This window comes from Solanum lycopersicum, chromosome 2 (assembly GCF_036512215.1).
Source record: "Solanum lycopersicum chromosome 2, SLM_r2.1".
NCBI lineage: Eukaryota > Viridiplantae > Streptophyta > Magnoliopsida > Solanales > Solanaceae > Solanum > Solanum lycopersicum.
The window spans coordinates 23,463,644-23,607,822 of NC_090801.1; the positions used below are offsets into that span (position 1 = coordinate 23,463,644).

General features: G+C 35.7%; 2 protein-coding genes and 1 pseudogene across 7 annotated transcripts; 1 reads left to right on the plus strand and 2 right to left on the minus strand.

Moving 5' to 3' along the window:
* Window positions 1-16,978: 16,978 nt before the first annotated feature.
* Window positions 16,979-19,172, minus strand: LOC101253949 (pentatricopeptide repeat-containing protein At1g50270). Its single transcript, XM_019212112.3, has one exon. The coding sequence runs from the start codon at window positions 19,021-19,023 to the stop codon at window positions 17,206-17,208; it is 1,818 nt and encodes a 605-aa protein (XP_019067657.1). The 5' UTR covers window positions 19,024-19,172; the 3' UTR covers window positions 16,979-17,205.
* A 22,561-nt stretch (window positions 19,173-41,733) lies between these two features.
* Window positions 41,734-55,733, minus strand: FKBP43 (peptidyl-prolyl cis-trans isomerase FKBP43). 6 transcript variants are annotated; one of them, XM_010317229.4, is made up of 9 exons: window positions 54,726-55,733; window positions 54,478-54,577; window positions 45,076-45,193; window positions 44,596-44,869; window positions 44,414-44,525; window positions 44,215-44,256; window positions 44,086-44,134; window positions 43,847-43,985; window positions 41,734-42,110 (listed from the first exon to the last, which is right to left on the minus strand). In XM_010317229.4, the coding sequence occupies exons 1-8, from the start codon at window positions 55,527-55,529 to the stop codon at window positions 43,904-43,906; spliced, it is 1,581 nt and encodes a 526-aa protein (XP_010315531.2). In that variant the 5' UTR covers window positions 55,530-55,733; the 3' UTR covers window positions 41,734-42,110; window positions 43,847-43,903. The 6 variants fall into 6 exon arrangements, with proteins under 6 accessions (XP_010315531.2, XP_004231466.2, XP_069149316.1 ...); XM_004231418.5 differs by having other exon boundaries at window positions 44,438-44,525; window positions 54,726-55,707; XM_069293215.1 differs by having other exon boundaries at window positions 44,438-44,525; window positions 54,478-54,574; window positions 54,723-55,701.
* A 40,872-nt stretch (window positions 55,734-96,605) lies between these two features.
* On the plus strand, window positions 96,606-100,541 carry LOC138342275 (uncharacterized; annotated as a pseudogene).
* The last annotated feature ends 43,638 nt before the right edge of the window (window positions 100,542-144,179 follow it).

A 144,179-nucleotide genomic window follows, 5' to 3' on the forward strand; every position in this document is an offset into this window, starting at 1 on the left:
GTTAATAAAACGGCTAACAAAAACATTGTTCAAAATTTAAATGGGAATTGGATACAATGTTATCTCTAAATAAGTTAGAGATTGACTAATGTATAAAGTATAAAAACTTAGGCATGTTGCACATGAAAAATTGGTTTATGCTAACAAATATAGTTATGAAATCTATGCCTAAGTTTGTTATACATTATCAAATGAGTTCAATTAATAGAATCATTCGATCATTTTTTAATCAAATACACATTCATATCAGCCAGCACCACATACCAACAACATGATTTCTAACCTATTCAACATTGAAATCATAACAAGGATACTAGGGAAAGGAGTTCGACAAGAATGACGAGAAACAACCCTAGTTTTCAAGATCTTTGAATCATTCTTAAGAAAGTTTTCTTGGAGAAAGAAGTCCAGAAGAGAAACCCAATAAAATGGCTAACAATACATTGTATAAAAGTGATGTATGTAAATGGCTATAATATTATGTTAAATAATTAAAAGATTGGCTAATGATTCATACATATTAAATTTAAATATGATCATACATAGAATTGGCACATGCCAACAAAAATGATATGTAGTTTAATATTCAAAGGTTGAGGTCAATACTAATCATATGTCAATCTTGTGTAGTTAGAGTATCAAATGATAATATAAGCACTTCTAAACTAATTCAATGAACCCATAATCAAGGGCATGCCACTCATTGGGACAACTCTCAACATGCTCTAAAAGAATGACATATGAACTCATGAAACTCATTGAATGAAGTGCACATCGTTCATAAACGATGATATGGATCTACTACACTAAAGTAAGTAAGTAACGTGAGTTATAACATAATTAAAGGGGTTTAAAGTAAGTAAGTGACCAGAATGGGGTGTTAAAGGAAGTGAGACAAGTGTCACTTACACTTAATCTACTATGTAAAAAGAATACTCACGTATAAAGGTGTTAGAAGGTGTGAGCCAGTCTCATTAAAGACAAAGGATGATATGTAAGGAAAATTCACATTTCATCAATGTAAAGTAAGGATGACCGTTATCAATAGAGTAAGTAAATCTCAACCTAGAAGCAAACCTCCATAATGTTTGAGTCCATACTAGAAGATAAAGAAGAAATGAACATTCACGTAAAGGGGTGAGTAATTATGAAAACAAAATGTCCTAATATTAATGAATGTGGTGACAACATGATAAGAGACTAATGTGAAAGATGAGAGCAATCTTAAATAAGCCCATGTAAATGTTACCAAAACGTACTCACCTATGAGAGTGTAAAGATAATGAAGAGACCAGTCTCTATGTACACTCTAATGAAAGTATTGAGACTGATCTATACTTAATACTAATGATGAGATGAGAAATCATCTATTGAGCTATGACATCCTCATACTAGAAGCCAACTTCCATGACGTATGAGTTAAACGAAATGAAACTTTATACTGAGCACCGATAGGCTAACGATGAGCGGTGATGCCTTCTTTTGGGAAGGGAGGAGTTTCAATATAATGAAATGAACGATATTGAAGGTGTTTGTGCAAGACAATCAGGAGGTGAAATCAGATTCAAGTAATGACATAAGGTCATTTTTGGTCATTGCACTTCATGATCCCGATGAGAGTCTCAAACTTCATCCTAGGTATAGCTGGTGTTTACATCACCCTACAAATGAATGAAATGAATAAGGTGAAGTACTAATGAACGAATGAAGCAGACTCTGTGTTTGCTAAAAAAGGCCCTCGGATTGAGGTCTCTTATGTTGGGCCCTCACTTGAGATGTCTTATGCTACGTCAACGATTCCAAATTCTCATCTATATAAAATGTAGAATATATAAACATGAAATAATGAAATCAATGGCATGATCAATAAAGAATTGCTTATGAAAGGTAATGAATATATAGTGTAAAGAATGACTCACTATAAGGTAGGGAAATCATTCCTTAGTCCTTTGATTACTTACATTGATTCATTGTGGGTATGAGACTATAATGAATCATTGCACTTGTAAGTAAAATATAGGACCAAAAGAATTATTGAACTACACAACAACAAGAAGAAAAAGACAGAAAATTAATCTAAGTGTACAAAGAGGAGCTCTTGTCCTAAGAGGATCAAAATCTCAAATCTTCGCCCGAGTTGTTCTAAAATTACGTGGATGATACTAATGTTTTGTAATCATATAGAAAATGAGTTGTGTACTTTTAATGCATTAAAATACATCATATTCATACCACAATTCACATCTAACGATTTAGGAAAGTCTAGTCACTAGGCTTTCAAGAAATAGCATGTTGTTTAGGAAGAGCTTTTTTTGATCATGCATAGTCTTATGTGTATGTGTGCATACACCCATAATTAGTACAAGTTGTTTACCAACCCCTACTATTTACTATTTTTATAGGTGCAGGTCAGAGGACAACTTGACGATACTTGCATTGGTTTGGACTTCAGCGTTTCTCCAAATCATTTGGTAGGTCCTCATGATTTCGAGGATGCTACAGATTTAGTCTAGCCTTAATTTTAGACATAGCTAGTGGATTTTGTCCTTAGCGTTTCTTTTGCACCTTCATTTCGAAGCTTTGTAATAAGGTCATATTTGGCAAACTATTTATGACTTATTCATCTTCAGTTTTAAATTGATTCTTTATGTTAGATGGTTGTTCTCTTATGTTGAGCTTAATATGATGTATCTAGTTAATAATTATATGAAGTCTATGTATACTTCATACATATAAAAAGTTTTAAATATTCCGTAAATTTAACTAAATGAATGTGATGAATGCAAGATGAGGCTTGTCTGTGACCTCTAAGAGGTCAATGACGCCAGTTGTGATCCGAATTCCAGAATCCGAGTCGTGACAATAGTAAATTATTTTTGACACTGCAAAATTTATTCAGAGATACAATCTCTGAGAATTTGAATGTACCTACTTATTAAACGTCATTCATGAACTTGAGGTCATGATTAATGATCTCGGTCACCCAAATAAAATGGATGTCAATAACCCGTTGGATTATCCGGGTGAAAGTGACACATGTTCAGAGATCCAAATCTTAGAACAAATTGTTGATACCATCGGAAAAAAATGTTGATGATGAAGTTGAAGATGGTGTTATAACTTTAGAACCAGTTACGCATAAGAAAACACTTATTGCATTTAGGACTCTTTACAATTTTATGGTGCAGTTTGAAAGGATAACACCGGTGCTCTTGGATATAATAAGAAAAGTTATAGATGAGTTTCAACTAGATTCTTATTTTAAGAAAAATTAAAACACAATAGAATCATATTTGACTAAATTTGTCTTTGATATATTTTGTACTTTTAAAGAATTATAAATTTATGATATTAATGGGGCCATACATTTATATAGGGATCTTCTGAAAATATATTATCTTATTATCTTATGAAATTGATAATTTTTTTCATTGGCCCAAATAGGAACCGGAGAAAAATATTATTTTAGAGAAATTATTAGTTTACCGAATATTAATTTATAGAGATTTTACTGTAATACTTTTGAGACAAATAGGTTCTTGTGTACAAATTCCTAAATAATTAAGCAACATCCCCTTCTAATTTGTAAAGGTAATAGATTTTTGCCTTTTTGTAAACCTTGTTGGATGTGTATTCCTAATTTATATTAGTTTGGGATAGCTAAATAAGAAAGTAATTGAATAGTATTTATATTGTTGATTGGTAACTTAATCACAAATAATTTCTACAAAGTAGTCCTATTATTTGAGAATTACTGGAAAATTCAAGGGACAGAATTGCTATTCAATACAAATACTTGTTCATTTTTGTTTTAAGAAACTATATTGTATTATATATACTATGTATTAGATCCATGTAGTATCTGATACATTAGTGTTATATATCAAGAATGATATTTAATAATGCCTACAAATATATAGTCAATTGAATAAGTTTGGATATATGTATATAAAAAATAACTAAACTTGTAATACTTATGTATCAAAACACATAACTTGAATATGATGCATACTAATTTGTGTATCAATAACTTAAATTATGAATCAAAATTAATATTTGAAGTCGATAAATCATAAATGATTATCATAATGTTGAAACGAAGAAATCATACATTAATGTAAGAAACAAAACCAATAGATAGATTAAAAATTTGAATCCATATGTATCGGAAAAAGATGAACAACATAGAAAAAAATCAGCAATCTAATCTGCTGAAAACAAAAAACAATGATGAAGAAATTCCCATGCATTTTTTTTGCTTTGTATCAACTTCCGTATTTTTTTTTACTTTCAACAACGGCATCACCCATGGATATTGACTCATTGCCCTTATTGGAGCCAACAATAACTCAATCTTTTTTCCCTTTTTGGGTCTTTTTTCATGGTTAAGTGTCCTCAAATGCTTAATTTATACTCTAAAATGATCTTATAGTGTTAATTTGCAGCAATGAAGGCTAAGGATCAAGGTATATACATAACCGAGAAAAACGAGCGAACAAGCTGAAGAAGTTGAAGGATGGAAATCTTGGTGATCGCTAAGACCACTTGGCGAATCGCCAAGTGGCTCTGTAGCTTGCCTAAAGTTCAGCGTCTCAACCAGGGGAAGAACCTACTTGGGAGGGAAATAGACATTCGGCGGACCACCAAACGACTCGGTGACATTGACCTCGATCTCCTAAAGTCACATAACCTTGAGGATTAATAGCCAAAACAAACCGGCGATGGACTGGAGCAAAGGGCAGATGACCAAAAGGGTTGGCGAGCCCGACTTACTTTGCCTAATGGACCTGATGACCAACATTTGAGAAACTAAAAATTGGAACTTCAAATGAAGAATTGGGAGTTTTGATTTCAAAAATTCTTATTGTAGACTTTGAAGCTTTTGAGACTTGGTTGAGGAATTGCAATTAGGTTTTTGATTAAATTGGATTTGAAGCATTGTAGAGACTTGGAAACTATTACCTAGCTCATGGCTAATACAGTTGGTAGTTGTTTCTCTCTTTTTATAATGTGTAGCTAAAACTATAATTCTTGGGGTGTGATCATGTGATTATTGACTTATTAGCTTATGTGTATAGATGTTTACTGATTTAAATGCTTAATTGAAGTGAGTTTAATCGACATTTGTGTAGTAATCTATGAATTATATTACAGATGCAATTCTAATTTAGAGTTTTACGCTTGCTTGAGAAAGAGCTTTAAAACCAAGCTTTTCAATTAATGATTGTAGTTATTGAGTTAATGTGGATTCAGCCCGAGAGAGTGAATCCTAAACTCGATTCTACCTATCTACCTTGAGAGAGTAGATAAATTAAGGTTTTGGACTGTTTATATTGTTAAGCTTGTCGATATTCGAGAAAACCTGCTTGAATCGTAATAGTTGTTGGAGAGAAATCTATTGCATCTATAGTTTGAGATTTAATAATCGTTAGTAAATTTCAATTACCCACATAGTGAAAGTAGCCTTTAATCGATCAAAACATGAGAATTCCTCTCTACCTTGTTAATTCCCCTTTTTCGCACTTATTTTAGTTGCTAAGAGACAAACCAATCCCCTCTCTGACATTCGTCGTCAACCCCTTTAATTTATCTAAATGTTTTCGATAATTTCAATTTCTATTACCAACAATTAGAACGCATTTGTAACTTCGTAACTGAATTCAAACTTGTACCGCTTCATGTGGATTCGACCCCAACTCTTTGTTGGGTTCTATACTAGATTACAATAACCTACACATAGTATTAGATGAGTTGTAGTTAAGTGTTTATTTAAAGTGACTCCTCTATCTGGGAGTGATGTTGCTTAAATTCTCTTATTGACGTTTGAATTGTGATTTTTTATGTTGTAGTTGAATCGACTTATTTTATTTTTAATTTATGTTGGTTGTGTTTGTGTTTGAATAGAAGAAGAAATGAGCTTGAACAGGAGTCATGGTATCCAAATTGGCCACCGCGATGATATTGAAATTTGAATGATGTTATTGACCCGATCCAATTGAGTGGAGTTGTGTCTATTTGTCTACCTTCTGTTGAGGAAACACTGTCTTCCATGTCACTAGCACAATGCCATAACTCTTGCAAATGAAAGGATTATATGGAGGCTAGCCCATGAGGATCTCCATGAGCATATTCAAAAAAAAAAATTGGACGTATGTGGTCTGTTCTCGTTTAAGAACATTCTGAAGAATCAGTCTGTTTCGAGTTGTTCCCATTTCCTTTGGCTACCAACTAGTTAATTGATCTCCTGAGGAATTCCATTAAAACTTGGGATGAACTTACTGTAGCTTTCTTTGTAAGGTTCTTTCCCTCGTCAAAGATGGTTACATTAAGAGATAGTATTCAAGGCTACAAATGCTTGGAAGGTGAACCAATCCCGAGACCTGACTGCAATTTCACAAGTTGATACTTTAATGTCCGAATTAGGGACTTCCAAACAATGTGTTGTTACAACACTTCTATAGGAGTCTTGACTCGATGAACAAAGGTGTCACTGATCAACTTGTTTTAGGGGGTAATGCAACAACCTTATGAGATCTTATATAATCTCCTCTATGGCATGACTAAGATTAACAGAGCATGGTACACTCGTGGGGATCAAGTGTCTCCTCTCACTTTTAGAATGACAAAAGAGCATATCATAAGGTCCAAGAGTGTAACGACCTGTATAGTCGTTTTGAGCCGCAGATTTTATTTCTGGAAAAACTGTCTTGGTCGACGGATCCCACGACGGACCGTCGAGGGGGTCTCGTTCCAAAACACTTAAAATTCTGAAATTTGGGTACTGAAATCGACTCTCTGAACTTCGTGACGACATGGCAGGACGGACCGTCGTGGGAACGACGGACCATCACAGACTCTTCAAGGAATTGAGTCTCTGAACTCTGTGACGGAAGCAGCAGGACGGACCGTCGCAGGCACGACGGACCGTCACAGGCTGCGTAATCCCAGGCTGAGTCGGATTTCTTTAAATGTTTTAAGGGACGTTTTGGATTATTTCTGCTATAATTATGAATTTAGTGGGTTAATGTTAATAATTTAACTACTTGAGGGTTAAAGGAGATAACCTTGAATTAATTAATGGGTTAATTCATCATCTTTTATACTTAATTATATGCTAATTAGGGTAAAAGAAAGAGGGTTTGAGTAAGAAAAATAGAAAGAACAAGGAGAGGGAAAGAGAACGATCGAGAGAAGAGGGAAACGAAGAGGAAACAAAGCTTTGGGAAATTTCTTGCTTGATCACGAATCTTCGGTGGAGGTAGGTTATGGTTTTTATGCTATTTGTAGTAGACTCTTAATAGCGAATGATATGTGTTGGGTAGTATTATAAAACCTTCTATATGCTTAATTGTGTGCTTACATGATGTGATTATATAATTGTGATGAATAAGCATGATGAGTCTATGGAATCTCTAATCCTAAATTTACCCTGTTAATGATGATGCCTAGGTATAAAAGAAGGCTTGATGAACTAAAGTAATGAGGTCACTGATGCCTTGGTATAAGAGAAGGCTTGATGAACTAAAGTAATGAGGTTGATGATGTCTTGGTATAAAAGAAGGCTTGATGAATTAATAGAATGAGATTGGTGGAGCGGGTTTCAAGAACCGACACGTAGAATTAGGGGATCGGGTGGCACGAACCGACACGTAGAATTAGGAGATCGGGTGTCACGAACCGACACGTAGATTTAGGGGATCAGGTGTCATGAACCGACACGTAGAAATTAGGGGATCGGGTGTCACGAACCAACACGTAGAATTAGGGGATCGGGTGTCACGAACCGACACGTAGAATTAGGGGATCACAGTGTCACGTATCGACACAAGAGGAATAAAGATAATGAATCTTGAAAGATGTTAATATACTCAATTTAATGAACCTATTTCCCATATGAGTATGGTATGGAGGCTTGCGTCCTCATGGGTGTACTTGGCGTACTTATTAATGATTATAGTACTTGTTGTTGCTACCCGTTGAGTATTGTAGTTGAATATATGATATTATCTGATATATACTTTTCTCTATTTCGAGTTGGCCGATGATATCTACTCAGTACTTGTGTTTGTACTGACCCCTACTTGTATGTTTCTTTCTTTGTTATTGTGGAGTGCAGCAAACGTACCGTCGTCTTCAATTCAACCGCAACTCTAGCCAGTCTTCATTATACCAGATTTCAGGGTGAGCTAACGCTTCTAGCTTGGACTGGATCTTCTTCTTCATGTCTTGATGCCTTGAACTTCCGGCATGGACTAGCTTTTTACTTATTTTAGCTTCTTAGATACTCTTAGATTAGTAATTTGAGGATAGATGTTCTTGTGATGATGACTTCCAGATTTTGGGGATAATAATAAGTGTTTGAGTTTGAGAAGTTGATTATTGATTTTGTTAACGAGTTTTAAGTCTTCCGCATTGTTTTCTATCTATTATGTTTGAAATGTTGAGGTTTAGATTGCTTGGTTCGCTCACATAGGAGGATAAATGTGGGTGCCACTCACGACACGTTTTGGGTCGTGACAAACTTGGTATCAGAGCATTAGGTTCGTTGGTCTCATCACACAAGAACGAGTCTAGTAGAGTCTTAAGGAACGGTAGGGGGACGCCTTTACTTTTCTTTGAAAGGCTATAAGACTTAAGGAAAATTCCATTCTTTCTTTCTTTCGTGCTATTACTTGAATCCAATTGGTATCTAGGTGATACAAATTGGTATCTGACCATCTTCACTCTATTTCGCAGATGGTTAGAACTAGAGCACACACCGCGCCAATACCAACACCGGCAAGACGAGAAGCGTCTGAGCCAGCCACTGGGGCTGTAGCTCGAAGAGGAGTAGTGACAAGAGGCCGTGGAAGAGGTCGTGGGAGGATGCCCTCTAGAGGAAGAGGACGAGCACCTAGCCCATCTGGTACTAGGGCGGTGACTTCTCCACCAACTGAGGAAGTGGTAAGAGAGGGTGAGGATGGGGAGAATGAACAAGTGCAGAATGAGGAATTGCCACCCCAACCTACCCTAGAGACGATCAATCAGGTTCTTGCTTATCTTAGCGGGTTATCTGATCAGGGCCAGACACCTCCAGTGTTTTCTGCACCAACACCTCCGGTTTCGGAGGTACAACATGCAGCTACAGTGGCTCCCCGCATGGATGCCTCATTGGAAATAGGCACGTTTCCTCGTCTGACTACAGGGCCTATAATGACAAATGATCAGCATGAACTTTTCAGTAAGTTCTTGAAATTGAAACATCCAGTCTTCAAGGGTACTGAATCTGAGGATGCCTACGATTTTCTGGTTGACTGTCATGAGATACTACACAAGATGGGTATAGTAGAACGGTTTGGTGTTGAGTTTGTGACTTATCAGTTTCAAGGAAATGCCAAAATGTGGTGGCGGTCACATGTTGAGTGTCAACCAACAGAGGCACCACCAATGACTTGGGCATCATTCTCTAGCTTGTTTATGGAGAAGTATATCCCCCGGACTTTGAGGGATAGGAAAAGAGATGAGTTCTTAAGCCTAGAGCAAGGTAGGATGTCAGTTACTGCATATGAGGCTAAGTTTCGTGCATTATCCAGGTATGCCACTCAACTTTGTTTCAGTCCACAAGAGCGGATTTGCCGTTTTGTGAAGGGGTTGAGGTCAGAATTGCGGATTTCAGCCTTACAGGTAGCGGCTACGGCAAAATCCTTTCAAGAAGTGGTAGACTTTGTGATAGAGGTGGAAGGACTGAAGCCAGATGACTTCACCATGGCATCGACATCAAAAAGGTTTCGAAAGGGAGGTGAGTTAATGGTTCTTACTCTAGAGGACAGGGTTCAGGAGGTTACTCAGTTCGACCAATTCAGTCTTCACTACAGACTGTAGTTGGGGGTCCACCTCAGACCGGTCAACACTTCTCTGAGAGACCTATGCTTGACTCCAGAGAGTGTTATGGATGTGGGGAGACTGGACATATTAGGAGGAATTGTCCAAAACAGAGTTATAAACCCCCAATAGCTAGAGGTAGAGGTGATCAAGGTAGAGGCCGTTATTCTGGAGGACGTGGTGGCCGAGGTAATGGTGGTCACCAAAACGGCCGGGGTGACGGACAAATGGGAACTACTGCAGCGCAACATGGTAGGGGCAATGGGCAAACAGGTGATAGGGCCCATTGTTACGCTTTTCCTAGGCGGTCGGAAGCGGAGACATCAGATGTTGTTATCACAGGTAATCTTTTGGTTTGTGATTGTATGGCTTCTGTATTATTTGATCCCGGCTCAACATTTTCATATGTATCTTCCTCATTTTCTACTGGTCTTAATTTACATTGTGAATTGCTTGACATACCTATTCGTGTGTCTACTTCGGTGGGTGAGTCTGTGATAGTTGAAAAAGTATATAGGTCTTGTTTGGTGACTTTTGTGGGGAGAAATACTTATGTAGACTTGGTTATCTTAGAAGTGGTTGATTTTGATGTAATTCTGGGTATGACTTGGCTTTCTCCGAATTTTGCGATCTTGGATTGTAATGCTAAAACTGTGACGTTAGCCAAGCCTGGGACAGATCTGTTATTGTGGGAGGGCGACTACACTTCCACTCCGGTTCGTATCGTCTCCTTTCTACGTGCTAAGAGAATGATTAGTAAGGGCTGTTTATCTTTCTTGGCACACCTCAGGGATGATACTACCCAAGTACCTTCAATCGAGTCGGTTGCGATAGTGCGCGAGTTTTTAGATGTGTTTCCTGCAGACCTTCTTGGTATGCCACCGGATAGAGATATTGACTTCTGCATCGATCTTGAACCGGGTACTCGCCCCATTTCTATACCCCTTATAGAATGGCTCCCGCTGAGTTAAGGGAGTTAAAAGTCCAACTTCAAGAGTTGTTGAGCAAACGCTTCATTAGACTAAGTGCATCCCCTTGGGGTGCTCCTGTTTTGTTTGTGAAGAAGAAGGATGGAAGCTTTCGGATGTGCATAGACTACAGACAACTGAATAAGGTAACGGTTAAGAACAAGTAACCTCTTCCTCGCATTGATGATTTGTTCGATCAGTTACAAGGTGCTTGTACCTTCTCAAAAATCGACTTGAGATCTGGTTATCATCAATTGAAAATACAGGCAGCAGATGTGCCCAAGACTTCTTTTCGGACCAGGTATGGGCATTATGAGTTCTTAGTAATGTCTTTTGGGCTTACGAATGCCCCTGCTGCTTTCATGAGCTTGATGAATGGGATTTTTAATCCATATCTGGATCTCTTTGTCATTGTATTCATTGATGATATACTGGTATACTCAAAGAGCAAGAAAGAACATGAGTAGCACTTGAGAATTGTGTTGGAAATGTTGAGAGAGAGAAAGCTTTATGCCAAATTCTCTAAGTGTGAGTTCTGGCTAGATTCATTGTCCTTCTTAGGGCACGTAGTTTCTAAGGATGGAGTGATGGTGGATCCATCTAAGATTGAAACAGTGAGGAATTGGGCAAGACCTACTAATGTGTCAGAAGTAAGGAGCTTTGTTGGTTTAGCTAGCTACTACCGTCGATTTGTCAAGGGGTTCTCTTCCATTGCTTCCCAATTGACAAGATTGACTAAACAGAATGTCCCATTTGTATGGCCGGACGAGTGTGAAGAAAGCTTTCAGAAGCTCAAGACTTTGTTGACTACCGCACCAATCCTTACCCTGCCAGTGGAAGGTAAGAATTTCACTATCTATTGTGATGCATCCTATTCGGGTTTGGGTGCAGTACTAATGCAAGAGAAGAATGTAATTGCTTATGCTTCGAGGCAATTAAAGGTGCACGAACGTAATTATCCGACCCATGATTTGGAGTTGGCTGCGGTAGTGTTTGCATTAAAGCAATGGAGACACTATCTATATGGGGTTAAGTGTGAAGTCTATACGGATCATCGTAGCTTACAGTATGTCTTTACTCAGAAAGATTTGAATCTAAGACAGAGAAGGTGGATGGAACTACTGAAAGACTACGACATCACTATCTTGTATCATCCGGGAAAAGCTAATGTTTTGGCAGACGCTTTAAGTAGAAAGGCAGGGAGCATGGGAAGTCTAGCCCACTTGCAAGTTTCAAGACACCCATTGGCTAGAGAGGTACAGATTCTGGCTAGTGACTTAATTAGGCTAGAAATAAGTGAGAAGGGAGGATTTTTGGCCTGTGTGGAGGCGAGATCTTTCTTTCTTGACAAGCTTAAGGGAAAGCAGTTTAATGATGAGAAGTTGATTCGGATTCGAGATAAGGTGTCGCGAGGAGTGGCTAAAGAAGCAAAAATCGACGAGGAAGGTGTTTTGAGGATTAAGGGAAGGGTATGTGTACCCCGCGTCGATGAGTTGATTCACACTATTCTCACTGAGGCTCATAGCTCAAGGTACTCTATACATCCTGGTGCAACCAAGATGTACCGTGACCTAAAGCAACACTTTTGGTGGAGTAGAATGAAGCGCGACATCGTTGACTTTGTTGCCAAATGTCCAAATTGTCAGCAAGTGAAGTATGAACACCAGAGGCCCGGAGGAACACTTTAGAGAATGCCCATTCGTGAATGGAAGTGGGAGAGAATTGCAATGGACTTCGTGGTTGGTCTTCCAAAGACATTGGGGAAGTTTGACTCTATTTGGGTAATTGTGGACAGATTAACTAAGTCTGCTCACTTCATCCCGGTCAAGGTGACCTACAATGCAGAGAAGTTAGCTAGACTCTACATCTCAGAAATTGTTCGATTGCATAGAGTTCCACTCTCCATCATATCAGATAGAGGTACGCAGTTTACTTCTAAGTTTTGGAGAACATTGCATGCTGAATTAGGTACTAGGTTGGACCTTAGTACTGCATTTCACCCTCAGACCGGTGGCCAGTCTGAGCGAATGATTCAAGTGTTGGAGGATATGCTTCGTGCATGTGTGATAGAATTTGGTGGTCATTGGGATAACTTCTTACCCTTAGCGGAGTTTTCATACAATAATAGCTATCACTCAAGTATTGATATGGCTCCATTCGAAGCATTGTATGGGAGGAGATGTAGGTCTCCCATTGGTTGGTTTGATGCATTTGAGGTTAGACCTTGGGGTACTGACCTTTTGAGGGATTCATTGGAGAAAGTGAAATCTATTCAAGAAAAGCTTTTAGCGGCGCAAAGTAGGCAAAAGGAATATGCAGATCGAAAGGTTAGAGACTTGGAGTTTATGGAGGGTGAGCAAGTCTGGCTGAAGGTTTCGCCCATGAAAGGGGTGATGCGGTTTGGTAAAAGAGGTAAGCTAAGCCCAAGGTATATTGGACCATTTGAAGTACTTAAGAGAGTAGGGGAGGTGTCTTATGAATTATCCTTGCCTCCAGGACTGTCAGGAGTGCATCCGGTGTTTCATGTGTCTATGTTGAAAAGATACCATGGGGATGGAAACTACATTATCCGTTGGGATTCAGTCCTGCTTGATGAGAATTTGTTTTATGAGGAGGAGCCTGTTTCTATTCTAGATAGAGAAGTCCGCAAGTTAAGGTCAAGAGAGATTGCATCCATCAAAGTTCAATGGAAGAATCGACCAGTCAAAGAAGCCACTTGGGAGAAGGAGGCAGATATGCAAGAAAGATACCCACACCTGTTTACAGATTCAGGTACTCCTTTTCGCCCTTGTTTTTCTTCTTATAATCGTTCGAGGACGAACGATGCGTAAATTGGTATCTATTGTAACGACATGTTTAGTCGTTTTGAGCCGCAGATTTTATTTCTGGAAAAACTGTCTTGGTCGACGGATCCCACGACGGACCGTCATGGGCACGACGGACCGTCGAGGGGGTCTCGTTCCAAAACACTTAGAATTCTGAAATTTAGGTACTGAAATCGACTCTCTGAATTTCGTGACGACATGGTAGGACGGACCGTCGTGGGAACGACGGACCGTCACAGACTCTTCAAGGAATTGAGTCTCTGAACTCTGTAACGGAAGCAGCAGGACGGACCGTCGCAGACACGACGGACCGTCACAGGCTGCGTAATCCCAGGCTGAGTCGGATTTCTTTAAATGTTTTAAGAGACGTTTTGGACTATTTCTGTTATAATTATAAATTTGGTGGGTTAATGTTAATAATTTAACTAGTTGAGGGTTAAAGGAGATAACCTTGAATTAATTAATGGGTTAATTCATCATCTTTTATACTTAATTATATGCTAATTAGGGTAAAAGAAAGAAGGTTTGAATAAGAAAAATAGAAAGAACAAGGAGAGGGAAAGAGAACGATCGAGAGAAGAGGGAAACGAAGAGGAAACAAAGCTTTGGGAAATTGCTTTCTTGATCACGAATCTTTGGTGGAGGTAGGTTATGGTTTTTATGCTATTCGTAGTAGACTCTTAATAGCGAATGATATGTTTTGGGTAGTATTATAAAACCTTCTATATGCTTAATTGTGTGCTTACATGATGTGATTATATAATGTGATGAATAAGCATGATGAGTCTATTGAATCTCTAATCCTAAATTTACCCTGTTAATGATGATGCCTTGGTATAAAAGAAGGCTTGATGAACTAAAATAATGAGGTCGATGATGCCTTGGTATAAGAGAAGGCTTGATGAACTAAAGTAATGAGGTTGATGATGCCTTGGTATAAAAGAAGGCTTGATGAATTAATAGAATGAGATTAGTGGAGCGGGTGTCACGAACTGACACGTAGAATTAGGGGATCGGGTGTCACGAACCGACACGTAGAATTAGGGGATCGGGTGTCACGAACCACACGTAGATTTAGGGGATCGGGTGTCACGAACCGACACATAGAAATTAGGGGATCGGGTGTCACGAACCGACACGTAGAATTAGGGGATCGGGTGTCACGAACCGACACGTAGAATTAGGGGATCGGAGTGTCACGTACCGACACAAGAGGAATAAAGATAATGAATCTTGAAAGATGTTAATATACTCAATTTAATGAACCTATTTCCCAAATGAGTATGGTATGGAGGCTTGTGTCCTCATGGGTGTACTTGGCGTACTTATTAATGATTATAGTACTTGTTGTTGCTACCCGTTGAGTATTGTAGTTGAATTTATGATATTGTCTGATATATACTGTTTTCTATTTCGAGTTGGCCGATGATATCTACTCAGTACTTGTGTTTGTACTGACCCCTACTTGTATGTTTCTTTCTTTGTTATTGTGGAGTGCAGCAAATGTACCGTCGTCTTCAATTCAACCGCAACTCTAGCCAGTCTTCATTATACCGGATTTCAGGATGAGCTAACGCTTCTAGCTTGGACTGGATCTTCTTCTTCATGTCTTGATGCCTTGAACTTCCGGCATGGACTATCTTTTTACTTATTTTAGCTTCTTAGATACTCTTAGATTAGTAATTTGAGGATAGATGTTCTTGTGATGATGACTTCCAGATTTTGGGGATAATAATAAGTGTTTGAGTTTGAGAAGTTGATTATTGATTTTGTTAACGAGTTTTAAGTCTTGCGCATTGTTTTCTATTTATTATGTTTGAAATGTTGAGGTTTAGATTGGTTGGTTCGCTCACATAGGAGGATAAATGTGGGTGCCACTCACGACACGTTTTGGGTCGTGACAAAGAGAAACCAAAATATGGTCAAAATGATGACCCAGTTGGATATCTTGTCAAAAAATGTGATTGGGTAGTGGGTTGAAGAGTGTAAATGTTGTTGGTATTGGGGGAGCAAACCCCGAAGAAGCATACTTTGAGGTGCTATATAATGAGGGAGTGAACTTCCTTGCAAGTCAAGGAGGAGGTTTTTTATTTCATCTAATAAGGTCAAGCTAAATAATTGTCTGGACAATATTATTTCTTTTATAGCCTTCTAACTAGTTAGGAAAGAACAATTTTGTTGACATCTTCTCACTTAAATTATTTGAGGGCAAATATTTGTCATCTTAATAAATTGATCATTCACAAAACGTCAATTTTCAATTGAAAAAAGATGGAAACTCGCATATATATATTAACAAATAATACATTCAATTGAGGTCACAAACGTCGTGTGATGATATATTTGCCTTTTCAATTAGTTATATGTTACACAATTCCCATTTCAACTATTGTATTGAATTTATTTAGCAATAAACAACTCTTTTTAAATAATAAAATTTGTAAGCTAATTTGTTTAAATGAATTTACTAGCACAAATATCAAACATAAAATTAAGAAAATAAATAAAATGATTTGAGAGATAATTTATGTAGAATAGTCTCATGGTATTGTATCATATGTATTACTAATATCAACGAAGATATTAATAATAGCATATAGGGTGTATCCAAAATTTCTATCATAGTACTAAATAATATCATACATAATTCATGGACTAATTCTTCCCTTAATCTCAACTTAAACCAATATTTACAAGGATAATGTGGCATTATTAATTAAGGGTGTATTGGAAGTTCATCATACATAAACTGCGGTTACTTTTGATGGATTGTGGACCTTAGGAATTAGTGCAACAGAAGTAGAATTTTATAGGATGATACATTCTACCAGTATTGAAAAATTGCAAGATTGCTTGAGTGACTTCTTCTCCTATCACAGACCAGGAGTCTTGAGGAAATAAGCATTAAATCCATCACATCCTAGTGGCTTGATACTAAAAGTGAAGAATCCGGGCACGTTAGACCATCACTATGTTTTGATAATTTGGTACGTTCAGTTTCAATTCTTATAATGCATGCAAAAGAATAGTGGTCCACAAACTGATATTGAAGGAAGAGACCGGTGGTGTATTGAACCCAGGAACTAGTTAGTAAAATATATGAGAAGAGGAAAAAGATAAGTAGAAAATTGCTTTATGGTTCAGCCTGTGCCTTTATATTCCAGCTGGTGAAAAGTCAGGTATAGATTTCAAGTGCAACACAGTCAGTAGTTTATGTAGTCTCCGTGACTTGTGTTAGATATCGATCTCCTATTATTTTCCATTATATATGTAGATACTGATCAAAGTCGTACGCCAAGAATTTTAAAATGCTAGAGCTGAGTCTCAAGCACAAAAACGAGAGTTGACTCCAGAAATAGTCATACCAGGTCCTCAACCAACTAACAAGGTTGGTTCTATTTTTCAATCTTGCTAGTTTCTTATGAAAGTTGGATAAAAAATATCCCATTTCTACAAATATTGCACTGTTGCATCTGGCTCCCAACAGTGGTCATTGCAACAATGTACAGTAGTGATTGTATGATATATATGGTTAGATAACCATTGTTTCATCAACAATGTTGCATTGTTCCATTACTCTCAAGAAGTAATGAATCAGCACACGGAGAAATGGTAATGTGTTGTAGATGACTGACTAGGTTATCTAAAATGGTGTAAATATGTTCAGACTTAGCATGTGAACCATCAAAGGCAATAAACTCATGCACTTCCCCGTTCAATTCGATCCAACTACACCCTCGAGTCTTTTCCACACCCATCTCTTTCATCATTTTCCTAACATGAGCTACCCCTTCCCAATTTTTACAAGTAGAATACAAATTCGCCAAGAGTGTATATCTGCCACTGTGATAAGGCTGTATATCGATTAGATATCTTCCTATCCATTCACCTAATTCATACGCCTTGTGAATCATGCAAGAACCAAAGAGAGCACCCCATATGCTAGGAGTAGGTTTCATTGGCATGTCTTGAATCAATTTACAAGCTTCTTCCAGATATCCTGCCCGACCCAGCAGATCGACCATACAGCCATAATGATCTAAATTAGGTTTTAAACCGTAAACTTGGTCCATTAATGAGAACAACTGGCGTCCTTCATCCACAAGTCCTCCATGAGAACACGCACTGAGAATACCAATGAAGGTTACTTCATTGGGCCTTATACCATGTCTCAACATTTCTAAGAAGAAGGTCATGGACTTTGCAGCATCACCATGTGTTGCCAGGCCATGTATCATAGCAGTCCATAGATAAACATCTTTATTTGGAAGATTGTCGAAAACCAACAGTGCCTCTTCAATGCACCCACACTTTGCATACATATCTATCAAAGCAGTGGCAAGTGCTGTATTAAATTTTACGTTGTGAGCTTTTATATAATTAGCAATCCATCTGCCCTGCTCCAATGCCCCAAGCTTAGTAGATGCACTGAGGACGCTTGTCAATGTTACTTGATTGGGCACAACCTTTCTGGACAGCATCTCTTCGAAAACAGAGAGTGCTTCCCTACATCTATTGCAGTGTAGAGAGCCAGCAATCATAGCAGTCCAAGAAATAAGATTCTTGTAAGGCATGTCTTCAAAAACTTTCATGGCATCATCCCAAAATCCACATTTAGAATACATATCAACAAGAGCACTACCAATGTAAACATCCCTAGAAACCCTCCCTGGCTCGATATAGAAAGCATGAAGACACTTGCCAAACCAAACACATCTTAACGTTCCAGCAGGAGAAAGAGCTGCTACAACAGCCACTTCATCCACCTTAACTTGTGCTTGTCTCATCTCCAGGAAAAGTTTCAAAGCTCTAACTGGCAGAGCATTCCGGGCATACCCATCAATCAAAGCAGTATAAGAAAGTACGTCCTTATGCGTAATATCATCAAACACTTGGCGTGCAAGGTCGACATACCCACTGCTGGCAAAACAAGAAACCAAAGAATTCTGCACAAATTGGTCAGAAATGTATCCGAACTTTAAAATTTGTGGGAAAATGAGATGTGGGTTTTCATTCTTGGCTCTAAGAAGCAATGGAAAAGTATGTTTATTAGGAAAAACCCCATGTTGGCGCATTTGAATGTATAAACTAATGGAGGAGTTTTGAGGGTGTGAAGTATTATTAGAAAATCCTTTGAACATGATGTTCCATGTATGTATAGCGGGTCTTGTGATGTGATTGAAGAGAGAAGAAGCATAAGAAGATGGGAATGAAGGAAGAAGTAAGCAAAGGCGGAGTAGTTTGCTGAAAAAAAAAGTGTGATGTGAGAGGCCACAAGTGAACAAGACACAGTTCATCTGTTTCAGATGGTACAACTTCCATCCTTTCAACAAAAACAACGACTTCAACTCTTCATTCAAACCTGCCATTTTCCTTCAAGGAATTTATTCCAGCTGTTCAGGGGAGATAAGTCTCTAGTCTCAACATCATGTGCCATTATGTTTTTTACTACATGTAAGCTTTTTATTTGAAAAAATACATCAAATACTCCAGAATTTGGGGGTAAAACTTATTTCAGTGATTTAATTTTACTGACATTTAAATACAATTCTAAAAATAAAATATCATCCTCACTTGTTATATCATAGTCATGTAATCATCACATCATTAATTTATAATTTTTTTATTTTCTTAAACTCATTACATTAATTAATTAATAAAAAATACACCTTAAATTCAAATTGCTACATCTTCTTTAACCCTTTCTCTCTATCCCCTCCCCTATCTTTTTCTTTCTTGATTTTCACCATTGTCAACTTTCACTAGCTTTTTTTTTCCTCATAATTTTTAACCTTCAATAATTGTTTTCTTCTTCAAAATTCATCAAATACTTACTTTTTCTTCTTGAAACCGTTTCTCTCCCACAAATTTTTGCATTGGACAATCATATTTTTCTAAAATTATTTTTTTCTTAACAACTTAAATGAAAAATGAAGATTGTATAAAAAAGTTGATGGACCAACATTTTTTTGCATCACAACTAATAGAATTCAAAATATATTATTTAAAATTGAGATAATGCCCAAGTACCTCCTCAATCTATGCCCGAAATCTCAGAGACACACTTATACTATATTAAGGTCCTATTACCCCCCTGAACTTATTTTATTAATAATATTTTACCCCTTTTCGACCTACGTGGCACTATCTTGTGGGCCCAAGATGGTTGACTTTTTTTTTCAAACTAGTGCCACGTAGGCTAAAAAGGGATAGAAAATTACTTATAAAATAAATTCAGGGGTAATAGGACGTTAGTATAGTATAAGTGTGTCTCTGAGATTTCGGGCATATGTTGAGGGGGTACTTGTGCAATTTCCCTTTAAAATTTAAGAAAGTTTGAATTCAATAATATGAATTGAGTGTTGAATTATTATAATTAATGAAAGACGGGTGAGATGAGAGATGAAGATGAAGATGAATGAAAAATTTTAATATGAAAGAAGAAAAGTATTAGGAGTGCTTCAATGGGAGAAAAAGACATATGGAGAAGACAACAAACTAAAGAGAGAACAAAAAAATTAAATATTTTTCGAAAATAATTAAATCTACAAATTTCATTTACTTCTAAACAAGAAAATTCACATTCTTTTAATTTTAACTTGTAAAAAAATAATAATTATTAGTTAGCTATTGACCAATAAAAAAATGTCATGTGTATGATTTTACCTTTCATTTTTTTTATTTCACGCTCTTTGAGGAGAGTGAGTACACTCACTTTGCCACGTTAACTCTTAGGGTGTTGTTTAATTAGTTCAGAATTGTTAAAGGGGATACTTAAACACTCGTATTGTTAAAGAACTAAAGTGAGTTTTGTTGCCAAATTCAGGGGGGATTTGATGAATTTTCCCTTTTTATTTTTACAAGAGCAAATAAATCAAATCCCCACAAAACTTATTTTAGTATTGCTCACCTAAGAGATGACGTGACAAAGTAAACTCACTCTCCTCAAAGTGCATGAAATAATAAAGGTATGTATATATATATATATATATATATATATATATATATATATATGTCATTTAACTTGACAACATATGACATTTATACCCTTCAACTTTGTATGTGTACAATAGAGACTTAAACTTGTATAAAGTTGAACAAGTTGACACATTAGTCTTATGTAGCACAATACACATATGACACCACGTATGACACAAATTGCCACGTAGGATGACCTATAGGACGTGTGTATCTATTTGTTCAATTTTATACAAACTTAAGTGTCTACTTGTGTATACTCAAAGTTAGAGGACACAAATATAAAATAAGACAAATAAGGGTGTGCAAAAAATGAATCGATGAATAAACCGAACAAAAAAAATGTTATTGAGTTATTAATTGGATATTAGTTTTTACTATTAGATTATTGGGTAAACTGATAACTCAATAAGATGGTAATAATTTATTATTTTACCCTTCCTAATTATTAAATATTAATAATTTAATATATAATTAGACACTATAACTATATTAAATTATTCGTACTCTACCAGTATCATACTAGGCCGCTTACTAGTTTTCACTGTTTACTCAAAACCTAAAGATTAAAGTAAGAGATTCACAATTGTAGCTATTTGATTTTAGTTTTAGTTTTAGTCTAGTTGAACTATTTTATTTTAGTTTTAGTTTGTAATTGTAAGTTATAGCATTTTGCAGCTTTGTAAAGGTCCATAATTTAATTAACATAAAAAATTACATATTATGTGTTGATGGTAACATGTAATTATAGCCTCAGTACTATATTTTCTCTTATTGATGCAAATGTTTCACTATATCAAAACAATTTGAGAAGTGATAAGCCATATAATATTTTACAGACATTTTCTTATTGGATAAATCAAAAATCGACTGATAATGATAAAAGATCGATATACTGAAAACTCATAAAGGATATCTTATTGGTTTGTTATAGGGTTAGCATATTTAAAAGAGAAAATGCACAAGTAACCCCCGCCCCACCCCCAAACCTACGCTCGAAATCTCAGAGACACATTTATACAATACTAAAGCCCGATTACCCCCCCTGAACTTATTTTATACATAATTTTCTATCCTTTTTTGGCCTACGTGGCCCTATCTTGTGCGGCCAGCACGTGTTCACATTTTTTAAAAAAAACTAGTGTCATGTAGGCCGAAAAAAATAGAAAATTATTTATAAAATAAGTTCAGGGGTGATGGGACCTTAGTATAGTATAAGTGTGTATCTTGAGTTCGGGCATAGGTTGGGGTGTACTTATGCATTTTCTCTATTTAAAAATTGAAAATTGATAAACCGAACCAATAATACATAAATCGGATCGAACCGACGGATGCACACCCCTAGGCAAAGTTAAAGAGCATATTTATGTAATATGTCAATAATAAATACACAAAAATTAATATTAACCCATCGGTAGCCCCTTAAACTTGACACCAATTTTCACTTAAACACCTCAATTTGGTAATGTTCATTTTATACACCTCATGTAGAGTTGTATTTTGTCATTTTGACACTTTTCTGATAATTAACAAAAAATTAAAGGAGAATGTAATACACTTGTTGATGACGTGACAAACAATCAGTTAGATAATTACATATGTTATTTTAAGTTAAAAATAATTACAAAATCTATTTAGTAAATAAATTTAAAATACTATTATTAGAAAATCTCTTATTTCATTACACTCAAAATCTCTTTTGTGCTTTTCAAAAAAAATTCTTTTCTTTTACTATTTTTCATTTTTATTCATCTTGTTTCTTTTTAGTATTATTTTTTGGAAAGAAAAGAGTTAGAGGAAGAAAGACGGAGAGAGTAAATATGAAATATGAGTGTTGGTATTCATTTTTTCGACAAAAAAAGGAGGGAGGTGATGGTAGATTTAGATAAGTAATACAATGAAGAAGAAGAAACTGATTTGAAAATGAATTTGAATTAAAAAATTGACCTCCATTGAAGGAATTTAAGCTTGAAAAAAAAGAGATAGGGGGTCGTGGCTTGAAAAATGGAGAAGAAATAGAGAAAATAAAATAAAAATGGCTAAATTAAGCCTTTCATGCGCTATTGTTGAGTGTATCACACTCACTTTGACATGTCAGCAAAAAGTGTCAAAATGACACAACAAAACCCTACATGAGGTGTCTAAAATGAACATCGTCTAATTGAGGTGTCTAAGTGAAAACTGATGTCAAGTTTAGGGGGTCACTGATGGGTTTAGCCTAAAAATTAAAGTGTAAATTATACACATGACATTTTTTTGGCCAATATATAACTATTAGTTTATATATTTTTTTGGAAAAAGGCACAATTACCCCCTCAACCTATGCTCGAAATACGAGAGAGACACTCATACTATACTATTGCCCTATTATCCCCCTGAACTTATTTTATAAGTAATTTTCTACCCCTTTTCGGCCTATGTGATACTAACTTGAAAAAAAAAGTTAATCAGCATCGGCCCACAAGATAGTGCCAAATAGGCTGAAAAGGGGTAGAAAAGTATTAATAAAATAAGTTCAGGGGGCAATAGAACCTTAGTATAGTATAAGTATGTCTCTGAAATTTTGGGCACAGGTTGAGGGGGTACTTGTGCATTATCCCTATTTTTTTTTATAAGTTGAAGTTTAAAAAAATGTGAAATTTCTTGTTAATAAGTGAATGAAAATTGTGGGAATAATTTCTTTTTAAAAAATATTTAATCTTTTTATTCTCTCTTTATTTTGTTGTCTTTCCCAAATGTCTTCTTTCTCATTGAAACACTCCTTATACCTTTCTTCTTTCATATTAAAATTTTTTCGTCATCTTCATCCTCCAGCCCTTCATTAATCACAAAACTCAACAGTTAATTCATATTTCTTACACAACCTTTAGTTATGATGCAAAAATGTGGGTGTATCAATTTTTTTTTTGCACAACCTTTGTTTTTCATTTGAGTTATTAAGAAAAAAATAACTTTAAAATTATCATTCTACAATGGACAAATTTGTGGGAGAGAGAGTGTCCAAAAAAGAAAAAAAGTAAGTATGCTATTTTTTTTAAAAAAAATGATGAATGTCGAAAAAGAAAATAACTATTGAAAGATTGGAAATTCGAGAAATAAAGAAGCTAGTAAGAGAGAAGAAAAGGGGGAAGGGGGGAGGGGCATAGAATAGAAGAGTGGAGAAGATGGGGCAGTTTGAATTTTAAAATGCATTTTTAATTAATTGATTAGTGTAATAAATTTCAGAAAATATATAAGAAAAGAGATGAATAAGCAAAAAAAACAATTGAAAATAATAATGTGGTGCTTACATAGTTGTGACGTGATACTTACATGACTATGATAACGAATATTTCTATTTATCATCAAATAAATAATTATCACTCTGCAACTCACCTTATTGTTTTTTTTTTTTTGGTTACTTTGTTGTTCATCATCAATATTCTAATAGTGCACCTCATATATATATATATATATATATATATATATATATATATATATATATATATATATATATATATATATATATATATATATATATATATATATACACACACACTCATCGAAGTTATACCCTTTTAATTTGAAGTAGATACCAAAGGCTTGCGAAAGTTTTATTACTCATAAAACTAATATATTCACGATAAACACACCATTTTCAACCATTTTATCGTAGTTGTGTCTTACGAAAATTGGGCGCTTGAAGGAGTAATATTATAGCTCCAAACTAGTATTAAAATGTCATCTAAAATTTTCTAATGGGAAAATGCACAAGTACCCGCCTAGACTATGACCGAAATTCCAGAGACCCAACTTAACTATTCTAAGGCCTTATTACCCCCAGAACTTTTTTTTTTGAAATTTTGTGCACCTTTTTGGCTTACGTGACATTCAATTGTGTGAAGTCATGGAGTGTGCCACGTAAGACAAAAGGTGAAATAAGTTCAGGGGGATAATAGGACCTTAGTTTAGTTAAGGTGTGTTTTCGAGATTTTGATCATAGCCTAGGGGGTACTTGTGCATTTTTCTTTTTTTATTTGATTTTGTATTTAATAAATTAAACACATCTTCTCATCGTCCCCGAATCACAGTTAATAGCCTTTTAAGGACCTTTTTCATTAAGTCAGAAATTAAAAATCACCATTCTTGCTCATATTTTGTATTTTGAAAATATAGTATTATTAGATTCTTTCATTTCTTTTTTGAACTTTATTAAGTAGTTTCTCTTTCCTAAAAGAAAGGTAAAAAATAGTGATGTTGATATAAAAAGAAGACAATTTTGATTTGATAGAACTTCTAATTTTCATATTTTGATTATTTGTTATGGTTTAACAGTGATTAAATTGGCGCAATGATGAATCGTTGTCACTGTGATTTATGAAGGTGGAGTTAAAAAAAAGAATAATTCAAAAGATACAAGGAAAGTAGATATTGAAAAGAGAAAAAATTTAACAAGAAAAGAAAAAGAAATCTGTTATAAACAATTTATATTATAGTGAATTTCTAATTATCTGGAGTCCTTTTAGGATATGGTTAGGAATCCTATTTAGGGACTGTCACGCCCCATTTTTCTCAAAACGGATTTTATCGCGGCCTAACGAATTAAGGCATGTTAGGGAACTTATCTAACCTAACTAAATTTAGCTAAGGTCAACGAACCAGAGAAACGGGTAAGAATTCAAATTACCTCAAGGGGAAGGTGTTAGACATCCCTCGAGGTCCACAAATGTAGGTCCCAACCGTATCTCATGCAATTTATGTGGAGGTTAAGGTCACTTCATTATTATTTATTAAATTAATATGTTTGCTAGGTGATAAGAATATTGAATAATTAAATCTATTTTTATTATTCTAATTATTAGCTGAACATGCAAAGCTATGTGATAATATAATATTAAACCATTAAGATAGCATCTTTATTTTAATTAAATATTTAGGCATGCGAGACTAAGTGATAAAATATCAAACAATTGAGAAATAAATTTATTTTTTTTATTTAATTATTTAGGCATACAAAACTAAGTGATAACAATAAATAAAACATTAAATAAAAATTTAAAGATAAGCAAGAGGATAGAAAAGAGACAAATAAATAAGCAAATAATTTTATATTTTATTTTGAGCTACCCCAAATAAATATAATTAAACAAACAAATAAAAGAGATAAAGTGAAGGGAGACTCTGAGAGAGACTTTTGGGTCAGCACTCGACTTTCTTTTATTTTCCGATAGGCTGCCATGTAGGGACATACAAAATCAAGGTTTCTCTTTCAAGCTTGAGTCGATGTCATTATCTCCGTAGAAACAACCACCCCTACCCCACCACTGCATGCATTTTGTACCTATAAGGTGCCTAATCGTCCCAACTTAATGTCCAAGAGGCATTGGACTCTTTATAGGGTGTGTTTAGACAAATTAAAATATAAGCTAGGACACCAAGTCAAACAAACAAAACAACAATACGGTCATTTTAGCATGACAATTTCTCACTTAGGCCTCTAAATTTAACTAGACATGCTTTTGCAAACAACATATAATTGTAAAAGGTCTTTATGCTAAAGTATGTGGCACAAGAACATATCATAATAACAAAAATTAATTATGAGAAGGCAAATAATGACATGGATGCAAATTTTAGTGTTGAATTGATTTTATAACGAGTAACAATTAGTGACAAAAGATTTTATTTCATTTCCAAGTATAACAAAGGAGTGATCCCACATGCATATATATTTTAAAACAATAGAAAATTCAATTATTAATGGAAAGATATAACTTAGGACAACAAATTTTATTTAGTTAGGCATAAAACTTATTTTAAGAACAACAATAGATTTCATATTAATGCAGAAAATTATTCTAAGTAAGTGACTAGTTTGTTTTAATGCAGAAAATTATTCTAAGTGACTAGTTTGTTTTAATGCAGAAAATTGTTTCTCAGAACATTGACAGATTTTCAGATTGGTTATTAATGTTTATAAATATATTCTTTGGGCAGGAAATAATTACTGCAGAAATTAGAAAGTAGAATATTTATGCAGAAATATTTCTTAGACTGTTATTTTTATTAGATGCAGAAATATTAACTATTATTTCTTTTGCGGATTCTCTATCCAAATTAGTATGAAAATTTTTTTATGAAGAAGCACAAAATAATATTGTATGCAAAAAAAAATTCTTTTGCATAGAGTTGAAAATATTGACAGATTATCTAGTTTCAAAATATGCTGAAAATTACTAGAGAGTGACTTTAATGAACAATCTTATTTAATTAAATCCTATAGGCATGACTTCTAATGACAAACCAAACTGATGAACATTTACGAGCATTTTATGCAAATATTCAGTTCAATCCAATAGGCATGGATTTTAGGTGTAGGAATGACATTTAAAACAAATTAATGACAAGAGGTTGATTTTATTCATTAGTATTACCACCTAAAGGATATGCGGAACGCCAATTAATTAATATTGATACCAAATTAGTTTCAAATATTAAATAGACAAGATTAAATAAGTGATCAAAGCAATGGAAACTTTTTATCATTATTATTTGATTTTAGATTTAACTTGATTAATCAAACAAGATTTTGCGACAAAGTGACAAGTAACACATAATACCCCTCCCCTTAGACGATCCTCAAATTTATTTCACATATGTAATTAAAGAGTTGTACAAAAATTACAAACAAAAATAACGAATGAATAAACATATATATGTATATATATAACATTAAAATGAACGAAGCTTCATCCACAATTTCTTCTAGGCCACTCTTCATCATGTATAACTCTAAGTTCAAAACCTGCTAGAATAGGTGAGGTAACACATATACAATGGAAAAATAATTGTAACATAGAGCACTTATAGTAACAAATTACTCTAATATGTACATGTATAAACAACACATATAAGAAATAAAAATGACAAAGCATAGACGAAGACATATTACCACACATAGGGAGAAAGGATAAGAGAACTATCTTGGATGCTTCCTTTTGTTTTCAACACATAACAATGATAAAGCAAGATAACCAATTCTGCAAAATGAATTTTAAAATAGTAAAGCAAGATAACCAATTATGCAGAAAGTTTTATCAGCAATGAAGTATCTAGTGAGATTTTCAAGCGACAACCGCAACACAACAATACTACCCCAAAGAATAATGCGAAGTCTAACTAAAGTTCTTAATTCTTTTCCGGGATAGAGAGTAATATTTAGTATTTTAAAGACAGGGAACAATGAGATAATGAGAGAGTGATGAGAGAACTTTTGATTGAGAGACCTCCCTCTGAAAAGTGAGAATAAGTTGAGTTTATATAGCAAAGGGGGGGGAGGGGGGGGGGGGGGGAAGAACACATAAGGAAAATAAATAAATTAAGGAGTCAATTATAATACTATTTCGTTATTTTCAAACAGAGCCAAAATTAAAAAATATTTTAATTATTTTTATCAAATATAAGCAAGTAAGAATAAATTAAGAGAGAGTAATATTATTTTTCCTTAAGTGAAGAGGATCCAAAATCAGAAAAATTAAAAAATATTTCATTATCAAAAATAAATAAGTAAGAATAAAATTAGGAAAAACATTAATAATATCTTTTTATATAAAAGAGTTAAATAAGATTTTAAATTATTTTTACCAAATATAGACAACTAAGCAATCAGTCGAATATTTATTATGGTAAGCAAATATAGTTTACCATAATACCCCATGTAAGATGAATAAGGGAAAAGTAATTTTAGAGAATTAATTGATTCAATCAATTAAATTTTAGACATAATCATTAAAGGTAGAGGGAATTATATTCAAATTTGTTCATATATTAAATAATTAACAAATCAACTAAATCACGTACTAGTACGAAAAATATATATATAATAAGGCTTATGAGAAAAGAGAAATCAGTTTAGAAATCCAATACTAATATAATAATAAGAATCAATTAGCATACTAGAATTATCAATAATTAATAAAATATCTATTGCTAAGAATTTGACTTTTTATAAGCAAAAATAAGGATGATCCCTAGGATCAAACTTGAGCCGAACAAAAAAAATAAAAATTCTACAACATTCAATTATTGGATTTGGCCGAAATATCAAAGACAAACATGCTAATGTTACTATGTAACCCGAATATTAAAGCAAAAATTCAATATTTACGGGTGTATCTAAGCAACGCAAATAACAATGAAATCAAATCTGAAATTTACTCCGGGAGTATTAAAGATGAAATTTTCTCATATAATAGTAATAAATAAGAAATTTACTAAAGCAAAAGACACATGACATAGTAAATTTTAAGTTTACTAATACTAATAATTTTATTAGTTGGCATGAATATCTTGATCATCTCAAAAATGTGCATACTTAGTAATAGACATACATTGAAGAACTAGAAGATTATCTAAGAATTCTTTATATCGCCTGTTTTCGTGATAAGTTGATTGGATAAACTAAAGTCGAGACTAAATCCCTAAATTCTGAATAGTATAGAAGGTGAATATGAACCCGTTCACTTAGTATGTGATATGATAAAGAGGTGCATCTATAATATAATCACATGTGCGAGTTGTAAACTTGCAGTTTGACATTCACAAAATTGTTTGTACAAGTTAATTGAGCTAAGAGCACAACTTTAAGAATATGAAATTATTGCTTGTGAAAATAAAGCTCTATGTGTTGATTTGAAATATGAATATACAAAAGTAATTGCATGCATCAAACCAATAAATTATGATCAGATTTTCTTTCAATTTATTTATGATCAGGGACCAAATATTTTTTATCTGATTATTTTGGTATGTAGTATATAATTAATGAATATACAATGATGCACAAAGATAGATTCTCCAAATGATTGAGATTTATGTTAGTTTGTCTAACATAAGGGGGAGATTAGAAGCAACACAAGAGTTGTAAATATTCCTATTGAATGTCCCTTAAGGATAGAGTCTACGACATGCATAACGCATGATATACTAATAAATTCTAATAAAATAATTATTGAAAAAAAATGGAGGATCAAAGAATCCAAATGATCATAGTAATGAGAAAATATGTTCTTGGAGAGTCTACGCCATAACACTTTATGAAACATCATGATAGGGGTAGCTACCTAAAATTAATGTAACGATGAGATCTCAATAAGTTATGTCGTATTGAGAATCGATACAAAATGATATATCTTTGACGATAACTTTGATACAATAGCGCACAATATTGTAAAAGACTAAGAGGATATGAATTTACGTCTATTAAATCATGCTGATGTAAAAATAATTATCAAGTGAAAAGTGGAATGATTCCTCTTGGTATGCATAAAGTTTATTTGACTTGCAATCTAGGCACTAGAATATATCATACATTTAATGGAAGACTTACTCAAGTGAAACCTTATATTGGCTCGATACTCAACGGAAGACTTACTCAACAATACAGGAACTCAAGTGCAAACTCAACTCATAAAGATGCTATTAATGAAAATATTTTAACTCAATATAATCTGAAATACTCAATAAAGATACCTGATCAACTTCAACGACCGAGAAGCACCCCCCAGAAGTTACCAACGAATGGGACCCCGAAAAGTCCCACACAAGCCTCTTGTATCAATTATCGCATAATATACACTTAAAAATAAGTAAGAATCTAAAACTTTATTCACACACGAAGAATACTTTCATTAATAAACAAGCGGAAGACTTCTTTAAAAACATCAACCTTTACAATGTCTCTTTAAACCATCTAATACTTGAATGTACAACATTGGGACTAAGCCATACAAGACTTAAAATAAGACTAAAGACATAAGGGAACATGTGAGTCTTGTCCTCGAATCGATGAGGACTCACCAATACTTCATCTTCAACTCTTAGAAACTTATCTATCCTCGTTGACATATCAATACTTCCAATTTCCTACACTTTAGTCAAAAAGAAAAAAGAAGGGGTTAGCACATTGAATGAACTAAATATGAAAGTCATGCCAAAACCATAAAAAAGGGATATTTAGAATATAAACATGCTTCATGACATTTTGATAAAAAACCCTCATAAAAGAGTTTGAGAGACATATAACAAGTCATCAATCACATATAATACATATTCAAGTAACATTCATTACATAAGAATATTCACATGGACCCTCTACTGAAGGTTATCCTAAGACCCTCCTAAGTAATTTATGAAGTGACCGCCCATACAACCCTTTCACACACACCTAGATTGTTCTTAAGACTACCTAAGGTAAGGTTATTCCAATACACCACATATCATATACCCTTCTCTGAAATGCGATGACCCAATATAATACCTTCTTTCACCATGAAGTGTCATTTTCCCCAATTTAGCACAAGGTTGCAATCTTCACACCTCTTTAGAACTTCGGACAAATGACTCAAACACCGCTCAAAGGAGTCACCAACCACTGAAAAATCATCCATAAATACCTCAATAGTGTCCTCCACCATATCGGAGAATATTGACATCATACATCTCTGAAATGTGGCTGGTGCATTACATAACCCAAACAACATTCTCTAGAACGCGAAGGTTCCATAAGGACAAGTAAAGGTGGTTTTCTCTTGATCTTCTGGTGCAATAGAAATCTGATTATAACCCAAATAGCCATCAAGAAAACAGTATCACCCCTTTCCTGCAAGCCTATCTAACATCTGATCCATGAAGGGCATAGAAAAATGGTCCTTCTCAGTCCATGCATTTAATTTTCGGTAATCCATACATACCCTCCATCCAGTTACCGGCCTAATCGGAAGAAGTTCTTTTTTCTCATTGGGGACCACAGTCATTCCCCCTTTCTTAGGTACACACTGAACATGGCATACACAACTACTATCGGCGATTGGATATATCACTCCAGCATCAAACCACTTAATGATTTCCTTCTTTACCACCTCTTGCATAGGTGGATTTAAATGTCTCTGGTGCTCAATACTTGGCTTATGATCGGGCATGAGTTGGATTTTGTGTGAACAAATCCCGGGAGGGATCCCAATCATATCTGTAATAGTCCACCCAATAGCTCTTTTGAACCTATTTAACACCTCCACCAAACTCTCAACTTGATGCACATTCAAATCTGATGTAATAATTACCAGCAAAGTGTCACATTTTCCCAAGAATACATACCTCATATGAGGTGGTAGAGCCTTAAGTTCTACTTTTGGAGCCTCCTCTATAGATGGTTTCGCAGGTGGAGACTCGCGATGCTTCATATCTAACTCCAACTTCTTTTGTTTAAATTGAACATCACCTCGATCAAGTGCCGCAACCAATGACTCATACTCTTCAATACTATCACTATCAAAATTCATGATCACTGCCGCTAGTGCTTCTACACCCAGACGCTCTTCTATTTGTACCTGAAAAGACTTTTTAACTATGTAAGATATGGCAGATACCAATTGGATCTCACCACTCTGTCTTATGGACTTACAAACATTGAAATTCAGTTCTTCATTGTTCGACCAAAATTTCATTTGACCTTTCTCCATATCAACCAAGGCTCTACCCGTAGCAAGGAATGGACTCTCAAGGATAATAGGCACCTCAAAATCAACCTCACAATCCAGAATCACAAAATCGGCCGAAAATATGAATGACTCCACCTTTACTAACACATCGTGGAGTATCCCAATAGGCCTCTTTACCGTTCGGTCGGGCATCAGTAGCCGCATTGCAGTGGGCTTTGGGTCACCCAAACCCAACTTTTTATAAATAGGCAGAGGCTTGAGATTTATGCTTGCCCCAAGTTCACATAATGCTTTTGCAAAGTCTAATAACCGTATTGTACATGGAATAGTGAAGGCACCCAGAGCTTCTTTCTTTTGCACTAGAGACCTCGTAGCAATAGCACTACAATGCTGCATTCTATCATCTTCCTCAAAACTAACCGATCTTTTCTTAGTAACCATATCTTTCATGAACTTGGCATAAACGGGCATTTATTCGAGAGATTCGATCAAAGGGACATTAATGGAAAGTTGTTTCAACATAGTAATAAAGCGCCGATATTACCATCCTCAGTCTTTTTCACTAACCTTTGTGGAAATGGAGGGGGTGGTCTAGGCATGAGGGTCACCTTTTGGTGTACCTCAACTTCTTTACCCGTTTTGTCTTCTAACTCACCATTAACCTTCACTACCTAATCATCGCCTCTTATTACATTTTCTACACCAGACGAAATTGGTGGATCAATTGTTTGCTTACTACCTCGAGTTGTGACTGCCATTCAATGTCCATTATTTTTAGGATTTTGGACAGTATTGCTAGGAAGAGTGCCGGTTGGCGTGGGTTCATAGTCGAAGACAATTGGGCCATTTGCAACTCAAGATGCTTGATCAAGATTGCATGTGCATCAACTTTTTGTCCAATACTTGCTAAGTCACTCCTCAAATCTTTAGTGTGCTTATCACTAACATCAAAACTCCTCATTTTATGCAACATATCCTCAAGTCGTACTACCTCCATCATCCTAGGAGAAACTTCAAGATTTTGAGGTGGAGCATAGGGCCCACTCCTATCATTTTTGTTACCATAGTTACCCCAGTTGAAGTTGTTGTCGCGGTTGTAATTCCCATCTCGGACATAATGACCCTCTCTGTTGCAATTGTCATAGTTCCGACCTTGGTTTTCTTGACCTTGGTGCCAATTTTCCTGATTGGAGCCTTGGGACTTTGGTTGGAAACCCCCCGTCTGATTATTTACCGAATAAGAGTCCTCCTCATAGTAATACTCATCAGTTGGCGGTGGTGGTTTAGACAAGTAGTTCACCACATTTACCTTTTCTACACCCCTAGTGACATGTTTCAACACCAACCCAAGCTCAGTTCTTATTTGAGTCATTTCCTTACGAATCTCTTCTGTGGCTGGGTTGTGTGCGGATTGCACTGTAAAAAGTATTTCTCTCAGTATCTGACTTCCTAGTGCACCAAGCTTTATTATTTCGGGAGATTTTCTCAAACTTCTCAGCAATCTCAGCATAAGGACACTCCCCATAAGAACCACCCGCTATCGTATCCAGTATTGCTTTATTATTATCATCCTGTACGCGATAAAAATATTCTTTCAGTGACTCATCATCAATGCGGTGATTGGGAACACTTCTCAAGAACGAGGTGAACATATCCCAGGAACTGCTGACCGATTCTCCTGGTAGTTCCACAAAGTTGTTCACCCTGTATTTGTGGTTAGCTTCTTAGACACCGGGTAGTAGCGTGCTAAAAACACATCCCTCAATTGATTCCAAGTGTAGATTGAGTTATAGGGGAGTTCGGTAAACCATATAGCGCCCTCTCCCATCAGTGAGAGAGGAAACACTCTCAATCCAATTACATCCATATTCAAATCAGGCTTCCCTACACAACTCTTACACACCCACCTCACCTTGGCGATGTTATCATGTGGATCCTCAGAAGGTAGCCTAGAAAATAAACCTCTAGCGGTGAGCATTTGCATCAGACTACTAATTACCACGAACGTATGGCCATGTGGTAGGGGAGGCAAGACAAGTGGCCGGTTAAAGTCAGTAATATTATCATATCCCTTATAGTACTCTTAAGGGCGTGGAAAGGGAGATTGTCTCCGTATTTCACCTTCCCCACGATTTTCAGGTAATAGTTGGTCATGAGCATCACTTGGTGGTGGAAGTTCTGGGTTGTGATCTTCATCGAGAATACCCAAATTTTGATTTATTCTGCACAGTGTACGCTCTAGTTTGGGGTCGGGTGAGAGTATGGGTTCTCCTCTACTCTGCGTACTTGGCATACACGGAAGTTAGATCTGCAAGAGACAAAAACAAACAAGGAAAAAGTAAAATCAGGAAAATATTGACTAAACTTTGGTAATAAGCTTAAAGTTAATCTAAGAGCCACTTTCCCGACAGCGGCGCCAAAATTTGATATGCTCAAATTTACTTCTCAAAAAGAAGTAATAAGCGATCGTATCAAGTAAAGAACCCAACTATGAGGTTGGGGTTGATCCTATGAGGAAAATGATTTAGACTTAACTCTAACCTATTATTACTTCTATTTAGTCAAGTCATTTTCAAGAAACAAATAACAAAAAGAGGGGGGTTTAAGCAATAACTGTAGTTAGCTATTTCTAAGTAAATAAGTAACAGGTTCAAAGATTTGATTTTTATCAAGTAATGAGAGTAATTAGGGCTTAAGTTTTCCCCACATGTTCATAACACGGTAATTCTAGCTATAACAATCTTTTCCTAGTATCTTGCATGCAAAGTGGTAAGTTATTTATTCCTAATTCCTTGGTCTGTCAACTAGGAAAGTGCACTCCGCACCTTAGTTAGGCTACATGTTTATGCTTTACTAAACCTTACATTTACCTAATATTAAGCATCATAATCGATGTTTGGCTTAGTTTCTACTTCGCACCAACCAACACTAGCCTATTAGATAGTGTGCACTAAATTTACGTTGATAATTCTTTTGTTATTATCTACCTCCTTGGTCCCGCAAGTAGCAATAAGGCGAGTTCTAATGCGTGCACTCGTTAAAAAGACTTCTAAACGAAAAAATTATCAATACATGCAAGACACTATTCGAGAATTGTTATTTTATCTAGGTTTTACCTTGTTATTTACCCCTGGTTCCCACAACCCTAGTTATGGAGTTTAATTACCCATGTTAATAATCACACAATTTTATTAATTAGATAAGAATTCATGCACTTACTTTGATGAGATTGAAGAAAATATAGAAGATTACTTGAATTAATCAAAAACTTGCAACAAACGATTCCAGAAAATAAAGTAATTTTCACAAAATCCCAATATTCAACACTTAGAACAATAAAACTAGAAAATATCCAAGAGTCTAAACCCAAAAATGAGATTTTTACAAGTATTTATAATAATAGAGTCCTAACAAAAGAGGGAAATCTATTTAAGGAAAATCTGCCCAAAAATGCGTCTAAGTCGACGACTAGAGTGACGGACCGTCGAGGCCCTCCGTCATTCGATACTTAACTCCTTTTTCTGCTGCTTTCTTCACTAACTTTCTGTTACCATCGACGGGCATGGATGACGATCTGTTGCATGCACGACGGTTCATCGATGTCTTCCAATCTTCCATACTTAGAATCTATTGGAGATGGGTACTGGGCCTACTTTCTGTTAACATTGATTGATGTGTAGAACGGTCCGTCGTGTCTATGATGGTCCGTCGAGAGCCTCCGTATCCCCACACTAGGTCAGAATTCCCCAACTTCCTTTAGCAGCCTTCATCTTTGTATGACAGTGGCCACCTACGGAGCGTCGAGATCACGACGGACCGTCGATGGATCCGTAGGTCGTCACTTCTGTAATTTTCAGCACAAATCTTCCACGTTCTCCTTTTGGACAGATTTTTTGCAAACAAAGATAAAACTACATTAAAACCAATACAAAAAGGCCTTAGACACACACTAAACTTAAGGAAAAAACATTGAATGTACCGTGAAACCACGGTACATCAATCTTTAATATGTACTTTGCATTTTTTTTTGCATTTTTGTCATTCCTTCAAATATTCATCATTCCCTTGTCTATTATCCTTCATAGTTGTAAACCATCAAGATATCATCAGAATATGACAAAATTAGCACTATGGACACTAATTATTGAGCTAAATAAACCTCAAATAAGTGCAAAACTACCATTCATCATGTATGTAATGTTGTTTGTTTAGAGTCTTTTAGGATTCTATTCACAATGCCACTTCTAAGGGGAAGTCTTGGGTTGCAATAAACTTTGTATTCATAGCATCAGGTTCAAGTGTTTTAAGGTGTGAAAATTCACATTTATTAGAATATTGTTCATGGAGTGAAGCGTGCTACATTCATGAATAGAAAGCTACATGATGTTTAAGAAACTTCACTTCTTTCATTACTCTTAAGTCGTGCAATGTGGTTGAACTTTATAAAATTTCATCCTAACTCTTGTTCATTGAGTTTCAGAATAATTCCTCTGAAAAGAGCTAGGCTGAGACAGAATGTGAATGTGAATGTGGAACCTAAAGCTCTACAAGCTTTAGTTGATTCTTTAGCCGAGCAAGTCTCACTTGATGAATATAATGCCTATTTTAAAGTATTGCCCTAACCGTGACGGATCAAGCTAATCGAGTGGTTGTATTTACAATGAATCCAAATTTGGGTACGACAATAACTAGAGTTTGAAACTTGGCAAGGATGAATCCTCTAGAGTTTCATGGGTCAAATATGGATGAGGATCCACAAGAGTTTATTGATGGAATTCAAAAGATTGTGGAAGTTTTTGGTGTGATGGAATTTGAATGTGTGAAACTTATCGCTTACATATCGCAAGGTTGTTGCTCAAATATGGTTCACTCCATTGAAGGAAAGGAGGCCATGTGATTTAGGTCCCCTGGATTGGGACAAGTTCAAAGGAGCTTTTCTAGATTGATTCTTTCCTCTTAAGATAAGAGAGGCCAAACTTTAAAGAGTTCATAAAGTTGAGGTAAGGTAATATGAGTGTTAAGGAATATGCTCTAAAGTTCACTCAACTTACCAAATATGTTTCGTCCACAGTAGCCAATTCTAGAAATCGGGTATGGAAGTTTATTTTTGGTGTATTGAAATGGTGGTGAAGGAATATTGAACCGCTATGTTCATTAGGGAGATGAAAATTTTGATGAACATCGTCGAGGTAACAAAACTTGGATGAAAAATGAAGGCTTAAAAGACAAACAAAGGTGGTAATCGATGATCTGTCGAATGTGAACAACTGACTCAAACGATAATACCAACTAAGGTTCAAACACATGAAGGATGAAGAAAATAAAGTTGAGCTAAAGAACATGTGGTGATCGAATGTTCATATTCGGCAAGTCCTACTAATGTCGCTGAGTTGGTCATGTTGTGAATTTGGACAAAATTTTAGGAAACTATAAATAGCCCAAAGTAGAGAGAATTTAAAAAAAAAAGAATGGGAAATAACTTTCAGATTGAATGATTTTAAGATCTTTTATGTATGAGACATTTCACCTTGTGAAGAAATCTTTAGTTTTTGAGTTTTCCAATTTTACTTTTGCAATTGACAATTAGAAGTTGAAATTAAAGTGGTATTGATTAAAATTGCTTAATTTCATCACATCCATGGTTGTTGTCATGATATGTATAATTTCTTTACTTTTTGTGATGGGTGGCTAATACCTCAAGTCTGGGGGTGCAATTATGCGGTTGGGTGTTGATTTAATAGAGTGGATATTGTGTTTTGCTCTAATTATTGTTGCTCGTCTATGAATTTGGACTAATTAGCATGAGGTTAATGTCATGACCCAAATCGAGCCGCGACTGGCACCCACCTTTATCCTCTTATGTGAGCGAATCAACCAATCTAAAGCCCAACGTTTCAAACATAATAAATAGAAAACAATGCGGAAGACTTAAAACTCATTAACAAAATCAATAATCAACTTCTAAATCTCAAAACTTATCATTATCCCCAGAATCTGGAAGTCATCACCACAAGAACATCTATGATCAAATTACTAAACTAAGAGTATTCTAAGAAGCTAAAATAAATAAAAAGCTAGTCCATGCCGGAACTTCAAGGCATCAAGACATGAAGAGGAAAACCCAGTCCAAGCTAGAAGCATTAGCTCACCCTGAAATCCGGTGTAATGAAGACTGGCTAGAGTTGCGGTTGAGTTGAAGACGACGGTACATTTGCTGTACTCCACAATAACAAAGAAAGAAACATACAAGTAGGGGTCAGTACAAAACACGGGTACTGAGTAGATATCATCGGCCAACTCAAAATAAAAAACAATATATATCAGATCATATCATAAATCAACTACAATACTCAATATGTAGCAACAACATGTACAAGAATCTTTGATAAATAACGTCAAGTACACTCATGAGGACTCAAGCCTCCATATCATACTCAAAATAACGTCAAGTACACTCATGAGGACTCAAGCCTCCATATCATACTCATTTGGGAAATAAGTTCTTTTCATTCGAATTTATTAACTTAATTCCAAGATTCATTATCTTTATTCCTCTGGTGTCGACACGTGACACTCCGATCCTCATCATACTATCCTGGTGTCGGAACGTGACACTCCGATCTCCTACTATTATGTGTCGAAACGTGACACTCCGATCCCCTAATTCTACGTGTCGGTTCGTGACACCCGATCCCCTAGTTCTACGTGTCGGTTCGTGACACCCGATCCCCTAATTTTACGTGTCGGTTCGTGACACCCGATCCCCTAGTTCTACGTGTCGGTTCGTGACACCCGATACCCTAGTTCTACGTGTCGGTTCGTGACACCCGCTCCACTAATCTTATTCTGTTAATCCATAAAGCCTTCTTTTATATCAAGGCATATCAATCTCATTACTTTAGTTCATCAAGCCTTCTTTTATACCAAGGCATCATCATTAACAAGGGGTTTTCAAGATTGGAGTTTTCAAGATTTGAGATTCAATATCTTCATCATGCTTATTTCATCACAATTATATAATCATATTCATGCAAGCATACAATTAAGCATATAGAAGACTTTACAATACAACCCAACACATATCATTCGCTATTAAGAGTTTACTACGAATAGTATAAAAACCATAACCTACCTCCACCGAAGAATTGTGATCAAGCAAGCTAATCCTCAAAATCTTTGCTTTCTTCTTCGTTTCTCCTCTCTCTCGATCGTTTCTCCCTCTCTTTCTGTTCTTTTCTTTTTCTTATTCAAACCCTCTTTCTTTTACCCTAATTAGCATATAATTAAGTATAAAAGATGGTGAATTAACCCATTAATTAATTCAAGGTTATCTCTTTTAACCCTCAAGTAGTTAAATTATTAACATTAACCCACTAAATTTATAATTATAGCAGGAATAGTCCAAAACGTCCCTTAAAATACTTAACAGAAATCCGACCCAGTCTGGGATTACGCAGCCTGTGACGGGCCGTCGTGCCTGCGACGTTCCGTCCTGCTGCTTCCGTCACAGAGTTCAGAGACTAACTTTTCACTAAGGGCCTGTGACGGTCCGTCGTGCCCACGACTGTCCGTCCTGCCACTTCGTCATGAAGTTCAGAGAGTCGATTTCAGTACCCAAATTTTAGAATTCTAAGTGTTTTGGAACGAGACCCCCTCGACGGTCCGTCGTGCCCATGACGGTCCGTCGTGGGTTCCGTCGTCTCAGCCTGTTTTTCCAGAAATAAAATCTGCTGCTCAAAACGACTAAACAGGTCGTTACAGTTAACCTATGAGTTAAGGTTGCAAGGTAATATGATGTTTAGGTATGCATATAGATGAGATTGAAAGGAGATCTATGAACTAATACTATGAGATTAAAAGAAGATTAGTGTCATTAAAGATGACCCATCATATCCATGAATGTTTAGCACTATTGACCAACACATTCGCCCCTATGTGACATCAATCTCCAATCCTTATACTTGGGTGTGTACATGACCGGATTGGTTCGGATTTTTCAAACATCAAATCAAATCATTTGTATAAAAATTTAAAATTTATAAACCAAACCAAACCAAACTAATAGACTTCGATTTCTTTTTTGGATTTTTCAACCTCGGATTGGTTCGAGTTTTTCAAATACCAAATCAAACCATTGTGTCCAATTTTTAAATTTATAAATCAAACCAAATAATAAACCTCAATTTTTTTTTCTTCAGATTTTTGATTTTTTGGTGAAGTTTGCATACAAACATATAATTAATATGTGCTTCAAATATTTTTTTAGTCTAACAAAAATACAATTATATAAGGTGTTTCTTAAAAAAGTAGAACAAAATATGAGATGAGTATTGATGACACAAAAATATTCAATCAAAAATAATAATGAAATCATCATAGAAAATAAATATTGTAAAGTTATAATGAAAATGATCATAATTTAAAGTATTAAATCTTGCTAAAATAAGTTTAATAAGTACTAGTTACATTACTAAATATTTAAGAAAAATTAAAATTAGATTATGGATTTTAATTATCTAAACCAATGTAAAACTAAAGAATAAATATTCCATATTATTGTCATTCTTAATGTTAAATTGATTTTCTTTTTGCATTAGTATTCATTTGATTTTGATTTACGTTTTATTATAATTATCAACATCTACGAACTATAATTTTTACTGGACCATTCCAAATTTTAAGTTTAAACTTGAAATAATATAACAAAAGATAAAGCTATCAAAATAGTATAAGAAATATTTTAAAATTATATCAAAGTAAATATTTTTTGTATAAAATAAATTTTAAAATAACATATGTAATGCCAGGTTGGTTTGATCTCGGGTTGGGTTTTTAAGTTAAAATCAAACCAAACCCAAATAAAGACGATTTTCTTTTTTCGAATACCAAACCAAATCTAAATAAACCATTAGTCGGGGGGGGGGGGGGGGGGGGTTAGGTTAATTCGGTTTGCGATTTGGTTTGATTTTATAAACCCCTACTTACACCCTTATATTACTTGTTAATTACTTGAATTTCCGAAGTTTAGTTGAATTGTTACATTTGATACTACAAACTCTTTTAGTAGATTTTGTGGAATCATCCACCCATTTATTCTACTACAATGATTAAGTCTGCATTCTTGATTTATAGTTGAATTCTTACCCTTATACTATCAAAAATTAGATTTTGGCCACGGAAATTAATTTGGAAGATAAAAAATACCTTTAAAGATTTCATGATTTGCTTGGTTGGTGCAGAAGGGCAAGTTTCACTCATGAAGTGCTTCATGAAAAAGGAAGAGAAATATATTCCTGTGATCAAGATAGAGAAGTTAATGGAGATCTACTCCGCCAATATTGCAATGTATATACAAACCTGTGGAACATGTTTCTCTGCATACTTGGTGTGTATTGAGTAATGCCAAGGACTACTAAGGGCTTATTATACATCAGGGAGGAGATAGGAAGAAGAGGTTATGGTGAAGATTGGTGGGAGTTAATCTCAGCTTACATCTGATGAACTCTGGAAAAATAAACACAAGATGATTTGAGGACAGGAGAAACAACACCCAGAAGATTAAAATGAATTGTCTTAACCTTTTGTATTTTTGGTGTAAGCAAAATATGGTGGGAGATATAGAACTTGTTTGTTGGTTTCATAGGAAATTTCTGTTCTCCAGTAGGGTAAATTTGTCATATGCTCTAATGAGCTTACAATTTACCTATGCTCATCATCTATTTGATGATGAGACTATTGTGAATACACAGTTTCCATTATCCAAAAAAGAACAACTAAAACCTAACTTAAAAACATCAAGCTACCAATACAGTTTCCTTTATATAAAAAAGAACAACTAAAACCTTAACTTAAAAACATCAAGCTACCAATAGTATGTCTAGCCGTCAACAACCAATCAACGATTTCTAGATAATCCCAAAAAACATGGCAGATGGTGACCAACTTCCAGACATCAATAGCAAAAACATATAGTTGATCAACATCATTCTTCAACTATCACCCTGTACATGAATAAAAGAATAATATTGTCAAATTTATATATTTAGATGAATTGACAAAAAAGGAATAACACAAGGACAAGAACCAGGGATCATGGAGGAAAATTATCGTATTGAATAACTTCATCAATGTAAAATAGTGAACATCATCAACAATTATTTACGGAAAAACAGAGTAATAAAAAGTTGCAGCAAGATACAATCTGCTCTGCAACAAATTCCAAGTTGGCATTCTATTGAAAAATAGTTTGACGATGAAAGCCCATACTGTTTTCAAGTTTGTTACGAAAACGATTACAAGAGTTCAGCAAAAATGGAAAGAAAAATTCATGAATGGGGGATAAGAAGGAAATATTTTCTTAGCCTAAACATATGATCTACACTGCACATCCCAGCTGGAACCAAAATTTTAAACTTATAACTTCTTTCAAGATCCATTTTAATCTAAATAATTTATACGTATTTTATGAATTTTTAATAAATACAAGGTTTTGACTAAAGCTTAACTTGTAACTTAGACCTGATCTTGAATAGTATTTTCCGTGTGAGTGTCAATACACTAGTAGACTTTTTGACACCTAGGCTGCTGGGAGTGTTAGTTAAATGGCAGACTTTCTGACACCTCGACTCATGGTAGTGACTATATATATAGCTTATTCTTATTTTGTAGTTTGTGAAAACCTTGACTTTCTTAAAGTAGAATTGATCCAACTAGATTAAAACATGCTCCATGAGAGGGGAGGATTTCTTGCATATATTCTATGGTTTTGTATCTTAGAAAACTTCTCAGTATGCTATTTAAGAGAAATGATAAGTGTTGCGTTGTTTAGAAAATGATAATAAGCTTTTTTTGATTGTGAAGTTAGTATATTAAGATATGGTTACCACTAGTTAGCCCTTCAAGTCTGTAGCCTTTAATTTGGTAGTTGCAATTTTACCTTGATTCAATTTGTTTTATTCTAGTTTTTGCACCTTACTTCCTTGAGCTTTGTAGCTTAGACTATGATATAATTGTTAAATGTGAAGGAAGGAATGGTCGAGTAAAAAAGGTGATCAATGATAGCTACAAAGTGATGAAAAGAAAAAAAATGAAAAAGAAGGAAGATTGAAACGTCCTTTGATATGATGAGAATTACTAATGAAATAATTGATGAAGAGAGGTGATAAGTTCATAGAAAAGAATAATAGATAATGAAGTGTAGAAAGTATAACGTGCTTAGGGAAGTGTAAATCACTGTCATAGTTGGCCTACTCATCCCTTTAGCCAAAAATACAACCTGTTGAAGTGCTATTTTATTCTATTCATCATGCTTAACTAGTGGAGATACACATAATGGACAAGTCAATGGTTCTTTGTGGATATATATGAACTCTTCTGTGAGCAAGAGAGTTGTGCTTTGATGTCAAGTCATTACATTCATTCTCTGATTTCGTGGTGTGGATTATTTCTTCTTCAGGGTACTTATTTCATTATAGATATGTGATATTATTTACTTTCTTTGACAAAGTTGGTAAGCAAGCTTTGTCAGCTTTGATGGCTCGAAGAGCAGTCACGGTACATCATCTCTCAGTACAGTTCTCTATGGTCAATAGGCAAAGTTAGCAATCAAAAACCTTAACGTTATCAAAAAAGCTAATGTGTGTGTGTGTGTATATATATATATATATATCATCAACAGAACAGAGAACATCTAAAATGCAGTTACAGCTAATTATAAGACAACTCTTCAGAAAATTACCTCACGAGGGGTTGCAAAATGCCTTTCATTGTTGAATGGAGTAACTATATATTATCTTCATTCACATATATCAACCAATTCAACTTCATACAGAAGCCACGAGTCTGGCATTATTGGAGGCTTAGCCTTCCTCCCAGGGCTGCACCGACAAAAGGCACAAGAGAAGAGAAACGTTCAAATGCTGGAATCACAACAAACAAGTTTTAAAAAAGAGCATTTCAACAATGATTTGTAAATACCCCAAAGATGGTGGAATGGTGAGTCTTCTCTTTTCACCAACATGCATGCCTATAAGGTTATATCTTAGACACCCATAATAGAACACTTCAGATATAAAGAAAATAGTTTCAGTCCACAAAAATGATTACCTTCAATGCCAATGTTCAATCCCTTTAACACTTTCTCGTAACCTGATCAAAGACACCAAAATAAGGATATAAAGGGATAATCAGTTAAGTAAATGGTGGAGCGGAGTAATTTATTATCAGGAAAGAGAGATAAGATTTTTCTAGGAAAACATGGGAAGAACTAAAAAATCCACATAAACTGTTTATCCAGGCAACTCACAGACAATGATGAGTAGAGAGAGACCTAGACAAAATTGATGAGGAGCTGCACCAATGGTTGAACCAACAATGCATCCTGCATCTCTTAATTTGGCAATGAAGTGAATTTTGATCTGGACAAAAAGGATTATTCAGCAGCATGACATTTGCACCATCTCTATCTAAATTTTCAAATAGAATCACCTGTTTTCCTAGAGAAGCTACTTTCCCATCCGCTTTTCCCTTCACCATCACCTCAACAGTCAGTCCATCCGATAACGTATGTATATCTGATGATTTGGCACTCTCATAGTTAATTTTAGCATAGGCAACTGCACTCTGATTTTCCATCTCCAACTGAGATTGTATACTTGAGTCACGATGCTTTTCTGGGTTTTCGATCTTCCTTTTCTTTTTTTTCTTTCTCTCCTGAGAATGACACATTTCTCTTACTGATTTGAGACTTGTGCCTGAAGGTCTGCATATTCATAGCGCAGTAAACAGAAGAGGATAGAATAGTAATGCAAAGATCGTAGTACACTAATGAAAAAAGCATAATAAGTCATGAAAAATTCCTAAGACTTGTCTTAAACTGACTTATCCTAGTACATCTTGCAAGTCATGTAATACTATCAAAAAGGAAAACTTGAAAGGGAAGCAACGGGATATAATAAAAAAACATACTTTCCATTGATTGGTTTCCGACATCCAATTGTAGCTGGTGGACAACTGCCCTCGTTCATAACCTTTGTTGCATCTTCCTTGAGTACGCAATCAGATACTATATTTACAAGAGAGCCTCCTGAGGATACAAAGATTAACCTTTCAATCTCTCATCATGTAAGTTAGGATTAAAAGGTCTAAGATGACAGTACGATGTGGATTACAAATATTGTCAATCTTCCAAAGTAACATTTTTTTTTACAATGTGGATACTCCATGTCATATAACTCAAATCATAGAATTAAAACAATCCACACCTAAGTATTTAGTGAACGACACATATGCATACAATTCTTTAAATGGTGAATAGGAAATATCAACATAAATAGCAGTCCGGTGCACAAAACATCACACGTTAGCAAGGTCCGAGGAAGGTCTACACCACGAGGGGAGTGAGGTGGACAGCCTAACAAAATGCAAGCATTACTGGTTGTTTCCAGGCTTAAACTCATGAACATATACGTAGAGGCGGGCGGATTCACTATTTTGAGATTTTGGGTGCCACACTTTTTTTTGATTTGATCTATTTAGAGCTTTGGTTCAGATTATGTCTTTTTATTTATATAGACAAGTCGATCGAACAAAAAAAATTGATAGTTGTGATAATTTTGGACAAAGCATAGAAATTCGATAATGTTACAAATATCAACAAAATTATACTATGCATTTATAACATTACAAGGACGGACATCTAGAACTAAACGTTACTATAAATGCATATTTAGATGCTCAAAGCAAAAACTTAATAAACTCTATGAACTTAAAAAACAGAAGAACGAATTAGTAATATACAAAAAAAAAGGAACTTCATATGGAATAAAGATTCAACAACAAATAAAGAAAAAAAAAATAAGAAGCAAAATAGAAAACGAAAAAAGGAGGACTAATCTCTCGTAAAGTTGTAAGCTTATTCAATGCAAAAGACAAAATAGTTCTATAGAAGTGTGCGTAACATGGCGCCCCCCTCCCATTTTACTAGATTCACCCCTGCCTACAGGACACACAGAGAAGACAATATAGACCTACTCACAGATATTTCAGGTGCAACGAAGCACACTACACTTTTCTAGTAGCTAAAGAACTTCTTTAATCTTATAGTTAACCTCACGGAGATAAAAACGGAGAATCTTTGAACATTCTCCTTATCGCAAATCTTGGTAGCTCAAATAAAATGTTATTATGAAGGTTTAAGTGGTAATAAAGAATTTTCATAGATAACTAGCTTGCTATTAAACATAGTTGTTTTAAGACAAGACTCGCGGAGTTGTTCATCGAATATAAATCTTCCCACATATTATACTGAAGAAAATAAGTTCATGTTAGCTTATATCACCTATATTGGATCAACTTACCCTGCTACATGTTTGTTATTTGTTTTGTGATGAGACTTCTATTACTAAAAGTACTTGAAATTATAACTTTTTTGGCTCTTCGACATGGAGACTACAATTTATTTACAAAGGCATAAGATCATCATTACGTTGGCCCATTTCCTTCCATTTGAAGACAAATAAGTCCAATTAAGTAGGTTGTTAATTTATATCTTGAACTTTTCTCTTGTATATTAAGAAAAACTATAATCTCTATTGGTTTACGAAACCCATTGTCCTGATAGATTTGGGGAGGAAAATACATTGTCCTTGTAGGATTGGAAGAACCTTTCTCTTATAGATTTGGACTATTTGAGATCATTATATAGGGGTTGTAGTTGGGGATTCATGAGAATCGTATGCCTCTTTCATAGTGGAAAATTGTCTTAGTTTTTGTTTGGAGGATTAGTTATTAAATCATTGTGTTATTTGTCTTCTATATTTGTTTTGTGTGTGATTATGTGCTAGTTAACCCACAATCCTTCCGCAACAATTGTTATCAAACAAGGGTAGGGTAGGTTTTCTAAACAAATCTTCTGCAAGTGCAACAATTGGAATCTAAACAAGGCTAGGGTTTCTATACATAATCAATAGTTAAGATGTCTTCATCTTCATCAACAAAATTTGAAAGAGACATACTATGGGGGATCTAGTTTCAGTCTGTGGAAGATTAGGATAAGATTGTCTCTGATGTTACAAGGATTATGGAAGGCAATTGAGGAGATTTTTATTCTAAAGAGTTAGAGAAGAAAGACATAAAGGAGAGGGCTTTGTGTGTGATCTTCGTGAGCGTTACCAATAGTGTTTAGGGGGAAATTGCTGAAGAAAAATCTGCAACAGCAACATGCCAGAAGTAGTTGGAAGATCCATATTCGAAGGAATCACAAACAAACCTAAGCTACCTGAAAAAAAAGTCCTACAATCTCCACATGAATGGAGGTACACCAATTATAAATCACCTTGATAAGTTTAATTCAATTTAAATGGACCTAAAAAAACGTAGATGTAAAAATTGGGAATGACTATCATGCCTTAATTGTGTTATGGTCTTTAGCATTGTATTATGATACTTATCTATATGGGGAAAACAATATTTCACAAGATAATTTCAATAATGCACTAAATATTAAAGAGTTGATGAAGAGCTTTCCGAAGAGAAGAATTGAGGGCAAGGGCCTTAAGAGTATGGGAAGAACATGACAAAAAGAATTCATACGATTAAGTTTAATCCTTGATTGAAATTTAGAGCAACAAAGCCAAATTGTTATGAGTATAGGGAAAATAGTGACTGATCTTGGGTGTATTCAGATACTGAAGTGTCATTTTTTAACCATGTTTAAGTTATGTTCTAAGAGTCAATTACATTATATTCAAGTTAGTTGAGTATAATTGTTGTGGGTAGCCTATGAGTGATTAGACATGTTTTAGGTCAAAATGCAGCAAGAATGGAACAAAAATAGCAAAGAAGCTAAAACCGAGCATTATGGACAAAATGGGGATTTGGCAGTGAAAACGAAAGGTTCGTGGAGTGATGTAGGCACTATGAGATAAGCCTTGTGCCAAGACTGTGACCATAAAATGAAGGATGAAAATCTAGGCAGCCCGCATGATAGTTGGTGTGTCACGAACCCCAGAGGGTGCATTGGAGGCCCAGGCATTAGGGTGACGTAGTGGTATGTTTGAAATATATTTGTTTCAAATTGTGGGTCTATAGAATTAGGAATAGGAAAAGTTATAGAAATAAGAATAATAAATAGTATCCTACTTGGAAAAGAATTATATTGTAGTGTCTATAAATAGGGTCTCTGTGTAATAAATAATAAAGTAGATACACATTCCAATAATATGTTTCTCCTATATTTCTCACATGGTAACAAAGCTTCTCTGATCTTGATAGAGAATCAAAGAGATTCAGCTACCAGCGAGCGGCTATGACCCATATATGTCGCCCGTCTGGCCAATGATTATGTTAACAAAACTAAGGCTAAGGATATGCATGAACCTCATATTTAAGGGAAGAGAACTCAGTCAAACAAGTCACCATGCATCAACTTTTGGCTTTCTAAGATTGTTTTGTGTCAACCCATATCCGTCAGTGTTGCCATGTCATCTTTCCGATGTCTACTTTCTCATATCTAATTTGTGTAACACCGTTCTATCCTTCCAGCAACTACTTTATCATATCTATTTTGTGTAGCACCATGTCATTCTTCTGATAACTACTTTCTCATAACGAATTTCTGTAGCATTATGCCATATTCCTGGTGACTACTTTCCCATATCTTATTTGTGTACCAACATGCATCTCTATGGACTACTTCTCATATTTAACTTGCATAGTACTGTGGATTTTTTCAAACTACTTTCTTATATCTGAGTTGCGTAACACTATTTGTCTGTTTCGTGACTCCTCAAACTTGATTTGCATAGTTCCCTACGTCTTTACGTCAACTCCTTAAATCTGATTTGCGTAGGGTCGTGTCATCATTCCAATTCTACACATACAATTTCTCCTTTTCAATAGGATTGTGCCGCCAATCTGAACCTACCCATATAATTCTCTTTCCTAGTGGTTGAGCCATCATTCTAACCCTACCAATATAATTCTTTTTAGTAGGTTTCTGTCATCAATCCAACCCTACCAATATTATTTTCTTTCCCGGTAGAAACGTGTCATTATTCTGACCCTACTCATATAACTTTATTTCCAATATTTGGACCACTTTCAGATCAAATCTAAAAGTGGTATAATCAGATATTTGGGTTGAATTACAGACATACTTTCTCTCCCGTGGCTAAAATAGTAGGTCTTCCTTTTTCTATCTATGGTGATTTCGAGGAAGAAGTTTATATGGAGCAAACGCCTAATTTTATTTCTTAGGAGGAATCTGATAGTCGTATGTTGATTGTGTAGTCACTCTATGGTCTAAAACAGTCTTCTTAAGCTTGATTTGGGACGTGCAACATTATAATTTTATCACTCTGTGTTTCATCGATATTATGTATCAAATTCAATATTTCATGAGAAGACCAGACACATTGAAATTAACTAGCATCATGCATCAAATCCAACATTTCGTGAGAAGACTAAGCCATTGAGATTGGCTATCAATTTTGTGAAGTCCAGTTGCAGATATCTCACCAAGCCCCTCATAGGTCCTCGTATTAATTCCATTTGTAACAAGCTAGGTACATGACTTGTATGCACTAGCTTGAGGGAGACTGTTAGAATAGGAATAGGTATATACAATCCTACATAGAATAGGAATAGGAATAGTAAATAGTATTCTACTTGGTAATGAATATATTGTAGTTTCTACAAATAGTATTCGCGTAATAATGTAGATACACAATTCAATATTATTTTCTCATGTATTTCTCACTGGGTCTATAAATAGATCTTCTCTAAGGTGTTGATTGTCATGATATCATTAGGAATTAACATCAATCATTTTTGGAGAGTTATTACAAGCATTGTCTTGTAGAATCTTGCAATTCTTTCATCATTCTTCCTAGAATTGTGAACGGAATTATTGTAAGATCACTTATGGTGTACTCTAAAATTGCAAGAATTGAGTTTTAATTCAAGGTTCATAATGTTTCTCTTTATCTTAGTGTTATTTAGTTAGACAATTCTCTTATTCTTTGCATAAGTTATGAATAACTTAACTCCATAACTAGGGTTCTGGGACCTAAAACAAGAACGAGGATAATGAATTTTTCATATTAAATCTTCTCATAAAAGTGTAGGTCATTGTGCTAATGAAATTATTGAAAATAATGAGTTTGGTGTGTTCCTCAAATGAAGAAAAATTTGTTTTCTCTTTCGACTTCGGATGATTGAGGGTATAAGTTTCACTCAAGTAATGGGACACTTAAAAGTGTGTAAAGGGCCCATGGTACTTATGAAGGGTAAGTTGCATCCTATATTGTATTGTCTTCAAGCTAGAGTAGATGATACAAAAGCAATTGTACCTTGTGAAAAGAGTGATCAGAATCAGTCTCAATTGTGACACTAGCGATTTGGTCATATAAGTGACAAAGGATTGTCTTTGTTGAGCAAGCAGAATTTGTTGGATGAATACGAAAATCAAGTTTTGAATTTTTCTGAGCATTGTGTGTTTTGGTAAGCAAACAATGGTGAGGTTGAACAAGAAGGCAGAGCACAAGACCAAAAACAAATTTAGATTATATACATTGAGATTGTGGGCTCCAAACAGAGTTCCCTCCAAGAGTATTGCCAAATATTATGACTTTGATTGACAAATACTAATATACAAATTTGTATTTTTTTTTCTCCCTTTATGTCTTATTTCTTTAAATTTCACACTTTATTTGCATTTCGCACTTAAAGCAACAATAAACATAAAGCTTTCTTTTTTTTGTTCTTTTTGCTTTTGACAATACTGGATGAAGACTGAAAGAAAAGTCAAGTGTCTTCGGACAGACAATGGGTTTAAATTTGCAATTCATCAATGATTGATGCAGCAGAGAGGACATAGTGAGACACCAATTTTGTGATGGGACAGAACTAAAAAATGTTGTTGCAGAACATATGAACATAACATTTAGTGACAAGGCACAAAGCATGATTTCACACTCATATGTTAGCAAGGACTTTTTGGCTGAAGCAATCAACAAAGCTTGTCATTCGATCAACAGATTTCTATCCATAGCTATTTTTATCAAAACCCTTTTTGAGATATGATCCAATTGGCCAGCTGATTATTCAAATTTGAGAATATTTGATCGTCCTACTTATGCTCATGTAAAGGATGGCAAACTTAAGCCAAGGGCAAAGACGTCCATATTTCTACGGTATGCAACTGGAGTGAAAGGTCACAAGTTGTAGTGCAGATTAGAAGGCGACTGTGTTAACTATTAGTAGGGATATGACACTCAATGCATCTGCCTCATTGGACTGTCAGAGAGAGAAGGCAATAACAAAAACAGATCAATGACCGCATAGAGCTAGAAATTGAATCTCCACTAGCACAGCCCAGTATTTCAGAAGTGAAGGAGGTGAAAAACCTTAATCAAGATAATGTTGATTCACCTATGCAACAACAATCATTACAACAGGCAAAGAGAAGAGAAGAGAGTGATCAACCGACCAAAAAGGTGTGCAAACGTAGTTTGATGGGAATCTTCTTGGATATGCAAATCTTGTAGAATTTGCTTTGTCAGTTGCAGAAGCAATTGATGTGCTTGAGCCTAACAGCATTAAAGAAGTTATTTTTAGTTCTGAAGTTGATTAGTGGGCTGGTGTTATCCTCTTCATCAAGCATGGAAACTTGGTTCATTGCCAAAGGAACACAAGATAATAGGCTGCAAAGGGGTTGTTGATGTGAAGAAACTGTCTGCACATGATATTTTGGAGGATATGATGACCAAGGCAGTCTCGGTAAACAAGTTTACACATTGCCTAGATTTGATTGGTTCAGGGCAAGGCAAAGAGATATTCATGTTGATGAAGAGATTTCAAGCCAATGGTAATATTTTTGTTAATTATGCCTGGAATTTTTTCCTTGAATGATTAGGAAACTCGTTTTCCTGATAGATTTGGGAAAGTAAAATCCATTGTTCTTGTAGAATTAGAAGAACCTTTCTTTTATAGGTTTGGACTATTTGAGGTCTCTATATAGGGGTTGTAGTTGGGGATTAATTAGCGCTGTAAATTTCTTCTCTTTCATAGTGGAAATCTCTGCTTCTATTTGGAGGATTAGGCTTAGTCAATTTTCGTTAAATTCTCGTGTTATTTTTCTTCTCTATTAGCTTGTGTGTGATTGTGTGCTCGTTGATCCACAATCTTTCGGCAGCAGAAATGCTAGCCAGACGGACACCAAATCCAATTGTTAGTACCATCACTTATGTGACCCCTACTGAAGAAGTTATGCCAAACTACATCACATAGTTTCATGTAGATGGACCTGATCACGCAAAATCAGAAAGGGTTAGATGTTTAAAGGTTAAGAGTCCCTACGGATTGTTACCCCTATTTAGGGGACAACTTGTTCATTTCTTTTTCCTTTGGCAAATAAGTACTCCCTCCATTTAAAAAAGGATGACCTACTTTGACTTGGAACGGAGTTTAAGAAAAGAAAGAAGACTTTTTAATCTTGTAAATCTAAATTAAAGTTATGTCAAATATACCAAAATGTCCTCTAATCTTGTAGTCTTAATCATGCCACGTGGAAAGTTAAAGTTAAAATATTGCCAAAAAAGGAAATGGGTCATTCTTTTTTAAACAGACTTAAAAAGGAAATGGGGTTATTCTTTTTTTAAACGGAGGTAATATGAAATTGCCAGAAAAATGAATTTGGTGATATGTTCTATGAAAGTTAGTTTAGTATGGTTCATTCAAACGAAGGAATAAATCCAGTTGGAATCGAGTAGAGGTGGCAAATGGGCGGGTTGGATCAACTGTGGGCGGGTCGAAAATTGATAAACATAAAATGGGTAATCATTCTACCCACCCATATTTGATATGGGTAAAAATGAATTGGGTAAAAATGGGTTGGGTAATAAATTTGGTCGGGTAAAAACTAGTTTAGCCATATTTTACTCATATTTTCATGAATAAATAGTACTTTAGTTAAGAATTCAATATAGAGAAAGATATTTTAGACTTTTTTTTAGATGAAAATGTTAAACATGCTCCATGAAGTTTTATTGTATCATAAAAATTAAAAAAAATCCTATAACTTTTTAATATAAAATAAATTTGTGTAATAACAAGATGAAAATGTTTTTAATTTCAAAGTAAATAAATATTTGCATTTTAGGACTAAAACATGCTTAATACACTTTAAGCAATGCCAATACTAATACATGATTTGTATATTTTACACCATTGTTGATTATCCAATATAAAATTAAATAAATAAATAAAATGTAATTATAATCAACAAAAGAAATGTACATTTAAATTATGGGTGGTTTGGGCGGGTCACCAAAATATGGGCTCATTTCGGCACTAGAATTGAGTTCCTTAGGGTTCATTCCACAATAAATTAACTAAAATGAAGTTAAAGCATAGATAAAAGGCATAATACATTAACTGACACTCACACTTCACCTTAGTTGGCAAGTAAGCACTCCCACTTTGAGTAGGCACATCTAAACAACTTAACTCATTTCCAATGTGTCAGTTGAACACTTCAACTTACAAAATTATCATCTAGACACCTTTAAATATTTATACGTCATGTCAAATTTGATTGTTCACGAGACACAATGGAGTAGAGTTGGGAGTATTTAGTTGATAATTGAGACCAAGTTGAGGAGTCTAGATGTGCATTCTCAAAGTTTAAATGTTTTATTTATCAGGTTAGGCTAAGACGCTAAGTTTGAGTGTGTTTATGTATTATGCATGTATAGGAAGTCTACAAAACTGTAGAAATAAGTTCTACAGTAACTATATTTTCTATCCTTTATGCCCCTGCTGAACACATATTCATTGATGCACCGTAAAGTTTGTGAATAGGGCAAAACCACTTGTAGGGCATGTGGATAACAAGGACCTAATCTTAATATATTTTGGACTAATCATGGATGGCAAAGTTAGGCTAACAATTTGGATTGATATCATTATTCTTCCTTCGGTTCCAGAAGTTTGTTGAAATAGTCCTGATTAATTTAGCTCATTGACAACACTTCCAACAAAATAATTGCTTATAACTCGACAAAGCTAACGGGAAGAGAGCAAGGCCCAAGAGACCACTTGAAAGGAAACGCCACATCTGAAAAGCTTGTTGATGCTCATGCACAAGCACAACCCTATTTGGCACCAGGGCTATTTTTAGAACTGGAATAACGGACACAGAGACACTACTTAATTTGAAAATAAAAGCCCCAAAAGATCATCAATGAATCTAATCCCTAAAAGTGCTTCAGACTCAGATCATTCCAAGCAATAACGAGTAAATATCAACATCAATAAAAGATTAATTTTCCCCTTACAGAGGAGTTCTTAGCTAGATAGAAAGCTTACCAAAACCATGGCTAGCATTATAGGCATCTGAAACCAATTGTGCATGTTGTATCTTTGTGTCGAAATAGCTCCTTGCTATCTTTTGTTCAGAAAGTCCCTCCTTGTATAAAAGTTATTGGTAAGAAAAAAAAAATAGACGCACTTAAAAGGTAGCAAGACAAATAAGTTGAGCATAGCAAAATGTTAAAAACAAACTAGTAAACCATCACATTAGTATATAAGAAAATGAAAAGGATTATCTATACTACCTCTTTTAAGGTTATGTGCGCGTGGAGTATTTGGTTGGCATAACTCTTCCTAATACTCAAACTTTGAGAAACTAACTTGAATTGTTGAAGAGCTACTTGCATTTGATTAGACTGATTCCTGCTCATAGTTGTTAACGCTAACCCTAGGTCTCCCACAAAAGTTGTATCAGAAATTGTAAATTGCTGGTTCATCAAACTGGAAGAAGGAAGTGTAAGTTGTTGTTGGTTCATCAAACTGGAAGAAGGAAGTGTAAGTTGTTGTTGGTTCATCAAACTGGAAGAAGGAAGTGTAAGATGTTGTTGGTTCATCAAACTGGAAGAAGGAATTGTAAGTTGTTGTTGGTTCATCAAACTGGAAGAAGGAATTTTAAGTTGTTGGTGATCGTCTTTGCCCCAAATTTTGTCACTTAAGTAGAACAACTCTTCCTCGTGTGGGATGCTCCAGGTCCTGGTGCTCTTGTTGAAATTGTTCTTGTATTTCTCCCTAAGACACTTGATTTTTTTTTGCAAATGAAGTGGTGTGGCTGATTTGTGAGCAAGAGATTGTTTAATGGAATCATAAAGTTGAACATAATCAAACCTAATTTTTCCTTTTTCAGTTTTCAACTTTATGAGTCCCTTTAGGATTGTGATTTCATCCTCTTTGCTCCAGGCACCAACTTTTTCTGACTTTTTCTTAATCATTTTTTCTGAACCACCACCACCACCACGAGGCATCAATTTTCCTCTCCTTTGCATTATCTCACTATCAACAATGCTGTTTGTAAGTATTATACTCCCTTGTTGGAGTACACCATTTTCCATCTTCAAACTAATGTGAGGATAGATACGTTTTTTTTTTTGTTTTTTTTTTTTTTGTAATTAATAAAATAAAATATTTTAATGGAGGGGTAGAAGACCTTCAGTCAGGCAACACTAAATTCAAACACTTCAATCATTATTTTCATCATTTCCAATGTATAAAGACGCAACAACTATTGTTTGATAAAATTAGTAATTGACTTGGCACACTTGTAACGATTTTAAGGAGTAATATCAATATTTACACTTGAATTACGAAATTATATTTGATTCATATTTAGGGGTTATATTATTGAGAAGGTTAACTAACTAAATGAAAAAGACCTTAAAATATTGAAATTGTATAAAATTAATCTACATATATTTACAAGCTTCAAAATATATTTTCCATCCATTTATTTGCTCCAAAATATATTTGTCATTTATTTTTGGGTTTTAAATTCATCATTTATTTAACGATTTTAAATTTAAACTGCTTAAATATTTTTTAAAATATTTGGCGCTCAACTATTTATTATAATTTAACTTGTTAATAAAATGTATAAATAATTTCACTAACCACTTATTACTAATTAAATATCAAAAAATTAATAAATCTGTCACATTACTAATACAAAAACAAGAAAGCTATGTCAATGAGTGTTTTTAAAAATTTGAAGTGAAAAATCTATAGAAGTAAATTTTCATACATTCAAGTGTCTAAATAAAAATTATCGATAAACTTAAAAGTCTGACTATGTTTATCTTAATTATTCTTTCATCTAAATTATGTGATGTTACTTCATAAAAAAAATTTAAAAAAATAATATATCAAAGGTTTTAAAATAAATCGTAAATATTTATAAAATTGTATTAAGAAAAGTGCATAAATTAATTCACCATATATTACTTCTTTACCTTTATCATAAATTTCAAATTCAAACTTGAAAGAGAATCCTATTGAAAGTGTCCTCCTAAATAAGCAGCCCAACTTAAATTTAATTGGGGCTTCGATTTGGACTCGAATAATTTTGAATGTCATTTTCAGGAATCTATAATTTTGTCGTGTTTTAGTAGTGTTTACGGCGATTTTAATATTATAATTAGTTTATTAATTGGGTGGCGTTTAGTTAGTAATGAGTGGGTAGTGGGTTGGATTAAAAATTATATTAATAAATTAAATTATAACAAATAGTTGAGCGTCAAGTATTTTAAAAAATATTTAAGTAATTTAATTTTAAAACCATTAAATAAGTGGTCAATTTTGAATCCAAAGGGTATTCTGGAGCCAATAGATAGATGAGAAGGACATTTTGGGACCAGCAGATGGATGAAGGTTAATTTTATATAATTTTTAAAACTTCGAAGATATTTTAGGTTCTTTTTTCTAATTAAAATGCAAGAAAATAGAGGACTAAAGGAATTAGTAAAATAAAAAGTGAAAAGAAGTTAATGACATCACCACTGATTTTGGTTCCTTAACATTGGATTTGCTATTCTGTCAACTTTGATTTTTCCTTTTTCGTGTATGTTCGGCCTCATCTATTCTCTTTCCCCTTCAGTAAATTCTTTCTTTCTTCTTTCAAATCACAAAATAGATTTTCCCTTTTATTTTTTCCTCCTTATTTGATATAAATTTCACAAATAAATTGATACTTTACTAAATAATTCTTCTTGTCTTTTGACACTCTAATCACTCTTCATTTAGATTTTTTCATCACGATGAATTTACATCTCAAGTAGTTGTAGAGAAATATTCACACCCTTGAAACTGTCCATTTCAGAAGGACTACTCTTCTTTAAGAAATCTGCACATATCACAAGGAAAAGAAACAAATTGAAAGAGTATTTGCTTACATATTCTCTATTCTTTCTATTTTATATACTAAAATAAACAATTTTGAAAGTGTGTAGTTGAAAATCAGATAATAGATTGAAGGCTCATTTGACCATTTTCTCACGAAAGGTTCTTTGACCTAATCATCTTCTACAATTTACTTCAGTAATTAAGTAATGCATTTAATATTTTTAGTTTCTTAAAATGCAAATGAGATACTAAGAAATAAAAATTGGAAAAAGAAATTTAAAAAAATAGAATGTTGCCTTAAAGATATGCCACATGAATTTTTCTGGATTCAGTTTTACATAGATATAGAGATGGTATGTTTTAATTAAATATCTTGTATATTTAATTATTTTTTAAGTAATATTTTTATAATATTAATTTTAGATATAAAATAGAGTTTTTCTATAAATTATTTTTTCTATATATGACTTATTTAAAAAATAAAATTTATGTTAATTCTACGATAAATTATAATTGGATATAACTATATTAACCTTCACAAAAATTAAAAATGCGAACATATAAATTTTAAGCAAATAATACAATGTACTTAAATATAACTGAAAATAGTAAAACATTCAACAAAGTATTAATTGATATACATCGAAATTAAAATATAAAATATATAGTTTCGCAATCTCATTTTACAATTGTCGCAGGACCTTCACGTTTTCGGAGAAAAGAAGTGCTACATGATATTATATTCATGTATTATAATGCTCAACATGATAATTGAGGGTAAGCGTGATCTAATGCACCAATTCAAGATGCGTCAGAAAGTCCAATTCCGACGGTAGAAATGTAATAGATGAAAATTATCAATTTCAACAATTTCTAGCTTGATCTAAAAAAATAAAGGACAAAAACAATTCATTTTGAACTACAATGATTAATATAACATTTTTGGAAGCACCGTAGTGATCTTGAAAGTTGAATATTTACGTAGAATTTAAAATAATTTTTTCAATTATGTAATGTTATTTAATTGTATTTCATTAATGATTTCACTTTTATTTGTATTATACATTATTATGTATGATGTATAATATTTGCTAGCAATTTATGTTATTAAAAAATTATGGTTCAAAATAATTTTATATTAACCGATTATGAAAGAAAATAATATGAATTATATATGGTGAATGTTTTCATTAAAATTTATTTTAAGAAATAAGAAAATATAAATGAAATAATAAATAATAATATAATAATGAAGAGAGAGAAAAATATTTATTTTTGGTGTAAAATTTGGTGCAGTGATTTGAAGTTGATTATCAAAAATAGTGTTGACATCAAATTTGATGTAAAATTTAATGATTGGGTTGGAAATTTAGCAGATTACTTTCTCTATGAATATCTCTATTTAATTCATAAAAAATCACAAGTTTTGAATATCTCAACATATACCTGAAATCTCAGAGACATATTTATACTATACTAAGATCCTATTATCTTCCTAAACTTATTTTGTAAATAATTTTCTACCCATTTTCGACCTTGGTGGCACTACATTGAAAAAAATGTCAACACACGTTGGGCCCACAAGATAGTACCACGTAGAACGAAAAAAGATAAAAAATTATTTTTAAATAAATTCAGGGGGGTAATAGGACCTTAATATATAAGTGTGTCTCTAGAATTTCGGGCATAGGTAGAGGGGGTACTTGTGCATTATTCCTTTTGAAATTTTCAAAGCTGAAGTTGGACTATTACGCAAAAATGAATTAGAGAAAAGACATAAAAAAGTTCAAACTTGTCCGCACAACTTAGTTTAGCAATATAACTTTACAATCTTTCTGTAAGCATGTGAATGGAGAAAAATCACAAAAAAAATAATTTAAACAATGACTTCAATGCCCCTTAAAATTGTCCACGTAATTCACTTTGACATTTTATCTTGTGTTTGTTCCAATTGAACACCTTCATTATTTAAAAAATATATCTATTGAACATTTTCTGACAATCAACTAAAAATATAGAGAGAGTTAATACCTCTAATGGTCACTCAACTATGTACTTTTCTCTCAGAAAGTCACTCGACTTTCAATTTTCACTCAAAAGTCACTCAACTATGCACATCTTTCTCAGAAAATCACTCAACTTTGAATTTTAACTCAAAAGTCACTCAACTATCCACTCTTTCCTCAAAAAGTCACTCAATATATTAAATTATTTTTTAATTAAAAATTATTGATATTAATTATTTATATAACAAACCAAAAATTTTAAAAAATAAATTAAATCATTTAGTGATCCACCCGCCTAACCCGACCCATTAAAAAATATGATGACCCATTTTATTTTGTCTTTAATCCTAATTCAAGGTTTAAAGAGAGGGATTAATTTAGGATTAAAGACAAAATAAAATGGGTCATCATATTTTTTAATGGGTCGGGTTAGGTGGGTGGATCACTAAATGATTTAATTTATTTTTTAAAATTTTTGATTTGTTATATAAATAATTAATATCAATAATTTTTAATTAAAAAATAATTTAATAGATTGAGTGACTTTTTGAGGAAAGAGTAGATAGTTGAGTGACTTTTGAGTAAAAATTCAAAGTTGAGTGGCTTTCTGAGAAAGAAGTGCATAGTTGAGTGACTTTTGAGTGAAAATTGAAAGTTGAGTGACTTTATGAGAGAAGAGTGCATATTTGAGTGACCATCTGAGGTATTAACTCAATAGAGAGAGTATATGACACACTACATATGTCACGACCCAAATCCGGGCCGCGACTGGCACCCACACTTACCCTCCTATGTGAGCGAACCAACCAATCTAAACCTTAACATTTCAATATAATATCAACAGAAAGTAATGCGGAAGACTTAAACTCATTAATAAAATCAATTCAATAACTATCAATATTCAACATCTATTATTCCCAAAACCTGGAAGTCATCATCACAAGAACATCTACTTTAAACTACTAATTCTAAGAGTTTCTAAGAAGCAAAAAAATACATAAGAAGCTAGTCCATGCCGGAAGTTCAAGGCATCAAGACATGAAGGAGAAGATCCAGTCCAAGCTAGAAGCGTTAGCTCACCCTGAAGATCCGGTGTGACGAAGACTGGCTTGAGTTACTGTTGAGTCGAAGATGACGGCACGTTTGCTGCACTCCACAAATAACAAGAAGAAAAACATAAAAGTAGGGGTCAGTACAAAACACGGGTACTGAGTAGATATCATCGGCCAACTCAAAATAGGGAACAATATATATCAAATATTATCGTAAATCAACTATAAAACTCAACATGTAGCAACAACAAGTACTATAATCATCAATAAGTACCATCAAGTTCATCCATGAGGGCTCAAGCCTCAACACCATACTCATTTGGGAATTAAGTTTATTAAGTTGAGTATATTATCATCTTTCAAGATTCATTATCTTTCTTCCTCTTGTGTCGGTACGTGACACTCCGATCCCCTACTGCTATGTGTCGGTACGTGACACTCCGATCCCCTAATTCTACGTGTCGGTTCGTGACACCCGATCCCCTATATGTGTCGGTACGTGACACTCCGATCCCCTATATGTGTCGGTACGTTACACTCCGATTCCCTATATGTGTCGGTACGTGACACTCCGATCCCCTAATTCTACGTGTCGGAACGTGACACTCCGATCCACTAATACTATGTGTCGGATCGTGACACTCCGATCCACTAATACTATGTGTCGGAACGTGACACTCCGATCCACTAATACTATGTGTCGGAACGTGACACTCCGATCCACTAATACTATGTGTCGGAACGTGACACTCCGATCCACTAATATCATTCTGTAAATCATCAAGCCTTCTCTATACCAAGGCATCATCAATCCCATTACTTTAATTCATCAAGCCTTCTTCTATACCAAGGCCTCATCAATCCCATTACTTTAATTCATCAAACCTTCTTCTATACCAAGGCCTCATCATTAATAATGTATATTAAAGTTTCTTTTCAAGATTTGGGATTCAATATTTTCATCATGCTTATCTTATCACAATCACATAATCATATTCATGCAAACATACCATTAAGCATATAGTAGGGTTTACAATACTACCAATACATATCATTCACTATTAAGAGTTTACTTATGAAAGCATGAAAACCATAACCTACCTCCACCGAAGATTAGTGATTAAGCAAGAAATTCCCAAGGCTTTCGTTCCTTCTTCTCGTTCGATCCTCTCTCAATTCGTTTCTCTTTCCCTCTCTTTGTTCTTTCTAATTTTCTTTATTCAACCCTCTTTCTTTTACCCTAATTAATATATAATTAAGAATAAAAGATGGCAATAATAACCCACTAATTAACTTAAGGTTACCTCTTTTAACCCCCAAGTAATTAGACTTATAATCCTTAACCCTCTAACTTTATAATTAAGGCAAGAATAGTCAAAAACGTCCCTTAAAACGTATCAAGAAATCCGACCCAGACTGGGATTGCGCAACCTGTGACGGGCCGTCGTGCCTGCGACGGTCCGTCCTGCAGGTTGTCGCAAGGGTCAGAGAGTCAATTTCCACTGAACAATCTATGACGGTCCGTCACGCCTGTGACGGTCCGTCCTGTCATTCCGTCACGAAGTTCTGAGAGTCGATTTTCAGTACCCAATTTCAGATTTTCTAAGTGTTTTGAAACAAGACCCTGCGACGGTCCGTCGTGCCCATGACGGTCCGTCGTTGGGTTCGTCGCCTCAGCCTGTTTTTCCAGAAATAAAATCTGCTGCTCAAACGACTAAACAGGTCGTTACAATAGATACCAATTTACCCATCGTTCCTCCCCGAACGATCACAAGAAGAAAAACAAGGGCGAGAAGGAGTACCTGAATCTTTAAACAGATGTGGGTATCTTTCTTGCATATCTGCCTCCTTCTCCCAAGTGGCTTCTTCAACCGGTCGATTCTTCCATTGCACCTTGATGGATGCAATCTCTCTTGACCTCAACTTGCGAACTTCTCTATCTAAAATAGCAACAGGCTCCTCCTTATAAGACAAGTTCTCATCAAGCAAAACTGAATCCCAACGGATAATGTAGTTTCCATCCCCATGGTATCTTTTCAACATCGACACATGGAATACCGGATATACTCCGGACAGCCCTGGAGGCAAGGCTAACTCATAAGCCACCTCTCCTACTCGCTTAAGTACTTCAAATGGTCCAATGTACCTTGGACTTAGTTTACCCCTTTTACCAAACCGCATCACCCCTTTCATTGGTGAAACTTTCAACAAGACTTGTTCACCCTCCATGAACTCTAAGTCTCTGACCTTTCGATCTGCATATTCTTTTTGTCTACTTTGCGCCGCTAGAAGCTTTTCTTGAATAGACTTCACTTTCTCTATCGAATCCCTCAAAAGGTCAGTACCCCAAGGCCTAACCTCAAATGCATCAAACCAACCAATGGGAGACCTACATCTCCTACCATACAATGCTTCAATGGAGCCATATCAATGCTTGAGTGATAGCTATTATTGTATGAAAACTCCGCTAAGGGTAAGAAGTTATCCCAATGGCCACCAAACTCTATCACACATGCACGAAGCATATCTTCCAACACTTGAATCGTTCTCTCAGACTGACCATCGGTCTGAGGATGGAACGCAGTACTAAGGTCCAACCTAGTACCCAATTCCGCATGCAATGTTTTCCAAAACTTAGAAGTAAATTGCGTACCTCTATCTGATATGATGGATAGTGGAACCCCATGCAATCGCACCACTTCCGAGATGTAAAGTTTGGCTAACTTCTCTGCATTGTAAGTCACCTTGACCGGAATGAAGTGAGCAGACTTAGTTAACCTATCAACAATTACCCAAATAGAATCAAACTTTCCCAATGTCTTGGGAAGACCAACCACAAAGTCCATTGCAATTCTTTCCCACTTCCATTCCGGAATGGGCATTCTCTGAAGGGTTCCTCCGGGCCTCTGGTGTTCATACTTTACTTGTTGACAGTTTGGACATCTGGCAATAAAATCAACAATATCACGCTTCATTCTACTCCACCAAAAGTGTTGCTTTAGGTCACAGTACATCTTGGTTGCACCCGGATGTATCGAATACTTTGAACTATGAGCCTCTGTCAGAATAGTGTTGATCAAATCATCAACTCGGGGTACACATACCCTTCCCTTGATTCTCAAAACACCTTCCTCATCGATTTGTGCTTCCTTAGCCTCTCCTCGCAATACCTTATCTTGGATTCTGCGCAGTTTCTCATCATCGAACTGTCTTCCCTTAATCTTGTCAAGAAAGGAAGATCTTGCCTCCACAGAAGCCAACAATCCTCCCTTCTCATTTACTTCTAATCTCATCAAGTCATTAGCTAGAGTCTGAACCTCTCTAGCCAATGGGCGTCTAGAAGCTTGCAAGTGAGCTAGATTTCCCATGCTTCCCGCCTTTCTACTAAAAGCATCCGCTACAACATTCGCCTTCCCCGGATGATACAAAATAGTGATGTCGTAGTCATTCAGTAGTTCCATCCATCTCCTCTGTCTCAAGTTCAAATCTTTCTGAGTAAAGACATACTGGAGGCTACGATGATCCGTGTAGACCTCACACTTAACCCCATATAAATAGTGTCTCCATTCTTTTAATGCAAACACTACCGCAGCCAATTCCAAATCATGAGTTGGATAGTTACGTTCATGCACTTTTAATTGCCTCGAAGCATAAGCAATCACATTCTTCTCTTGCATTAACACTGCACCCAAACCCGAATAAGATGCATCACAATAAACAATGAAGTTCTTACCCTCTACTGGCAAGGTAAGGATAGGTGCAGTAGTCAACAAAGTCTTGAGCTTCTGAAAGCTTTCCTCACACTCATCGACCATACAAATGGAACATTCTGCTTAGTCAAGTTCGTCAATTGGGAAGCAATAGAAGAGAATCCCTTGACAAATCGGCGGTAGTAGCTTGCTAACCCAACAAAGCTCCTTATTTCCGATACATTAGTAGGTCTTACCCAATTCTTCACTGTCTCAATCTTAGAAGGATCCACCATCACTCCATCCTTAGAAACCACGTGCCCCAAGAAGGACACTGCATCTAGCCAAAACTCACACTTAGAGAACTTGGCATAAAGCTTTTTCTCCCTCAACATTTCCAATACCATTCTCAAATGCTCTTCATGTTCCTTCTTGCTCTTTGAGTATACCAGTATATCATCAATAAATACGATCATGAAGAGGTCCAAATATGGCTTAAAAATCCCGTTCATCAAGCTCATGAACGCAGCAGGGGCATTCGTAAGACCAAAAGACATCACTACAAATTCGTAATGCCCATACCTCGTTCGAAAAGCAGTCTTTGGCACATCCGTTGCCCGTATTTTCAACTGATGATAACCGGATCTCAAGTCAATCTTAGAGAAGACACAAGCACCTTGTAACTGATCGAACAAGTCATCAATGCGGGGAAGAGGATACTTGTTCTTTATGGTTACCTTGTTTAGTTGTCTGTAGTCTATACACATTCGAAAACTCCCATCCTTCTTCTTTACAAACAAAACCGGAGCACCCCAAGGAGATGCACTTGGTCTAATAAAGCCTTTGTTCAATAACTCTTGAAGTTGTGCCTTTAACTCTCTTAACTCTGCGGGAGCCATTCTATAAGGGGGTATAGAAATGGGGCGTGTGCCCGGTTCGAGATCGATACAGAAGTCAATATCCTTATCCGGTGGCATACCAGGAAGATCTGCAGGGAACACATCCAGAAACTCACGAACTACTGAAACCGACTCAATCAAAGGTACTTGGGTAGTGTCATCCTTGAGATGTGCCAAGAAAGCTAGACACCCTTTACTAATCATTTTCTTAGCACGAAGAAAGGAGACGATGCGGACCGGATTGGAAGTGTAGTCACCCTCCCACACTAACGGGTCTGTCCCAGGCTTGGCTAACGTCACCGTTTTAGCATTACAATCCAAAATTGCAAAATGCGGAGAAAGCCAAGTCATACCCAGAATTACATCAAAATCATCCATTTCTAAGATAAACAAATCTACATAAGTGTTGCTCCCCACAAAGTTCACCAAACAAGACCTATACACCTTTTCAACTATCACAGACTCACCCACCGGAGTAGAAACACGAATAGGTATGTCAAGCAATTCACAATGTAAATTAAGACCATTAGCAAATGCGGAAGATACATAAGAAAATGTGGATCCGGGATCAAATAATACAGAAGCCATGCAATCACAAACCAAAAGATTACTTGTGATGACAGCATCAGATGCCTCCGCTTCAGACCGCCTAGGGAAAGCGTAACAATGGGCCCTATCGTTCGTCTGTCCGTTGCCCCTACCATGTTGTGATGTAGTGGCCCCAGTTTGCCCATTACCTCTGCCGTTTTGGTGACCACCATTACCTCGACCACCACGTCCTCCAGAATAACGGCCTCTACCATGACCACCTCTACCTCTAGCTATTGGGGGTCTATAACTTTGTCTGGGACAATTTTCCCTAATATGTCCAATCTCCCCACATCCATAAAATTCTCTGGAGTCAAGCATAGGCCCCTCGGAGAAGTGTTGACCGGTCTGAGGTGGTCCCCCAACTACAGTCTGTAGTGAAGACTGAATTGGTCGGACTGAGTAACTTCCCGAACCCTGTCCTCTAGTGTAAGAACCATTAAACTCACCTCCCTTTCGAAACCTTTTTGATGTCGATGTTGTGGTGAAGTCGTCTGGCTTCACTCCTTCCACTTCTATCACAAAGTCTACCACCTCTTGGAAGGATTTTGCCGTTGCCGCTATCTGTAAGGCCGAAATCCACAATTCTGACCTCAACCCCTTCACAAACCGGCCAATTCGCTCTTGTGGACTGAAACATAGTTGGGTGGCATACCGGGATAATGCAAGAAACTTAGCCTCATATGCATTGACCGACATCCTACCTTGCTCTAGGCTCAAGAACTCATCCCTTTTCCTATCCCTCAAAGTTCGGGGGATATACTTCTCCATAAACAAGCTAGAGAATGAGGCCCAAGTCATAGGTGGTGCCTCTGTTGGTTGACACTCAATATGTGACCGCCACCACATTTTGGCGTTCCCTTGAAACTGATAACTCACGAACTCAACACCAAAACGTTCTACTATACCCATCTTGTGTAGTAGCTCATGACAGTCAACCAGAAAATCATAAGCATCCTCCGATTCAGCACCCTTGAAGACCGGAGGTTTCAATTTCAAGAACTTACTAAAAAGTTCATGCTGATCATTTGTCATTATAGGCCCAGTAGTCAGACGTGGAAATGTGCCTATGTCCAATGAGGCCTCCATACGAGGAGACATAGTGGCTGCATGTTGTACTTTTGAAACCGGAGGTGTTGGCGCAGAAAACACTGGAGGTGCCTGACCTTGATCAGACAACCCACTGAGATAAGCCAGAACCTGATTGATCATCTCTGGGGTAGGTTGGGGTGGCAATCCCTCATTCTGCACTTGTTCAGTTTCCCCATCCTCCCCTTCTCTTATTACTTCCTCAGTCGGTGGATGAGTCACTGCCCTAGTATCAGATGGGCTAGGAGCTCGTCCTCTTCCCCTAGAGGACGTCCTCCCACGACCTCTACCACGGCCCCTTGCCGCTGTTCTTCCTCGAGCCACAGCCCCAGTGGCTGGCTCAGTTGTTTCTTGTCTGGCCGGTGTTGGTGTTGGCGTAGTCGTTGCTCTAGTTCAAACCATCTGCGAAAGAGAGTGAAGATGGTCAGATACCAATTCGTATCGCCTAGATACCAATTGGACTCAAGTAGTAGCACGAAAGAAAGAATGAAAGAGTGAAATTTTCCTAAAGTCTTATAGCCTCTCAAGGAAAAGTAAAGGCGTCCCCCTACCGTTCCTTAAGACTCTACTAGACCTGTTCTTGTGTGATGAGACCAACGAACCTAATGCTCTGATACCAAGTTTGTCACGACCCAAATCCGGGCCGCGACTGGAACCCACACTTACCCTCCTATGTGAGCGAACCAACCAATCTAAACCTTAACATTTCAATATAATATCAACAGAAAGTAATGCGGAAGACTTAAACTCATTAATAAAATCAATTCAATAACTATCAATATTCAACATCTATTATTCCCAAAACCTGGAAGTCATCATCACAAGAACATCTACTTTAAACTACTAATTCTAAGAGTTTCTAAGAAGCAAAAAAATACATAAGAAGCTAGTCCATGCCGGAAGTTCAAGGCATCAAGACATGAAGGAGAAGATCCAGTCCAAGCTAGAAGCGTTAGCTCACCCTGAAGATCCGGTGTGACGAAGACTGGCTTGAGTTACTGTTTAGTCGAAGATGACGGCACGTTTGCTGCACTACACAAATAACAAGAAGAAAAACATAAAAGTAGGGGTCAGTACAAAACACGGGTACTGAGTAGATATCATCAGCCAACTCAAAATAGGGAACAGTATATATCAAATATTATCGTAAATCAACTATAAAACTCAACATGTAGCAACAACAAGTACTATAATCATCAATAAGTACCATCAAGTTCATCCATGAGGGCTCAAGCCTCAACACCACACTCATTTGGGAATTAAGTTTATTAAGTTGAGTATATTATCATCTTTCAAGATTCATTATCTTTCTTCCTCTTGTGTCGGTACGTGACACTCCGATCCCCTACTGCTATGTGTCGATACGTGACACTCCGATCCCCTAATTCTACGTGTCGGTTCGTGACACCCGATCCCCTATATGTGTCGGTACGTGACACTTCGATCCCCTATATGTGTCGGTACGTGACACTCCGATCCCCTATATGTGTCGGTACGTGACACTCCGATCCCCTAATTCTACGTGTCGGAACGTGACACTCCGATCCACTAATACTATGTGTCGGAACGTGACACTCCGATCCACTAATACTATGTGTCGGAACGTGACACTCCGATCCACTAATACTATGTGTCGGAACGTGACACTTCGATCCACTAATACTATGTGTCGGAACGTGACACTCCGATCCACTAATATCATTCTGTAAATCATCAAGCCTTCTCTATACCAAGGCATCATCAATCCCATTACTTTAATTCATCAAGCCTTCTTCTATACCAAGGCCTCATCAATCCCATTACTTTAATTCATCAAACCTTCTTCTATACCAAGGCCTCATCATTAATAATGTATATTAAAGTTTCTTTTCAAGATTTGGGATTCAATATTTTCATCATGCTTATCTTATCACAATCACATAATCATATTCATGCAAACATACCATTAAGCATATAGTAGGGTTTACAATACTACCAATACATATCATTCACTATTAAGAGTTTACTTATGAAAGCATGAAAACCATAACCTACCTCCACCGAAGATTAGTGATTAAGCAAGAAATTCCCAAGGCTTTCGTTCCTTCTTCTCGTTCGATCCTCTCTCAATTCGTTTCTCTTTCCCTCTCTTTGTTCTTTCTAATTTTCTTTATTCAACCCTCTTTCTTTTACCCTAATTAATATATAATTAAGAATAAAAGATGGCAATAATAACCCACTAATTAACTTAAGGTTACCTCTTTTAACCCCCAAGTAATTAGACTTATAATCCTTAACCCTCTAACTTTATAATTAAGGCAAGAATAGTCAAAAACGTCCCTTAAAACGTATCAAGAAATCCAACCCAGACTGGGATTGCGCAACCTATGACGGGCCGTCGTGCCTGCGACGGTCCGTCCTGCAGGTCCTCGCAAGGGTCAGAGAGTCAATTTCCACTGAACAATCTATGACGGTCCGTCACGCCTGTGACGGTCCGTCCTGCCATTCCGTCACGAAGTTCTGAGAGTCGATTTTCAGTACCCAATTTCAGATTTTCTAAGTGTTTTGAAACGAGACCCTGCGACGGTCCGTCGTGCCCATGACGGTCCGTCGTTGGGTTCGTCGCCTCAGCCTGTTTTTCCAGAAATAAAATCTGCTGCTCAAACGACTAAACAGGTCGTTACAATAGATACCAATTTACCCATCGTTCCTCCCCGAACGATCACAAGAAGAAAAACAAGGGCGAGAAGGAGTACCTGAATCTTTAAACAGATGTGGGTATCTTTCTTGCATATCTGCCTCCTTCTCCCAAGTGGCTTCTTCAACCGGTCGATTCTTCCATTGCACCTTGATGGATGCAATCTCTCTTGACCTCAACTTGCGAACTTCTCTATCTAAAATAGCAACAGGCTCCTCCTCATAAGACAAGTTCTCATCAAGCAAAACTGAATCCCAACGGATAATGTAGTTTCCATCCCCATGGTATCTTTTCAACATCGACACATGGAATACCGGATGTACTCCGGACAGCCCTGGAGGCAAGGCTAACTCATAAGCCACCTCTCCTACTCGCTTAAGTACTTCAAATGGTCCAATGTACCTTGGACTTAGTTTACCCCTTTTACCAAACCGCATCACCCCTTTCATTGGTGAAACTTTCAACAAGACTTGTTCACCCTCCATGAACTCTAAGTCTCTGACCTTTCGATCTGCATATTCTTTTCGTCTACTTTGCGCCGCTAGAAGCTTTTCTTGAATAGACTTCACTTTCTCTATCGAATCCCTCAAAAGGTCAGTACCCCAAGGCCTAACCTCAAATGCATCAAACCAACCAATGGGAGACCTACATCTCCTACCATACAATGCTTCAAATGGAGCCATATCAATGCTTGAGTGATAGCTATTATTGTATGAAAACTCCGCTAAGGGTAAGAAGTTATCCCAATGGCCACCAAACTCTATCACACATGCACGAAGCATATCTTCCAACACTTGAATCGTTCTCTCAGACTGACCATCGGTCTGAGGATGGAACGCAGTACTAAGGTCCAAACTAGTACCCAATTCCGCATGCAATGTTTTCCAAAACTTAGAAGTAAATTGCGTACCTTTATCTGATATGATGGATAGTGGAACCCCATGCAATCGCACCACTTCCGAGATGTAAGGTTTGGCTAACTTCTCTGCATTGTAAGTCACCTTGACCGGAATGAAGTGAGCAGACTTAGTTAACCTATCAACAATTACCCAAATAGAATCAAACTTTCCCAATGTCTTGGGAAGACCAACCGCAAAGTCCATTGCAATTCTTTCCCACTTCCATTCCGGAATGGGCATTCTCTGAAGGGTTCCTCCGGGCCTCTGGTGTTCATACTTTACTTGTTGACAGTTTGGACATCTGGCAATAAAATCAACAATATCACGCTTCATTCTACTCCACCAAAAGTGTTGCTTTAGGTCACAGTACATCTTGGTTGCACCCGGATGTATCGAATACTTTGAACTATGAGCCTCTGTCAGAATAGTGTTGATCAAATCATCAACTCGGGGTACACATACCCTTCCCTTGATTCTCAAAACACCTTCCTCATCGATTTGTGCTTCCTTAGCCTCTCCTCGCAATACCTTATCTTGGATTCTGCGCAGTTTCTCATCAGCGAACTGTCTTCCCTTAATCTTGTCAAGAAAGGAAGATCTTTCCTCCACAGAAGCCAACAATCCTCCCTTCTCATTTACTTCTAATCTCATCAAGTCATTAGCTAGAGTCTGAACCTCTCTAGCCAATGGGCGTCTAGAAGCTTGCAAGTGAGCTAGATTTCCCATGCTTCCCGCCTTTCTACTAAAAGCATCCGCTACAACATTCGCCTTCCCCGGATGATACAAAATAGTGATGTCGTAGTCATTCAGTAGTTCCATCCATCTCCTCTGTCTCAAGTTCAAATCCTTCTGAGTAAAGACATACTGGAGGCTACGATGATCCGTGAAGACCTCACACTTAACCCCATATAAATAGTGTCTCCATTCTTTTAATGCAAACACTACCGTAGCCAATTCCAAATCATGAGTTGGATAGTTACGTTCATGCACTTTTAATTGCCTCGAAGCATAAGCAATCACATTCTTCTCTTGCATTACCACTGCACCCAAACCCGAATAAGATGCATCACAATAAACAATGAAGTTCTTACCCTCTACTGGCAAGGTAAGGATAGGTGCAGTAGTCAACAAAGTCTTGAGCTTCTGAAAGCTTTCCTCACACTCATTCGACCATACAAATGGAACATTCTGCTTAGTCAAGTTCGTCAATTGGGAAGCAATAGAAGAGAATCCCTTGACAAATCGGCGGTAGTAGCTTGCTAACCCAACAAAGCTCCTTATTTCCGATACATTAGTAGGTCTTACCCAATTCTTCACTGTCTCAATCTTAGAAGGATCCACCATCACTCCATCCTTAGAAACCACGTGCCCCAAGAAGGACACTGCATCTAGCCAAAACTCACACTTAGAGAACTTGGCATAAAGCTTTTTCTCCCTCAACATTTCCAATACCATTCTCAAATGCTCTTCATGTTCCTTCTTGCTCTTTGAGTATACCAGTATATCATCAATAAATACGATCACGAAGAGGTCCAAATATGGCTTAAAAATCCCGTTCAGCAAGCTCATGAACGCAGCAGGGGCATTCGTAAGACCAAAAGACATCACTACAAATTCGTAATGCCCATACCTCGTTCGAAAAGCAGTCTTTGGCACATCCGTTGCCCGTATTTTCAACTGATGATAACCGGATCTCAAGTCAATCTTAGAGAAGACACAAGCACCTTGTAACTGATCGAACAAGTCATCAATGCGGGGAAGAGGATACTTGTTCTTTATGGTTACCTTGTTTAGTTGTCTATAGTCTATACACATTCGAAAACTCCCATCCTTCTTCTTTACAAACAAAACCGGAGCACCCCAAGGAGATGCACTTGGTCTAATAAAGCCTTTGTTCAATAACTCTTGAAGTTGTGCCTTTAACTCTCTTAACTCTGCGGGAGCCATTCTATAAGGGGGTATAGAAATGGGGCGTGTTCCCGGTTCGAGATCGATACAGAAGTCAATATCCCTATCCGGTGGCATACCAGGAAGATCTGCAGGGAACACATCCAGAAAGTAATGCGGAAGACTTAAACTCATTAATAAAATCAATTCAATAACTATCAATATTAAACATCTATTATTCTCAAAACCTGGAAGTCATCATCACAAGAACATCTACTTTAAACTACTAATTCTAAGAGTTTCTAAGAAGCAAAAAAATACATAAGAAGCTAGTCCATGCCGGAAGTTCAAGGCATCAAGACATGAAGGAGAAGATCCAGTCCAAGCTAGAAGCGTTAGCTCACCCTGAAGATCCAGTGTGACGAAGACTGGCTTGAGTTACTGTTGAGTCGAAGATGACGGCACGTTTGCTGCACTCCACAAATAACAAGAAGAAAAACATAAAAGTAGGGGTCAGTACAAAACACGGGTACTGAGTAGATATCATCGGCCAACTCAAAATAGGGAACAGTATATATCAAATATTATCGTAAATCAACTATAAAACTCAACATGTAGCAACAACAAGTACTATAATCATCAATAAGTACCATCAAGTTCATCCATGAGGGCTCAAGCCTCAACACCATACTCATTTGGGAATTAAGTTTATTAAGTTGAGTATATTATAATCTTTCAAGATTTATTATCTTTCTTCCTCTTGTATCGGTACGTGACACTCCGATCCCCTACTGCTATGTGTCGGTACGTGACACTCCGATCCCCTAATTCTACGTGTCGGTTCGTGAAACCCGATCCCCTATATGTGTCGGTACGTGACACTCCGATCCCCTATATGTGTCGGTACGTGACACTCCGATCCCCTATATGTGTCGGTACGTGACACTCCGATCCCCTAATTCTACGTGTCGGAACATGACACTCCGATCCACTAATACTATGTGTCGGAACGTGACACTCCGATCCACTAATACTATGTGTCGGAACGTGACACTCCGATCCACTAATACTATGTGTCGGAACGTGACACTCCGATCCACTAATATCATTCTGTAAATCATCAAGTCTTCTCTATACCAAGGCATCATCAATCCCATTACTTTAATTCATCAAGCCTTTTTCTATACCAAGGCCTCATCAATCCCATTGCTTTAATTCATCAAGCCTTCTTCTATACCAAGGCCTCATCATTAATAATGTATATTAAAGTTTCTTTTCAAGATTTGGGATTCAATATTTTCATCATGCTTATCTTATCACAATCACATAATCATATTCATGCAAACATACCATTAAGCATATAGTAGGGTTTACAATACTACCAATACATATCATTCACTATTAAGAGTTTACTTATGAAAGCATGAAAACCATAACCTACCTCCACCGAAGATTAGTGATTAAGCAAGAAATTCCCAAGGCTTTCGTTCCTTCTTCTCGTTCGATCCTCTCTCAATTCGTTTCTCTTTCCCTCTCTTTGTTCTTTCTAATTTTCTTTATTCAACCCTCTTTCTTTTACCCTAATTAATATATAATTAAGAATAAAAGATGGCAATAATAACCCACTAATTAACTTAAGGTTACCTCTTTTAACCCCCAAAGTAATTGGACTTATAATCCTTAACCCTCTAACTTTATAATTAAGGCAAGAATAGTCAAAAACGTCCCTTAAAACGTATCAAGAAATCTGACCCAGACTGGGATTGCGCAACCTGTGATGGGCCGTCGTGCCTGCGACGGTCCGTCCTGCAGGTCGTCGCAAGGGTCAGAGAGTCAATTTCCACTGAACAATCTATGACGGTCCGTCACGCCTGTGACGGTCCGTCCTGCCATTCCGCCACGAAGTTCAGAGAGTCAATTTTCAGTACCCAATTTCAGATTTTCTAAGTGTTTTGAAACGAGACCCTGCGACGGTCCGTCGTGCCCATGACGGTCCGTCGTTGGGTTCGCGCTTCAGCCATTTTTTCCAGAAATAAAATCTGCTGCTCAAACGACTAAACAGGTCGTTACAACATAATAACATATAAAAAAAAGACATGTGTCATTTCGTCCATAATTGTAAATAAAAAATAAATTTAAAAAAACTACGTTTTTAACAAAAAGAAAAATAAAGAAAAAGAAAAACTCTTCTTTCCCTCTTTTCTTCTTTGCCAGAATACCCCACCAACCCACCCACCACCTTGTGACTTCTAATCGGAACACGCTCTTTACCAAAACAAGCACAAAATCGTCGTTACTAAAATCAACAACAGTTATATTCGTTTCACTTTTTTTCCTCTCAGCAGATTCTCTTTTCCACTCATATACCTGTCTGTCTCATTTATTTCGATATCCATCATGTTGACATCCAATTTTAATCGATCTTTAACCATTTTTAGGATTACTATTCGATTAAATACATATTTTAAAATTTATTTAAAGTTTAGAATTTTTAGTCGATTTTGCTTGAAAATTTTATATTTTAGTATGTTTTACTTTATAAATTATTGTAAATATCATTAAAATATTTTAAAATTATTAATGAATTTCGAATGTTTTAAAATTTAAGTGATTTTCAATTATATAAAAAATATATTTTAATACATGTAATATTTTAGTTAAATAGTAATTCCTAAATTTTCTCAAAATTATTTAAATCCTAATCTATTTTATTTTAATTTCTTTCAATTCTAGCTACTCTTATTCAAATTTTATTTCAACTATAGTCACCCTTTCATTTTAGTCAATTTAATTGCAATTTTAGCCATTCCATATTTAATACAATTTGATTTTAAGACTTCATCTTTTAATCTCATCCATCCATTAATTCATCAAATCCTAGATCGAATTCTAGCCGTACATCTAAACTAATCCTACGGTCAAGATCTAACCTCTTATTCTTCCTATTTCTAATATCCTAAAGACAAAAAACTAAATATCACTCATCATCTTCCCTCTTTAGCTGCCTTCCCCCTCTCTATTTTTTCCCGGTGACCTCCCTTCTCTCCTCACCATCCTCCTCTCTCCCTTTCCTCCTCTTCTTCCGTCGCTCCATCCTCTCTCCCTTCTCCGACAAACCACCAGCCGCCGAAAGCAGCAGCTTCTAGGTGCCACCGCCCCTTCTCCCTCTTTCTCTCCTCTTCACCTCTCTCCCCCTCCTGTCTCTTCTCTGTTAGGTTATTAGCATTTTAATATTAATATTTAGCATATTAAATTGCTTTATTTTGGAGTTATAAGAATGAACATTGGAATGGATGATTTTTACATCATCCATTAGCATTGGTTATCCATCAATGTATTTCATTCTTAATTCCTCCATTACTCTTTGTAACCTATGTAACTCCCATTGTAACCTATGAAACTCCTAAAACCATTATCTTCACTAATTACTACCTCCATTATCTTCCTATTCATTGCTAGGAAGACTTCTTGTAGTATAAATAGTGGTAGTCTTCATTTGGTTTTAGAGACACACAATTCATAAGAGAAAACAAAGAGTGAAAGAGTTAGTCTAAAAGAGAGTTCTTATTAGTTGAAGGGAGGTGTTCTTTTTTGTGGAGCTTTGGACTCAACTCTTGTCCAGAGTTGTTGAGTTATACTTTGTGAAGGTTGTTGTATCCTGGAGGGGACAAGTCAAAGAGGACTACTGCTGGACCGGTGAAAACATTTGCTGTAGTGGGCTTGAATCTCCTCAAAGAGAGCGAGATATCCGCGCCTCATCCTGAAAAGATTAATTTCTTCATTTTATTTTCAATTGTAATCTTGCAATTTTATTATCTTGTAAGTTTTTTCACTAACAATTTTAAGGAGAAATTCAAAGATGGCTACAATTGAAAAAACCGCAGATGTCAAGACGGGAGATCTTAACAAGCCATTTCGGTTCAATGGTAATCATTTCAAAAGATGGAAGGGTAAAGTACTTTTCTACTTAAGTCTTCTCAATGTTTCTTACGTTTTAACCGAGAAGAATTCAAATAAAGAAGACATCACCACTATGAATGATGATGAAACTATTTCTCATCTAGAGAAAGTGGAAAAGTACGATGGTGATTCCTATAAGTGTCTGTATTATCTTCTTAATTGTCTATCTGATAATTTTTATGATTATTATGATAGAACTTACTCTAGTGCAAAGAAAATTTGGAAGGCATTGCAGAGTAAGTATGATACCGAAGAGGCTGGAGTGAAAAAATATGCAGCTAGTAGATTTTTTCGTTTCCAAATGGTGGACAACAAATCAGTGGTAGATCAAGCTCAAGACTTCATCATGATTGTTGGAGAGCTTAGGTCCGAAGAGGTTAAAATTGGAGATAACCTTATTGTTTGTGGCATAGTGGATAAACTTCCACCTTCTTGGAAGGAATTTCAAAAAACTATGCGCCACAAACAAAAGGAAACCTCTCTTGAAAGCTTGATAATGAAAATCCGCATGGAAGAAGAAGCAAGAGGCCAAGATGTACTTTTACAAACAGAAGAGAACAACATCACATCGAAGGTAAATTTAATTACTTCGAATAATGCTACTCCTGAAACTCACAAAAATACTTCTTTAAAGCCTAAGAAGAAAAAATTCAAGAAAAATAATGGTAGACCTCCCAAGAAAAATAATGGTGACAATCACCAAGCACAAAATCAACAAGTTCAAGAAAAGGGACCATGCTTTGTTTGTGGCAAGAGTGGGCATATTGCTCGATTTTGCAGATTCCGGAAACGTGGTCCTAACCCTCAGGCACATATTACCGAAAAACCTTTTGTAGCGGTGATTACCTACATAAACATGGTTGAGAATGTTGATGGATGGTGGGCTGATTCTGGTGCAAACTGTCATGTCTGTTATGACAAAGACTTGTTTCAAAAATATACTCATTTTTAGGAGCCCAAAACCATCATGCTTGGTGATGCTCACACTAATCAAGTGCTTGGAAAGGGAGATGTTGAATTGTGTTTTACTTCTGGAAGGATATTAACATTGAAAGATGTACTTTATACTCCTTCTATGAGAAAAAGTTTGATGTCTAGTTTTCTTCTTAATAAAGCAGGCTTAAACAGATTATTGAATCTGATCAATATGTAATAGTGAAGAAAGGTATTTTTGTGGGGAAGGGGTATGCATGTGATGGGATGTTTATGTTGAATGTTGAAATGAATAAAACTTCTACTTCTGTTTATATGCTTTCTTCTACTAATTTTTGGCATGCTCGTTTATGTCATATAAATGATCGTTATGTTGGAATCATGAGTAGTTTAGGATTAATCCCAATGGTTAAATTTTTTTTTGAAAAGTGTGAGGCTTGTAGTAAAGCCAAGATCACTAAAAGGCCTCATTTTCAAGTTGGAAAGAAAAACTGATTTGTTAGAATTAGTTCATACTAATATTTGTGAACTTGGTGGAATTCTAACTCGTGGAGGTAATAGATATTTTATCACTTTCATTGATGATTTTTCCAAGTTTACATATGTTTACTTGATGAAAAATAAAAGTGATGCTTTTGAAAATTTCAAAACTTATTTCAATGAGGTTGAAAATCAGTTTGGAAGAAAAATAAAAAGAATTAGGAGTGATAGAGGCCATGAATATGAATCAAATGAGTTTAATTCTTTTGTTAGATCATTGGGAATAATTCATGAAACTACTCCTTACTCTCCTTCGTCTAATGGAGTTGCAGAAAGGAAAAACATAACTTTGGTTGAATTGACTAATGTCATGCTAATTGAGTCACATGCACCTTTAAATTTTTGGGGTGAAGCTATCTTAACTGCTTGTTATGTGTTAAATCGTGTGCCTCATAAAAAGTCTAAATTGACACCTTTTGAATTGTGGAAAGGTTACAAGCCAAGTTTGGGTTATCTAAGAGTTTGGGATTGTCTAGCCTTTGTGAGGCTAATGGATCCCAAGATTACAAAGTTGGGTAAGAAAGTTACTACTTGTGCTTTTCTTGATTATGCTTCAAATAGTACAGCCTATAGATTTTTTAATATCGAAGATAATATTGTAATAGAATCTGGTGATGCTATTTTTCATAAAAATAAATTTCCTTTTGATACTAAAAATAGTGGGGGTCAAAGGATTGAACAAAATATTTTGTCACTACCTAGTTCTTCTACTTAAACTTTGAAAAATAAAGAAGTTGTTGATTTTGAGTTAAGAAGAAGTAAAAGAGCTAGAGTAGAAAAAGATTTTGGTCCTGATTTTTATGTGTTTAATGTTGAAAATGACCCTATAACTTTGAAAGAAGCATTATCTTCACATGATTCTATTTTTTGGAAATAGGCTGTAAATGATGAAATGGAATCTCTAATTTCTAATTAAACCTGGAAGTTAGTTGATTTTCCACCGGGTTGTAAAACAATTGGTTGTAAATGGGTCTTACGGAAAAAGTTGAAATCGGATGGATCTATTGATAAATACAAAGCTAGGCTAGTTGCAAAAGGTTTTAAACAACTAGAAGGCCTAAAATTTTTTTATTCTTTTTCTCCGGTAACAAGAATTACATCCATTAGACTTTTAGTTACTATGGCTGCAATTTTTGATTTGCAAATTCATCAAATGGATGTAAAAACTGCTTTTCTAAATGGAGACCTAAATGAAGAAATTTATATGGACCAACCCGAGCGTTTTGTTGAAGCAGGACAAGAAAGCAAAATATGTAAACTTACTAAATCCCTATATGGCTTGAAACAGGCACCAAAGCAATGGCATGAAAAGTTTGATTCCTGCATGATTGAAAATGATTTTAAAACAAATGAGTGTGATAAGTGCATATATCATATGTCTTGGAATAATTCACATGTGATCATTTGCCTATATGTTGATGATTTGTTGATCTTTGGCTCTAACATGAATGTTATTGATGAAGCTAAAAATGTTCTTAGAAGCCATTTTGATATGAAAGATCTTGGTGAGACAAATTTTATTCTTGGAATAAAAATAACAAGAACATGTGAGGGGATTTTCCTTGACCAGTCACATTATGTTGAGAAAATTTTGAAAAAATATAACTTTCATGATTGCAAGCATGTTGCTACTCCTTTTGATTCAAGTGTTCACTTATTTCCTGTTGAAAGTGAAAATGATGTAATAAATCAAAAGGAATATGCTAGTATAATCGGAAGTTTGAGATATGTGATTGATTGCACTAGGCCTGATATTGCATATGCAGTAGGAGTACTTGGCAGATTTACAAGCAAGCCAGGTAATGAACATTGGCATGCTATAACAAGAGTTATGAGATATTTAATTGGAACGAAAAATTGTGGTTTGTTCTATAAAAAATATCCTGCTGTACTTGAAGGCTTTTGTGATGCCGATTGGAACACTTTGTTAGGTGATTCCTGTTCTACAACTGGTTATGTCTTTACTTAAGTGGTGGTGCTGTTTGTTGGAGATCAAAAAAGCAAACTATAATTGCTAACTCTACCATGAAGGCTGAACTAATTGCTTTAGCTTCATCTAGTGAGGAAGCGAATTGGTTAAGAGATTTATTGTTTCAAATTCCTTATTTTGAAAAACCGATTCCTCTTATTTTAATTCATTGTGATAGCACCGCTGCAATTGGTAGAGTTCAAAACCGTTATTACAACGGTAAATCCAGACCTATAAGGAGGAAACACAGTAATGTAAGATTGTATTTGACAAATGGTACCATTAATGTTGATTATGTCAAATCTTGTGATAATCTTGCAGATCCTCTTACGAAGGACTTAACAAGAGAAAAGGTCTAGAGCACATCGAGGGGGATGGGATTGAAGTCTACAAATCCTTGAGTTATATATGAGGAAACCCAACCTGGGGACTAGAGATCCTATAACCAAGTTCAAAGGGAAAACTAATCCTATGATGACTTGTTGTGAAAAAATGCACTATTTTTTCCCCTCCCTATGATGTGAGTGCATTATTTCCTGTAGTTTGTAAAGGTTGAGTTGATAAAACTCTTAATGAATATTTGTAGTCCGTATGGGTGGAGTGCTAATCTTACAGGAGCACTCTCGACAGATTTTACCTATGTGATGTGTGGAAGTAGGTCGCTTCCTATGAGAATGGGGCTTATTCTCAAATGCACTCATGAAACCGGGATAGCACATGTCCATAACGTGCTGGCTGTTAAAGCTCATGTCAACACCTTGATTATTATGTGTGAGAAGTGATATTTTATTTCCCTTAAGCAGTCATAGTTCAAGTCTGAGACCACTACGACTCTGGAGTAAAAGTTACTGTTTCACTAAGTGGAGGTTCAATGCAGAGCACACCTTCATTATGCATAGTAGTCTTCCTTCAAATGGTATACTCTCTTATCTAAATATTAAAATGAGTGGGAGATTGTTAGGTTATTAGCATTTTAATATTAATATTTGACATATTAAATTGCTTTATTTTGGAGTTATAAGAATGAACATTGGAATGGATGACTTTTACATCATCCATTAGCATTGGTTATCCATCAATGTATTTCATTCTTAATTCCTCCATTACTCTTTGTAACCTATGTAACTCCCATTGTAACCTATGAAACTCCTAAGGCCATTATCTTCACTAATTACTACCTCCATTATCTTCCTATTCATTGTTAGGAAGACTTCTTGTAGTATAAATAGTGGTAATATTCATTTGATTTTAGAGACACACAATTCATAAGAGAAAACAAAGAGTGAAAGAGTTAGTCTAAAAGAGAGTTCTTATTAGTTGAAGGCAGGTGTTATTTTTTGTGGAGCTTTGGACTCAACTCTTGTCCAGAGTTGTTGAGTTATACTTTGTGAAGGTTGTTGTATCTTGGAGGGGACAAGTCAAAGAGGACTATTGCTGGACCGGTGAAAACATTTGCTGCAGTGGGCTTGAATCTCCTTAAAGAGAGCGAGATATCCACGCCTCAGCCTGAAAAGATTAATTTCTTCATTTTATTTTCAATTGTAATCTTGCAACTTTATTATCTTGTAAGTTTTTTCACTATTATTCTCTTTCCCTTCTTCTTCTCTTTTCTTTTGCAGGAAAGCAACAGCAGCCAGGCAATTCCGGCCAGCTGCTGCGACCAGCAGCAACTCTGGCGCTTTCTGTCCCTCTCTCTTTTCCGGCAGAATTCCAAGCCACCAGCAGCTCCAGATAGCAACGTCAACGATGAACAACCAACAACAAGATCAACCTCGGGCGAAAGATAGAAACTCCAAATAGTAGCAACTAAAAGCTACCCAACTATGAGTTCCAATGTATCCACAAAGTATTTCAATAAGGACAGATCTATTAGGTCTTCCCAGGTATGAGATTTTACTTTTAAGATGACTTAAATCCTTGTGCATGTGGTTGATTGTTCAGTGTCGATAGTGATCGTGTTGAAGCTCCATCCTCTTTTGTATTTGTTTGTCAGTTTGTTAAATGAGTGTTTGGTTGGTTCTTGAGCCAATTTGAAGTGGAAAATGATTGTATTGGGTTGCTTCTAAACCAATTGCTTTGCTTAATTAAATTAACATGATTTTCTTGTTGCTAGTCATAATTTGTTATGACCTCGATGTTGAGCTTCGACTTGATCATCGTCCTACTTACTTGTTATTTTAGAGTAGATTGTTAATTTTAATTATGATTGAACTGGTTATTCTCTTGTTGATTTACCCTTTGAATGGTTATGGTAGATTGAAATAATTTTCTAATTTGTGAATAGTGATATACGATTGGGTCTTTAAGTTCTATTGCTTCCTTTTAGTTAGTTATTTGAATTGTCTACAAATATTAGTAATATGTTTAGTTAATATGAGAACCTTAATTGACTTCTTTATCTTATTTAAATTTAATTAAATTGGTAACTTGTTGATTAATTTATTTCTGGTGAAGTCTTTTATGATTTGTTAAAATTGTAGCCGATTTATGGTAACATTTTTCCTTACTTAAAACTTATTTCTTACTTTGGTAGAAAATTAATTTAAAATAATTTTGTTTTAACCCTTATTTATTTAAGGTAAAATATGTTTTATTTCTTATATTTGGTAATGACATTTTTGATTTTTTCTGATTTTTGGCTCCTCTTTATTTAAGGAAAAAATAATACTCTCTACTAATCTTACTTGCTTATATTTGGTAAAAAATAATTTTTTGTGTTTTCATTTACTCCTTAATTTGTTTATTTTTCTTATATGCTCCCCCCTCTTTACTATATAAGTAGGACCCTTCTTTCATTATTATATATAGACACTTTCAACACAAGTTCTCTCATTACACTTTGCTCTCTCATTCTCTCTTTGCTTTTTCTTGAAATAATTTAAATATTACTCCCCTATTCTTAAAAAGAATTAAGAACTCCTGTTAACCTTTGAATTATCCTTTGGACTCTTTCTTGTTGTTTTGCTGTTGTGGATCGAAACCTTACTTAATACTTCATTGCTGATAAACCTTTCGGCGTAATTGGTTAGCCTTCTCTATTATTCTAAAATCTCATTTTTTGCATAATTATCATTATTGTTGTTGGAAACATGTCACGACCCAAATCGAATCGCGACTGGCACCCACACTTACCCTCCTATGTGAGCGAACCAACCAATCTAAACCTTAACATTTCAATATAATATCAACAGAAAGTAATGCGGAAGACTTAAACTCATTAATAAAAACTAATTCAATAACTTCTAAAAACTCAACAACTATTATTATCCCCAAAATCTGGAAGTCATCATCACAAGAAAATCTACTTCAAATTACTAAGTCTAAGAGTATCTAAGAAGCTAAAATACATAAACAGCTAGTCCATGCCGGAACTTCAAGGCATCAAGACATGAAGAGGAGGATCCAGTCCAAGCTAGAAGCATTAGCTCACCCTGATATCCGGAGTAATGAAGACTGGCTAGAGTTGCGGTTGAGTTGAAGACGACGGTACGTTTGCTGCACTCCACAATTTACAAAGAAAACAAATACAAGTAGGGGTCAGTACAAACACAAGTACTGAGTAGGTATCATCGGCCAACTCAAAATAGAAAACAGTATATATCAGATAACATCATAAAATCAACTAATATCCTTAGCATGCAACATTTACAATTACCATAACCCTTGGTTACAACACCAAGCACATCAATGAGGACTCACGCCTCCTCATCATACTCATTTGGGAATTAGGTTCATTAGATTGAGTATATTAACAACTTTCAAGATTCATTATCTTTATTCCTCTCGTGTCGGTACGTGACACTCCGCTCCTCATATACTATCCTGGTGTCGGAACGTGACACTACGATCCTCATTCTATCCTGGTGTCGGAACGTGACACCCGATTCATATTCTATCCTGATATCGGAACGTAGCACCCGATCCATATACTATCCTAGTGTCGGAACGTGACACTCCGATCCTCATATACTATCCTGGTACCGGAACGTGGCACCCGATCCATATACTATCCTGGTGTCGGAACGTGACACCAGATCCATATACTATCCTGGTGTCGGAACGTGACACCCGATCCATATACTATCCTGGTGTCGGAACGTGACACTCCGATCCTCATATACTATCCTGGTACCGGAACGTGTCACCCGATCCCCTAATCTCACTACTTTCGTTCATCAAGCCTTCTTTTACACTAAGGCATCATCATTAACAAAGTAGATTAGGGTTTCTCAAGATTTAGGATTCAATAGCTTCATCATGCTTATTTTATCACAATTACATAATCACATTCATGCAAGGATACAATTAAGCATATAGAAGGGTTTACAATACTACCCATACATATCATTCGCTATTAAGAGTTTACTACAACTAGTATAAAAACCATAACCTACCTCCACCGAAGAATTTTGATCAAGCAAGCAAATTCCCCAAAGCTTTTGTGTTTCCTCTTCATTCGTCTCTCTCTATCAATCGTTTTTCCCTCTCTTGTTCTTTCTATTTTTCTTATTCAAACCTTCTTTCTTTTACCCTAATTAGCATATAATTAAGTATAAAAGATGGCAATAATAACCCACTAATTAACTCAAGGTTACCTCTTTTAACCCCCAAGTAGTTAGACTTATTAACATTAACCCACTAACTTTATAATTACAGCAGGAATAGTCCAAAATGCCCCTTAAATTACTTAACAGAAATCCGACCCAGCTTGGGATTACTCAGCCTGTGACGGGCCGTCGTGCCTGCGACGGTCCGTCCTGCTGCTCCGTCACAGAGTTTAGAGACTCAATTCTCTGAAGAGTCTGTGACGGTCCGTCACTCCTGTGACGGTCCATCCTGCCATTCCGTTATGAAGTTCAGAGAGTCGATTTCAGTACCCATTTTTCAGAATTTCTAGGTGTTTTGAAACGAGACACCCTCGACGGTCCGTCGTGCCCATGACGGTCCGTCGTGGGATCCGTCGACTCAGCCAGTTTTTCCATAAATAAAATCTACTGCTCAAAACGACTAAACAGGTCGTTACAAAACAAAAGGAAGCATCCAAGATATTTCTCTTATCCTCTCCCTATGTGTGGTAATATGTCTTCATCTATGCTTTGTCCCTTTTATTTCTTATGTGTTGTTTATATATGTGCATATGAAAGTAATTTGTTATTATGAGCATTTTATATTACAATTATTTTTCCATTGCTTATATGTTACATTACCCTTTCTATCAGGTTTTGAACTTAGAGTTCAAGATGTTGAAGAGTCACCTAGAAGAAATTGTGGAGGAAGCTTTATCCATTTTAATGCTATTGGTTCTTTATTTTTGCTTGTAATATTTGTACAACTCTTTAACTGTAACGACCTGTTTAGTCGTTTTGAACAGCAGATTTTATTTCTGGAAAAACAGGCTGAGGCGACGGACCCCACGACGGACCGTCATGGGCATGACGGACCGTCGCAGGGTCTCGTTTCAAAACACTTAGAAAATCTGAAATTGGGTACTGAAAATCGACTCTCTGAACTTCGTAACGGAATGGCAGGACGGACCGTCACAGGTGTGTCGGACCGTCACAGGTGTGTCGGACCGTCACAGACTCTTCAGAGAAATTGAGTCTCTGAAGTCTGTGACGGAGCAGCAGGACGGACCGTCGCAGGTGCGACGGGCCGTCGCAGATGCATAATCCCAGTATGGGTCGGATTTCTTTACACGTTTTAAGGGACGTTTTGGACTATTCCTACTTTAATTATAAAGTTAGAGGGTTAAGGTTAATATGTCCAATTACTTAGGGGTTAAAAGAGGTAACCTTAAGTTAATTAGTGGGTTATTATTGCCATCTTTTATTCTTAATTATATACTAATTAGGGTAAAAGAAAGAGGTTTGAATAAAGAAAATAGAAAGAACAAAGAGAAGGAAAGAGAAACGATAGAGAGAGGATCGAACGAGAGGAAAAACACAAAGCTTGGGAAATTACTTGCTTGATCACGAATCTTCGGTGGAGGTAGGTTATGGTTTCTCTTACGATATTCGTAGTAAACTCTTAATAGCGAATGATATGTATTGATAATATTGTAAACCCTGCTATGTGCTTAATTGTATGCTTGCATGAATGTAATTATATAATTGTTATTATATAAGCATGATGAAGTTATTGAATCCCAAATCTTGCAAAACCCTAATCTCTTGTTAATGATGATGCCTTGTTATAAAAGAAGGCGTGATGAACTAAAATAATGAGATTGATGATGCCTTGGTAAGAAAGAAGGCTTGATGAATTGACAGAAGGAGATTAGGGGATAGGGTGTCACGAACCGACATGTAGATTTAAGGGATCGGGTGTCACGAACCGACACGTATATTTAGGGGATCGAGTGTCATGAACCGACACGTAGATTTAAGGGATCGAGTGTCACGAACCGACACGTAGATTTAGGGGATCAGGTGTCACGAACCGACACGTAGATTTAGGGGATCGGGTGTCACAAACCGACATGTAGATTTAGGGGATCGGGTGTCACGAACCGACACGTAGTTTTAGGGGATCAGAGTGTCACGTTCCGACACATAGTAGTAGGGGATCGGAGTGTCACGTACCGATACAAGAGGATTAATGAATATGAGGGAGCGGAGTGTCACGTACCGACACAAGAGAAATAAAGATAATGAATCTTGAAAGATGTTAATATACTCAATCTAATTAACATAATTCCCAAATGAGTATGGTATTGAGGCTTGAGTCCTCATGTGTGAACTTGGCGGTAATTGTTAATGATATGGTACTTGCTGTTGCTACATGTTGAGTATCATAGTTGATTTTATAATATTACTTGGTATATATTGATTTCTATTTTGAGTTGGCCGATGATATCTACTCAGTACCCGTGTTTTGTACTGACCCCTACTTTTATGTTTTCTTCTTGTTTATTTGTGGAGTGCAGCAAACGTGCCGTCATCTTCGACTCAACAGTAACTCTAGCCAGTCTTCATTACTCCGGGTATCAGGGTGAGCTAATGCTTCTAGCTTGGACTAGATCTTCCTCTTCATGTCTTGATGCCTTGAAGTTCCGGCATGGACTAGCTTTTGTGTATTTTTAGCTTCTTAGAAACTCTTAGATTTAGTAGTTTGAAGTAGATGTTCTTGTGGTGATGACTTCCAGATTTTGGGGATAATAATAGTTATTGGTTTTTATTAATGAGTTTAAGTCTTCCGCATTACTTTATGTTGATATTACATTGAAATGTTAAGGTATAGATTGGTTGGTTCGCTCACATAGGAGGGTAAGTGTGGGTGCCAGTCGCGGCCCGATTTTGGATCGTGACATTAACTTTATATATATAAAATAAATTTGGGTGTCTGCCTAAGGGGAGGGGGAATTATATGCTAATTTGTAAACTTAATTGTGTTAGAAAGCATGCCTATAGGATTTAATATGTTTGATAAAACGACTTTAGATCTAACTAAAAGAATTAATAAATAAGTCATCTTTGTCTAATTACTTGGTTGAGCTTGTCTAACTAATGACTTCAAGTTAATTTGCATTTGATGATTTTGTTATGACTAGATATCTTTCTAATTCACCTAGCTATTAAATAATTTGTGTGCATTTTATACAAAGTTATTCAATTGATTAACTATTTATGCCTATTAAATCTTTGTAAATATTTTTTTTAACACCTAGAAATCCTTCTCTTAGGGGGTATCTTAATAATTCTTGCATGATTAAAAAGAGAATATTTACGAATACTTTTGCCCGTTGTAAGTAATAATAAATTTTCGCCTTTATTTTCTGCATGCGTTTATCCTAAAATCTTCAAATAACTAATATTTTTGCATCATAATTAACTCCTTTTTTTTTATCTAAGTTGATACTAATTATTTTATGCATCTAATAAAATGAGTGCCTAATAAATATTTCTGTATTAATCATAATTTGATTTTTAATTGTTGTTGTAATTATTTTTTGGCTTACAAATATTTTCAGCATTAATAATTGATATATAAATTCACTGTTTTAAAAAATAATTTTCTGTATTAAACAGAAAAAAAAAATCTGTCACTTATACAAAATATATTTTTTTCATTAGCAATAATATTGCTGCCCCCTAAAAACTATTTTCTGCCTTAAACAATTGAAGTCTAAAATAATTTTCTGCCTTAAGTAATAATTATTTTGGCTATTATTTTTTAATATATGTGCATCACATCCTTTGATACTTGGAAATAAAATAAAATATATTATGTCACTAATCATTGCTCACTTTAAAATTAGTTGAACATTAAAATCTACATCCGTCATATTTTTCCCCCATAATTAATTTTTGTTTTGTTATTATAACTTTGTATGCTCACACACTTATCATGAGACCTTTCACAATTATGTGTTGTTTGAAAGTAGGTCCAATTAAAATTTATAGGCCAAATTGAATCGAACCGTGCTAAAATGACAGTTTTGTTTGTATTGTTTATTTGAATTGGTGTCTAGGAGGGCCTTATATTCTATTTTGTCTAAATCCACTCTTTAAGAGTCCAAAGCCTCTTGGACAATCAATTTGGGACGATTAGGCACCTTTTAGGCACGAAATACATTGGGTGGTGGAATAGGGGTAGTTGGCCCTACGGAGATGATGATATCCACCCGGGCTTGAAAGACAAACTTTGGTTTTATCTGTCCCTATACGGCAGCCTATCGGAAAATAAAAGAAAAGTCGAGTGCTGATCCAAAAAGTCTCTTAGAGTCTCCCTCCCCTTTATCCCTTTATTTGTTTTGTTTAATTATATTTATTTGGGATAGATTAAAAATAAAAATATATTTTTGTTTTCTTATTTATTTGTCTCTTTTCTATCCTCTCGCTTATCTCTTTCTTAATTCCTTAGTATATATTCTATTGTTATCACTTAGTCCCGCATGTTTAAAGATTAATTAAAATAATAACATGAGCTATTTGTTCGATTTGTTTATCACATAGTCTGGTATGTTAAAATAAATAAAAATAAGCTTGATTGTTTATTTATTGCTATCACTTAACCTTGCATGTTTAAATTTATTAAAACAATAAAATAGTCTTAATTGTTTTATATTTGTTATTACTTAGCGAGCATGCTAATTAATTAACTAATAAATGAAGTGATCTTATTGCTACTTATAAGCCCCACATAGATTGCATGAGATATGGTCGAGACCCACATTTGTGGATCTCGAGGGATGCCTAACACCTTTCCCTCGAAGTAATTTGAACCTTTACCCTGATCTCTGACTCGTCGACCTTAGTTAGATTTAGTTAGGGTAGATAGGTGCCCTAACGCGCCTTAATTCGTAAGGTGGCGACTCCAAACTCAAAATCCCAAAAGAGTTGTTAGGTCGTGCACAAAACTTGTTTGATGAAAAACGAGGGGCGACACATTAACAATTATAGTTGTCATTCTCTCAATCTCACTTCTTTTTTAATAAACAAATTAAATTCTCATATTAGGGAAAATGCACAAGTACCCCCTCAACCTATGCCCAAATTTTCCGAAACACACTTGTACTATACTAAAGTCCTATTAACCCCTTGAACTTATTTTATATGTATTTTTCTACGCCTTTTAAGCTTACGTGGCACTAGATTGAAAAAAAAGTCAACCAGCGTTGGGCCACAAAATAGTGCCACGTAGGCTGAAAAGGGGTAGAAAATTATTAATAAAATAAGTTCAGAGAGGTAATTTGACCTTAGTATAGTATAAGTGTGTCTCTGAGATTTCGAACATAGGTTGAGGGGGTACTTGTGTACTATCCCCTTATATTATTATTATTTTTCTATGTTTTGAGTTCTTTAGGATTTGAATTTTTTTTTAACAATTTGAAAAGAAAAATAAATTTCAAATTCGTATTAGTTTCGCCAAAAAAATAAAGTTTTGCTGAATTTTTTTTTTTGACACATGATTTTATATTTCGTTAAAATTGTTATGGTGAAATGCCGCTAGTAAAAATAATAATTGAGGAGGGTATGAAAAAGGGGTGTGGTGGAGGTCATGACAACAGAATTTAGTCGGTATTTTTTTTAAATAATATGACATTGAAAAGTTCAATAGGGGAAAGACACAACTAATAATTTAACTAGCAAATTAAGTTTATCGTTCTAACAAAAAATGATTTAAAAAAGTAAAATTAAAATGAAGTGCAAGACATTTTTGAGATGAAGGGAAGAAGATGACAGGTTAAGGTGTAGGGGGTGGATTATTTCTTTTTCTTGATTAAGAGCTTATTTTTTATTATTGTTTTTAGGGAAAATGCACAAGTACTCTCTCAACCTATGCCCGAAATTTTAGAGACACTCTTATACTATACTAAGGTTCTATTACCCCCTGAACTTATTTTATAAGTAATTTTCTACCCCTTTTCGGCCAACGTGACACTAGCTTGAAAAAAAATCAGCCAACGTTGGTTCCACAAGATAGTGCCACGTAGGTTTAAAAGGGGTAGAAAATTATCAATAAGATAAGTACAGGGGGGTAATAGGAACTTAGTATAGTATAAGTGTGTCTTTGAGATTTTGGGCGTAGATTGAGGGGGTACTTGTACATTATCCCTTGTTTTTATAGCTATTTAGTTAATGTATTCAGGTGTGAAAAAGATAACAAATTATCTTTGAAAATAAAATAAAAAATGAAATAGAAATTTATTCACGTGCTCAGAAGCAGTGAGGTACACTTATTTTGCCACGTAAGCAATTTGTGTTTAATATGTATATGTTTTGAACAATTTAAATGATTTATAGGTACAAATTCTAGTTGAAGTGTCTAAGTGAATAATGCAGACAACTTTAAGGGGTCATGTATGACTTAAGCCTAAACACATGTTGTCTTTTTATGAATGACATACTTGATTACTTCTTTCATTAATTTTTAGCGTAAAGACATACAGTCACCGCTAAAGTTGTCCCCATTTTTCAAAAAGAGACTTCAACTTTGCAACCGTCCTATTGCCCAACTACAATAATTTTGAATATATATTACTACACAGTTTTTCTTCCACCTGACATAGAGAGTGGTGAGCACTCTCTCACAGAGAGTGAGTAGCCTAAAATAACTAATGTAATTTTATTTTTACAAGTATTTTATTACAAAATATAAAAGAAATGGTTTAAAGTCTCCCAAACTATACCTGAACTCCCAACTACACACTCCAAATCCACGAGTGCCCTATTACCCCCCCGAACTGTTTAAAATTGATATAATTTACTCCATAAATGCTATCGTGGCATAATGAATGTATATCACTCTCTCAAAGAGAGTGAGGACCAAAACAAATAATAAAATTTTATTTTAAAAAAATTCTTTTCATAAATATATGTATTTTTAATTATTATTATTTTTATTTATTTTCTTTCTTCTTCACAATAACATAAACCAAATTTCTTTATCACTCACCTTCTCTAAGCTTGGATTCACCATGAAATTTCATTATTCTTCTTGATTCTAGAACTTTGATTATTCAATTTGTGCATGAAATTAGGAAAATTTGAAAACCAACTCTTTATCAATATTATTAAAATTGATAATCATCATTCCTAACCACATGGCCAAATAGGTTAGCAAATTCTTATCTTGCTTTTTTAGTACCCTAGTTTGATAATTTAAATTCAAGTTCAGAAAGAATTCTGGATCTTTTCAACAAAACTCATATGTGATTTTGAAAGTACAAATGAAAAGATTCATTGTTATGTATCAATTACCTCAATTTGAAGAATTCGACAAATTCATCCATGAAAATAACTTGAGTATCAATCAAATAGTAGATGAAACGGTTAGAAAAAAATTCTCGCTAAATTTTACCTTTAAATATTGTTGTTGCGGTCATCGATGATGAAAACATAAACATATCGTCAACTCCTCCCAAATTTGAGTATTTTTTTATATATCAAAGATTTAAGACTTAATAATATTAATGGTAAGAAGGAAGAAGTGAGTTGGAGTTGATTGTAAACTTTTGATATTTGCAAGAAGATGGAAATGGTGGGAAAAAAATTAATCAATTGCAAAAAACGAAAGATTATCAAAGATTTATAACTTTATCTTTTAACAATAAAATTTAAAATTTCATAACTGTACATTTCATAAATGTGAGCTTAAAACTATCATAACTAAAACTTGAAATTTTCTCTTCAATGGCAAAAAAAAAAGAAAAAAGAAAAGAAGAAAGGGGCTTGAAAGAGAGAGAAAAAAATATAAAAGGAAAATAGAACAAAGAAAGAGACAATAAATTTTTTATTAAAAATTAATATATATGACGTGGCAGGCCAATGCATTCACTTTCTAACACAAATTTGGGTGTGATTTTTTAGGGGGCTATATATTTCTGTTTAAAAATTTATAGGGGGTATTATGACCCCGTGAAGTATTCGTGTGTAGTTGAAAATCCGGTAATAGATTAAGGGAACGTTTGACTATTTTCTCTAAATATATTTTCTTATTCTTCTTATTATTTTAACTTTTTTTCTCTTTCTTTTCAAAAATCCATTGTCATCTCCATCTATTGAAACTTTTTACTTTCATTATCACCAATTTTACCATAAACTTTCCTTTTTTTTTTTATTACTATTAGTTTTACTCTCTTTAGTTTTGAAACTTTATCTAAATATTTTCTTACATTTCAAACAATTTGATAAAGTCATTAGATTTCAAGATGATTAGAATGTATGATATAGTTTTTGATCCGATTTCAATTAAGTTCATTCAATTTTTGGGAAATTAATTAATTTTTTTAAAATTATCATTTCTAATTTTGGATTTATATGAAAATGAGTAGTTGATGATACGTTCAAATTTTTAAATTTTCTTAGAAAAATAATTAATTTTGTTATCAATAATTCAATAAAGTCTAAATAATAGTATGATATCTATGAAGAATTTGACTGGAGAATAATAAGAAAATGAAAAGAAAAAAAAGGGAGGGATGAATCACTTGAAAATGAGAATTGGAAGATAAAATGAAATTTAAAATATATCAAAACTAAAAATCAAAAAGTAAGATATAGAAAAATAAAGAAAGAAAAAGATAAAGGAAAAACTTAAAAAAATTACATTTTAAAGTAAATTAACACGTGTTATGTAATAAGAGTCAATTCCTTAAATGGTCACCCAAGTTCAGAGAATTGCCTTGAAATATCATTTATGTTTTATTTAGGACCAAAATATCACTCAACTATCACTATTTTCCTCCAAATATACTTGATATTTTAAAATCATCACTCTCTCCTAGTTGGCATGACGTGTCATTAAAGTCTGTTTTTTAATAATAGACTAATTTAATTCATTGAACCTATTTAACTAAAATAATGATCATATTATTTTTAATCTGTTTTTAATCTATTAAGATTAAATTTTCATACTTAAAATCTTTTATCATAATTAAACATTTTGTTTTTTTATGTTATGAAGAATACATTTTAAAAATGTACTATAATTTTATCAATTTTGAATACTTATAAATACATATATTCAAAAAAAATATTAATATACAAATCACTCATGAACGCTAATTTACATCAACTAATCATAAGTTGTATAGTAAGTCAATAATATTAAAGGTCAATACAATAATATTAATTGTATATTTTGCAATTCATGCTTCCGATATTATTTTTTTTTGAAAAAGAAAGAAAGTAAATAATATTATATTATTTATCCATTAGAAACACTAAATAACTCAAAAATCTCCTTAAATTCTAGTTGATATGCCCTGTCATTAATAATCATTTTAAAAAAAATACTAGACCTATTTAATTCATCAAAACTTATGTCTCTAAATAAATATATAAATTACATGAGAATTTATGAAGATTATAAGAAACGTAATTTAAAAAGTCTAGTAACTTTATATATTGTCACCAAACGAAATTCAATGAAAAAATCTCTATGTGCACTTATTACCTGATAATTTTAAAATTCCTAACTAAATTATTTGAAAATTTTAAACCATTTTTTAATAAAACTATTTAGATAAATTTGTAAGGTTGACAAAAAAATTGGTAAGAAAGAGAAAATTATTACTTTTATTCTTTTTTTCTATGTTATATTATATTATATTATATTATATTATAACTTTTCATACAATTAAACATCAATAAATAAAATAATAATTAATTGAATTTTACTGATTTAATTCATAGTATACATATTATATGAGATTATTATACTAATAAATAAAGATCAAAATTTTATTTTCTATAAATACTATTCATTTACTATTTTCTTTTGGAAAAATGCACAAGTACCCCCTCAACCTATGCCCGAAATCCCAGAGACACACTTATACTATACTGTTGTCCTATTACCCCCCTGAACTTACTTTATAAATAATTTTCTACCCTTTTCGGCCTACGTGACACTAGCTTGAAAGAAAAATTCAACCAGCATCGGACCCAGAAGATAGTTTCACGCAGGCCCAAAAGGGGTAGAAATTATTGATAAAATAAGTTTAGGTGGGTAATAGGACCTGAGATTTGGGGCATAGATTGAGAGGGTACTTGTGCATTATCCCTTTTCTTTTGAAATATGATATTGTAAGTATATATGGATTTCAAAGGACCCAAATAATTACTTTTTAATAATTAATCGACCTTTAATATTATTGATTTATTATACAATCTATGATTAATTGAAGTAAATTAGCGTTCATGAGTGATTTGTATATCAATTTTTTTAATGTATGTGTTTATAATTGTAACGACCTGTTTAGTCGTTTTGAGCAGCAGATTTTATTCTAGAAAAATAGGCTGAGGCGACGGACCCAACGACGGACCGTCATGGGCACGACGGACCGTCGCAGAGTCTCGTTTCAAAACACTTAGAAAATCTGAAATTGGGTACTGAAAATCGACTCTCTGAACTTCGTAACGGAGTGGCAGGACGGACCGTCACAGGTGTGACGGACCGTCACAGGCCATTCACCCAAAATCAAGTTTCTGAACTATGCGACGGACAGCAGGACGGACCGTCGCAGGCGCGACGGCCCGTCACAGCTTGCGTAATCCCAGTTGGAGTCGGATTTCTGGTTAAGTTTTAAAGGGGCGTTTTGGACTATTCCTGCTATAATTATATATTTCGTGGGTTTATATTAATAACTCAAATTCTTGGGGGTTAAAAGAGGTAACCTTAAGTTAATTAGTGGGGTATTATTGCCATCTTTTATTCTTAATTATATACTAATTAGGGTAAAAGAAAGAGGGTTTGAATAAGACAACAGAAAGAACAAGAAGGGAGAGAGAGAAACGATCGAGAGAAGAGGAAAGCACCAAGCTTTGAGGATTAACTTGCTTGATTTCAATTCTTCGGTGGAGGTAGGTTATAGTTTTCATGCTTTCATAGTAAACTCTTAATAGAGAATGATATGTATTGGTAGTATTGTAAACCCTGCTATGTGCTTAATTGTATGCATGCATGAACGTGATTATATAATTGTGATTATATTAAGCATGATGAAGTTATTGAATCCCAAATCTTTATAAAAACCTAATCTCTTTTTAATGATGATGCCTTGGTAAGGGAGAAGGCTTGATGAACTAAAGTAATGAGATTGATGATGCCTTGGTAAGAAAGAAGGCTTGATGAATTGATGGAAGGAGATAAGGGGATCGGGTGTCATGAACCGACACGTAGAATTAGGGGATCGGGTGTCACGAACCGACACGTAGTATTAGGGGATCGGGTGTCACGAACCGACACGTAGAATTAGGGGATCGGGTGTCACGAACCGACACGTAGAATTATGGGATCGGGTGTCACGAACCGACACGTAGTATTAGGGGATCGGGTGTCACGAACCGACACGTAGTATTAGGGGATCGGGTGTGACGAACCGACACGTAGTATTAGGGGATCGGGTGTCACGAACCGACACGTAGATTTAGGGGATCGGGTGTCACGAACCGACACATAGATTTAGGGGATCGGGTGTCACGAACCGACACATAGATTTAGGAGATCGGAGTGTCACGTACCGACACAAGAGGATCAATGAATATTGAGGGAGCGGAGTGTCACGTACCGACACAAGAGAAATAAAGATAATGAATCTTGAAAGATGTTAATATACTCAATCTAATGAACATGATTCCTAAATGAGTATGGTATCGAGGCTTGAGTCCTCATGTGTGAGTTTGACGGTAATTGTTAATGATATAGTATTTGTTGTTGCTACATGTTGAGTATCATAGTTGATTTTATGATATTACTTGGTATATATTGATTTCTATTTTGAGTTGGCCGATGATATCTACTCAGTACCCGTGTTTTGTACTGACCCCTACTTTTATGTTTTCTTCTTGTTTATTTGTGGAGTGCAGCAAACGTGCCATCGTCTTCAACTCAACAGTAATTCAAGCCAGTCTTACTACATCGGAAATTCAGGGTGAGCTAATGCTTCTAGCTTGGACTGGATCTTCTTCTTCAAGTCTTGATGCCTTGAACTTCCGGCATGGACTAGCTTCTTATGTATTTTTAGCTTCTTAGAAACTCTTAGAATTAGTAGTTTAAAGTAGATGTTCTTGTGGTGATGACTTCCAGATTTTGGGAAATAATAGTTATTGAATTGGTTTTTATTAATGAGTTTAAGTCTTCCGCATTACTTTCTGTTGATATTATATTGAAATGTTAAGGTTTAGATTGGTTGGTTCGCTCACATAGGAGGGTAAGTGTGGGTGCCAGTCGCGGCTCGGATTTGGATCGTGACAAACTTGGTATCAGAGCATTAGGTTCGTTGGTCTCATCACACAAGAACAGGTCTAGTAGAGTCTTAAGGAACGGTAGGGGGACGCCTTTACTTTTCCTTGAGAGGCTATAAGACTTTAGGAAAATTTCACTCTTTCATTCTTTCTTTCGTGCTACTACTTGAGTCCAATTGGTATCTAGGCGATACGAATTGGTATCTGACCATCTTCACTCTCTTTCGCAGATGGTTAGAACTAGAGCAACGACTACGCCAACACCAACACCGGCCAGACAAGAAACAACTGAGCCAGCCACTGGGGCTGTGGCTTGAGGAAGAATAGCGGCAAGGGGCCGTGGTAGAGGTCGTGGGAGGACGTCCTCTAAGGGAAGAAGACGAGCGCCTAGCCCATCTGATACTAGGGCAGTGACTCCTCCACCGACTGAGGAAGCGATAAGAGAGGGGGAGGATGGGGTGAATGAACAAGTGCAAAATGAGGAATTGCCACCCCAACCCACCCCAGAGATGATCAATCAGGTTCTCGCTTATCTTAGTGGGTTGTCTGATCAAGGTCAGGCACCTCCAGTGTTTTCTGCACCAACACCTCCGGTTTCAGAAGTACAACATGCAGCCACTATGGCTTCTCGTATGGAGGCCTCATTGGACATAGGCACATTTCCACGTCTGACTACCGGGCCTATAATGACAAACGATCAGCATGAACTTTTCAGTAAGTTCTTGAAATTGAAACCTCCGGTCTTCAAGGGTACTGAATCTGAGGATGCTTATGATTTTCTGGTTGACTGTCACGAGCTACTACACAAGATGAGTATAGTAGAACGGTTTGGTGTGGAGTTTGTGACTTATCAGTTTCAAGGGAACGCCAAAATGTGGTGGCGGTCACATATTGAGTGTCAACCAATAGAGGCACCACCTATGACTTGGGCCTCATTCTCTAGCTTATTTATGGAGAAGTATATCCCCCGAACTTTGAGGGATAGGAAAAGGGATGAGTTCTTGAGCCTAGAGCAAGGTAGGATGTCGGTCAATGCATATGAGGCTAAGTTTCGTGCATTATCCCAGTATGCCACCCAACTGTGTTTCAGTCCACAAGAGCGAATTCGCCGGTTTGTGAAGGGGTTGAGGTCAGAATTGCGGATTTCGGCCTTACAGATAGCGGCAACGGCAAAATCCTTCCAAGAGGTGGTAGACTTTGTGATAGAAGTGGAAGGAGTAAATCCAGACGACTTCACTACGACATCGACATCAAAAAGGTTTCGAAAGGGAGGTGAGTTTAATGGTGCTTACACTAGAGGACAGGGTTCGGGAAGTTACTCAGTCCGACCAATTCAGTCTTCACTACAGACTGTAGTTGGGGGACCACCTCAGACCAGTCAACACTTCTCCGAGAGACCTATGCTTGACTCCAGAGAGTGTTACGGATGTGGGGAGACTGGACATATTAGGAGAAATTGTCCAAAACAGAGTTACAGACCCCCAATAGGTAGAGGTAGAGGTGGTCATGGTAGAGGCCGTTATTCTGGAGGACGTGGTGGTCGAGGTAATGGTGGTCACCAAAATGGTCGAGGTGATGGGCAAACTGGAGCCACTACATCACAACATGGTAGGGGCAATGGACAGACAAACGATAGGGCCCATTGTTACGCTTTCCCTGGGCGGTCTGAAGCGGAGGCATCTGATGCTGTCATCACAGGTAATCTTCTGGTTTGTGATTGCATGGCTTCTGTATTGTTTGATCCTGGATCCACGTTTTCTTATGTATCTTCCTCATTTGCTAATGGTCTAAATTTACATTGTGAATTTCTCGATATGCCTATTCGTGTTTCTACTCCGGTGGGTGAGTCTGTGGTAGTTGAAAAGGTATATAGGTCTTGTTTGGTGAACTTTGTGGGGAGCAAAACTTATGTAGATTTGGTTATCTTAGAAATGGATGATTTTGATGTAATTCTGGGTATGACTTGGCTTTCTCCGCAATTTGCGATCTTGGATTGTAATGCTAAAACGGTGACGTTAGCCAAGCCTGGGAAAGATCCGTTAGTGTGGAAGGGTGACTACACTTCCAATCCGGTGCGTATCATCTCCTTTCTTCGTGCTAAGAAAATGGTTAGTAAAGGGTGTTTAGCTTTCTTGGCACATCTCAAGGATGACACTACCCAAGTACCTTCGATTGAGTCGGTTTCGGTAGTCCGCGAGTTTTTGGATGTGTTCCCTGCAGACCTTCCTGGTATGCCACCAGATAGGGATATTGGCTTCTGTATCGATCTTAAACCGGGTACTCACCCCATTTCGATACCCCCTTATAGAATGGCTCCCGCGGAGTTAAGAGAGTTAAAAGCCCAACTTCAAGAGTTGTTAAACAAAGGCTTTATTAGACCAAGTGCATCTCTTTGGGGTGCTTCGGTTTTGTTTGTAAAGAAGAAGGATGGGAGTTTTCGAATGTGTATAGACTACAGACAACTAAACAAGGTAACCATAAAGAACAAATATCCTCTTCCCCGCATTGATGACTTGTTCGATCAGTTACAAGGTGCTTGTGTCTTCTCTAAGATTGACTTGAGATCCGGTTATCATCAATTGAAAATACGGGCAACGGATGTGCCAAAGACTGCTTTTCGAACGAGGTATGGGCATTACGAATTTGTAGTGATGTCTTTTGGTCTTACGAATGCCCCTGCTGCATTCATGAGCTTGATGAATGGGATTTTTAAGCCATATTTGGACCTCTTCGTGATCGTATTTATTGATGATATATTGGTATACTCAAAGAGCAAGAAGGAACATGAAGAGCATTTGAGAATGGTGTTGGAAATGTTGAGGGAGAAAAAGCTTTATGCCAAGTTCTCTAAGTGAGTTTTGGCTAGATGCAGTGTCCTTCTTGGGACACGTGGTTTCTAAGGATGGAATGATGGTGGATCCTTCTAAGATTGAGACAGTGAAGAATTGGGTAAGACCTACTAATGTATCAGAAATAAGGAGCTTTGTTGGGTTAGCTAGCTACTACCATCGATTTGTCAAGGGATTCTCTTCTATTGCTTCCCAATTGACGAACTTGACTAAGCAGAATGTTCCATTTGTATGGTCGGACGAATGTGAGGAAAGCTTTCAGAAGCTCAAGACTTTGTTGACTACCGCACCTATCCTTACCTTGCCAGTAGAGGGTAAGAACTTCATTGTTTATTGTGATGCATCCTATTCTGGTTTGGGCGCAGTACTAATGCAAGAGAAGAGTGTGATTGCTTATGCTTCAAGGCAATTAAAGGTGCATGAACGTAACTATCCAACTCATGATTTGGAATTGGCTGCGGTAGTGTTTGCATTAAAACAATGGAGACACTATTTATATGGGGTTAAGTGTGAGGTCTACACGGATCATCGTAGCCTACAGTATGTCTTTACTCAGAAAGATTTGAACTTGAGATAGAGGAGATGGATGGAGCTACTAAAGGACTACGATATCACTATCTTGTATCATCCGGGAAAGGCGAATGTTGTAGCGGATGCTTTAAGTAGAAAGGCGGGAAGCATGGGAAGTCTAGCTCACTTGCACGCCTCTAGACGCCCATTAGCTAGAGAGGTTCAGACTCTAGCTAACGACTTGATGAGATTAGAAGTAAATGAGAAGGGAGGATTGTTGGCTTGTGTAGAGGCAAGATCTTCCTTTCTTGACAAGATTAAGGGAAAACAGTTTGATGATGAGAAACTGCGCAGAATTCAAGATAAAGTATTGCGAGGAGAGGCTAAGGAAGCACAAATTGATGAGGAAGGTGTTTTGAGGATCAAGGGAAGGGTATGTGTACCCCGCGTCGATGATTTGATCGACACTATTCTGACAGAGGCTCATAGTTCAAGGTATTCTATACATCCGGGTGCAACCAAGATGTATCGTGACCTAAAGCAACACTTTTGGAGGAGTAGAATGAAGCGTGATGTTGTTGACTTTATTGCCAAGTGTCCAAACTGTCAACAAGTAAAGTATGAACACCAAAGGCCCGGAGGAACACTTCAGAGAATGCCCATTCCTGAATGGAAGTGGGAGAGAATTGCAATGGACTTTGTGGTTGGTCTTCCCAAGACATTGGGAAAGTTTGATTCTATTTGGGTAATTGTTAATAGGTTAACTAAGTTTGCTCATTTTATTCCGGTTAAGGTGACTTACAATGCAGAGAAGTTAGCCAAGATCTATATCTCAGAAATCGTTCGATTGCATGAGGTTCCACTATCCATCATATCAGATAGAGGTACACAGTTTACTTCTAAGTTTTGGAAAACATTGCATGCGGAATTGGGTACTAGGTTGGACCTTAGTACTGCGTTCCATCCTCAGACCGATGGTCAGTCTGAGCGAACGATTCAAGTGTTGGAGGATATGCTTCGTGCGTGCGTGATAGAATTTGGTGGCCATTGGGATAGCTTCTTACCCTTAGCGGAATTTTCATACAATAATAGCTATCACTCGAGCATTGATATGGCTCCATTTGAAGCATTGTATGGTAGGAGATGTAGGTCTCCCATTGGTTGGTTTGATGCATTTGAGGTTAGGCCTTGGGGTACTGACCTTTTGAGGGATTCGATAGAGAAAGTAAAGTCTATTCAAGAAAAGCTTCTAGCGGCGCAAAGTAGACAAAAAGAATATGCAGATCGAAAGGTTAGAGACTTAGAGTTCATGGACGGTGAACAAGTCTTGTTGAAAGTTTCACCAATGAAAGGGGTGATGCGGTTTGGTAAAAGGGGTAAACTAAGTCCAAGGTACATTGGACCATTTGAAGTACTTAAGCGAGTAGGAGAGGTGGCTTATGAGTTAGGCTTGCCTCCAGGGCTGTCTGGAGTACATCCGGTATTCCATGTGTCGATGTTGAAAAGATACCATGGGGATGGAAACTACATTATCCGTTGGGATTCAGTTTTGCTTGATGAGAACTTGTCTTATGAGGAGGAGCCTGTTGCTATTTTAGATAGAGAAGTTCGCAAGTTGAGGTCAAGAGAGATTGCATCCATCAAGGTGCAATGGAAGAATCGACCCGTTGAAGAAGCCACTTGGGAGAAGGAGGCGGATATGCGAGAAAAATACCCACATCTGTTTACAGATTCAGGTACTCCTTTTCGCCATTGTTTTCCTTCTTTTGATCGTTCGGGGACGAACGATGGGTAAATTGGTATCTATTGTAACGACCTATTTAGTCGTTTTGAGCAGCAGATTTTATTCTGGAAAAACAGGCTGAGGCGACGGACCCAACGACGGACCGTCATGGGCACGACGGACCGTCGCAGGGTCTCGTTTCAAAACACTTAGAAAATCTGAAATTGGGTACTGAAAATCGACTCTCTGAACTTCGTAACGGAGTGGCAGGACGGACCGTCACAGGTGTGACGGACCGTCACAGGTGTGACGGACCGTCACAGGCCATTCACCCATAATCAAGTTTCTGAACTATGCGACGGACAGCAGGACGGACCGTCGCAGGCGCGATGGCCCGTCACAGCTTGCGTAATCCCGGTTGGAGTCGGATTTCTAGTTAAGTTTTAAAGGGCGTTTTGGACTATTCCTGCTATAATTATATATTTCGTGGGTTTATATTAATAACTCAAATTCTTGGGGGTTAAAAGAGGTAACCTTAAGTTAATTAGTGGGGTATTATTGCCATCTTTTATTCTTAATTATATACTAATTAGGGTAAAAGAAAGAGGGTTTGAATAAGAAAACAGAAAGAACAAGAAGGGAGAGAGAGAAACGATCGAGAGAAGAGGAAAGCACCAAGCTTTGAGGATCAACTTGCTTGATTTCAATTCTTCGGTGGAGGTAGGTTATGGTTTTCATGCTTTCATAGTAAACTCTTAATAGAGAATGATATGTATTGGTAGTATTGTAAACCCTGCTGTGTGCTTAATTGTATGCATGCATGAACGTGATTATATAATTGTGATTATATTAAGCATGATGAAGTTATTGAATCCCAAATCTTGATAAAAACCTAATCTCTTTTTGGTGATGATGCCTTGGTAAGGGAGAAGGCTTGATGAACTAAAGTAATGAGATTGATGATGCCTTGGTAAGAAAGAAGGCTTGATGAATTGATGGAAGGAGATTAGGGGATCGGGTGTCACGAATCGACACGTAGAATTAGGGGATCGGGTGTCACGAACCGACACGTAGTATTAGGGGATCGGGTGTCACGAACCGACACGTAGAATTAGGGGATCGGGTGTCACGAACCGACACGTAGAATTAGGGGATCGGGTGTCACAAACCGACATGTAGTATTAGGGGATCGGGTGTCACGAACCGACACGTAGTATTAGGGGATCGGGTGTCATTAACCGACACGTAGTATTAGGGGATCAGGTGTCACGAAACGACACGTAGATTTAGGGGATCGGGTGTCACGAACCGACACATAGATTTAGGGGATCGGGTGTCACGAACCGACACATAGATTTAGGGGATCGGAGTGTCACGTACCGACACAAGAGGATTAATGAATATTGAGGGAGCGGAGTGTCACGTACCGACACAAGAGAAATAAAGATAATGAATCTTGAAAGATATTAATATACTCAATCTAATGAACATGATTCCCAAATGAGTATGGTATCGAGGCTTGAGTCCTCATGTGTGAGTTTGACGGTAATTGTTAATGATATAGTATTTGTTGTTGCTACATGTTGAGTATCATAGTTGATTTTATGATATTACTTGGTATATATTGATTTCTATTTTGAGTTGGCCGATGATATCTACTCAGTACCCGTGTTTTGTACTGACCCCTACTTTTATGTTTTCTTCTTGTTTATTTGTGGAGTGCAGCAAACGTGCCATCGTCTTCAACTCAACAGTAATTCAAGCCAGTCTTACTACATTGGAAATTCAGGGTGAGCTAATGCTTCTAGCTTGGACTGGATCTTCTTCTTCAAGTCTTGATGCCTTGAACTTCCGGCATGGACTAGCTTCTTATGTATTTTTAGCTTCTTAGAAACTCTTAGAATTAGTAGTTTAAAGTTGATGTTCTTGTGGTGATGACTTCCAGATTTTGGGAAATAATAGTTATTGAATTGGTTTTTATTAATGAGTTTAAGTCTTCCGCATTACTTTCTGTTGATATTATATTGAAATGTTAAGGTTTAGATTGGTTGGTTCGCTCACATTGGAGGGTAAGTGTGGGTACCAGTCGCGGCCCGGATTTGGGTCGTGACAATAATTATTTAAAATTGATGAGATTCTAGTACGCTTTAAAAACACATTTTGCATAACATAAAAAAAATAAAAAGTTTAATTATGATAAAAGATTTTAAGTATGAAAATTTATTCCTAATAAATTAATTTTAAAAAAAATTCAAAATAATATGATCATTATTTTAGTTAAATGAGTTTAATGAATTAAATTAGTCTATTATTAAAAAAAACTTTAATGACATGTCATGCCAACTAGGAGATAGTGATGCTTTTGAATTGTCAAGTATATTTGGAGGAAAATAGTGATAGTTGAGTGATATTTTGGTCCTAAATGAAACATAAATGACATTTTAAGGCAATTCCCTTAACTTGGGTGACCATTTGGGAATTGACTCTATGTAATAATTAATGTGTCAACTCACTTGCTTCTTAAAATTTGGGCTGATCAAAAAATGATATAATAATATCTGCTCAATATTGTTTAGTGTGGTAATATGACAGTAGCAAGTTAAGGTGTCTTTGAAAATTTGGGACAACTTCAATGGTTAGAATTTGGCCAGAAATGTATAAAGGCTATACCAACATTCTAGTTTTAAATAAAGAAAAAATGTAGTAAAGTGTTGTCATTTCCTAGAATTACAATTTAATTAGAACACAGATCTATAGGTTTTGAATATGAGAAGTCCCATTGGAACACTATTTTTCATTAATTGTAGCAACTATTTCTAATAATAAAACCAACCCACGAATATTTGTATACGTCTCTTGTATTCAAATAAAAAAACATTAATTCGAATGAGTCTTTATTTGTGTATGATATGATGTCACGATCCAAAATGGGTCGTGAATGGAACCCACACTTACCTCCTTAGGTGGGAGAACCAACACATCTAAACCCCAACATATATCAATAGTTCAACTATAAATAATATAAATAATGCGGAAGCTCCAAAAGATACTAAGCAACCAATTTAAATAAGTTTCTAAAGTTTAATACTTATCATCCCAAAATCTGATAGTCATCGCATCAAGGACATCTAATCTCCAATACTAAGTCTAAGAATATCGAATAAACTAAAATAAAGAATAAAATGGTATGTGTCCGAAAGTATAGGCCATCATGTCGTGACCGAGAGAATCCAACACGAGCTTGAATGGATAGCTCACCCTGTAACTTGATATGCGGGAGGCTGGCTAGAGCTGAGGGAAATCAGAAGTCATAGGTACACTCGCTGCATTTCATAAAAGGAAAACAAAGAAGAAAACAAGTAGGACTCAGTACGAGGCAACATGTATTGAGTAAGTATCATCGGTCAACCAAAACTAGTAACTAATATACAAAGAATAATAGTATGAACTCAACTATAGCACTTAACATGTGATAAACAACAAACAACATGAACAAGTGTCAATAACAATAAAGTAAGCATGTATTAAGTCAACGGTATCAAGATCACACATGAGGACTCATGCCTCCAAACCAAACCATTTTGAGAGTTGAGTTCTTTGAGATTGAATATCTTCCATTAATTCATCATATTTTTCCTTTAATATTATCGTGTCGGAACGTGACACTCCAATCCAAAAATACCGTGTCGGAATGTGACACTCCGATCTAAGAATATCGTGTCGGAACGTGACACTCCGATCCAAGAATACCATGTCGGAACGTGACACTCCGATCTAAGAATACCGTGTCGGAACGTGACACTCTGATCCAAAAATACCATGTCGGAACGTGACACTCCTATCCAAGAATACCGTGTTGGAACGTGACACTCCGATCCAATTATACTATTAATTTATCCTTTATTATCACCATTTTCAATTCATTGTTATATTATTTTCATCAAGCCTTCTTTATTCAAGGCATCACTTTGATAGATATGATTAGAGAATACAAATTCTACGGTCTCAGAATTTCAGACCAATCACAAACCACACACCAAATCACGCAGTCAAGTACATAGAGAACTTCACAATATCATTCAAGGCATATCAATCACTATTAAGAGTTTACTATCAAATAGCATAAACCATAACCTACCTCAACCGAAGAATCGAAGTCAAGCAACTACTTCTCCAATGCCTTTCCTTTCCTTATTGCCTCTGAACCCTTCCAATCTATCAAATATATATACATACATATATATATATATATATATATATATATATATATATATATATATATATAAGGTGTAAGTTCACAAGGCCATAAACACTCCGATTATCTGTGTCTAGCCTATACCCATCAATTCACCTAATTCTATAATCAATCTCTTAAAGTTTAAGCCTAATGGTAAGTCTTAATTCCTTCCATTAGCATAACTTTAGTGGAATTTAAATAACTCGATACACCTAATATTTAATTACCTAACTCAATATTTTAAAACTTAGCTCATAACAAGATAACTATGGAAAGAATTGGAATTTAAAGTTACGTCTATGTCCAGTAACCTCTACCAGGGAAAATCAAAACAACATATTACATAATTTATAACACCCATATGCAAAAATTCCCAATTTTATCATAGAAATATCAAAGTTTATTACCCCACCTTACTCTCTTATTGGTTATATATTTGGCCTCAATTTTATAATCAATAATTACATAAGAATTTAAAACCTTCCTACTGTTAATTTGTTTGTTATTCTTCAATAGACCATTAGGCCATCGTTACATGCAATTCAAAACAAAGGCATTTGGCATTCAATATAACAACTTGAATGGCAAAGAACGTGATAATACATAACATACGAAATTTATTTTAAAATAGTAAACATATGACGGTAACAATTTAATCCTCCATGAACTAATTAAATTTTCTATATATAACTTTCACTTGCCACTCATCCACCAACTTTAAGCCAATTTTACCAAACATTATAGTAAGACATATATTAAAATGTACGCCCGATCCCTCTTCACAACAACATAGTACTAATTTATATATATATATATATACACCTTTTCCTTCCAATCAAGAACATAACAATAGTAATAATAATACTCACAAGCAGTTTCTGTACAATCCAATACGACTCCACTAATTTTTCTAACGTTTATTGAATATCCCTCTTTTCCAATTCAAATATTATACTAAAAATAATTAACACAATCATGCTAATACATTCAAAATCCAACTCTATATTGGATCACCTGATGGAACAATCGCTTCCTGACTGTTGCAGATATGGTTTCTCTTGGCTAAACCCTTATTTCCCTTCTACAGAATATTTCCTCCTAAATATTATATAACTAATTATAAGAGTGGTGAAAGTGACGCATTATTTATTTCACTATTATTTTCTTAACCACTAACTAAGTAAATTAGTAAAACTACTCCACTAATTTCATAATTATAATTATGAATAGTCCAAAACACCCACTTAAATCTATCAGAAAGTATTTTCTAACATAAAAATTTCTAGTGACCAAACCGACTATACGGGTTGTTACAATAGATACCAATTTACCCATCGTTCATCCTCGAACGATCAAAGGAAGGCAAGGCAAGAAAGGATAGTTATCTCAATGATTATTCCAAAATGTTAATACCCATTGTCTCATCTCAATAGTATCAAAAACTAGAGATCTACACCTCCCCTCATAGAATGTCTCTAATATAATTGCACACATACTTGGTTTATCAAACTCCACATTAATTGAAGTCAACACTCTTAATAATAACAAAACGTATAACTACATCGATCATCTACCTTACTCTAAACCATCATTAGTATCAAAGTATGCTTATCAAATACATGTTTAAACTATGGCTATCTCTTTCTATTTAAGCATTTCCTGACAGATACGAGTCCCAAATAAGGCCTATAGCACTAATTTCAAATGTGATAGTACCTTTTCATTGAGACAAAACTATTAAATCACACCCAAAGTCAACTCTACACCACTTTCACATACCATGCTTAAGATACCATTTTAAACCATTGGAAAATTCTTTGTCACTCAAACTATTCTGTATACTATAAGCTCATAACCTCTATTAACCATCAAATGTCCATGTAACACACCTTAACATTCTATGAAGTCCCATCAATAGAGTAGTATTAACCCAACTTTATTCTTAATAACCATGTAGAATTATATCTCACCTTTTACATCATTCTTAAGTCTTCTATCCTAACTTGAGCAATCTAACCTCATTGTAAAATACTAAAATTTTCATACCTCATTATTTGTCACCTAAACCGAAACTCATTTTTTTTAGAAGTCGATGATAAACTCCTAGTAAGTCTGTACCGAACTAGTTCACATCTCACAATTATATCTAAACTCATAAGCAAAAATTAAAACAACCATCAACTACACCCCATGGATTTATACGAGAGGTCTTATTCTTGCACTCTTCTCAAATTCTTTTCATGGTGCAAATTCTAAATATCTCGCTCCTTCAATATATCAAACTCTTGTTTATCTAGCTTTCTTACCGATCTCATGTTTTACTAATAATCCATGACATTTTACTTCACACTCTAAATCAAAACTCTGAGGGTAAACCCTTCTTTAGATCTTTTAACAATCAAAAGTAACAACTTTATGGTCCAAAGCATGCATAAATTCTTTCACCTGCTCAATAACGATTCAATCAATCGTTTCTCATTTTACTAATTCATACCTTGACAAAATATACCACCAGAAATTCAGACTTATAACAAAAAAAATAATTTGAATTATAAGTCCAATTGTGTTACACAATGCCCTTAATTATCTACATTTGCTTATACTTTGAAGATTTTTACGAATCACCTTATCTTAGCTTATCATTGATTGCCTCTCCACCAACCATACCATATGCTTCACTAAAAATCCAACCCTACTCATTTCTAAATTCAACAGTACAACAAAACCTATCATCTCACTCAAGTTGAACGTCTGTACACTCCTCTCTTAAGTTCTATTCAATAGCTTTTAACCAATCTGATTAACCTGTTATGCTATTATCTTAACCAAAACAAAATAGATGAAATCACGCAATTTTGAACCCAATTCTCGATCCCTTCGAAGATACATTTTTAGTTCTTACAATCAGAGAAAATAATTCTGCTCTCACTTATTTTTCTTAAGGCTACACATCCCACAAGTTTTATCTTATTTTAGTTATGATTCCAGCTCCTTTAAATTATATTCGAGTGTGCCCTAAATCTCCTAAAATTTATCATACAACCACATTACCCACTAAATAGTAGAAATATCAACCTTAGACACTCGCAAGTTTTTATCACCATACAAAATTTATTTGACCAATAATTTGTATTCTATAATTTGCATCTCCGTCACCATCCATCACTTACTCCTATTACCATCATGTATTTGTAAGCCCTTTTCATCACCACAAAGTCAAATTTTTTTTCCTCGACATGACACCTTAAACTCAGATATAGTAATCAAAATGAAGGGACTAACAAATTTAATATTCACTTTCTTACTAAAATCTTCATTTTACTTCACCCAAAGTATACCCACCAGGATTTTCTTTCCCTATAAGTCTGTCATGCTAGTATCAATCTACCTTTTGAAGCTTAAGATAAAACCACCAGTCCTCATCAAAACTCTCAAGATACATTGCACAGTTTAAGTTGTGTTAATATTTGTACCAAAGATCCACCACTAAAGATTTTCTTTAAAATAATGCTCAACCACTAAAATTTTCCTTCAAAATAATGCTCAATCTAAGTTCGTGTAGTAATAAACTAGTTGGTTTCTCAAATGTGAATGCAACACTAAATCTTATTATCTGACCATGTCGTACAACTTGTAACTCCTTTAGTAATTAGTATTCATACTTGACAATCGACGTACCTGTTTCCACATAACCCTAGTACTGCCACACCGTGAAAGTCCATTAGATACCTTACTAGAACACATCATACCTGTCCATAATATCGTACCCAAATAGCCCACATATTTCTACCCATTGAATAATTGCAAAACATTATCGAATATGTTCTCTCTCTAGACCAAACAATTTGTTTTACTTCTTAGATCAATTCAATAACAAAATAACACACTTCCTAACTCTAACCAAGTAAGCATCGATGACTTTCTCGAATATACCCTCACTCTATGAAGTCATAGTAGTGTCTTTATTAACCGACACTCGACATGAGACTACCACCACATTTTGCGATCGAGAAAATATTTCTATTCCTAAGGACATATTTTTTTTTCTTTCTGTTGTTGCTATTTCAACTTCAAATACTCTAGTAGTACCCATATTTGAAATAGAGTGAAGAAGTTCAGATACCAATTTGTATCACCTAGATACCAATTGGATTCAAGTAGTAGCACGAAAGAAAGAAAGAAATGAGCTTTCCTAAAATCCTTTAGATTCTCGAAGAAAAGTAAAGGCGTCCCCTTACCGTTCCACAAGACTCTACTAGACTTGTCCTTATGTGATGAGATCAACGAACCTAACGCTCTGATACCAAGTTTGTCACGACCCAAAACGGGTCGTGAATGGCACCCACACTTACCTCCTTAGGTGGGCGAACCAACACATCTAAACCCCAACATATACCAATAGTTCAACTATAAATAATATAAATAATGCGGAAGCTCCAAAAGATACTAAGCAACCAATTTAAATAAGTTTCTAAAGTTTAATACTTATCATCCCAAAATCTGATAGTCATCACATCAAGGACATCTAATCTCCAATACTAAGTCTAAGAATATCGAATAAACTAAAATAAAGAATAAAATGGTATGTGTCCGAAAGTATAGGACATCATGTCGTGACCGAGAGAATCCAACACGAGCTTGAATGGATAGCTCACCCTGTAACTTGATATGCGGGAGGCTGGCTAGAGCTGAGGGAAATCAGAAGTCATAGGTACACTCGCTGCATTTCATAAAAGGAAAACAAAGAAGAAAACAAGTAGGACTCAGCACGAGGCAACATGTATTGAGTAAGTATCATCGGTCAACCAAAAATAGTAACTAATATACAAAGAATAATAGTATGAACTCAACTATAGCACTTAACATGTGATAAACAACAAACAACATGAACGAGTGTCAATAACAATAAAGTAAGCACGTATTAAGTCAACGGTATCAAGATCACACATGAGGACTCATGCCTCCAAACCAAACCTTTTTGGGAGTTGAGTTCTTTGAGATTGAATATCTTCCATTAATTCAACATATTTTTCCTTTAATATTATCGTGTCGGAACGTGACACTCTGATACAAAAATACCGTATCGGAATGTGACACTCCGATCCAAGAATACCGTGTCGAAACGTGACACTCCGATCCAAGAATACCATGTCGGAACGTGACACTCCGATCCAAGAATACCGTGTCGGAACGTGACACTCCGATCCAAAAATACCATGTCGGAACGTGACACTCCGATCCAAGAATACCGTGTCGGAACGTGACACTCCGATCCAATTATACTATTAATTTATCCTTTATTATCACCGCTTTCAATTCATTGTTATATTATTTTCATCAAGCCTTCTTTATTCAAGGCATCACTTCGATAGATAGGATTAGAGAATATAAATTCTACGGTCTGAGGATTTCAGACCAATCACAAACTACACACCAAATCACACAGTCAAGTACATAGAGAAATTCACAATATCATTCAAGGCATATCAATCACTATTAAGAGTTTACTATCAAATAGCATAAACCATAACCTACCTCCACCGAAGAATCGAAGTCAAACAACTACTTCTCCAATGCCTTTCCTTTCCTTATTGCCTCTGAACCCTTCCAATCTAACAAATATATATATATATATATATATATATATATATATATATATAAGGTGTAAGTTCACAAGGCCATAAACACTCCGATTATCTGTGTCTAGCCTATACCCATCAATTCACCTAATTCTATAATCATGTTTTCCTTAAATATAAGGAAAATGACTTCCTTTCAAAACTTAAGAAAAACATTTTCCAAAATACTCTTCCAACCCCCAACCCACTAACCTACTAGCCCCCATGCACCCTACCAACCCCCACCCACCCACCCACCCATCCATCCTACCGGCTCTCAACCCACCCATACTAGCCACCCTACTGTCACGACCCAAATCGGGCCGCGACTGGCACCCACACTTATCCTACTATGTGAGCGAACCAACCAATCTAAACCCCAACATTTTAAACATAATGAACAAAATACAATGCGGGAGACTTAAACTCATTAATAAAAATCAATTCAATAAACTTCTAAAAAACTCAACAACTATTATTCCCCAAAATCTGGAAGTCATCATCACAAGAACATCTACTTCAAATTACTAAATCTAAGAGTATCTAAGAAGCTAAAATACATAAACAGCTAGTCCATGCCGGAACTTCAAGGCATCAAGACATAAAGATGAAGATCCAGTCCAAGCTAGAAGCATTAGCTCACCCTGATATCCGGAGTAATGAAGACTGGCTAGAGTTGCGGTTGAGTTGAAGATGACGGTACATTTGCTGCACTCCACAATGAACAAAAGAAAACATATACAAGTAGGGTCAGTGCAAACACAAGTACTGAGTAGGTATCATCGGCCAACTCAAAATAGAAAACAGTATATATTAGATAACATCATAAAATCAACTAATATCCTTAGCATGCAGCATTTACAATTACCATAACCCTTGGTTACAACACCAAGCACATCAATGAGGACTCACGTCTCCTCATCATACTCATTTGGGAATTAGGTTCATTAAATTGAATATATTAACATCTTTCCAGATTCATTATCTTTATTCCTCTCGTGTCGGTACGTGACACTCCGCTCCTCATATACTATCCTGGTGTCGAAACGTGACACTCCGATCCTCATTCTATCTTGGTGTCGGAACGTGACACCCGATCCATATTCTATCCTGGTACCGGAACGTGGCACCCGATCCATATACTATCCTGGTGTCGGAACGTGACACTCCGATCCTCATATACTATCCTGGTACCGGAACGTGGCACCCGATCCATATACTATCCTGGTGTCGAAACGTGACACTCCGATCCTCATATACTATCCTGGTACCGGAATGTGGCACCCGATCCCCTAATCTCACTACTTTCATTCATCAAGCCTTCTCGTATACTAAGGCATCATCATTAACAAAGTATATTAGGGTTTCTTTTTCAAGATTTAGGATTCAATAACTTCATCATGCTTATCTCATCACAATTACATAATCACATTCATGCAAGCATACAATTAAGCATATAGAAGGGTTTACAATACTACCCATACATATCATTCGCTATTAAGAGTTTACTACGTATAGTATAAAAACCATAACCTACCTCCACCGAAGATTAGTGATCAAGCAAGCAATTTCCCCAAGCTTTGTTCTTCGTTTTCTCTCTTCCTCGTTCGATCCTCTCTCTCTCTTTGTTCTTTCTACTTTTCTTATTCAAACCCTCTTTATTTTACCCTAATTAGCATATAATTAAGAATAAAAGATGGCAATAATAACCCACTAATTAACTTAAGGTTACCTCTTTTAACCCCCAAGTAATTAGACTTATTAAAAATTAACCCACTAACTTTATAATTAAAGCAGGAATAGTCCAAAACGCCCCTTAAAATAATTACAGAAATCCGACCCAGTCTGGGATTACGCAGCATGTGACGGGCCGTCGTGCCTGCGATGGTCCGTCCTGCTGCTCCGTCACAGAGTTCAGAGACTCAATTCTCTGAAGAGTCTGTGACGGTCCGTCACACCTGTGACAGTCCGTCACACCTGTGACGGTCCGTCCTGCCATTCCGTTACGAAGTTCAGAGAGTCGATTTTAGTACCCATTTTTCAGAATTTCTAAGTGTTTTGAAATGAGACCCCCTCGACGGTCCGTCGTGCCCATGACGGTCCGTCGTGGGTTCCTTCGTCTCAGCCTGTTTTTCCAGAAATAAAATGTGCTGCTCAAAACGACTAAACAGGTCGTTACAATAGATACCAATTTACCCATCGTTCGTCCCCGAAGGATCACAAGAAGGAAAACAAGGGCGAGAAGGAGTACCTGAATCTGTAAACAGGTGTGGGTATCTTTCTCGCATATCAGCCTCTTTCTCCCAAGTGGCTTCTTCGACAGGTCAATTCTTCCATTGAACTTTGATTTACGCAATCTCCGTTGACCTCAGCTTGCGAACTTCTCTATCTAAAATGGCAACAGGCTCCTCCTCATAAGACAAATTTTCATCAAGCAGAACTGAATCCCAACGGATAATGTAGTTTCCATCCCCATGGTATCTTTTCAACATAGACACATGAAACACCGGATGTACTCCGGACAGCCCTGGAGGCAAGGCTAACTTATAAGCCACCTCCCCTATGCGCTTCAGAACCTCGAAGGGACCAATAAACCTTGGGCTTAATTTACCCCTTTTACCAAAACGCATCACCCCTTTAATGGGTGAAACCTTCAACAAGACTTGTTCACCCTCCATGAACTCCAAGTCTCTAACCTTTCGATCTCCATACTCCTTCTGTCTACTTTGAGCCGCTAACAGCTTTTCTTGAATAGATTTCACTTTATCTAACGATTCTCTCAGAAGGTCAGTACCCCAAGGTCTAACCTCAAATGCATCAAACCACCCAATGGAAGACCTACATCTTCTCCCATATAGTGCCTCAAATGGGGCCATATCAATGCTTGAGTGATAGCTGTTGTTGTAGGAGAACTCTGCTAAGGGTAAGAAGCTATCCCAATGACCACCAAATTCTATCACACATGCACGAAGCATATCCTCCAACACTTGAATCGTTCGCTCAGACTGACCATCGGTCTGAGGATGGAACGCAGTACTAAGGTCCAACCTAGTACCCAATTCCGCATGCAATGTTTTCCAAAACTTAGAAGTAAACTGCGTACCTCTATCTGATATGATGGAGAGTGGAACCCCATGCAACCGAACAATTTCTGAGATGTAAATTTTGGCTAACTTCTCTGCATTATAAGTCACCTTGACCGGAATGAAATGAGCAGACTTAGTTAATCTGTCCACAATTACCCAAATAGAGTCATACTTACCCATTGTCTTTGGAAGACCAACAACGAAATCCATTGCAATCCTTTCCCACTTCCATTCAGGAATGGGCATTCTCTGAAGTGTTCCTCCGGGCCTCTGGTGTTCATACTTTACTTGCTGACAGTTTGGACATTTGACAATAAAATCAACAATATCACGCTTCATTCTACTCCACCAAAAGTGTTGCCTTAGGTCACGATACATCTTGGTTGCACCAGGATGTATAGAATACCTTGAACTATGAGCCTCTGTCAGAATAGTGTGATCAAATCATCGACGCGGGGTACACATACCCTTCCCTTGATTCTCAAAACACTTTCCTCATCGATTTGTGCTTCCTTAGCCTCTCCTCGCAATACTTTATCTTGGATTCTGCTTAGTTTCTCATCCTCAAACTGTTTTCCCTTAATCTTGTCAAGAAAAGAAGATCTTGCCTCGACACAAGCCAACAATCCTCCCTTCTCATTTACTTCTAACCTCATCAAGTCGTTAGCCAGAGTCTGAACCTCTCTAGCCAATGGACGTCTAGAAACTTGCAAGTGAGCTAGACTTCCCATGCTCCCTGCCTTTCTACTTAAGGTGTCTGCCACAACATTAGCCTTTCCCGGATGATACAAGATAGTGATGTCGTAGTCCTTCAGTAGTTCCATCCATCTCCTCTGTCTCAAGTTCAAATCTTTTTGAGTAAAGACATACTGTAGGCTACGATAATCCGTGTATACTTCACACTTAACCCCATATAGATAGTGTCTCCATTGCTTAAAGGCAAACACTACCGCAGCCAGTTCCAAATCATGGGTCGGGTAATTGCGTTCATGCACCTTTAATTGCCTTGAAGCATAAGCAATTTCATTCTTCTCTTGCATTAGCACTGCACCCAAACCAGAATAGGATGCATCACAATAGACAATGAAATTCCTACCTTCCACGTGCAGGGTAAGGATTGATGCAGTAGTCAACAAGGTCTTGAGTTTCTGAAAACTTTCCTCACATTCGTCCGACCATACAAATGGAACATTCTGCTTAGTCAAGTTCGTCAATTGGGAAGCAATGGAAGAGAACCCCTTGACAAATCGACGGTAATAGCTAGCTAAACCAACAAAGCTCCTTATTTCTGGCACATTAGTAGGTCTTACCCAATTCTTTACTGTCTCAATCTTAGAAGGATCTACCATCACCCCATCCTTCGAAACCACATGCCCCAACAAGGACACTGAATCTAGCCAAAACTCACACTTGGAGAATTTGTCATAGAGCTTCTTCTCCCTTAACATTTCCAGTACCATTCTCAAATGCTCTTCATGTTCCTTCTTGCTCTTTGAGTATACCAATATATCATCAATGAATACGATAACAAAGAGATCCAGATATGGCTTAAAAATCCTGTTCATCAAGCTCATGAAAGCAGCAGGGGCATTCGTAAGACCAAAAGACATTACTACAAATTCGTAATGCCCATACCTAGTTCGAAAAGCAGTCTTTGGCACATCCGTTGCCCGTATCTTCAATTGATGATAACCGGATCTCAAGTCAATCTTAGAGAAGACACAAGCACCTTGTAACTGATCGAACAAGTCATCAATGCGAGGAATGGGATACTTGTTCTTAATAGTTACCTTGTTCAACTGCCGGTAGTCTATGCACATCCGAAAACTCCCATCGTTCTTCTTCACAAATAACACCGGAGCACCCCAAGGAGATGCACTTGGTCTGATGAAGCCTTTGCTCAACAACTCTTGAAGTTGGGCCTTTAACTTTCGTAACTCCGCGGGGGCCATTCTATAAGGGGGTATAGAAATGGGGTGAGTACCCGGTTCAAGATCGATACAGAAGTCAATATCTCTATCCGGTGGCATACCAGGAAGGTCTGCAGGAAACACATCTAAAAACTCACGAACTATCGAGACCGACTCAATCGGAGGTACTTGGGTAGTATCATCCCTGAGATGTGCCAAGAACGCTAAACAACCCTTACTAACCATTTTCTTAGCACGAAGGAAGGAGATGATACGAACCGGATTAGAAGTGTAGTCACCCTCCCACACTAACGGATCTGTCCCAGGCTTGGCTAACGTCACATTTTTAGCATTACAATCCAAGATTGCAAAATTTGGGGAAAGCCAAGTGATATCCAGAATTACATCAAAATCAACCATTTCTAAGATAACCAAGTCTACATAAGTATTGCTCTCCATAAAATTCACCAAACAAGACCTATATATCCTTTCAACTATTACAGACTCACCCACCGGAGTAGAAACACGAATAGGCATGTCAAGTAATTCACAAGGTAAATTAAGACCAGTAGCAAATGAAGAAGATACATAAGAAAACGTGGATCCAGGATCAAACAATACAGAAGCCATGCAATCACAAACCAAAAGATTACCTGTGATGACAGCATCAGATGTCTCCGCTTCAGATCTCCCAGGGAAAGCATAACAATGGGCCCTCTCACCTGTCTGTCCGTTGCCCCTACCATGTTGTGATATAGTGGCTCCAATTTGCCCATCACCCCGGCCGTTTTGGTGACCACCATTACCTCGACCACCGCGTCTTCCAGAATGACGGCCTCTTCCATAACCACCTCTACCTCTAACATTTGGAGGTCTGTAACTCTGTTTCTGACAATACCTCTTAATGTGTCCAGTCTCCCACATCCATAACACTCTCTGGATTTAAGCATAGGTCTCTCAGAGAAGTGTTGACCGGTCTGAGGTGGACCCCCAACTACAGTCTGTAGTGAAGACTGAATTGGTCGGACTGAGTAACCTCCTGAACCCTGTCCTCTAGAGTAAGAACCATCAAACTCACCTCCTTTTCGAAACCTATTTGATGTAGTTGCCATGGTGAAGTCATCTGGCTTCACTCCCTCAACCTCTATCACGAAGTCTACCACTTCTTGAAAAGATTTCGCTGTAGCCGCTACCTGTAAGGCTGAAATCCGCAACTCTGATCTCAATCCCTTCACAAAACGGCGAATCCGCTCTTGTGGACTGAAACATTGTTGAGTGGCATACCGGGATAATGCACGAAACTTAGCCTCATATGCAGTAACCGACATCCTACCTTGCTCTAGGCTCAAAAATTCATCTCTTTTCCTATCCCTCAAAGTCCGGGGGATATACTTCTCCATAAACAAGCTAGAGAATGATGCGCAAGTCATAGGTGGTGCCTCTGTTGGTTGACACTCAACATGTGACCGCCACCACATTCTGGCGTTCCCTTGAAACTGATAAGTCACAAACTCAACACCAAACCGTTCTACTATACCCATCTTGTGTAGTAGCTCATGACAGTTAACCAGAAAATCGTAGGCATCCTTAGATTCAGCACCCTTGAAGACTGGAGGTTTCAATTTCAAGAACTTACTGAAAAGTTCATGCTGATCATTTGCCATTATCGGCCCTGTAGTCAGACGAGGAAATATGCCTATTTCCAATGAGGCATCCATGCGGGGAGACACAGTAGCCGCGTGTTGTACCTCCGGAGCCTGAGGTGCTGGTGCAGAAAACACTGGAGGTGTCTGGCCTTGATCAAAGCTTTGGAAGAGGTATATATAAGCGTACTAAAACTAGTGCATCGTCAAGGAAGAACTGTAGTCTGATCCTCTCATTTGTTTTCATTTTGATACCGAGTCTTAATAATGTGGCAGTGAAGAACAATGAAGATGAGAATGTATGCAGACTGTCTATCACATTGATTATGTTGAGAATATAGTGTACGGTGAAGTTTGTTTGTACAGTGAAGTTTGTTTTGTAGAGTTAGTTAGTTAGTTGCAACAGTGTGAAGTTAGTTAATTGTTTTTTATTATTCTAGAATTTAGTAGATAGTTCCAGATTTTATAAATTCGGATTTGTATATAAGTATCACAATGTAACACTTATTAGTTAGTTTTGATTTAATGAAAGTTCCCTCTCTTCTCTTTCAATTCAGTTTCTTTGTGCACAAGCTTGACCTCCATTAATGGAGAAACAGAGCAAATTAACAGATTCATGCTGCTAATTTTAACATGGTATCAGAGTAGAAACCGTCTCACCCGATGTTGGGATCCAAAAAATCAAAATGGCCCACGCACCAAATGCTAAGCACTGGGCCTGAGGTGGGTGTTAAAGAATGAAAAAAGTCTGTATCAGTGATTAATGAGATAGGTGGTCTTTTTTTAAGACTTGGAAATCCTCCTCCCTTTGAGATAGATTTTGGGCTGTGAGTTATGCCTAAGACCTAATTTAACATGATAAAATCAGCAGCATGAATATGCTGTTCCTCCATTAACGGAGGTCAATCTTGTGCAGAGAGAAACTGGATTGAAAGAGAGGAGAGGGAACTTTCATTCAATAAAAAATTACTAATAAGTGTTACATTGTGATACTTATATACGACTTCTAATGATAAAATGTGAAAACATGTACTTAATTCTAGAATAATGAAAAACAACTAACTAATTAACTAACTTCACACTGTTGCATCTAACTAACAAACTTCACCCTGTACAAACAAACTTCACTGTACACTATATTCTCAACACCCCCCTCAAGTTGGATATGAGGTAATTACAAACAACTTGTGCAATAGAGTAGTATTTTAACCACAGTTAAAGCTTTGGTGAAGATATCTGCGAATGGTGAAGATATCTGCTAACTGTGATTCGGTGGAGATGTGATTAAGCCTTTCTGGATTTTAGTCCTAATAAAGTGAGTCAATTTCTATGTCCTTTGTACTTTCATGGAAGACTGGATTCTTTGCAATATGGATTGCTGCTTGGCTGTCACAATGGACATGTATTGGCAAGGAGCATTTGACGGTCAACTCATCAAGCAACCTTTCAATCCACGCTAATTCTCCCACAACTTGTCTTACAACTCTGTATTGAGCTTCAACAGAAGACAAAGATACTGTGGGTTGCTTCTTAGACTTTCAACTGATAGGGATATCACCCATAATCACTAGGTATCCACTTACAATCTTCCTTTGAATCAGGTCATGCAATCTAGTCTGAATCACATAAGCACTAATAGTGAAATGAGTTTGATCGAAATAAAAATCTTCATTATAGGATACCGCTTTAAGTATCACACTACATGATAAACTGCTATCAAATGTGGCTCTCTAGATGGTTGCATGAATTTAATCAAGTGTTGTACACTGTAGGCTATGTCCATTCTGGTGTTGGTAAGATGTTTAGTTTGCGAACTAACTTCTTATAGTGAGTAGGATCAAACAAGATCTTGCCATCTGTAGCTTTCAACTTCTCAGTGAAATCAAGAGGTGATGTGGTGGCCTTATAGTTCAGTACAACAAAATGTTGTACCACAAAATGTTTCAAGAGATTAGAGGTAAATTTTCTTTGTGAAACAAGAACACCATCATGCATGTATAAGATTTTCAATCCCAAAAAGTAGTGCAGTTTGCCCAAATTCAGGAAGATCTTCAAAGAGTTAATCTCATCAATATCAATTCCAGTCATAATTATGTCATCCACATATATTGCAAAAAATACTAAGGAACAACTTGTCCTTCTATAGAATAGTGAATAGTCTCTATTTGAGTGTTGATATCCTTTTGAAAAAATATTGTGTGCTAACTTATCATACCATTGTCTGCTAGCCTTCTTCAATCCATACGAGGATTTTTCCAATTTGCACTCCATATTGTCACAACCTACAACAAGACATTGTAGAGGTGCCATGTACAATTCCTTATTTAAATCACCATGCAAGAATTGCATTGTTGACATAAAATTGGTATGTGTCCCAAACTTTCTTTACAGCCAAAGAAATCAAGGTTCTAACAATGGTCATTTTAACCATAGGTGAAAAGGTTTCAGTGTAATCTAGCCCAACATGTTGTATGTAGCCTTTAACTACCAATATATCCTTGAACCTCTCCACAATCCCATAAACCTTATGTTTGATTTTGTACACCCATTTTCAACCAATAACTTTCTTCCCTTTAGGTAATGTGACCATTTCCCAAGTGTCATTGGCATACCAAACGTCAAACTCCTATGCCATGGCATGTTGCCAGGCAGGACGCAAGATTTCCTCCTCAAATGAATTAGTTTCATATTCATGTGAAATGGTATTCAATAACTGCTGACTATTAGAAGAAAAACTGTTGAAACAAACATGATCACGGTGGGACAAAAAAAATGTAAGGGAGTGCAGTCTATGTTCTGACCCAAAATAAAATAAGGTGAACTACAATCTCTCATGTATATTAAGAGTCAATAACTCATTTATAAGATTTTTCACATCTTTTAGAAGTTGTCTTGAAGAGGTTTGAGGTCAAACATCAAGGGACGACCAAGACATTCGAAAACAAGTCTTATGTGTGTGCTAGTGTGCCTTGACATGTTTCATGGGGTTTGGTGTGTCGTTTGAGGTATAAAATGATTGGAGGGTACCATAGTATGTAAATGGCCGTGTTTAGGGTTGAAAAACCCAGGTACGAATCCCCAAGGACTACCGTAAGATTCCTTGAGGAGGACCCAAAGGTTGGCAATAGACTACGAAAACAGTGTCAAACTACCCTATGGTCGACGCCTAGTAGGTCAAATGACATACCGTCAAAAGGGTGCGTGGATACACACTTATTTATGGGAGATTAGACCCTAAGTTATGGTTCTCTTACAAAAACGACGGCCATCCATATGGTCCGTCACCCCATCCACGGTCCGTGGATTAGGGGTGTCGTTTGGTGCTTGTAATTCGGTGGGGATTGGGCAAATGAAGGGTGAATTAGGAAATTCACCCCACGTTTCAATTAAGTCATGGACGGTTAATTTTAGTGTTTTTTGGTATTTTAAGTATATTTAAGCAATAAAATAGCCATTTAGACTTCATACTCTAAAACAAAACCTTTCCCTCCCAAAAACTCTCTCAAGATCACCATTGAAAAAGAAGAGAAAAATGAGGTAGCATCTAAGACGAATTTCACCAAGGTTTGAGGCTTTTATCAAGGTTTTGATTAAAGGTATGTGAAGATTTTTCATCCATGTATTCTCCCATCCAGTAGATCCCCCATATTTTCCCTCAGTTGTGAATCCAAAATACCCTAATCTAGCTAGGGTTGTGATGGCATCGTGGATAAGGCTTGTTTGTGTTCCGAACTGAGTGGGTAGCATTCAATTATGTTTATATGATGATTATATGATTTTTTCATCTGGTTTCCTTGATGAATTCTATGTTTTGATGATGAAGGTGATCATGGTGGGTTTAGGCCACTAGAGGCAAAATTGTAGGTTCTAAGTTGATCTTTTTAATTCAATTGTCTTGAGTGCTAATTGATCATAGTTAGGATTATGTATGTGGATTGAATTAGACCTTATTGATTAGGATTGATCTTGACTTTTTATGATTGAATTGAACCTTAAAAGATGAATCATGGCTAGATTCATCTAGTAATGAAGAATGTGAGGTGAGTTACGTGAGAATTACTTGAAAGTCTTATAATCAATATATGAATGAGGATAGAATGAGGTAAACATTGTGAATATTAGGTTCTTGTGTTGGTTGTACATTTAGGAATCGAATGAATGAAAGTGATAGAATCACTTAAGCATGGAGAGATGGTCAATGACATCCCCCCATGAGAGTAAAGTAGTAAAAAAGGCTTAACAAGTAAACCTTGGAGTATATGATTGACTCCAAGTGGATGTGATAATGAGAAGGAGTGTCACACAAGAAAGGGTCCGGACTCCAAGTAGAAAGGAGAGCCACAACTAGTCGATTTGACGAGTGTCCAAGTTTAAGGGGGAACTCTTACGTAGTACAGTGTGGGTTCTCCCAAAGTTAGGTCTCATGAGACGGTATCCCTTCACGTAGTTGAGGCAAGGTTTCCTAGTAGAGATCTCCATATCATATTAACTAAAACATGCTTGAGAAGCATCTCGTAGTGATTAAAGTATAATGAACCAAGACTTACTAAATGAAGTAACTCGTAGGGTTTAAGATGTGTGGATGAACTTAGACATACCTAAGGTGGTATCTCATAGTGTTCATAATTATAGATGGATCAAGACATACTATAAAAAGTATCTCATAGGGTCCATGTTAAAAAGGAACTTAGACATACTTAATGCAGTATCTCTTAGGGTTCAAATTGATAATGCTCTAAGATGTGCTTGAGATGAGTACCTCATAGTATTCTAAACTTAAAGAGAGGAACTATATTCCAAACTAAGAAGTAATTATAAGAGGACCTAAAGGTAATACTTTGCATGAATAGTATTATGGGGTGGTATGAGTACATTGCACGAAGTATGACTTAGGGTAACTAAAGAGGAGGCTTGAGGTAGGATTGGAATAGACTTGAATTTCCTAATTATAGTTGACAAAGATTCCTAGTTAAGAGAGTTAAGTTAATAATGAGGTCAAAGGATGGTGAATATGACTAGGGTGACTTCAAGACATGCTTAGTGTGTGAGGTAGAAAGGGATGCCTCACATACATTGCACAAGTATGCCTTGAGGTGATCTAGAGGTATAAAGCTCTTATGTTATGAAGAACTAAGGTCTTAATTATGATAGTGGATTATGATCAAGAATGACCAAAGAGAGGTACTTATCTTAGGTACTAGAATGGGATGCTACCTTGGCCTTGCACAAGTTTACTTGGAGGTGGTTTGTGATGTAGTTCACTTGAGTAAGAAGGACAAATGGTTGAAGTATGAACTTAAGCATTCCTTATGATGAATTACTATGCTTATTATATTCATCCTATTATCTCTTATGATTATGTCTATTTTGACTAACCCTTTCAGATATCTTATGTTTTATATTTTATTTTTCATACTTGGTACATTTTGTACTAATACATATTGCATACATTCTAATCCAATGTAGGGTATTAAGTAGATTGAGTTTCTTTGAAGGGAAAAGTTTCTAAGGATTCCAAGAAGTGAAGATTGGTGAGTGATGATAGCATTCGAGGATAACACTCTTATGTCCGCTTTATGTCATTTACTATGTTCTAGACTTTTGTGGGTTGCGTCCCAATACATTATTACTCATGTATTACGTAGATGGCTTTGAGACATATGTTAGAAAGACTTCCGTTGTTATGAAATGATTTCCGTATTATGTTTAGAAAAATGTTTTTAAATTCCCTTCATCTTTACATAATGTTATGAATGAAACTAAGTGGTTTGTACAAGACTTCCGAGAGGTCAAGTACACCAATTACTTCTAAGGGGTGCTCCCAGGTGGTGATAGGCTAGGCAACGTGTAGTTGTATTATTTGAGGTAATTAGGAGTATGAATTGTCCTAGTGGTTGTTCAAACTGCTGGCAAACCATTATTTCTCTTACAAGTACTAGGATCAGACAAAGTATGTCGTGTTGTAGGTTCATGCACGACTTCAGGTGGTGTTGTGGTGAAGTTGCTATTAATGGGTACTTGGTCATCAATGATCTCATGTGATGTGAAATTATCCAAAAAATCATCATTAACAAAAATTTTGTTTTCCCATGTAGGCAAGTTATATAAGTGGTATGAATTAGCATATGTAATATGGAATTAAAACTAGAGCTAACAGGAGCAATGACAAATGGAAATGCTTTTTCATGAAAAATGACATCTCTAGATATATGAACCTTTTTGGTAGCTAAAGTCAGAACCTTGTAACCTTTTTTTTTGAAAGGATAGCCAACAAAGATGTGAGGTGTAGTTCTTTATTCAAATTTGTCCTTATGAGTCTTTAAGGTAGTGCAAAAACAAAGACAACCAAAGCTTTTAAGATGAGAATATGTGGTTTGTTTGTGGTACAATAGTTCATATGGAGATTTATTGTGAAGATTTTGAGAGGGAAATCTGTTTATGAGGTATGTGGCAGTCAATACACAATTTCCTAGTACCTCATGGGTAACTTTGATAAGAACAAAAGAGCTCTTGCTGTTTCAAAAAGGTAGTTATGTTTCCTTTCCACTACCACATTTTGTTGAGGTGTATAAGGACATTTTTATGGTGTATGATGCATTTGTAATTAAAGAAGCAAGTGGTCTCATATGAAGTGTACTCCATGCCACTATCAGATCTTATGACTTTTAACTTGGTTTGGACTGATTTTCTATGAGGGATATGAAGGCTTTGATGGTTTGGAGAGCACTACTCTTACATCTTAGTAATTCACTTAGTGAGAGCTCGGTTGATTGGTTGTGTTCTTCTTCCATATATTATGTAATGACCCAAGGGTACACCCTAGAAGTTACACGACGTACTTGACCTCTCAGAGGTCTTATACAAGCCCTTAGCATATCTTTATCGCATAAACATAAAATAGCAGAAAATTTAGAACTTTTCATAACATAACATAATGCTAAAACATCACTTCATTTGAAAAACCATATTTACATTGTTAAGAATATAAGTCTCATTTTTTCCATCTTAGACTCAACAACAATAGAGTAAAATAGGACCTTAACAACATAAAAGAATTATCTATGACCCTCTTGAACTTGAGAAATATCTATTCAAGCTCTTCACTTTAAGAAAGATCCTCTAGCCATCACCACCTACACTTTGTGTAAAAATATTAAGAAGAATGGTATTAGAACAAGAATGCACTAAGTATGATAACCATATAAAAACATGCTATAAAGAGGACATTTGGTTAGAAACTATGCATCATGCCTTTTTTTAGAACAACTTCATGAACATTGATACAATAGGCACAATATTGACCATATACCTTATCCTACACATAAAAACCATTCATAATAATACATAAAACCATTTATCACATTTTTTGGCACATTCAATACATACAATACATTACCTTCCTTTTAATCTTATCTCATTTCCTTAAGAAACCCTTAAGTAATACTTAGGACAATGTATCACCTTAAGGTCACCCAAGATGTACTTCCATATAGGATTCATCAATCCAACCACATAAATATTCATAAAGTCATAAGCACATCATAAGACATAACCTTCACATAAAAACTATCATCTGAGATAAACCCCAAGTAACACTAGTGCAACGTGTAAGTAGCATTCCATAATACTACTCACACCAAGTGTTCCTAAGAAGCCACCCTAGACTAGGCACATCATATTCATCAAGTAATAACATCTTCATTTAACATTAGACATAAAACCAACATACTTCATAACATCATATAAGAACTCATTCATTTACTAACACCCTCACAATCCCTTCTCAAGTTCACTTGTGCAATGTACACAAGGAGTCCCATTCCCCCACTTGTACTAAGTAAACACATTGGAAGTCATAAGTGTAATTCACATGCATAATCATAGTTCATTTCTTGACATAAGCAAAGTCAAATTTAACACGCATTCATACTAATCATACATAAACATAAGTCTTCATTTCATAAGGGGCTCCAGTCCTTTCCTTTCTTTAAGTCGACTAGTGCAATGCATGGGTAGGGTCCATAGTCCTACCAATCTAAGTAAGCTTCTCAAAGAGTTATGATTAGATTTCATATTCTTATCTTAGTTCATTGCTTAAATTTTGGGAGATATAGCCATAACCAACATAGATCATATGAGTTACATGGAATTTGGTGTTCAACTCCCACACCGAAAAGAGAAGGGTATCATTTTCCAAGGTAGGACCTTCATACATAATAGCTGTTCTAGTGGATCCACTAAGCTAAAACCTACGGGGGCACGTAGTTATGTAACAATGAGATTGCTACTAAAAACCTTGACTTGCTATACATGGAGGTTTCCATCTCACGAGACAACATCTATGTTGTGAAGCCGAACTTGCTAAACGTGAAGCTCCCACTCTCATTTTTCATGTTCACTCGATGCTAAGCTCAAACTCCCCCTTTAAACACCTTTAAACTTAATTAACATTAGTTCATAAAATAGGCTTTGGGGACTTATTTCCCTCATATATATCATATAGCTCAAAGGTTACTAGGATGAGAATCTTCTATTATCATAGAACCTACAGAGGATGTCCTCTCACATAATCATATCATATTCATAAATCTAGTTTATAATACAATTGAGTAACACCTTTCCAGAGATTCACTTTCACTAGATTATCATAAACCCTATTTATTCATACATTCATGTGTGTGTATACATAAATGAGAAAGCCTTTCACATAAACACCTTTAGACAACACATATTCATACTTCACTAATCATATAATTTTCATGCATAAGTAGACATAAAGGTGCATATCAGAATTATCCTTTCAATTAACACCATAACCATATCATACTCATAGTTATGCATGGAGTGTGTGTTCATATTGATAATCATGATCATATAAGAGAAACAACCTAGTTTATGAGGAAACAATCTTCCAAGGATCACAACATATATACAATATCCCTCAAATCATTAAAAACTCCATAAAAAGCATTTAGGAACTATAGACCACACACTCACATTACGTTATAGGAGACAACAACATATTCCGCATTCGAATAGAAGACTTCTAGCTTGCGAAGATCACATATTCATATAGAGTTCATATTGGTAGGGGTCATTCCACAATAGTCCTTAACATATTAAATCATGTAAACCCTACCTTACCCTAGCATCAATATTCACATTCTACTTCATATCATCAATACACCTAGATCATGATATTAGAATTGAGGACTACACACTTAACCATCATATTCATGATAATCATAATACATTTCACTTTATATCTATTTCCCTCAAGGCTATGATCAGAACATGTATAGACATACAAGAATGTAAACACCGCCACTATAAGTGGATCATACCACACAACATCAATTCCAACACTAAAGACTAGGATATTAGGTCACTCACCAATAATCCAATCCATGATAATCACAGACCAATACTTAACAATTGATAATTAATTGATGTAGATAACAGTAGTACTTAATAATACATCATAAACTAAGCATAATTCAATTACCATCTATTCAAGATCACAAGACCCACTTTATAGGTTTAGAGATTAAGGAGATCATATGTTCTTAAAGGAATTCCATTGAAAATCATGTTAATACCATTGATTAATCATAAAACCATCATTATATTGACTTTGCAAATCATTGGACAATGAACCCATGTTTAGATTAAAAGTTTTGATCATAGAAACTCTTTGGAAAATAATTTATAGAACTCCTTAGATAAAAGGTTAACTAAGGATCAAGGGTTACCATGACTTATTGATTTAAGACCCACGAAATTAGGGAAGAAATCGTTTGAAAATCCATCTTCTAGCTTGAGCTTGAGCTTGGCCTCCAATGCAGTTTTGAGAGAATTTTGAGAAGATGGTTTTGAATTTTTTATTTCTCATTGGGTATTTGTGTTTTGACATGGGAATGGGGGTAAAAATGACTTAAAAAACCGTTTATAATAACCCCAAAATTACCCAAAACAACCCTACACTTATTTGGACTTTTAGACATGTCCAACTTGACTTTTAAACGATGCAATTGAATCTGGGATACGACTGCACGTTGCAAAGGAAGATCCCAGTTTTGCTTCACGAATTTATTTGTGGTAGTGAGACTCGTGACAGTATCACGACATGGATTCAAGTTTAGTGCTAGGTGTGCAACGCGGACTGGACTCCACATCTTGATTCTGCACGCTGTTTTGGCAACTTTTTTGTCCAACGCCTTGGACCTCATCAAGGACCCTCAGGGTGGTCCTCGAGGAGTCGTACCTGAATTTTGTGACCCTAAACATGTTTATTAAGACTCTAGGGTCACCTCCACTGGTTTTAGACTCCAAACATCACAATAAAACATGGCAAACATACAAAATGACACTAGCATATAAACGACTAGTTTCTGGATGTCTTGGTCGTCCTTTGACATTTGACCTCAAATCTCTTTAAAACAACATTACAAACTCTTTCTCATATTATTAACAAGTTAATGAATCATAAGATCATATCAGGCTCTAGTTTACCCTAGTTCATTTTAAGGGTCATTACATTTGATTTACTTCGTGAGTTTTTTTCCACTGTAATTGTGAATTTTGGTTGTTGTTTGCTTTTGCGATTTTCATTTGATTCATATTTAGTGTTGAGGTCTCTGGCTTATTTCACAAATTGAATTATCATTTTATGATTAAATCACTTCGCGAACAAATCAAACACCATGGTTGATCTGTAAGATGATCCTGCGTCTAATTCGTCCACAATTCGAATGGATTTTATTGGTCCATTTTACTTATATCCCTCAGAGAGTGCATATTCCTTTCTTTTGCCTACATTTGTTTTTATGTCATTGGGTATAGATCATGGAGAAGGGATGTTCTTAGAGCACTTTCAGTCCAGAGTAAAACATGGTTCATTAATGGAACAATTGTGCGACCTACTCGAACTGATCCTATTTTCATGTAGCGGGAGAGGTGTGATGACATGGTACCCTCTTCGATTCTAAATTACCTGTCCCAAAAATTTTGTGATGGCCTATAGTATGTGAATAATGCCAAGGAACTTTGGGTAGAGTTGGAAGATAGATACGATTAGACAAATGGTTCAAGATGTATTAGTTGCAAAAGAAGATCAATGATCTTGTCCAAGGAACTTTCGATATTACTGCATATTACACAATAATGAAGAAGTTGTGGGAGGAAATGAGTACCATCAATATTAATTCTCAGTGTACTTGTGCGTGTGTTTATGGTGGTAAAACCAAAATGCACAAAGTTGAACAAGATAAGAGACTCATGCATATTTTGATGGGACTAAAGTTCACAAGGATACAAATAAATAAGGTGCCATAGGTGTGGGAAGCTTGGGTATATTCAAAGATATTGTCGTGTTAAGATGTCCAAAGCAAATGCTGCTTGTGAAAATGAACAAGATGATGAGCCTAAATGGGATCATTGTTTTTCAACTAAAGACGTTGAAATAAAAGAAAATGCGACGTTTGAATTGGCACCTGATAAATCTCATATAAATTATGTCGATTTCAATAATGAGTGGATCATTGATTCTGGTTGTACAAACCATGTGACTAGATATAATTCATTATTTTCAGTGCTGCAACAATATAAAGGAGAAAGAGTTATTGTAATGGCTGATAACTCAACTTATCCTGTAATGAAGGAATGTGTGGTTAAAATTGGTATCAGTGATACAAACATCAAGCTAAATGATGTCTATCATGTTCCAAGTTTGAAGAAGAATCTAGTTTCATTCTCTTAAATTACTGATTCTCCAAATCTGTGTTTTTTGGTGCAGATGATGTGAAAGTACTTGGTAACATGAAAAATATTAAAGTTGATGTTCTTTTTTCTGGTAAAAATAAAGACTCCTTATTTATCATGTCAGGAGGAGAGGCATATGTGAAGAAAACAAATAGATAATGTGGAGATATGGAATACTCGGTTGAGGAATGTAGGTTATCAAATGCTACAAAAGATCTCTTTAGATAAACTCCTATATGGCATGAAAACTTGTTGCTCCCCAATGTATACACACAAGTGTACGTGGTTGCGCAAGTAATATTGATTCTTTTTACAAATGAGTTATTGTTCCCAAGGGACTTATGATCAATTTGTATTCAAAATTGCTCCCCAATGTATACACACAAGTGTACGTGGTTGCGCAAGTAATATTGATTCTTTTTACAAATGAGTTATTGTTCCCAAGGGACTTATGATCAATTTGTATTCAAAATTAATCCTACTGAAAGTAAAAGTAATTGTTTCAAGAGTTGATGAATTATTATTTTACTACGACTACTTTAGCAATGAATAAAAGTAACTACGATTGAACGAGTTAAAGATAGTGTTTCAAGCAAGTAAAAGGCAATCCAAAGGCTGCAGTAAATGTTGAACCTCGTGGATTATAGTATTGGCTTAGAACTGATTTTAGTTGTCAAGTCACTGGTTTACAGGGTTAATTTTATGAGTGGGAATACACACCTCTCGTCGCCTATCCAATTAGATACCTAACAAAATTATTGAGCGGGGATGAGTAAGTTAATTGGCGAGCATTTATATTTCATCCTATTTTGTAACCAAGCAAGTTGTTAGTACGGGCATAACTCCTAAACATAAATCACCTCAATCTAATGGGTCGATCGATCTCTCTATATCCTCTTGTCTCTCTAATCCTTCCTCTCTCGATTTTAAAATTGGACACTAAGTTTAGTTTATACTAATCAAGCATAAAATAGTAAAACATGAATACAAAAGTAATCTATGTTGATAACCAAGAATTAAATCAAAAAACAATAAGATTCAACATTCGATTTGTAGTTGCAGCCCCATCACTAGGCCGATTGGCCACTCATACTATTCAAAAACCACAAAAGATAATTGTTAATGTGATTTTTGAAAAATATAGAGAGAAGATTAAAATCTATTACAAACTTTAATTTTTGATCTTGCACACTAATTAAAAAGGGGAATCCTAACGATGAGGCCCTAAGAGTCTATTTATAGTAAGTAGGAAAACAAAGTCAAATTCTATTTCAACTACGAGTCCTTTTAACTTTAACTTTCTTCAGAAACTCTTCATAGGGATGGGGCACCGCGCCAGAATTGCGCCTGGTAGGCTAGCGCGTTGTGCTTACAGTGCGCCTTTACCAGCCTCAAACAACATGGGCTAGCGCGTCGCGCCATTTCTATGCCACAGTTGATGGGACACCACGCCTAGATGCATCTTATCGCCTTCAACTCCCTTTCCTTCCAATACTTGATCAATTCCCTTAGTAACCCCAAAAATCAATAATCATGCATATTAGTGTGCAATATACACAATCTTGAGCAAAAATATGCTAGTTAGATTAGATGACGTCCTAAACTAACGTTAAAGATGAATAATTTGTAGCAATTGGGAATATAAATATGTCCAATATCACCAACCCACACTTAAACATTTTTTATACCTTGAAGAACTCTATTTTATCAAATTACGCTCTTAACCCTTTAGACTCTCCACCTTGATTTACTATTTACCAAACATATTTAATCATGAACTTATGGCACACTCATGCAATAATTTTTCAACTCTTCTTTATATTCTACCAATCAAACAATTTACAACCTCGACGCATGACTTCTCTTAAATTATCTAGGGCTTATGCAATATCATAGAGACAAACCACAAGATTAAGCACCAAACATGTTGCGTGAACGCCCTCAACAATATAAGTAATGCCTTTCTTTTAACACCAACAACAATTCATTATAGTAAGAAGGCCATTTTTCATAACATGAACTCTCACCCTCACAAATGAAGTTCCACATATCCTAAGATGCCATAAGCTTACTGTAATTTAATTTTCACAAAAAGTTCACCTAGAAACAAGAGGACTTTTATTCGGTTGTAATGTCGGCCTTAAGTAAGGAAGGATACATTTGGGTAAACTTTATATTATTTCAAAAGTAATTTTTATATGTTTTTGAGACTTTGTTTAGAGTTGCCACTTAATTTTTTGAGAAAAATCAAGAAAACTATTCTCCAATTTACTAAATAAGAAAATCAAATTGAAAGATTCTTTTTAAAAAGGGTTCGGGGATTTTATTAGAGGCTTATGAAGGTTTTGAAAGCATTTAACATGTCCGCTTAATTGCGGTTATCCAACAACTAACTTGCTTGACTAAAATAACTTTTACTTAATTTGAATTAAAAATTATTAGAATTCAAAAGAAGTGAAGTATTAATCTATTGTAACATCCCGAAACCACACCCTAGAAGTTAGTGGCAATCTCGGATTTCAACCGGCGTACTTGACCTCTCGGAGATCTTGTACAAGCTCTTACATTTCATTCATCCCATAAACATAGTGAAAAGTAGTGCGAAATTAAAACTTTTCATAAAACATAACATAATCTTTAAAAATTTCTTTCATATAAAGTCATAGGAAATACTAAGTCTCAATCTCATCCAACTTAAGACACGAGAATACTTGGGACACGACCCATACGAAATACGAATATAGAAATACTTAGTCTATTACAATACTTCAATAAGAAATATAAAAAACATATACGGCCTCGAGTCAAATGAGGACATACTTCAACTTCTCTTGAACGATGCTGTGGTCCAAGTCTTCCTTCCCAAAAGCTCCTCACCTACCAAGAACTATAGACATAGATAAAAACATGGATTAGTACAACCACATGTAGTAAGAATGGCATATTGCATAAAAATCATGAAAACGGACATTTAGTTGAAATATGCATCATTTCATTTTTAAAATCATATTATAATCATCAGTACAAAATTTAACAACTTAGAAACACATAAGAAAACATTTACACGAAACATCATAATTTTAGAGTCATTTTACAGTAACTCCCTTCACTGTTACAGTGAAGTCCTTTCACTATACAGTGAAGTTGGTTATCTTCACCTTAGACATCTCTTAGTACACTACAACAAATTCGATTATCAGGAACAAATAATTTCGTCATTAATAAATCATATTTCGTCACTAAAAATCTTGTGTGACAAAAAATAATTCGTCACTCAATCGTCACTGAATGTGTGTCTCTGAAAGTATACAAAGACGATTTAGTGTTTCGTCGCTAAAAGTATTATATTAACTACAAAAGAAAATCGTCACCAAATACTTAATCATTTGTGATAAATTTATTTGTTGTAAAGAATATATTTTTTGTAGTTAATAGTATGCTTTGTCAATAACAAAGTTATTACTACCGACAAAATTATATCGTCGCTAATTATTATCTTCAATCAGTGATGAAATCAATTGTCTCTAAAGTTATACATATTTTGTAGTTGAAAAAAGTTTAATTTCGTCACTAATGATATATATTTTATATACAAAAAATTATTTTATTTTTAAATGTATATATGATAAAATTTAACATTATAAAAATAATTTATATATATAACGTATATATCTCCCCCCCTCCCATCTCAATTTTTTTCAACCATGGCCAGGAGCTCACATATGCTACCTTGGGAATTTGAACTCGCAACCTTAAGGTTGGAAGTGAAGAATGCTTACCATCAGACCAACTCTCTCTTGTTGTACATTTTTTTTTTATACCTCATTCACTTTTTTCAAATTTAACTTTTTAGAACTAATGTATTATATGATTTTTATATTCATACACAAATGCATGAAATTTATCATTGATAATTCATTCCAATGTAGATTATATTTTAACTAAACTGTGTATTTTTTAAATATCTTTAAATATATTCAGTACAATTTTCTCATTATATTTATTTAATTTTTTAAATTTGAAAAATTATTCAGTTTAATAATAAATTTATTTAAAATCAATTTTTGATTTTATTAAAAGATATGAATAATCAGTTCAAAATGAACATTGGTACCAATAACTATAGTACTTCAATAATATATCTGAAATCCTCGTTATTCATTTCTTTTATATGTGCTTTAATTTTTTAGTTTATTTCAGTTTTTACACTGATTAGAAAAATTAATAGAATATCATGAAATATATTGCACCTTTGTAAAGTCTAAGTTTGTAAGTCGATGTTATCTCTGTATAGTTACTCTACATATGTGTGTGGAATTACGATTAAATATGTACATATTTATAGACAGAAGCATATAGATCGACTTAATTTATGTAGTTTACCAAGAACTAATCAATAGATATACACAAAAATTCGCACAAAGACTTGACAAATTATTTTTTAATCGTGCTTATCAATGAAAGTGTGTCAAATAAAAATTAGAATTGCTAAACTAACAAATATTAGTGATCTAGTGGTAGAACTGTGCCCACTCACAATACTTATAACCAGGATTGTGTAATTTAAGAAAACTGATGTATTTGAACTTTTTTATATTTAAAAAATCGACCAAATTCATTGGTTTTAATATTTTCACTTGCCAATCAACGAATGGATTATGTCTACTTCTTATGAAACACTTGCATTATCATTTTTGTAAGTTGTCACTTGTAATTTTGAATAATTGTAGAAAAAAAATGTATTTATTTAGCTCTGTATTCTTTCCATAGCTAATAGTTTAATCAGTTATTACAAATTTTAAGTCGTCGCTATTTAACACCTTACATATTTTGTGACAATTTTTTTATTGTCGCTAAATCATAGATTGACTAGAGACAATAAAATATTTGTCACCAATTATTTATATTATTAGTGACGAAATAAATGTCATAATAAAATATAAATTTTCATAACTAAAATTTATAATATTTAGCTACGAACTCTAACTTGTGGTTATAGTAACAACATATTTTTTTAGATAAAATATTTTTGTGTCAAAAATTTAATAAATTATATGATAAAAAAATATTTTGTCATGAATCAGATACGTTATTAGTGATGAAATAATGTGTCACTGATAACTTTAAATTCGTGGCTAACACTACTTAACAATGAGACCAATTGCTTTTTTTTATGGGCAACTTTAGTGGACAAACCATTGCTATGGATTCTTATGTTTCGTCACTAAAAGTATGTGTCTCATATATTTACGCACGAAATGTAAATTTTGTCACTAAAAGCGAATAATTGGTGACAAATTTGATGTTGTAGTTTGTCATGAATTACATACACTATTAGTGACGAAACAATATGTCGCCGATAAATTTAAATTTGTGACTAACACCACTTAACAAAATGGCGCCAAATGATTTTTTGGTGGGGAACTTTAGTGGACAAAATCTTGCTACGAATTCTTATGTTTCGTCATTAAAAGTATGTGTCTCATATATTTAAGCACGAAAAGTAAATTTTGTAACTAAAAGGAAATAATTAGTGACGAATTTGATATCATAGCTAATAATTTCATAGCTATATATCATATTTGTTATAGTGGTATGTAATCATCCCACTTAAAGCTATCCTAAGACTCACTTAAGCAACACAAAGAGAGACCGCCCATACACCCTCTCTAGGCATGCCTAAATGATCCTCAAGACAACTTATAATGAGTCACATACACACTTACAAGACATCAAAACATCAACACATAGACAATATGACATTCTCCTTCCAAAGGCTATCAAAAGATAACGTCCGAAGATTGACCTCTTCAAGAAGATAACATCCATGGTTGACCTCTTCAAGATTAATTAATTAATCCTCAAGACTACCTAAGGCTTAGGTAATGTCCACATACTCAACCAACTTCCCTAACTAGAGTCATTCTCAAGACTTCCAAAGATAAGACATGAAGAGATCATCCCTTATGCCTTGTTCACACTTTAGCTATGGAATCCTTAAGTCACTTTATATTAGGTACTCATTCACTTACATACTTCATAGCATAAGTCATCAATTCATTAGTTCATTAAGAGACTCATACATCACATAAAGGACATTCAAGTATTGGTCTTGGACAAGACTTAGGGCCTCTAACTAACACCTTCAAAGCATGTGTGCAATATCTAGATAGCGTCCCATACCACCACCTAAACTTCAAAGAACTTCTCTAATGCTATTAAGTATTCCACATGATGAGAATAGGCAATAACCGACATAGACCATGATAGCAAGACATGAAATCCGGAGTTCTATCCTACTCTGATGAGGTTGTTCTACTTGCCAATGGTAGAACTTAGACATATCCCATGTAGGCACATGTTTAAGGAATATGAATGGCATGCTTTGTATTCTAGTCTCATTCTTTGACTAAAACTACTTCCCTTACCATACTCACTCGGTTCTAGCCTTTGTTCTCATAGAGTAATTCACATTAAGGTTCATATAAAGGGCTTCCATATCTAGTTCATAACCCAATTACATTTATCCTACCAAAGGGTTCTTCTAGGTTTACCTTACAATGGCGACAAGAAGATCATGATGACGTTCCTAAGGTTTGATATGATGTCGTTCCAGTCAATTAACCTTAAGTCTATAATTCCTTTTATTTTGAAGGATACCATTACGACTCTATACTTTAACATTTATAACCTTACCACTAGGTCAAGGTTTTCACAGAAAGGACTCTTTTAACATCATTTAAGATCTCATGTCATTCATGCATACAAACTAAGAGACTTTAGCATCCTAATTCAAGTCATTACATATTTACATTTATACAAGCAAGATATATAAGTCAACCAAGACAAAACACCACATATTTCACTTTAACTCATAATATATATTATTCTAGAAGCACATAGAAATAACCCTTATCATCTTTAAGTCATCCTCTATACTATCATATCAACATCAATATGACCAATATAGACTCATATAGTCAAGTAGGAATAACTAAGACTCACCCTAAGTCTGTATACACAAGGTCAAAGCATAGTCTAACATGATCACCTAAGATGACATGATTAGAAGAACATATATATGACTTCACATATAGATAGATATTTTCATGCTTCACATAATCAAACAACACAAATAGCCGCATTACTTCAAGTAGTTGCTGACAAGGCCATGATCATCATAATACATAAAGTAATGGCGACAAGGCCATATCAATTGCAATTTAATCACATAACACTGCCACCATAAGTGGACCAGACCAATCACAACATAATTGAAGTATAAACAACATCAAAATAATGAAATAGGGAAGCATACCACCACTCCATCCTCAACACCTCAATTCGATACTAAATTATCCAATTCAATACTATAAGGCCTTTACCAATGGCCATGGACATCAAGTCAACATAAAAACTATATAAATCAATGAAACTAGGTCAATTTAATATAAATTCATCAATATAGTACAACCTAGATATCAATTGAATAAAATTATTACATCATTAGACAACCCATAGAAATCTACAACACAATTCATATATATTAGGTCAATATCAAGTAACCCATAACTTAGTAAAAAACTAGGGTTCATCCAATTCATGGGTTCATAAGTAATTTAGGTTGAAATAATAAATAAAATAACAATTTAATCCACAATAAACGTTTAAAAACAATTGATGCAAGAACCCATGGTAGAATCATGAAATTGGACAATTCAACTTTGAAAACTTTAGAAAACATCTTGAGAGTTGAACTCCTTGATGAAGAGAGTTTCAAGGATAAAAATACATAACTTGATGAAGATAATTATTCACTTTGACTAAGAATCTCCACTCAATTCGTTACACCAAGCTCTTCCTTGACTTTGGACTTCAATGGAGTCTTAAGGAATTTCTAAGGGATTTTGGAGTTTTGATTTAGAAGAATGAAATCTTACATGTGTCTAAGACTTAAATACACACTTAAAATAGCCAAAATACCCCTTAGGAACCTCCGAACCTTCTATTTGGAAGTGGGGTGAATTTTCAAGTTCACCCCTCAACTTACAATAAACTGCGCGCAGGACACAATGCCCATCGACGGGGTATAGGTCCATACACGAGCCAACCTGTCCTCCGTCGATGGGTTTAGAGACTTGAAATTGGTAACTTAGCTCCCCAGGATAAGTAAAAAACGATGCCCACCACCTAAGGGGAGTTGACCAGGCCACTGGCCGTCGATTTCCATCCGTAGGTGGGACTGCCTTGGGCAGTTTTGTCCAGCAACATGGGTCCTTCCTCAAGGACCCTTGGTTGGTCCTTGGGGATGTTTTCCCAGACGTTTCCAAATCAAACATGACCGTATACGAGTTAATCACCTCTCACATTAATGTCATCCAAAACTAACGCTTAAAATTCGACGAAACATGCTTAGACACACAAGGTCATTTCAAGGAAAACCTTTCGAATGTCATAGACGTTCTTGGACGTTAACGTCCAATCTTCACGACTTGACACACTGACAATGTATGATATAATAACTCATTAAAATACCTCATAACTTCATGAATCACAGATAAACACATAAAACCATATATGGGGCACATAGGTGACTTAGTCGTCGAACATCTTAGTCGTCTCTTGACGTTTGACTTCCAATGCACCTAAACTCTTAGACACTGCCTCAATACCATGTAATCTACCTTTTTAGGACCTTATAACACCAATACCAACATGTTAGGCTCTATTTCACCTAAGTCTTTTTTGAGGTCTTACATCTATTATCTAAGTTGATTATTAATCTCGCAAAATTATTATTTAACTCCAATTAGGCATGATAAATTTAGTTGAATAATTTAAAATAAATAACTTTTTGCGGGGATTCAGACTCTTTAACCCTAAAACTAATAGCATAGAGAGAGTGAGAGAGAGTTTGGTCCGAATCCGATTTCTGTTCGCCTGGACTAGTATTTTGACCAATTTTATTTTTGGGCCTAAGGCCCATTTGACTTGTCTGTATCCTAAACTAGTCATAAAACAGTGAATAAATAAAAAGGGATACAAGGGTTTAAACCCAAAAACAACAAAATACAATATTTCGGCAAATGACTTTAAGCTCAATCTCTTCAACTTACTTCATATACTCAACTTTGGACCTGTACGTCAGTTTTAGACTGCTTGAATCGAGTAAAATGAAATGAATTTGGGATTTTATGGCCCACCTAAAATATGAGTGGGGCAATGAAGTCCAAGTGGGATCTAACGGTATCACATGAAACAAATAATAATAACGAATAGCACAAAAAATTAGTATGAGAGATAACATTTTTAGGATGAAATATCATGGCAGCTCCTAAACTAATGCACAATGACTAACAATCTAAGTCATGCAAATGAATGCAACCAATCCAACAAATAATAGTTAAATGCATGCTGACAAATGAGTGCATGCTAACAAGTGATGCCAAGAAGCTAATTTATGCTACTATATTTTCTTGAAGAAATCAAAAGGTACTGCTTCAATTAGCAATGACTGCCAGATAAAACCTACATACTAAACCAACTTTTATATAGCATATATTTAATCATAAAGGGTTTGATTACTTAAAATGCAACAATAGATTGATATCCTAGGAAATAAACAAACGGATTACGCTAACTAACCTCAAACCATCTTTGTTTGACCACATAAACCCAAAGTGAACATGCAATCCTTAGCTCATTCATTCTAAGCAGTAACAACACGAAGAAGAAGACATGAGGAATATACAAAATATTTGAAATATTACTAACATCAATTGCCTAACAAAATAATAAAATGCAAGATAACGCCATGAATTGATGTACATATGTTCATCATGATAATGCTACAAATAAAATAAATTCATTTAGTTTCTCTCCTTTATTTTCTTTATACAATAAAGCTACCATGAGACATGTTGGAAATATATGAAGGATAGTAATACCTTAAAGTTCTCAAACCAACGGATTATGAGCAACAAAATCCTAATGCCTTATCCCGCTCTCAATTCATGAAGGAAACAATAATCAAGGAGGGGAATTTCGTGGATCAGTACATCATAGGAAAATAAATTATACCACGATGTAAACGCAAAGATTTTAACCCAACATCAATGCCAAATAAAGATTAAGAGAAAATGATCATAATCTACCGAACTCGTGTTTTGACAATATTAAATATTATCCAAACAAGACATTAACAAGTGTATACGGAAAATATTTATCAAAGTTTGGGCAGTAAAAAGTGGACTATGCATAAACAACACATCTTTATATTGTGTTAATCGAATTGAGACTCTAATGACGGCCTATGTACATGATAAAATAATGAAGACTCCGATGTTGAGAGGTGAGAGAGAAGAAAAGAATCATTTGAGTAATCTAACACTAACAATCAAAAAGACCCTAAGCTTATTAAACTCGAGAAGATGCAAAAGATTTGAACAAAATAAACAAAAATTCAACAGTAATTAATATTAGGCCAGACATGGAAGGTTTTCTCAAAACAAGGCTTCAGCTAAATTGACAATACAATGATACAATCTGTCACCAAAAAGAGCAACATTCGACTATGCAAAATGACAAGTTGGTGTTACCCAAAAGTAAGAAACAAATAGTAGCAACAAAGAAATTCGAAAAAATTCAGACAATGAAGTATAAGATGAAGAGGAATTCAAAAAAGAGAAAATGATAATACTTTCTCTTCGGAAGCAAACGAGACTAAACGAGTGGAAGATGGGCATCAACTATTAAAAGAAATAAACGACTCCGAAATGAGCTCTACTGAGCAAAGATAACAGTTGAGAGCTGAAGACCAAACTGGGAAATTTCGAGGGAAATCTCAACTATAATATATCTTTCCTTTTAGACCTTGATTGAATCTCTCAATATCTCCAACATAGATTTTTTCAATCAAGGAGGCGCCTGTAACACCTTGAAAATTCAAGACTTATGGTAAAGCCTAACATACGAGACATCAAAGTCTAAACACTGTTTCTAAGTCCATTTTTAATGAATTTAGGTCATTTAGAAGGTTTAAGAACCAAAATGTCCAAAGACGTCAGGAAAATTGGTTCAAAGAGTTGTTAGTGTGCCTTAGCCTTTTTACTAAATTTTAGGAGTCAAAAAATGTCAAAAATGGGTGGAAAGGTAACTAACAGGTTTTAGAGCGGGTTAATGATTGGAACGTCTGGGTACGACCCCCCAAGGAACAACCAAGGTCCCTCAAGGAGAACCCCCCCAGTTTAATGCAGCACTGCCTGGCAGTGTGCATCGATAGGACACACGATGGGGAGTCATGGGTTCGACGGGGCGTCGAGGCCACCATCGTCCCTCACTTAAAAATATTGTGAAGTCCCTTGTTTACCTAGCTACTAGTACATTCGATGGAAGGACATGAGGGGGCGTCATGGGCTCGACGGGGCGTCAAGGCCACCGTCATCCCATACTTAGAAAAATTGGAGAAAGACTCGCCTAGAAAGTCTCTGATGGAGACGACATAAGTTCAGAACAAAGGAGGGGGCTGCTCGTCATCCCACCGATGGACTGTCGGCGGGGTCTCGTTGTGAGGGTCGAATTTTCATTAATGGATTTTAATGATTTCATTTAAAATAATAAAATGGTTTAGGGTTTAGATAGTGATTAAAGGGAAACTAATTAACTTAATTAATCCCTCTATAAATACCTTTAACCCTTATTAACCTAAAGCCAACTCTTAAAATAAACTCTCTTCCTTCTCTCTTATTTCTCTCTCTACAAGAACTCACCATTGAAGGCTAGCAAGAACTAGGGTTTGAGGGATGGAAAAAGGAGTATTCTTCATAAAATTGTTGAGAAACATTAAGTTATGGGTTCAATTCACCTCTAAGATCCTTTCCTCAAAGGGTTCCTTCAAAATGGATTTCAAAAAGTTGAGTTTTCTTATGGGTGTCTCAATTACGAAATTGAAGTCATGGATTGAGTTGTTACTGAATTCTTAGGGTTATATTGAGTATATTTACATGTAATTCAACTTTTTTTATGATAATTTGTTGATGGTTTGGTCAAATTGAAGAACATGATCCTCTAACCCTAACCCTATGTAGTGATCTTGTCTTATAATTGTATATTGATCATTCAATTGAGTTGGTTGTTGATTAGATTACTATCCTATGGTGATATTATGGTGGAATTAAGATGAACTATAGGACTATCATGCTAGTTCTTGAGATGTAATTTAGGTTATGAATTATAATGTGAAATTATCCTATATATCTTGTCTCAAGTTGAGATTTAAAAATGAATTATTTATAGAGATGCAATTGGCCTTGTTATTCTATTGATTATCATTTTGTAATGATGTTACTCTCCAATTTGGGTTGAGTTATGGGTTGATGGTAAGACCTTGATAATAGACTACGAGAAAGACTTGTAAGTCTTACAAACTCTATCTTTACTTCCAATTGTGATTAAATTGTTGTTTAGCCATGATATTACGTTGGAGTATGCCTTATATTAGGATTATAGGGTGGTATGATGTTAAATTGAAATGTCTTGAATATATTGTGAGGTTTATTAAGGTGTATGTGCTATAAGGATGGTGAAAACTATCAATGTGCCTCAAAATGTTATGAAATGTGAAAGTGTTAACCTCACTTATATGAATTATGATGAAAGGACTTAAACTCATACAATTCATATTGAGCTATTGATGATGATGATTATACAAGGTATAGACCCTATGGCCTAAATTAAGTTATGATTGATAATTAAAGGCTTAAAGACATTTAAAAAAGGGACTCTAACTTAGCACCGAGTGAACTATATAGGGGAGTGTCCTTTCCCACATAGGGAAGGTAGGAGAACTATGTCACTCTTGCAACTAGAGATCATAATTCATGGCGCATAAAGAGGATCCCAACTAAATCTTATAGTTCTTGAACTATGTTTCCCCCATAGATACTAGCTAGTGGATCCACGTAGTGACTATGTTTTATGTTTTGGTACTACTTTTGCAAGTAGTCTGCCTTCTTTTGGTGTATGGTTTTATGACACCGGATTCCACACTAGCTCATGTGGTCTATGTCGGTTAGGGAAAGACGTTTCCAAAAGTTAAAACGATTTAATGGACTTGAACTCTAACTTGGATAACCTAAGGGGTCTAGCTTAGTTTAGGTAGGGTATTAGACTCTACCTAGACATTGCACTAGTTAGTCTTGAGGGGAGTCTTAGGAGGAGGTTCTTATATGTTCATATTGTTGATACTATTTGTTGATTTGTTCATTTATAAATATGCCTTGGGTTATAATGATAACATACGATGAAATGTATGCCTAAGTGCCATGAAATGTAAAGTTGGATAGTGGTTATGTTTTCTTGTTGAGGATACTTGATTAAGTAAGCTTATGGGGCTTTGCTTGGTCATTGCACTTGTTGACCTAATAAGAACTTATGAGTAGTGTCTTGCTTATTATGATATGCTTAACTCTTATTTATTCTTGTGATATTATTCCTTTATGTTAGGGTTGTAGTAACTCGTGATTTAAGTGTGTTGGGATAAGTGTTACTTGTTGAGATAGCAAGCATGTTTGGTTGATTAGTATGATTTACTTGACTTTGCATTAAACCCAAAAATGGGTAAAATAGCACGTTTTAATAAAAAATTCCTTTTTAGCATGATTTGTTTGTGTATGTGCATAAGATCTCATACTTAGTACAGGTAGAGTACTAACCCCATTTTCTTCCCTTGTCCAAAACATTTTAGGTTCCGGTCGTTGAAGCTGATTTGAGGTGATTTGAAGGAAGACATGGACATTCTATCATCCAGGTGGTAGGTACTCATTTTCCCTAAGGACGATGACAATATTCTCTTCGCGAAGTTACTTAGTTACTGCAACTTTTGTATTGACTCTATTTTGTATTTGAGACAAAGTTGTATAAAGCCTATAAGCGGCTTACTTTTATTGGTGTAGTGCTATGCCCACTGTTATTGTCCCCATTTAGATGGTTTATGAGATGAGACAAATTTATCACTCTATTTTCTTTACAATATAGGTGTGTGAAATAAAAGTACAAGACTATGTAATATTCTTATACAAACGATTCTATGTATACTCGATACTAATATAATTATGTGTATGCAGATGTCTATGTAAACCTCCAATTAGAATTAGTTGAAAAGTTTTTAATTCTTCCATATTTTTTATCGATGAATGTAATGATGTAAGACTAAGAGGCTTGTCTTAGTCCTCAAAGAGGATGACGACACCAGTTACGTCTGGGGGGTAGACCCGGATGTGAAAAACTTGGTATAAGCGCATGAGGTTAAATATCATTGATTTATGTCTCTCTCTACCACGTCTATGTAGGTTTGTATTCATAATTGTGAATAATGCTTCACTTAGGAGTAGGAACCTATATGATGCTTAGGAATCACTCTCTTTCTTGTAAATCTTGTATCGTGCCAATAGAGTAAATTTATGGTGTGCTTTTGCATCTAATCATATTTTTGTACTTATAGTAAGCATGGAGACTCGAAGAAATGGTTCGAAGACTTGAGGAGGAAGTTGGTAATGTGGGAGCTCTTCCTCATGGTGAGCAAGTTCCTCCACTGGAGGAGAATGCTAATGTTAATCAAGCACCGGCTAACCCTCCACCTATGATGGAGGCGGA

Excerpts from the sequence above, each read along its gene's own strand:
- LOC101253949 (XM_019212112.3), bottom strand. The coding sequence starts at position 19,023 with ATGGCAGGTTTGAATGAAGAGTTGAAGTCGTTGTTTTTGTTGAAAGGA.
- FKBP43 (XM_010317229.4), bottom strand. The coding sequence starts at position 55,529 with ATGGAAAATGGTGTACTCCAACAAGGGAGTATAATACTTACAAACAGC. Across the intron at positions 45,194-54,477 it reads TAATGCTAGCCATGGTTTTG|GAGGCTCTCTTGTAAATATA; the intron begins GTAAGCTTTCTA and ends TTGTATCCTCAG. Across the intron at positions 44,526-44,595 it reads TAGCTTCTCTAGGAAAACAG|ATCAAAATTCACTTCATTGC; the intron begins GTGATTCTATTT and ends CTTTTTGTCCAG.